The sequence below is a fragment of the Haemorhous mexicanus genome, chromosome 3, assembly GCF_027477595.1.
Source record: "Haemorhous mexicanus isolate bHaeMex1 chromosome 3, bHaeMex1.pri, whole genome shotgun sequence".
Taxonomy (NCBI): domain Eukaryota; kingdom Metazoa; phylum Chordata; class Aves; order Passeriformes; family Fringillidae; genus Haemorhous; species Haemorhous mexicanus.
Genome location: NC_082343.1, coordinates 76,866,592 through 77,010,770, shown reverse-complemented (window position 1 = coordinate 77,010,770; position 144,179 = coordinate 76,866,592). Strand labels below are relative to the sequence as shown.

General features: G+C 42.0%; 2 protein-coding genes across 5 annotated transcripts; one reads left to right on the top strand and one right to left on the bottom strand.

Annotated features, from left to right (window-relative positions):
• Nucleotides 1-55,396: 55,396 nt before the first annotated feature.
• On the top strand, nucleotides 55,397-59,926 carry POU3F2 (POU class 3 homeobox 2). The gene has a single exon (XM_059842424.1). The coding sequence runs from the start codon at nucleotides 55,487-55,489 to the stop codon at nucleotides 56,792-56,794; it is 1,308 nt and encodes a 435-aa protein (XP_059698407.1). The 5' UTR covers nucleotides 55,397-55,486; the 3' UTR covers nucleotides 56,795-59,926.
• An 11,727-nt stretch (nucleotides 59,927-71,653) lies between these two features.
• Nucleotides 71,654-134,657, bottom strand: FBXL4 (F-box and leucine rich repeat protein 4). Of its 4 annotated transcripts, none has more exons than XM_059842421.1 (9): nucleotides 134,552-134,657; nucleotides 128,202-128,373; nucleotides 127,015-127,604; nucleotides 117,812-118,157; nucleotides 110,937-111,181; nucleotides 102,597-102,810; nucleotides 90,117-90,188; nucleotides 89,053-89,365; nucleotides 71,654-81,096 (listed from the first exon to the last, which is right to left on the bottom strand). In XM_059842421.1, exons 3-9 carry the CDS (start codon nucleotides 127,521-127,523, stop codon nucleotides 80,933-80,935), a joined length of 1,863 nt encoding a protein of 620 aa, XP_059698404.1. In that variant the 5' UTR covers nucleotides 127,524-127,604; nucleotides 128,202-128,373; nucleotides 134,552-134,657; the 3' UTR covers nucleotides 71,654-80,932. The 4 variants fall into 4 exon arrangements, with proteins under 4 accessions (XP_059698404.1, XP_059698403.1, XP_059698406.1 ...); XM_059842420.1 differs by lacking the exon at nucleotides 134,552-134,657 and adding an exon at nucleotides 133,288-133,980; XM_059842423.1 differs by lacking the exon at nucleotides 134,552-134,657 and adding an exon at nucleotides 130,921-133,227.
• Between the last annotated feature and the right edge of the window lie 9,522 nt (nucleotides 134,658-144,179).

Below are 144,179 nucleotides of genomic sequence, written 5' to 3'. Positions count from 1 at the left end.
CATAAATCTCAGCACAAATTTATCCAGAATATGCTATTGAAAAAAGAGAAGGGGGGAGTAGAAGGGGAAGAAGATTGCTTTCCAGCTGACAGGCTGAAGCACACACAAGATGGTCTTGTGGAATATTTTGACCCAAAACTGACTCTTGTAAACATGTGGCTAAGGGACACAAATGCATCTCCAGGTAAGACATTGGTATGCCTCTAAGAAGATATTGATCTATGACCTAGGTTTAAACTGGAAGTGTTTACAACAGCACTGAAGACTCTTGAGAAAGTCACAAATGCTCCCATACAGCTGCTTCCACCATTGGATCCAAAAGACCAAATCTGTGACTCTGCTCATACTCAGCCCTCTAATTTGTTTCTAAACACTGTTTATCAGTGGGTACACATGCAACCAGCAAAGCATGACTGGTATGGTTGGCTGTTGGCCAGCGTGCTACACATGTTAATCAACCTCCAAACAAAAAAAAAGAAAGGAAAACCAAGGTCTGCTTTTTCATCAGTTGTGCACCACAGTAGGATTTACTGACAAAGATAGAATACACTGGAGATAAACGCATTTCCAACTATGTCCACTATGCTAAGACCTCTTCTTCCCTGGGAAAGGATAAAGGATGTTTTAAGTGATGTGAAGAAGATAATATTTTTAAGTTGAATTAAATTTACAGAGACATACACTGACTTTCTGGTGGGTTGGTCAATGGTCCTAAATAGTTCTGAGTCAAGATTAATGTTTACAATCTCTTGGCCTCTGTGTTATTGTAGGCTATTGATCCTAAGCCAAATTAGGACAAGTTCACAGAGCAACTTAGTCTAAGGATGGTCTTTTGACTTCAGTGGGTTTGGTACACTTCAGTGGTCTCAGGATGTTAGAAAGTGCCCTAGAAAATGTCTGTTGCAATGCAACCTCTGAAGTTATTTGAATTAAAAGGAAACAATGATGCAAATGTGAAAGGGTAGAATAATTTTTCAAATTATTCTCCTTCCTCTCTCTGCTACAGGTTTCCTGAAGTATTTTGGAAAAGCCTTTCATCAGCATTTAGAGTTCTTCCCTCCAAAATGAAGAAAGTAATACTTGCCATCTTCAGAGGTGGGTTCTAAGGGAGGAAAGTGTGGAAAGTTCACAAATGTGCTGAAACCCCCAGGTGACAGGGTTAGAAAAGTAGTACTAGCTGCAATCACCTTATTTATTCTGCTCTAAGAATTGTAAGGACCATATTTTCAAAGGGGTCTCAATTCATCTTTCTGTTTGAACAGCCCATGTTAAACATTAAATCTCAATCATGTGCCTTTCCTCACTTGGATTGTCTTTGCCCTCAATGGAACGGAAAGTCCTGAAAATGTGTTTGCATTCCATAAGAGCAGCTCTCAACTTCCATCTGCAGCACCCAGAAACCAGCTCAGGGGTGCGGTGGGGAAGCACGGGCGGAGAGCGCTGCTCCGTGCCCCCGCTGCACCCCCCAAGAGAAAGGGCTTGCTTTGCTCCCTTTTCCTCCTGCCGAAGGAATCCCGGGGGCGGGCTGGGAAAGGAATCCTGATCGCTGCTGGAACGGAGAGGGCGAGGAAGCTCATTCATTCACCACCCTCTGGGCTGGGCTTGTGGCCTGTTCCTTAACCCATTGAGCCACGTGCTTTTCCTCTGTCTGCTGACCCAAAGGGATTCTTTTCTCCCTGGTCCTTGTGTCAGGTGGATGTGACATTGGCAACTACACCTGGGATGATCTCCTCTACACCGGGCTTATGCATCCCACATCCTCACCCCACTATCCTCTGTGTCCCTGCAATGTCCTGCAGGTTTGTCCTGCACAGCCTGGAAATACTCATTATCTACCACAAGGAGAATACCCCGTGTAAGATGCCCATCCTATGATGCTCAATGCATTTAGCATGACTCTCAATGTAATTCTATTATCAACCCAGCTGACCCCATGGGGATATCTAGCAACAACCCTGGCTTAGAGCTCTGCAAAGTCAAAGGGGATTTTTGAATCTAGCTTTCTTAAGAAATAAAGGCCTGAATGGTCATGGAGGTTTTGCACAAATTGTGTTCTTGTGGGTGTAAAAGACAGAGGTGCCATTGTCCCTCTGCCCCACCTTCCTCCTGAACTCATGAGCACTTTCATCTTAACCCAACAGAAGTGCACAATGTTCCAAGCCGTTCTTCTTCCTGAATGTTTCATGCAGAGAAGCAAATGGCAGAAGAGACAGACCTTTCCAGTGGCCTCTCTGAGAAGGCAGCCACAGGCTGCTTATGCCCACCAAGAGATGACAGGAGAAGGCATTGAGAGGGAAAAACACCCCAACCCCCACATACACTCTGCTCATTCCTTAAGCCCTACTAGACACCACAGGATCCAGTCAGAAGACACAGTGCAATAGGAAATCAATTTTTGTAAATCTCAGTGCTAACAGAGCAACTTATTAGCTTTGCTTGCAGCAAGCACCTTTTCTGAAGCCATTTTCTGGAAAAAAAAATGTAACACATTTTTTTGAGGATGACTATGTCTTGCTACATCTGTTTTGGGACAAACTGGAGCAGGGGTACCATTCTTTTCTGATTCTGTTTATGTAGTTGCAACATTAATTGATGTTTATTGGCAGGACATGAGATTTCTTGGTCTCTTGTACTTTTCTCTGAATCAAAACTCTAGCCAATCATTTTTCTTTAAATAAAATGTAATCACAAGTTAGTATAATTGGTTTGTGGAAAAGATTGCTAGACTGGGGGAAAATACATGGAGGTATTTTCCTATGAATCAATTTCCTGGGGATTTTTTTTTTAAAAATGAGCAGCTGAACAAAATCTGATGTCCAGTGTAAGTTCTCAGCAGTTGTAAACTGGATGGATAGACCCAAGCAGGAAGTCATTATGTGGGTACCAAAGCAAGTTGTTTAAGTTAGCAACTTACAGAAGCCTGGAGGACCAAGGGATGTCAGGGATGTATGCAGAAGAGCATGACCTCTCTGGATGTTCTCATGCTAACAACACCCTTCTTCTCCACTGGGCTTTTAAAGGCTGTAACACAAAAAGGTGCTGGTGAAGGCAATGTTTTAATCAATATCTGTGCATTGTCCCCTTGCACTGCTAGTTGTTAGTTTCAGCTTCACAGGATCCTTTGACTCAGAATCGGTATGGAATCAGTGTGTTACCTTTTGAACCACTTGCACCAGTCTCAGATCTTATCTGTGCTGACATTTTACCGTGGTCAACATCAGCAGTGAACTTGGCCCACAGTGTTTGTTACGACACCCTGTCCCTTATGGCTTTGAGACCTACAGATTCCTACTAACATCATAAAAACCTCTGCATGAGTCTTGGTGTTTTATGGGTTTGCTGGCATCAAGGTCATAACTAGGATCTTCAGTGTCCAGTGTGCACTTTGGATTCTGCAGCTGAAAACAATGTGCAAGGTGTCAGTAAGGATAATATGCTGTGATAATCTACCAACAGTCAGATTTATTAATCAAATTCAGCTTCAGCAGAAATAATGATTTTTTTGCAATTCAACTGAATTCAGTGGAATTGAAATGGATGCAAATGGAACTCAAATGGATGCCATTGCAACAGACATGAAATCTGGTCCTATGTCTTTCTGTATTCTAGCCTTTTTAAACTTTAATTCAAAACTAATAGTGGTATGACTCAGGATTTTGGTGAAGAGATTTTGGAATTCCTCCATTCTACTGAAAAATTGTTAAACTGGATTTATGCACCAATCTTGAAATGGATCATTCAGTTAATGGTGAAATTGTCAAGAAAAGAACTGATTAATGAGCCAACTGGATCGGAAGGGATTTTGATACACTTTCCTTGGACAGTCCTGATGGGAGAAGCTCAGATGGATGTCAAAATGCATCTTTTGCCTTCTTTCGTACCTGCTTTGTTGGTAAGGCTGGCTGCAAGGTACAATCTCCTTACATGCATAAGGACTTGCAGATTGGGGTTATTTCTGTATTTTGGTTTACTATATCACCTAATCATGTAAAATTAACTGTGAACAGCAAAAGGGCCAGAGGGGCCCACCTGGCTTGAGGAGCCACAGGAGGCAGGGCACACTGTTGAGGCAGCACATGTTGCCCAAACAATGGCTCTGACCCCTAGGAACAATGCAGCTCCTCCTGCTGCCTTCATGGCCAAGTGCCTGGGAAGTCAAGTCAGTAATCTCAGTGACTCAATATTTCATCTTCATGGGATACTTCTATTTCTGTATCTCTGGAACTGAATAAGGGAAAAATAAATCAAAAGCAAATTTCAGTTTTGTTTTATAAAATATAATTAGATGACAATGCACTCAAATGTTTGACAGTGCCACTTTTAGAAAGCAAAAGCCTGGGTAGTCTTCCATTCCTACTAAGTTATTTCAAGTTGATCAAGATCTCTTTTTTCTTACTTAGCAAAACTCCTTTTTGAAACATCTGCAGAAAATTTTGCTGCCTTTTCCTGTTGCCTTTTGACGATTTGCATATCCCATGTCTCTTCTCTGACTGACTTTTAGCTGATCACTTCAACTTGTGTTGGTGATATTCACCCTACAGTCTGATGCTAAAACCATCTAGGCACACATATAATTGGATGTGCTGGAGTTTCTCCATTGACATCCTCTGAGCTAATGGGAATAAATTAAGTTCATGCAAAAGCTTTACATGATCCAGATTCAAAATACCCCCAAGTGCAATCAATGCCTCTGTGGGTGTTTGATCCTTTTATTTCAACATGGGTAATCCTGCATCTTGTTTGTGATTCTGTTTTATCTGTTTTGAATTGTGTTGCTATTATTCAGGTATCATAAGTAAATTGCCATTGTCTCCTAATCATCTTGGATTATCACCTTCTCTTTAACCTCCCATGTTTAAGAGCTTGGAAAAGAATTGGGGGGTGGGTTGAAGGGAAAGATGGTCCTATGTCTGACCATCTAGTCACAAAAATATTTCCCTGAAGTCTAGTTTGATTTCCATAATACTGAGGCTGGGTTTGTTTGAATTTTTAATTATTTATTACAGTCTTCAGAGTGTGGCAATGTGACTGACCTATTGCTTTTTAATTATTTTGGTGGCTTTTGATACTATTAACCATGACATTTTGCTGATCCAGCTACATTATTCTTTCAGTTTTGGCACTGAGATCATTCAATGTCTCTGTCCATCTCTGTCAACAAAATGTCAGCCTCTTCTTAAAAGATCATTTTGTCTCATGGTGTCTGTTGGAAAAGATGATTAAATCCTCACCTCCAACTTGTAGGTATGAATTTGGGTTAGATTTTTGTCTCTTCTGGCATTATGTAGATTTCTGGCTCCAATAAAAAAGTAATATCCTAGAGTTGTTTTAATCTTGCTTCAACATGAAAAGGAACACGTAATAATTTCAATAAAGGGATGTCAGCAAGACAAGCTTTTATTAGCAGTCCCATGCCTATTACAAAAGCTCATTATCTTTCCTCCATTTAGTGACTAGAGGAGGGAGAGCTTCGAAACAAGGCAGATTCCCCAGTTACTCCTGGAAATCCCTGAGAGATCAGTGCCCAGTACTCCCTGTTGTGTGTCATTATCTGCATGGGTTGCATTCCTGTTTTGCCTGGTTCCAAAACTGGTATTAGCTCATCTAAAAATACCATTTGTAAAATGGTAAAATTCAATAGACTTTACACTTTACGATTTTATCAACCAGGTGTAAAAAAGGCAGGAGCTGGAAGAAACTGGGCTGTGCTGGTGGGGTAGAACAAGCTGTGAAAAAACACTTCTATTTCCATAGCCAACCACTGAAAATGAAAGCTAGAACATGAAGCTTCCCTCTGGGACTGTGTGGGTGAGTCTGAACTCATGAGGCATCTCCTCATCTCTGGTTCAAACAGAACCAGCACCTGGTCACAGAATCTGGACCAGGTTTCAGACAACCATTGTTCTGTGTTCATTTGTAATCATGGAGTCATTTAAGCTGGAGAAGACCAAAAACCAAAAATTAAATGTAAAACTTTTCCTTTCAGATTGCAGGGCTTTGCAGCCTAATAAAAGAAGAAGGAAAATGTTGGAAAGAGGAAAAGAAGAAAAACTTTATGGGTCAATAAAAGCCCCAGAAAACATAGATCTCCACAAAGGCTTTGGGATGTGACTTATCTAACCAAAAAGTAATCCTTCTCCTCAAGCAGTAGTCGATAAGAGGAATCTTGCCCTAAAAGTGCATGTATTTTCTGCCAGGAGAAGCAGACAGTAAGTACCATCTCAGAGGAAAATGTATTCCTTTGCAAACACTGAAGGAAGGGATGACAGGAAGGTGCTGCTGCCAGCTCTGAATGCGGGCTTTGAAGAAGCAATGTCTGGGGCAGAGAACACTTCTTGGGGGAAACAATCATTCCCTGATTGCCTTTTCCTGTTGTTGGGCAGAACCCCTTTTGCCAGCACCATGCTCCTGTTCCCACAGCACAGTGTGGTTCCTGCCATGCACTGGGTACCCCCACTCCGCACTGCCCTGCTGCACTGGGCTGTGGACTTGCCTGGCAGAGTGAACATGAGTTCAGACTTTGCCTATTTTCTACAAATTTCTGGTTACATCTTTTATAGTATTTCTTTCACCAATGTTCAAAATATTGGGTTCTTAATCTGGTGGAACCTTCTGATTTATCCTTTTTTGAAGGACACCCACTTAGCCCTAAAAACATTCCTTTTAAAGCTGAACAGTTTTTCAGAAACACGTCAGCTTCTTCCTTCCCCTGCAGACGGTGCCTGAGACCTGGCTGAGCCATGCGCCCTCGTCATGTAAAGGCACTGACAGGACATTAAAAACCCTCTCAGACATAAAACACTGCTGAGCTGTTTTATGCATTGACAATATTAATGATTGTGGCATGTCTAAATCCTAATTCCTTTAGGAAAATCAGTGTCTCAAACTGATTTTTGGTGGAGCTTCTGACAGTGGGGAAGTAGATTTTGAATTTTCCCTTTCCTAAGTGTACTTCCATGTCCTTGTACCACTACATTTCATCACTGCCAGCTCCATGTGTTCTACAAGAGAAAGCCCATTAAATGAACCCTCAAACTTAACAACTGTGGAAGGAAATCAAGACACAAATGATGTCTGACACAGTTAGAGCACTGATATCACTATTCAGCAGTGGAGAATGAGTTATGGATAAATCATTATGAAGTGTATTTTGAGCCATTTCCTGTTTGTATATGGTGATCACTTATAAAACATCAGCATCAGTGATTGCTCCACTCTTTACTTGTAACACCATCTCCACACTACAAAATACCAATTTTGTTCCACCTGAACTAAAAGTTGATGAGCAGTCAAGTGTTGGAAGGAGGAATGCATCATATTCCACTTATCCAAAGAGCCAAATAATACCAAAATAGCAAAATAAAATACCAAATTTAGTCTCATAAACAATGCATGTTCCTAATCTAACTGGATCACGGCTTCAACCGCTACAAATGAGAAGCTATCACATGTTTCATCACCACTTAAGCACACATACTTGCTCTGGTTTTACTCCCAGTCCCTGCACAGAATCCCCTGAACCTCTGTGCTCTGGACAGATTATGGTACATAGTAGGAAGCAATCATTTTGTCTTTTATCCTTCTGTCTAATATAAAAATATATTGAATGCACAAATATTTCACAAAGACGTTGGTTCCCTTTTCCTTGGCTTTGTCAGTTTGTAGTAAAAGAACCTACTCCAAAGCAGGGAATTGCCTATGGAAATTATAGCTTATGGAACATAGCACTGATAACTGAGAAACATACACTTTTCCTATATTCATACACCAAGAAGAATAAGAAGGAAGAGTGGAAAACATGAGGGAGCAGTGTTAATGACAACACCAAAGCAGTAAAGCACAAAAGGGAGGAAGCATCGAGAAACTGCTCTGTGCTGTGCTATCATTACCAGATATAAAACAGTTTTCCGATGTGAGGCTCACTCAGAAATTGGCAGCACCTGACCCACATAGTTCTTCCCACAAACCTGTATGAGCTTACCTGGCATTTTTCAAAACCAGTTTTAAAGAGAGGTATTTTTATATCTTCTTATATCTAATTCCAGAAGGTTAGGGCAGCACACAAATTCTCAGTTTGTTAGTGATGAGTCCTTTTTATTATCAAGATTACCAAACTATGAAAATATTTGACTGAATGCTAAAGTCACACTATAATCTTGCCAGATCCATACGAACACTCCTCCTGTTGGAGTGTTCTCTTCTAAAGAAGCTTTCTGCAGCAGTTCTTTTTTGATTGTGAATACAACACAGACACAGATTCCCTCAGAAACAACTAAATCTGAATCTGTTTGCAGCACACAAATGTTAGCTGTTAATATTTATACAGAAGAAGGAAGAAAAAACTACCAAAGATGCTACTACTAAGCTCCTTACTGGTCTTTTGGTTTACAGGAATTCATAGAAGATGCAAACTATTTCAGATCTGACTGAAATACAAAGGTTTTATTAAAATCCAAGGGGGAAAAAAACCCACAGTCCCAGTTAAGCCCATGGGAATTTTTCCATTGGCTCTGCTGTGCCAAGACTTCAAATGGGTATTTAACCTGGCAGAGAAATGAGTAGAGACGATTGCAGGATTTCCTCTCGTTTGAACGTTCTCATTAGATGAGGCCTCAGTGACCCCTGGGTTGATGGGTTGTTTCAATGTTTAATTGCTTTGACCTTCAGGGAGTTTCTTTTCATGTCCAACATAACCTTAGGTTTTTTTAGTTTAATGTGACAAATTACTTCATAAAAACAGCCCTGGATATTTTCATTAATTCTGGACAAATTGTGTTACACATAAAAGATGTCTTTTTCACAGATGCTGTAACCATGCCAAATAGTATCGTAATTGTTCCTGTTTTAGCTACTTTGGTATATGTCTGTACATATTTAGAGTAATTGGTGTGATTTAGGAGAGTATATAAATGATGAGGTAATCCTAAGAAGGGTAAGATCACAAAAAAAAAACCCAATTTTGACACCCTACTCCGTAAACTAAGCTTTCCCAAGGGTCATGTTTTCTGAAAATTATTCACTTCTTTTCTTCTGAGAAGGGAGCACTGTCCTGTCCTTTCCACAATGACCCTGCAACACTGACAGAGCCACAGAGGCAGCCATGGCGGTGATGCAGAAAAGGTGTTGGTTCTTTCCAAAGGAGCCCTGTCCATCTGGGAGCTGCATCTTCCACATCTCTGACTCCCTGTAGAGCAGTCCAACTGCTCTAGAGCTCTGAAAGTGCCACCACTGGCTGCTTTCCACACAAGTGAGGTGTCAACTTTGCTAGGCACCCTTGGGCCAAAGCATGTCAATGAAAGCATTTCAGATTCAAAGCACACAAGTCTGTGGATGGTTTTCCTGATTTTCCCCTCTAAACAAAGAGCATGGGGCTGCACGTGAAAATGCCGGGTACTGTGCAGTGCTCCTCCACTGCCTCCACCAGGCTGGCACTCCTGAGGAGGGACAGGGCCCTGTTCCCTCTCAGTAAACCCAGTGTGGTCAAATTTCCACCTGCTGCAGACTGGCCTCTTGGTTGACACAAAGTGCGCTTATGCCAGGCTGTCCGTATGGAAATGAGAGGCTCAGCTGCGTGCCTCACACATGAGGATCCCCATCTGCAAATGTCACCTGTGAAAGACAGGGGCCACTCCAGAAGGCACAAAGCTCGGGATTGTTTAGGCAGAATGGAAAATGACACCCCGGCATTTACAATGGGATTTTTATTATCGATGTCACAGATATGATACTTGCTACTGACATGCTTGAATTAGAAGAGACAAAGTAAACTGTTAGAAAGGAGAGGCCATTGAACTAAATACAAGTGTAACCTGCATGCTTATGTTGCAGCATTCGATTTCCTCTTAAGTCTTGGGAAGAGGGGGCAGACAGCAGAGGGGAGACCTGTGTTTCAGCTGAAATCTCTTGTGTCTACGCAGGATAGTAGGGCCTCTCCAAAAAAGCAGACAAAGAGCCAGAAGCAGGCAGTTGTGAGAGGTTTCGTTACAGGAGATGGAGTTTGCAATTCTCACCAACCTCCATCCCGGTGCAGATCTCTGTGAAGCTGCAAGTAAGGTAGAGTCAAAAATACTGCAGTTGGAAACATTCCTAAGGACTGAGCAGCTAATGACACGTCACAATCAAAAGCTACACTTGTCCTATCCTAAGCATACCATTGTTGACAGGTTTGGGATCTCTGGATTTACATGCTGAGCAAGTGGCCATCCCCTGTCTCAGAGCCTGAACCTGGCTGTAAGAAGCAAGAGGCAATTTTTTCTTGGAGAGTTTCGGATGGGAGCTGGGCTGAGAAACCAGTTTGCTTTGCAAAGACAAAGTAACTGGTGCTGTGTGGTGAAAATGAAAGAACCGTGAATTTTCCAAACATGTCTCCCAAAGAGAAATGTCACCGGTCACTCTAAGCTCTGTAGAAACTGCTTATAACAGCAATGAAGTAGGGGATGAGTAGGTTTCATCTCTACTGATTCTTTTCTCTTTTAAGAAGATAAAAATATTTTAAAATCATTTCTAGTATTGAAGTATTAATTGCAGAAGACCCTGTGTTAAGTGCTTCATTCCCCAAGAGGTTTGGTCCCTGAGGGCTTTTAGGATCATAGCTCAAAGGATTGAATCTGTGACAGAGAGACACAGATAGATTATTAGATGTCTTAGAAGGCCAAAAATCTGTTCCCTCCTTCTGCAAAGCTGTGTACAACTGGAAGAGTGCAGCTGAATTATTCATACTAAAATCTCAGTGTCTTCATCCCACTCAAAGAGCCTCTCTAAACACTGTGCTGTCAGGAATAAGAAAGAACAGCAAAATAAGCCACTGTGTGATTCAAATATTCCTAAGTGGTCACTGAAACACCCTCCTCTTGGCCACAAGACTGCATTCTTCAACTCTGTTTGCTGCACTATGAAACACGAGGTCATTTTTAGCACAAGCCTTATGAATAGAGACTGGAATTTTCTACAAGGTCTTCTTTTCTTATCCCCCATTTCTCCCCCCTTCAAAAACAACTCCCAGTCTGCCAGTACAACAGGGTTCACTGTCTGGGAATTCCCTCCCCATGATACCTATAGCCTTGGAGGGGACCTGGTGGCCCCTGCTGAGTCTGCAGAAGCATTTGCCAGTTTACCTGGAAGCAACCTGATCTCCTCCTCCTGCCACCCTGCCTGGTATCATCTAGCAACAGCAAGAGGCTAAGAAACATCAGGAATAACCGATTCAATTTTCCTCTAAAGCCAAAGTTTTATGCTAAGGAGGAGAAGTGAATGATACGTTGCAGATATTTATAGCAATTAGATGCTGCCTGTAAGAACATGAGCCTGTCAGGAGGAGCAGTGACTGAAAGGCATGCAGACAGCTCCTTGATGAAGTGGTGTTCACTCGATGAAATCTGTGCTCTCAGCATTTTTAAACAAAAGGCAGCTCCTTTTGGGTGAGACCTTTAACACCCAGTCCAGAAGGGGAACAATAAAGGACTCTGGCACAGGCATCTCCCAATGCTTTGTATTTGAAACTTAGATCTACCATTTTCTACTGTTTTCAGCCTCGATTTAGGAGCTTTGTTACTTCTCTAAGTAAAAGAAAAATCTGTCCCTCAACAACTACCTCTGCTATTTTGCCTTTTGCAGAATTAAGCAGTGTGTGCCAGACGCAGCACAAATGAGCAGCCCATCCATGCGAGTTACTGGCCAGCCAACCAGCAGTGCCCGCCATGCTGGGGAGAGACTTTCGTGTCCAACCACTTCTCACTTCAGCAAGGAAGAAGGGTGAGTCTTTTGGGTCCCCAGGGGCCCTCTGCCACACCTGAGGTACATCCTAGCCAAAATGAAACCACAAAACCTATTCGCTGGAATTAATGTCACTTCCATTAAAATGTTATGGATGAAAAAATACTTCAGATTGCAAATTCTTTGTTTTGACTCTACATTTTTTTAATAAATAGACCAATTCTTAATTATTCAAATCATGTACGCTTGCTGAAATTTAGATTCAGGGCCAGGAGCCTTAGGCCCAGTCCTGAAATCCTTTCTGACATGGATGGAAGCAGAAGGCTGGGGCTACTTCTCAGAATGCAAACAGCACTTGCTATTCTGTGTTTCACTCTTCCAGCAGCTCCCTGAAATGAAGTCCTGCTGGAGCAAGAAGGAAGCCTTAGCAAGAGAGCATGCCCCAGCTGGGATACATTTTGCTAGTTTTGCATACCATTATGAGGACTTAAATGGAGCCCTCCTGAAGTATCACAGAACAGGGAACTCCAGTGTAGGAAAAAAAAAGCACATTTAGATTCACCCAGATTTATATCCTTTGATCAAAAGCTGCCCCTTGTGCTTATGAGAATCTCATGTAAATATCTGCAAAGTTACTCCTTTATCTGCTTTCACATTTCTTTACAGAGAAACCTTTGCAATGCTATCTGCAGCAGCTGTGCTTTCTTGGGCTGCTGAAATCATGGCTCATAGTGCTGAATATTAGAATCTCATTATCTTTTTTCTTGTTAGGGATGTATCTGCCCCTTGTTTCAGAGGCTGTGACCATGTTTTATTTCTTACTTTTGCGAAACCCATGAAGATGGAGTCCTGCAGCATAAATGGTCTCCAATCTGCCATGATAATGGAAAGAATTCCTTTATTGCCACTATGTTTTTACTTAGCTACATCTTTCAAAGAACACTGCCAAGGCTGGTCCAAAGTTTAAATCTCACAGAACCAGATTTTACAAACATATGTCTGAATAGAAACATTGCCATTGATTTTTTTAATTGCAAATGAAAACAGTCGTATTTGATGAAATAACCATTCTCCTGAACTTTCCACCCCAAGCCTGAAAACCTAAAAGTGAAAGTGACTCAAACACAGGCAAACCTGACTTCATTGATTTCTATTGTCCACGGTGAGAAAACACAACTAGTAAACAAAGCAGAAAGAGTGACAAGTAAATTGGATTTTTAAAAATTCTTTCACTTTTAATAATGTTAAGGTGGGATTTGTTACACAGGAAAAGGCATTTGTTTGTTTTCATCATAGGAGCTGTAAGGTGACAGTGTCCCTTTAAATGCCTTCCCATTGTAATTTATTTGCTTCAGGGGTGAAGTTCACACTGGAAATACTTGCAGCTCCTGAAGAAGTTAAATTTGCCACAAGTTTCACACCCTTCCTCAGAGAGAGCTTTTGCTTTCAGGTCATCCCAAAGCAAGTCTCCTCCCCAACACATTTCTCCCACTCTGGTATATGGGACCCCAACACATCCCGACAGGGTGCTTGTGCACATCCTGACTCTCCCTCTGAGGGAGGAAAAAGAAGATTCAGGCGGCTCAGGTGGGGCTGGGCAGGGTTTCACATCCAAAGATGAAAGTCCAGAGGCTCTGGTGTCACAGCCTTCACAGGACAGAGCAGCTGCTGGGGAAATAGACTTTCCCCTTCCTGCAAGGCAAGGAAAACTCTGATGAGTCTCGATGGTAATTTGGCCCTCATTTTTCTCAGACCCAGCTTCTTTGGAAATCTGTTGAGTTTTGCCCAAGAGGAACCCAAGACAAAGTGGACCAAGGATGTCAGGAACTGGCATGCTGTGGGAGCCACATTAATGACTTCAGCTGCTCAAAACTGCCACTGTGGGATACGAATTCCTGTACCAAACTGAAAGTCAGAATTCTGTACAAATCATTTCTTTTTCATATTATCACATTAAATGATGCTTCTGTAAAAATGTGAGGCTTTTCAATGCCAGAATTGTTCATGTCATAAATACCTGAATAAAGCAACAGCAAAAGTCTCTAAATGGAGGAAAGCAACTGCCTTTGCTTCCACTCATCAACATGTCTGGATAAAAATCACCTTTCCTGTTTAGTGTTTGTCTTCCATATTTTCAAGTGTAGAAATTAAAGCAAAAACGAATTACTGTGTAGCAGCTGGCCCATTTAAGGAGGTGATACATATTATTCAAGTGATTACACGAATGGCTAAAAGTGTTGCATTATTCCCTATTTTCATTTGTGCAGCATAGCTTTGGCATGGTGATGAACTATGTCAACCAGGAACCTTGGCTGCCTTCTAATGGAGAAAGCCCCTCAAAGATCTTTGATGTGACAACGAAACTGGGAAATATTACTGACTCACAGCCTTTAAGCAATCAAGAAGTGATCAAAGCAGTGACTCAAGAATTCAAGGGAAAAATTACATGCTCAGGGAAATGAGGAAAGCTTATTACCTACTGATATTCAATAGAACAGGCAACTGAAAGTCTAATTTTGTGAAATATGCTTTTAATTGGTATTCACCGACTTATTGTATATTACTTATGTAAAAAGCAGCTTTTAATTCCAAAAAAAATTAATGGCTCAAAATTCCAGTCACGATAGTGTGGGGTGGAAACACTTAGTCTCATTTCAACTCTGTCCTACTCTGACATAAAATGCAGGGCAGGGGTCTTCAGGGTTCACCTCTGTAACCTCAGCCCAGGAGCCATCAGCCTTGCACAGATTTCTCCTCTGTCAGAGAGTGAAGGGTTGGTAAGGGCATCTGAGCATCATTCTGCGAAGTGCCTACACCTGCAAATTAGGCAGGAACAAAGCACAAGATGCCCAGCTCTGCAGGTAGCAGCACACTCTCCACCCAGTGCCTGGGAACAGCCTAGGATATGAGGGACAGACAGCTGAAAGCACACAGGATTTGGGGAGAATAACGTGCAGCTCCCTTAAGCTACCCTATGCCACATGTCCCAGCCCATTGCACTCTGGGGTTTGGTGTGAAGGTGTGACTGCTTTCTGGGGAACGTCTGGTCCCTACAATGTGGCCATGAAGGTAAGATGGGGTGTGAAATAAAGAGCAAAGCGCTGTCCTCAAACATAGAAATGCACTGGGGGAAGGGCCTGTCAACTGTCCAAAGTCAATAGCATCTGGACATCCAAACAATCCAGGAAGGCTCCTACAACACATGCTAGTGTGTAGTTATTGTCCTATGCTCTATTTTGTTCTAATCAGATGAAATCACCATATTTCTCAGTTTTCTACTGTGGGTGTGCCATCACTGAAGTTGGGATGGCCACAGGCTCTAGCCCCTGCCATGGAGCTCAGGTGTACAGAGTGTGTCAGCCAGCCTGAAGACTGATGGCAAGGGGACATGTTTTGGAGCTGTGGCCATTGAGTGCTAGTGAGACAAGGACAAGTTTCCTTCCCAGGCAGATTAGAGATGGGACAGGGGCCTTTCACCTGATCAGCATAGTTTTGCTTTTACTGAAAACACCCATTTGTTTGCCCAGTGAACCATTCACACTAGCTACACATAATTTTCATATACTTCAGCAGAAAGACTCAACTAACTGGTTTTCTGACTGCCCATTGATTGGTTGTCCGTCATCTCCATATGTAAAACTCTTTGATTGTGCCAATGATCAAGTAAAAATTGAAGAGATTTGTCCTTTTGTCTCACTGTCTATTTCAGCAAGACACTGACACTGCTGCTCCCACAGCATACTCCTAGAAAAGCTGGCAGCCCACAGCTTGGACAGGAGCACTCTTTGCTGGGTTAGGAACTGGCTGGGCCCAGAGAGTGGTGATGAACATGGTGGTGGCATACAACTGGCACCCAGTCACCAGTGGTGTCCCTCAGGGGTCTGTGCTGGGCCAGTTCTGTTCAGTATTTTTATTGATGACATGGATGAGGGTGTTGACTCTTTCACTGTAAATTTGCAGACACAAAGCTGGGAGCATGTGTCGATCTGTTGGAAGGTAGGAGGGCTCTGCAGAGAGACCGGGAATGGTTGGATGGACGGGCAGAGTCCAATAGGATGCAGTTTAATGAGTCCAAGTGCTGAGTCCTGCATTTTGGCCACAATAACCCCCTGCACTGTTATAGTCTGGGGACGATGTGGCTGGACAGTGCCCAGGCAGAAGGGACCTGGGGGTGGTGGTTGACAGCCAGCTGAACATGAGCCAGCAGTGTGCCCTGGTGGCCAAGAAGGTCAATGGTGTATCCTGGCCTGTGTCAGGAATAGAGTGGCCAGCAGGAGCAGGGAGGTCATTCTCCCTCTGTACTCAGCACTGGTGAGGGCACACCTCGTGCTGTGTCCAGTGCTGGGCCCTCAGTTTGGGAAGGACATTGAGAGGCTGGAACATGTCCAGAGGAGAGCAATGAGTCTGGTGAGGGGCTTGGAACACAAACCCTCAGAGGAACGACTGAGGGAGCTGGGGGGGCCCAGCCTGGAGAAAAGGAGACTCAGAGGTGTCCTTATCACTCTGTACAACTCCCTGAAAGGTGGCTGTAGTCAGGTGGGGGTTGATCTCTTTCTCTAGGCAACCACTAACAGAACGAGAGGTCACAGTCTCAAGCTGCACCAAGGGAAATGTAGGTTGGATATTAGGAAAAAGTTTTTTACAGAAAGAGTGATAAAGTACTGGAATGGTCTGCCCAGGGAGGTGGTGGAGTCACCAGCCCTGGATGTGTTTAAAAAAAGACTGGATGTGGCCAGACTCGGTGCCGTGGCTTAGTTGAGGTGTTAGGGCATGCGTTGGACTCGATAATCTTGAAGGTCTCTTCCAACCTAGTCATTTTGTGAATTCTGTGTCTTGATGTTACATTCTATTCGCCCTAGACTCTACTTTTTACAAGATCTCAAATGCTGCAAAACGAGAATTGTACGTTTTTAGAGAACGCTGAGAGGATGATCCATGCTGACAGGCCTTCACTCGCTATCTGCCACAGGTAGCCCAGCACTGAATGCTTCAGGGCACTGAAAGGATTTGATCTAATCTTATGGTATAAGAAGCACCCAACATCGTACCTTCTCTTTTCCAACACAGACACTTGTGTACAGCCTAAGGGCCCAATCCTGCTCCTCTAGAAATCGGTTGGAGTTTTTGCCTTTGCTTCAGCAGCAGAGGGGGAAGGAGCAACTTTTGTAAGGGTGTTAATGATGGCTGGTCCTTCAGTCTTTCCATCCTAATCACTGTCTAATGGGAGAAGGCAGACACAACAGTGCCGGAAACACTACCTGTGTAATTAGAGCAACCTGCCTTCCAGCTTTTTTTCTGTCAGTTAACTTCTCTTTTATTGCTCTTCCTTGCTAAAAATCTGAAATTCGTGCATTGACTGGTAATCTGGATTAAGGAAAGGAGAGGCCCTTTCAGCAGAGACAGAGTTGTATGAACATCAAAAGATTCAGGGTTCTTCTGTAATAAAAACAAACTCATTAACTACATTAGAAGGACATGTACACAGAATGCAAATACTCTCAATAACTAAACACTTCTTGTAAGCAGCTGATGAATTGTGCTTATTGAAACAAAGCCTGAATACAGAAGCCAATGACTAAGACTTAAGAATGCTTTTCATTTTCTTTCCCATCTTGTTAGCCAGTAAAATGCATTTATTGTATCCCATCATGGCCATTCATTGTAGCACATCAGACTTTAAACCAAGCAGATATGTTACAGATACCGTGCAGAGCTGCATAGCTGGGAAACATGAGGACTTAGCTGAATGCAGGTTTTCTCTGCCTGATCTTTACTAATAGGAACGTTGGAGCACTCATACGACAAACCCAGGGACTGATCTGGCAGTGTTCAAATAACACAGGTCCTTAGAAACTGCCTTCTAGCTGCTTGCAAGAAACACTCATCTTTTTTGTTTTTTCTATTGCCTGGAACTACAGGACTTCGGTCAAAAATATGCAAATAAAAGAAAATATTTACCAAATGTAAGGACTGCATCAAGTGCTTTGAATAGTTTCAAACACAGAGACAGAAACAACTACAAGACTGGGGTCCAAAATACGCAATTAAAAGAAAATATTTATTAAATTTAAGGACTGCATCAAATGCTTTTAATAGCTTCAAACACAGAGATAGAAACATGTATAAGTTTGAAAAAAACATCCAAACACATCTGTTTTCATATCACATTATCCATTCCTGGCTGGCTGTAAGCAGCAGAGCTTGATCCAGCTAGGTCTTATTCATGTAGGTAATCCCTTTGACCCTAGTCATAAATACATTATTCTAGTTCAAGATAATCTCCAAGTATCAATCTGAACTGATGTCTGTGCTCTTGAACACAAATGCACATTTTCCATTTCTTCCCTCTCAGAGCTGTAATGCTAAGCAGGCTGTCTTAACATAATATTTTGCTTAAAAAAAAAAAAAATACAAGAGTATCCCACCAGAACTGACTTTTAAAAAGAAAAAATCCAGGTGGCTCAATTTGGAAAGAAACTTTGGATTTGTTGTAGTTCTCTTTCCGTGTGCTTTTTTTCCCAAAGGCAGACATTCATACACATATAATTCCCTCTTCTTGTCACTGGACTTCTGGGTCAGTGAACATTCCTTTGCTGTAGTGTTTTTCAGATGAAACTCCAAGAGAAACACTGTCCTCAATGATGGGTCGGATACAGAAGAGGAGGATGGGCAAATATTCTAAGATTGGCCTGGATTCTTGCCAGGAGCAGAAGAAAAGAGCCTTTGTGTTTGGACATCTGAAGGCCAGGCATAAACATGTTAGCCGATACTTAACACCCAAAGCCAGAGCCAGAACCGTTAGACACCCTGAATAATCCCCGCTAGGCCTCCTTTGGGTTTCAACTGCCCATTACAATGGGGCAGCCTCCTCCAATTACCAAATGTGTTTCTTCTAAAAACATCCTTACAGGAACTCCCAAAATAGCAGCGATTAAAAGCAAACAGCCTGTAATTCATTGACATATGCAAACCTTTTAATGTTTTGCAGGAGACAAGTTGCAACTTTTTGTACCTACAAGACTATTTATGCATTTTTAATAATTACCCTTGTATATTATGTGATACAATTCCTTTAGGCATTTAGTTAAGAGAAGCAACAGAATTCACATTCAAAAGAAACTGTTAGTTTTGCTGCAAGAAGCGCAGCTAATTTATGTAGTGAATTTTTTATACATTTTTCCCCTGATTTCTCTTCCCTGCTGTCCTCTTTCCCCTTTCTTCTTCACTACATTAAGAAATTCTGATGTGCCTGCAGCAACATCCACTGGTGGGGAGTGTCTGCAGTGATGCCAGCCCTGACTTCCCAGCAGTGGAAGCCAGCAATGCGTGCTGCTTCAGCAGGATGCACTCCCTTCCAAGACCCCTCGGGAACGGCCTCACCTTAGGGTCCTCTCTAATCACACACCCTCTGCGAGCTGGGGGGTCCCGTGTCACCTGGCAGACAGCGACCCCCAGCCCATCTGTTCTGCACAGAAAACAGCACGAGGAAATCTTTCCTGCAGATCAGGAATAAAGATGCCTTAGTGGCCACAACCAACCTGGTCCTGCAAGCTCTGACTTTTATTGGAGCTCAGATCCCCGCGTTGCCACCCAGCTCCTCAGCTCTAGTTTGGGATGAGTTGATCCAAGTGTCAGGCAGGGAAATTCAGGCACGGGGATGGGCATGGCACGCCTGCAGTTCCCACCACCAGCACGGGCACACACAGGTTTGGGAAAGCAGTGTCTGGATTAACAGTGCAACTCGTCAAAGATTCTAACAACAGGCAGTGCTTTACCCTACCTCGAGGGTAAATTGTGAAGAGTTCGTTCCTTCCTCACCTGAGGCAGAGGACCAGAGGACCGGCTGTATTCCTGCACTGATTTCATCCATTTATACCTGCTGAAAACCTGCTCCTCCCTCTCTTCTTATGACAACAACCAAAGAAAACAGGGTCAAATACTTTCTTGTTACTGTGGTTTGACAATATATTTGAGGAGGGATTTTCAAGTCAGCCATTGCAGATACTACACTTAAGGGAAATAAATACTTATTTCTTAGCTTGTGCAGGTCACAGTTATTGCACAATAACATTTCTCTTGGCTTCAGAAGGCAGTTTGTCAAATCAAGGACTTCATCTTCCCATTGTAAATTAGCAGTAGATAATTAGGAACTGCCCACAATTAAATATTGATGTTAAAAATAAATAAATCCCAGCACTTCCCTATTTAGACAGTAAGAAGACTTTGCATCAAAAAACACAGGACACATGAGAATGTGAATAGTAAAGAGCTCATAACAAAGAAGGATAAACTCTTCATTGTGTGCTTACAGCATTCATTTCTTTCCCTGTAACTGAGAACCTATACAAACAAATGGGATAAAAAGACAACATATACCGAGATATCAGCTGTAATCTGCCAATTCTTCAGCCAAACCTACTGGAACACAAAGGAAAGGGGCAAGGTTTACACAAGGTGCACACTGAGTCAGCTCTTGTCTCAACAAAACTCCTCCTCAGCTGCTATAGCTGCAGCAAGACAAGTCTAGGTAGGACTAACAAAATCACCTGCCCAGCTCTAGCAGGATTTCAGCCCAGCTCTTTGCTCATCCCTGGAGTTCACTTGAGACTGTGACTCACTGTGGGTGAATCCTTTAGAGGCAACACTAGCAGCAATTTCAAGCCCTGCATCATCAAAATTCCTGGGCACCCTGCTGCGTGGGAGGCATGGATCTTTGGCTGCAGAGCACAAGGTAGTTTCGGTATCTGAAGGAAAAAAACAATTGAGCAAGAAATATCTAAGCCTGTCTCCAGTTCTCAAGGCAGGATTTGGGCCATCATTCAGCCTGGAGTGGAGCCCCTGAGTGTGTGCCACAGAGGATGCTTGTGCTCACTTGTGTGTGCCCACAGCCTGCTCGCAGCCATAGCAGGGGCAGGGCAGCCAGGTGGCTGGAAATCCTCAGCAAATATGCACGTGCTCCAAAATCCTCCTTAAGAAGTATGTGGGTAAGGGAAGACAATCAGCCACAGAGAACCGTACTTGTATGGCCTTGTGTTCTTTGGGGGAGTCCTCTCCTAAACTTAGGTACCTCATCTGTGGCTTCCTGCCTCCAAAAATTACCAAAGAATTCCTTAGTCTCACAGGAGAGCAGGGGGAGCTGTTTCTGCTGTGGCTGAACACATATAGCTACTGGATTGTAAAAAGAACTGCTTCCTCTGATCTCATCTCGATCCCTTGGAAAAGGGATCACTCCCTTCCTGTGACTTTACAGGCCAGGAGTGGGGGAATGGAAATGTAACACTGTTTCAGTGCATCACAGCAACAGTGTTTGTAGCAAAGTTTGGCAAAGTTTTATTTTGAGAAGCAAACAGACTTCATGCTGAGAAAGGTTTACCAAAATATCAGCAGCAATTCATGTAACAGTAACAATTTGGAGCAGAAGTGCAAGATCATGCCTGTTTCTGCCTCTGACACTTCCGGCAGCATATACTAACAGGAGAAATTGTGAAAGAATTACTGAACCAACATTGTTTTCATTCACTTTATGGGCCGAAATTATTGTCTCAAATCCTTCTGAAGCACCCAGATGCTCAGAGTACTTTGCAGTACTGTCATCCCAGTCCAGGTAGATTTTCGACCACCAGGGAGAAGCCAGACAGGCTTGTCTCAATCAGTGATGCTGGTGTCAGGCTGGTGAGCCTGATGAATTGGCTTTGGTTAATGGACCAGGCTTGCTTGTGGCACCATCCCACCCACCCAAGTGTCACATTCCTCCAGAAGCCCTTAGAAATCAGTCACACAGCAGCTAAATGGAATAGTGGACATTCATTTGGGATGGCAGCTTTCCTGCACAATTCAAGAGCTATAAGGAGGTAATTATTCACTGGTTTTTCTCTGTGACAAAACTATTTAGAAGGGATTGCAATCTGATGAACACAACTGAGGGAGGAGTGCCCTCCTTTAATTCCCCAGTAAAATGGAGTCACCACCCAGCATCGTTCTAAGCCTCCTTATTTCTCATTAACCTTAGCATTTCCTTTCTTGCCCCTCAAAAAGCACAATTATGTCAACTGACAGTATCTCTCCTGCCCTGACTACAGTATATACCTTTGCTTTTGACCCTCTCTCCTGAGCCAGATTTAAGCCCCTGGTAGGCTTCATGCTGACACCTCTGTAAGAAAAGCAGGACCATTTAGGAGACAGGCAGGAGAGTTATCAAATAAACTTTCCATTTTATTTACAGTTCAGGAGCCTTGCAGAATGACACACACTTATGGTTTGGGATCACTAGCAATTATTGTAAAGGTGAAAGCAGATACTGCAAATTTAACAAGCCTTTTGTATGAATTAATTGCATTAGAATACATTAGTAAGGGTGCACATTGTAGGTTTTATGTTTCATTGGAAAGGTCATCCTAGATTCTGGTTGAATAGTGAAAGAGAGGAAACCATATTAGCAGTTTATCCAGCAAGTGTCTCCAGGATGAATTTCCTTCAGGTCATTTGCATTATTTGATTGTAGCTGAATAGTTCTCCCTCTGCTAAGCAAGTAGGGGAAGACCTACAGTGACAATAGGGGAAGTTCAAAGTCTTTGAGCCTTATTAGAAGGCTCATTTTCTGCACACATTTTCGTGCACTCATTTCCCAGAACTAGGCTAGCAGCCGTATAATCAGGACAGCAACTTTACATGCCTCCCGTGAAATGCCAAGCTCCCAGGGAAAGCTGCTGTTGGTTTTCAGGAGGCAAGAGGGCTCCTGCTTCTTCAGAGGTGCAACACCCTGTTATGCCACACTGCACAGCCCCCCTTGCTGGTCCCTCTGCAGGTGATCTGTGCCAGTTCCAGCCCTGCTTCAGCTGCCTCGGGTGTCTCTAAAACACTGATGGAGACAGTCACTAGACCAACTCTGCCAGCCCCCAGGGCTCTAGTGGCTTTGCGAGCCTAGGGGTAGGGGCATTCCTGAAGAGGTTGCAGAGGGCAGAGGGCAGGTAGCAACAGAGCCAGTTTCTGGGGAAGAGAGAGGGAGAGAGCAGCCCACAGAATCCTTAAGGAGGTTGTGGGGTGGAGAAGCTCAGCCAAGTAAGGCACAAAGTTTTGGTTCAAAGAGAAAACTCCTCTTCCCAGGCAGACAGAATTTCTGGGAAACAAGCTTCCAGTGCTGCCTCATCTCATGGCTGCAGGAAGGGGACTAAGTGGCTACCAGAGAAGGGCAGAGACTGTGTCCATCCAGACATTGTTGATCAGACAGTATAAAATCTTCTTGTTACTCCATGAATACCCATCAGGATTTCCAGAGGAGTAGCTAGTGTCCCCTAGTTTTACTGAGCTGTTTATTTCAACAACTCTCCAGAAAACCTTACTGGGTAAAAATCAGGAGGTGGCATTCCACTAGGCTAAAGAGTGCCAGCAAACCTAGAACAGAAGCTAAACTGATGCTAAAAGTTGTTCCCATCCTCCTCAAACCCCTCCCTGTTGCGTAAGTGCAAAGAAAACACAGCACCCTCTGGGAGGCTGTAGTGGCATTTACACTGGCTGTTGCCAGCCACCTTTGCTCTGAAAGGAGGTGGCTTCTGCCCATCTGCCACTCCCAGAAGATGTAAAAGAGAGGAGCATATGTTTTTAAGAAAATGAAAGGTGCTGGTATCTCAGCTTGGTAAAGCTATTGACTTACTGTCTGACCTCTGGCAAGATGCGTGCCCTCCATCTGCCCGGCTCAGGCTGGCGAGACAAGCCAGAAGAGACTCGAGTGCAGAGATGCTGAGTTTGAGTTTAGCTTGTCAGAGCCACAGCAGCTGGTCACCCCTTTGATGCTGACAAGATACATTAAGGCCCATTTCAGCCAGCTCATAGAAGCTGGATCTCCTCACCCCACAAATTCAAACTGGCTCTAAGGCTCCCAACAGCTTCCCAAGCCCAGGAGAACAAGAAGTGTAAAAATATGCTTAGTATGATTGCTGCAAGGGTGAGCTGGGACCCCCTGGGCCCCAGCTCCTCTTCCCTCAGCTCCATAGCCCATTCTCCAGCTGCTGCAGCCCCACAGGCTGTCCACATCTGCTGGGGCTGCACGCTCACTCCTCGCCTATAGCTCCTTTATACAAATGCCATCACTCAGCCACCGCCAAGGGAGCGAATCAATCCACTCTGCATTGAACGTCACCTCTGGCAAGGTTAAAACTTCAGTTCAGCAAAGCCCTTGTGCATTTGGCCATGGGGACTCGTCCTGTGCTGCAGCACATCGTGTAGGAGAGCTCTGATTGTGCAGAGGATGACTAAGCCCCATCAGAAACCAGAGGCACCTCAGCCTTCCAGAACCAAGACAGCAAAATCATAACATGAGGGTTGTAAATATTGTCCATTCTTCACTAAAGCTGCATAGCAGCCCAAACATTAATTCTACATACTCCACTTTAAAAACATAATACTTCAAATTTTAGTGTCCCATAATTTCCATATGGAATTCCAGGGAGAATATTTGATGGAGTATGTGCCATAGCTCCTGTATGTATGTACTATATCCAAAGGACATGACAATCTAGCATAACACCAGGGAAGTCCTAATAATAGCCATATTTTAAGGCCCATTTTAAATATTTAAAGATACAATCAGAAATGGAGTGTGAAATGTCCATATCAATAATATTATCATCAACCATTACTAAAGTCAATGGCTTGGGTTTACATCACTGCTACAGTCCCATTAATAACTTTATCCTGATAAATGCACCCAGGACCTCTATTTTTCCTCTTCTGGGCCTGCTTTATCCTTTCTTTTCATAGGGAACTAAAAGCTGCAAGTTCTAGAAGAGGGACGAAAACCTCAATATCCCATCAGGTCCCATCAGCACAAATACCCTGAAGCTGCTTCTGGTCCCTTCTTGGTGCCACTGAAACAGGCCTGACACACCCTGTTATTCAGTGGCACCCAGCACCTTTTTCTCTCCCACCCTACACTAATACAAACATGTTTTCCCTGTCCTCCAAGCTCCCTGATGAATTAATAGCTATGAAACACCTGGAACTTGAAAAATATTTTTAAGCACCCTCCTCCAACACTACTGGTGCCTGCCACCTCTGTCACCCCCTTCCTTGTTCACTTCACCCCTCTTAGATCCTGGTGCTTCTCTCCACTTCAGTAGGAATGGAAAGGGACAGTGTTCCTCACTGCTATGAGTATGATGGGGATGAGGAAGAAAGGATTTATATTGGTGGTATATGGGCTAAATATTCATTATATCAATGTCTACACAGCAACAAAATAAGTATAAAACTTTTAACAATGTGTTTTGAAAGGTCATGAAAATAGATTGAAATACATCAAATCAATAACAGGAACTTCAAACTACTCTCAGAAAACACTAAATAGCTACATATAAGAATGATAAGCATTGGAAAGAGCTCCATATAAAATCATTTCTCACTTCAGTACCCTCTCATGGTCTGATGGAAAGATTTTTCTGCTCTGGAAGTAAAATATTTGTTTGTAATATCAGTCTAATACTATTAGTTATATTGATTCATGTTTGACTATAGACTGGAGGAGTTTTCAAAGCTTTAGCATTACACAACTTATGAAAAACCTCTCACAGGAGCTTTGGGCTGGGCAAGGTGCATAGCAGGGTCCCCCAAGTGGTGTATGTTTTGCTGGATTATGTTTAATCAAGTCATGCAATAATTACTATAGATTAAATTGTCTTGAGCTGCTGAAATAATTTTATTAATACATCAAAATCTTGAGCCTGTTTCCTTGAATTATTCTACAATTCCATTCCTCCTACTATTCTCATATTCTTCATAAGAATAAATACAGTGTTCTTGGTAAACACAAGCACCTGGAACATGCTTGCACAGGACACTTCCAAAGACAGCACATAACCATTGTGTTACAATCATAACCCTAACCCTTATACAAAGGAAAAATGCTGTGTGGGGCTTCTGTTTGCCAAACCTCTCTCACTTTTCCAAATATCATATTTTCAAGTATCATCACAACAAATCTGTTTCTTGGGAAGATCCCTTAGCCCTCGTGCTCCAATGATGCATGAACCCCAAGGACTGGACATATTGTCCAGGGCTCTGCAAATGTGGATTACTTTTTACCTCAAAATTCACAAATGACAAAGGTAATCTCCTGTGGACCTGCTTCCCTGAATTGTTTACAGTCTTGGTTTGTATTTAAAAAACAATTATATTAAAATTCCTTAAAATAAAAAAAAAAGATTCGTTAAAGTCTAGAAGATTAACAAAATAGAAACACTATTTAGGGTGATGGATCATTTAAGGTAATCACTAAACTCTCGGACTGTAAAATAGGATTACACACCATTCCTTCTTTTTTTTTTTTTTTTTTTTTAATTTTCTCTCTTGGACACTGCAGTATCAACTGCTGTAGTCCTAAATTTAGCCAAACACTGCAATTATCAGATGTATTCAGTTGCAAAAGCTTTTGTCACTTTCTTGGTTGTCTGTCGGTGTACGGTTCAATCATAAAAGGGCAAATGACAGGCGGGTGTAGGAAATGAATTTTCTTCTTCTTCCTGACATACCAGGGGAAGGCCCCCTGCTGTAATATGGAAAATCTTTTATGCAAAAGAGCACAGCAACTTACAGCACACAATCACTATGCAGACTTTTGTTGGAGTATTTTTTCACAATTCAGCAAAGGAAAGGGAAGAAAAGGCAGCCTTCAAATCAAGTTTAAAAGTTCAAATTTGATTTTAGCATTAGGGTATATTTATAGGTTTAGGGATCTGGTAATTAAAATGCAGCAAAGCTCCTTCTAAGTACGAACACGCCTTCCTTAAGCGATGTTGCTTTTCTGATGATCCTGAGGCCAGAGCAGCAGAGTTTTTCACACAGCTGAAGCAAGGTGAGAGGCACAGAGGGGTGCTGAGTCCAGCTGGAAGCAGTCAGGGCAACCCCATGTTGTCTACTTGGAAAACAAAGAGAAGGCTGTATATTTAGTATTTGTACTGGTATTTCTGAGCATGAAATCTGGGAGAATCTGGGAAAACACAGAAAAATATCCTTCCTGCAGGTTTTAAGTAACTGCCTTTGGAATAAATAATCTCTCCTCCTTTCCACAGAAGGGACTTTAACACCTTCTCGGAATAATGAGATCCTTAAATTCAAAATTCTTAAAGAGGGGGCAAAATTTGCATTTGTCATTTTAAGGTCCTGGTGTGTAGTGGTATTATGGCAAATAAGCATCACTCAGATTATCCACAGTGATTCCAAATGAAAACAGATATGGCATAAAGGCTCATTATTTGCCAGAAATATACTTTGGCTCACAGTCACTGCTCAGCTATATGAACCACAGGTGCCAACTCTGAAGCAAGAAGAAGGTCTGCTCCTTACACAGAGGCCGACAGTTGACACCATGGCAAATATTCTGGAGTTTCTCAAGTCAGTGACTCTTCAGCTGAAGGGAAATTGGCCAAACCTCAGGGGCATGGCACTGCCTCCTGGGCTGGCCTTGCAGACTGTGCTCTCTCAAGGAGCTTCACAGGCTCCTGTCCTGGTCAGGGTGCAGACCTTGCAAAGAGAAGGAATGCAGCATACAGAGGGAAGCAGAGTTTTACACCCCCAAACTACACTTCCCATCAGGCGTTGGCACAGTATTTCCAGATCAAATGTGGGGTCACTTTCAGCTTTATTTTTTCAGTCTTAACAAAAAATAATACCTTTTTTTGTTCAAGACATCTATTTACTTGGCAATTTTTTTTCCAGGAAAGGCTTAGGTTTTTCTTCTAAAAATCTTTTTTTACTTAAGAACCCACATTTCTAGTGAAAGCAGTTTCAATGAAAAATCCCTTCTGAATGCCTCACATAAAACGGAGCAAATACCAACAGCTAGACGTATTAGGAAGGAATATTTAGTTCCTTAGGAAAAATGTAGCCCTTCAATAATCAATGGCTAAAATACAGCAGAACTGGTCCCAGTGAGTGCAAATCAGCTACTGATTCAATGAACTTGTGTCAGTCTACCCCAGGTGAAGTTCTGGCCCACCGAGCTCAGAGAAACAAAATGTCACCTTTACTTTCTAAACACTCTTTCTCAAATCACATTTCCCTTGTAATAATGTGCAGCAAGTGTTTAGCTCAACATGCCTCTTATAGTTTCTGTTTGGGAGATGATTTTTCTTTTTAATTTCTCTGTCAGGCACACTTATTGAAGCGCACACGCTTTAGACAGATGCAATCTGCAAAAAAGGTTTGAAAGACAGTGATTTATTTATGAAATTCCTGGTTGAGAGGGTGAGGTAAGCCACACAAAAATTTTAAAGCTTCTCACTAATGTAAGGCATATGTGTTATATATGTAAAACATGGGGAGGGAAAGCATTTAGAATATTTGGGCACAAATCCTTCTCAGGGTAGAACTGCGGTGGGAGAAAAGGGGCAGCAGGTGGAGAAGAAGCCGTAAGGAGAAGTTCTGCTCTGCCTTTAATTTCACTTTGTTACCTCAGGGCCAGCAGCATTTATCATATGGGCATTATACATGCATCAATTTTTTTTTTGTTCTGTGTTTTATGCTGTGTAGTCAACACAGCAATCAAACCTGAAACTCCATGGTGGGAGCTTAAATTTACTAAAAGCATAAATTCACTGAAAGTCCCTGCAGTAAAATGTTTTGGTTCTAGCTAAACATTTCTCCATGTCAAAGTCCTTTGCTCCAGCTGGGAGGTGTTTTAACTTGCAGATGTCTTCCAACAAAGTGGGCACACCAGAGTCCAAAGTGTGCACTGGGGAAACAATTTTTTTGGCTGGGCAAGTTCAATGGCTGCCACTGCCAGTGTCCTGGGGTAAATGTGCTCTCCCTCCACAAGGCTGCTCTTCCTGGCTCTGTGGAAGGTGGGAGGTCTGGCAGACACACCCCAGCAATGCCACTCTGCAGCCTTAAGAGGGATTTGTCCCAGTCTATGTCCCACCATTGAATGCCCCTGTGACAGAGCTGGCTGAAGAGGAGGTGCAGCCTAACCCCTGAGGAGCAGCTGGCTGGGAGCAGCCAGTGGGAGCTTCCTCCCTTCCCATGCCAAGCCATGACTCACCAGAGATTGTCCATACTCACTGGGAAAAATTATTTGGAGGGCACACATGGAGAGGAAAAGCACCTGTTTCATGCAGGTTGCAGCTAAAAGGTGGAACTGAGCAGCCTGAATTATGGGAGGGAGAATGATGTAGGGAAGAGCATCAGGAACTGGGGTTAGAGAGACCCCACTGGAGGCTAGTTAGCCAGGGACATATCCAAACATCTTTTAAAAGCACATCCAAAAAAGAGATTTTTAAAGGGCTGAACAGTCCTAGCCATAAGCAGGTGGCAATTTTTGCAGGCTTTTCCGCTGAAATGGCATTGAGAATTGTGGAGGTGAGGTGGCAGTGGCTGAGCTGGCTGGCTCAGAAAGGACAGCCTCTGCACAGAGGCAGGACCATCAGACTGCTGCCACTGGCAATCAGGAACTGCTAAAGTAAGGCACAACAGCAATCAGGAAGATATTGGAGCTGCCCTGTATCTTACTGAGAACAGGAAAGTTGCACTCAGTAGTGCAGCTCTCAAGGTGGAGAGTGGGGCTTTGGCAGAGAGATTCAAGGTGTGAGGTGAAAGGGAGAAATGTGATGTCAAAGACCAGGGAGAATGATGATCCTAACAGGGATAACTGGGATGCTTAGCCAAGGCACTCTCACCACACCTGGGGGAAAATCTGTACTCATTATAAAATCAGGTTCTGCTCCACCATCTTGTCCATCTTCCTGGCACATAGTATGGAAAACAATGTCAAACCCTGTGGGCACAACACCAAACCACCATCACACAGGGCACCAGTGCCAGGAAAATGCAGAGCTGGCAGTGGAGAAATCAAGCCAAAAAAGATCCAAGGAACTTCCTAACAGTGGACAAGCTCTTGAGTCACCCAACCCTGCTCCAGTGGTGAGGAGCAAAGTCCTTTCTGCCCTCCAAAGAGAAGAGCAGTGACTTAGGAGGCTGCCAGTAGCTTGCCATGAGTGAAAAAGGTTAGAAAAGGAGTCCTCACCTGCAGTGTAAGAGCTATTGCTGGCGAGATCCGAGCTGAGGAAATTAAAGTCTCAGACTAGAAAAATCATATTTGTGATGTCTTCTCTTTCTCCCTGAGGGGTGGGAGAGTTAGGTGGAGGGAAAGGTGAGGAGATGCTGAGTGTTGGGAGTTGCTGTGTGGATGTACAAAGGAAAAGATGACATTAATCAAGGTGGGAGATGAGAAGAGTTTTTGCAGTGCCCACGGAGTTAAGCTGGAAAGATATGGCAAGCACTAGAGAGGACCCCAAGGGGATGGGGCTGGGGGTGGAAAGGAGATGAGAGAAGAGGCACAGAGAGATACCAGATGTAAAAGATAATAACCCAGTAGAATTTTGCCAAGAATAAAGGCTTCTGAGCCATCACTTTGAATTCACATGTCCACCCTCTACTAGTAAAACCATTAGACAGACAAGAATTAAGAGGAGAGGAATCAGTCTCCTGCAAACAGCTTGCTGAAGACATGACATTCCTGAAGAAAAATGTACACAAGCCTAAGCAGCTTACAAGAGAGAGCTATCTCACCCGGCTCACCCCCCATGAGCACTGGTAAATCCATGAGAATCAGAACAAGGAAATTGTCAGGGAAAGGCTGCGATTAGCCAGAGTCTTGACTAGAAAAATAGTTTATGAATTGTCATAAAAATTTAAAGCTCAACCTCACATTAGCTGCTGCAGTGTCTCTGCTCCCACCTACAGTACAGTTCCTCTCCCTCTATCTTCATCACTGACTGTGCCAGCACAAGGGGGAAATCTTCTGAATGTTTCCCCAAAATTAAATGCTGAAACAGCATATCATTATTTTTGATATTCAAATCTATTATTAATAAGCTATACACTACAAAAAATATTCTGAACATGAGTGATACATCTCATAATTCTGACCTATTAACAGAAGTACATGAGTCTCCCTGGACCAAAAAAATAGTTGTTAAGAGATGAATCGCTTACTCAAATCAAAATAACATGACAGTTCCATGAAAGATTTCAAAATAAAAGTTAATAAGTTAATGGATTCATTTTACTGCTCCTAGGATGCAAAGAGACAAAGCAGAACAGTCATCTACTTATTAAATAATATGAATCAATGACTCCATCATGTTTGTATTAAGCAACAGGCACCAGAACTCTCTTTTGGTGTATTAGGATGGGCGTGTCAGTAAGAGGGCAGAGCCAAAGCACATTCTGAATCTTCTTTGCCATCAGTGACCAGGTACTTAAAATTTTGTCATATACCTAGGTATTTTCCTGAATGCAGGGGCAGAAATGTCACCCCAGCTGATGCCAGAAAAACCTTCCTGATTTACAATTGCTCCTCATCCTTGTGGTTTGTGTGAGACTGACCTTAGCAGCTGCCCTTTTATCTGCCATGCAGCAGAGTGCTGGGAGCTCCCTGAGTCCCTTCTCCTAAACACCTCTCCCCTCCAAGAATACCCAATAGCTTCTGATGCAGCCCAGGCAGGTGGCTTGAACCAGGCTGCTGGTTTTTCAATAGTGAAAATGAGAAGAGAGGAATGCCATGCTCAACGTGCACTAAAGGAAAATGTTTCTCAAACTTTTGATTTTTAAAAAAGTAGGTTTTTCTCCAGTATGAGCAGGATAAAAATAAAATGGCATTTCCCTGGTATAAAAATAATTCTTCTGGCTTCTTACAAGTGCTGTAGCCTAGAAGTATTCCTAAGGAGAGACAAGATACTTGGAAAGAAAGTTGCCCTTAGGGAGTGGTGGAAGAACTTTCTCCAGCTCCATGGATATCCTGTTCAGTTTTGGCTGCATTATGTGGGCTTGATGACCAAATTCTTTATATGCACAGGAGTTACTTTAATAGGAATGAGGGTTAACAAAAAATCTTCCATTTGAAAGTGGATTGCATTGTATAGGCATAAAGGATTTCACTGCCTGCTCAGAATAGTTAGATGGGAGCGTTTTAATGTAAGAAATCAGGTGGTGAAAGGATAGGAAACAAGCGACTTGTGGCTCCTGCCGTTTAAGCATGAAAGGGGCATGTGAAGAGGCATTAATTTCAGCCACACTGGGCTGAAGGGTAAGGACTATTCACATAAGTAAGGCTTTGGAGGGCTGGGCTTGTAAACCTCAGCTGCTTAAACAAAAGTTCGAGGCACCTTTTTTTCAAGAGAACCTAAGTCTGGTTTTCTAAAGGACCTTCCCCTCTAAACTTCTTAGGCTATATCTACCCCTTCCACGTTAGATAATAGGGGGGCTGTGCCTGGGCTGGGGGGGAGGAGGGCTGAGGGAGGCTGTCAGTGACTGGGGCTTGGGGCTCAGCAGGACCTCCACAGGCTGCTGGTGCAGGGCTGGAGGTACTGGCACGGGCAGAGTACCAGGACCTGCCACTATCCCACATCTTTCATTCCCTCAGGCACTTTCCAAACTGCTACCTTAAGCCTGCAGCAGGATTTCAGCAGAGGTCTCTTAGGCTTTAAGCAGCTTCTAACTGTATTTATGTGCTTTATCCCTTGAGTAGGATAAACAGGTTAGCAATTAACTCTGGTTTTCTGACCTCTAGCTGGATAACCAGATCTCTAATTATATTTTCAGTGGCAGTGATTCTCAAGAGTTGTGTGACACCATCTGAAAGTTTCCACTCCCATGTAACATCTGCAGCCCTATGTGGAAATTAGCAGCCAAGAAATTATCAGCAAAACAGAAAGCAAATATTTTCCCCCCTCCTCAGTGCTTCTGCCTCCTCAGCACTTCCAATCCTTCCTCTCTGTTGCTTAGAAAATATTTACCCTGATAGGTGATTCCTGGTATGCCAGACAGGTCATATTGAAAACCAAAAAATCCTGAGAAGTATTTTATTCAAAATATCATTTTTTTAATAGGATCCCTGTGGGAGACAATATTCACAGGAATTAGAGGCAATGATAAGCCCCATGCCTTGATAGGTTCTTTTCTATTGTTTCTCAACAGAGCACTATTTTGTGAGAGAGAATGTTTTTTAGGGCTAAAAAATATTATTTATGAAAAAGAAAAGAAAGAAAAAGAAAAAATTTAATGTAGTATTTTCTATAGAAGCACAAGTGACCTTCAGAAAAGTGATGTACTTGGAGGAACAGCTCTGGAACTGGCAGAACACACCTCAGGAACAGAGTCCCTAGATGGCCTGATGCCGGGAGTTAACAGTGACAAAGCAGAGCAATTTGGAAAATCAGTTTGCTGTCATCCTGTATGCATGTAACTCTTGAAATAAAACAGTGATCTAATATAGGAGAAGTATATGAATTTACTCTGACAGCAATGCCAAGTGCTCATTCTAATCAAGTGCCACACATATTTTCACTTTAAAAGGGGTAAAATAGACAGCAAATTAGCTATGTTCACATCTTCAGAATGAGTGGTCTTTGCACTAATTTGTCCACGTGGATTCCTACTACAGAAAATTCCTGTCTGTGTCTGAGCCCACTTCTTACTTCACTGCCCTTACAAATTATCCTTTCTGAAGACAGATGTGAAAGAACTGTTGAAGGTCTGCATCAAACCAGAAGAAAAATAAACTACTTCTTACTTACATAGAACATGATAATTTATTGTAATAAAAGCTGGTTTGGACTCACACCACGATCACTTCCACGCTTCAGGCTTTTGTGCTTCAAAGATTATTTTGGAGAGCTGTGCCAAATTTCCCTGTCATAAGGACAAATGGGCAGTCAGACACTTCTCAAGAAGGTGAAATCTAAAGTAAGGTGTACACACCATCAGATGATAACCTACAAAAGTAAAAGCCAAGAGAAGAAAATGGAGTTCACACATCAACTAGAAAGCTAATTACACAGGTCTAGAGGACCATGACAAAGTCGTTTTAGAAACCTAATTTTGATTCTCAACGCAAAAGACAGAGGTCAGCTGATTAGTTCCTGCTTAGATCTTTTCCTTTTCAGTGGCTTCCTAGTTTCTCACAACTTGCCATCATTCTGTTCTTCAGGGGCCGGTGCATTACACACCCAGGACCAGCCAAGTCCCTGCTTTGCCTGGACTACCCCCACCACCCAGACAGAAACTCATAACAAAGGTTACTCACACAGTGACTACGGAGAAGAGATGCCTGGTGAGCCACTGCTGTTGGAAATCACATTTCCTCTATTTGTGCAGAAAGGAAACAGTGGGAATGTAGTGTGGAAAGCAGGTGAGGGATGCAGTGCAAAGGGATGCACACCTGAAGGAGTATTCAGGAAAAGAGAAAAAGAGGGAAGATCAACTGAAATTTTAATTGTTCTTATCTTTTAAAGTAGTGGACTAATTTTTTCATCTAAAATTTTCAGACAAGGACTTAAGGAACAGCCTTAAACATCCAAATAAACTTTGTGGAGGATATAGCTAGAAGTCACTGTACTCAGAACAACTTAGCAAGCTATAAAACAATGTTGCATGAGGCCAGACTTAGCAGAAGTACAAAAGCACCAGTAAAGTTCATGTTACTCCTGTGTCGAGCATCCAGCCTGTACAGTGCCTGCTTGGCTCACGTGGCACAGCTGGAGCCATGTAGTTGCCCTTCTGCCTCACATGTAGACAGACACATGAGGAACAAGAATCCAGGAATGAAATTGTTGCAGATCACAGATTCAGGGCACAAAATATTCTGAGTGCTCTAAATAAAGGTCGAACAGAAAAAAAATATTACGCTGTAAAATTTATACCTCAGAGAACAAAAAGATGGGGATGATTCTGTTATTTAGATGCCTGAAAGATTCCAAATAAATCAAGACCAAATAAGTAGGAAGGCTATTCCAAGCTGAGCTTGAAGGGTAATGTGCAAAAAGAGTTGTTTCATGACTGAGCCTACCCCATAAGTGTGTTCTCATCCTCTATAACCTGCTTCTAGGCTAAAAAAAGACCAGACATCCTTCCTGTTTCTAAAAGTTCTGCCCTGTTTTTGTTCCTGGAAGAGGTGATAAAGGCTAAATTCTGCAACTACCTGTCCAGCCACAAATACTTTTTAGTAGAGCAAAGACGGGGATCCAGTGGTTGAGGTTGAATAGCCAGCAGTAACAGCTCATGCTCTCTGAGTGCATCCTTCTCCAAGAAGCTTTGCTATTCCCCTGTTCCTAAAGTGGAGAATAATTGCTTCATAATTGTTGGCTTTTTAACAGCAAGTGATATACATACACCAGTATTCAGATAGTCTGAAAATTAATACTAATCTCTGTGGCAGCTTTACATACTTGATTTTCCCCTTTCCAGTCTGTGTTAGTCTTTTCAATCCCATTAACAAATCACCTAGAAAACTAAAAGTGATCCACACACAGTGTAAAGTTAGTAATGAAGAGTGGCACTTGTCCATTGTCCAAAGATGCCATCTCACCTAATCACACTTTTAATGCAAAAAAAAGCAATATTTCACACATTTATGGAAGGGAATAAAACCAATCTGTTACTGGTACCTTTTAGTTTGGTTTGGTTTGCTCAGGAAACGATGGCTTAATAAGAGTCCTCTCACAGAGAGAATGCAAGTCTGAATTAGAAGTGTGAAACTGAATTTATGAAACAACCTTGGCAGTAAATAATAGCACACCTCAAACCAGGATTCATCACACACCTGTGTGGTAGGGAATGGAAGTCAGCTTCATCCCACTCAGAGTATCAATCACTCCCAGGATGCAAATTCCATGAGCTACAGAAAGATTACTTTACATAAACTGCAGAAAGTATTTGAATCAATGTAATAAAATTTTCAGCACGGCATTGTACAGCCTGAGTGTCCTTACGAACACCCTTTTTTCATCATTTTCCATACGAACATGAGTATGTTTGTAGACAGATGAACGAGCTTGTAGCTGCATACATACTGCACTTCATTCAAAGATTTATTCAAAGCTTTCAGTAATGAGTCTTGGCTCTTCATCAGAAGAAGCCTCACCTTCCTTCAATTAGCAGCAAAAGGCCTGTGACCTTCACTCAGGGTGGGTCTTCCACCCTAAATGTATTTTGAGTGCTCTGCTTCATTCTGACAGCATTTCTGAGCAGTGCCCAAAGGAGGCTCAGCCAGCAGGACACGCAGCACCATTCGTGTGTGTCCCAACCATGCTGGCTGGGACTGCTGTTTTGGAAGTGTTCCCTTGGGACAGAGATCACTTCATGGACTGCAGCTCTCCACAGACCTGCCTCTGCCCATACTCTAGTATAGGCACCCTAAGGAAACACCTGCATTTCCAAGCAGCCCAGAATCCAGTAGCAAACTCTTCTGAAAATCTGAGCGAGATAAGTACATTAAAGTCAAATCCTTCTAAAACACCAGTCCCAAGACGTTGGGCAAACCCTTCTAAACCCCAGTCCTTGGTGGCCATGCCAGGTGCCAGGGAAGAGGGAACCAGCATAGCACAGTCAGTCCAGACAGCCACTGCCCCCTGAGCTCTGTGTGGCAGGCACAAGGTGAGCCAGGCATTTTGCTGGGAAGGCAGACAGGAGACAGACTGTCTTGTTTTTAACTTCTACTACATAATACAATACTTAGGTTCCATTTACTGCACATACAGTCTCCTAAATACTCTGTTATTTGGCAAAAGTGTATCACAGTAAATCCCTGTATCATGTATATTGCAAGGGATTTCTGACACCAAGATACCTTAGGAAAAAAAAGATGCATGTGAAATGCACAGTAAAAAAAAAATATGAAGGTCGCTTCTTCATTCTCATGGTTTTTTGCTGTCATCAAAATATAAACACATAAACATAAAAACATAAATCTTATAACTCATTTTATATGTGTTTTATGCATTAAAAAAAATTGTTTACCTTCAGTTTCTTATTGTATTCCTTTTGAAAAGAGACTAATACAAAAAAGTTTTAAAATTAGTCATTCCACTGCCAATTCTTTTCTATTGCACTATTTATTACCTCTTTGAGACTGCAGAAGAGGGATGCAAATAACACTTTATTCCATAAGTCTTTGGGTCAAACTCAGTTGCCTACCATGCTGATCAGATTTCCTTTTTTTAATTTTGGCAAGGGCTAGATATAACCCATCTTCATATTAGATTTTTGCAATATAATCCTTGTTATCTAAGCCCACCTACACCTGTGAGCATACAGCTTTCAATTTTTCTTGTAATTTCTTTCTTTTTTCTTTTTTTTTTTTTTTTTTTTTTTTTAAGATTCACACACAGAATTCCTACCCTACCTGATATATAAAACATCAGGACAAAAGATAATAAAATTGTTTGCAGCAGTTTGGCAAAGCCTGAGAGGACCTGTGGGGCCAGAGAGCTGGGAATGTCCAGGTCCTGCAGTCACATCCAGAGTTAATTGAAGCCACTGCCAGCCTCAGTATAACAGAACTGGAAGTCTCTATTCAGAAAGGAGGAAAAAAAAAAATACTTTAAAGACGTGCTTAATTCAGGGCACATCAGATCACCAGCATCACCCACCTGCTGGAAATCAGGCCCACATCTAAACCTGGAGAGCAGATCAGCTCTCGTTGCTATTACATTTCCATTCAGGGGGGCTGGGGAGGCTGCACCCCAGAGCACAAGGGCAACATTCATAACAGCCTTCATTCACTGCTCTGCAATAATTCTTCTTCCTGTATTCTACAGAAGAGTCATTTAATATTTGCTTCTGGGTAATTAATTTTGGAAATGCTCTGCATTAAAACTGAACTGATCACTGTGTGGTGTGTTCTGCATGTACTGTGGGCACCCAGGTAACCCAGGGCTTGTGCTGTGCAAACTTTGAGACAGAGGAGCTGTGGGTGGGATGGAGAGTCCAGATTTACAAGATTGTTTTTAAAATGTGAATGAACTGGCAAACCTAATTTTTCTTGGTGCAGCAATGGTTCATCTCTACTTAAAAATTAGTAGATGCAGACCTGTGTTGAATATTCAGTATGCAACCAAGACTTCTGTCTTTGCTGTGCCCTCACTGGAAATTATTAAGCTCATAAGTCCAGAAAAATACTAAACCTCTGTTCCCACAAGTTATGTTCACTCTGCCCACCTCAAATTGTTATTTTGGAGCGTGATTGAAAAGTGATTGAGAAGGAGGAGACAAACAGCCATCAAACCGGGGCCCTGGCTATGACTCTCCTGCAGCTGCTCCTTGCCCTTTCTCCTGGACAAGCTGGACCATTAGAAACTTCTCCATCTTGCTCTAGGGTGGTATTAACCAGTGTCCATGGCTCATCTACACTTTGGAAGTTTGGGATACCTGATGAGGATAACTCATTTCACAATGCTACTCTCTATTCTCCCCAACAAATTAAAAAAGTGATACTTCCTTTCACTTCCAGCCAGAAGACTGAGTATAATGAGCTTGTGTTCCAGCAAGTAGCAGGTCAGATTTCTTATCCTGATGAAGCCTAGTAGTATTCCACCCACATTATAAGGGGGGGCTTTGGAATAAAAATAATGCACACTTAATATCTAGTTGTTGTCTATCATTGCCATATAGAACTAAAACCTAAAACTAATTTGGTCATTTTATCAATTCCTCCCAAGAGGTCACTCCACTTCAGATGACCAGTCTTAGTCAACTGGGATGACATATGTAATCACACAAGCACATTTTAATTTATGTACACAAGAGAAGAAACTTAATTCTGACATCCTGTAAGTTTTGAAGGCTCAATTATTCAACCTTCATACCCCTCAAACAGATGGAGTTCAGGAGGAGGAAAACTTTATGACTTGTTTTAAAATAAACCTATCACTGGGTAGGAGAATTAAGTCCTCCACTCACAATGAAGTCTGTGACATCATTCATTGCTTGAAATAATGGCATTAACAGGCTGTTATCTTTGAAGTGCTGCTCACCAGAGGTGTATTAGAGCAGGGGTGTACCGGAGCATGTTCAAGACTACTGCTTGCAAGTCAGAACACAAATGCAGAGAGATGGCACTCTTGGATCCTGCTGTGGATCCCTTGGGGAGCTGCACACCCTTTGGCCTCTTTCCCTCTATCCCCGTTCAACATCACATTCTGTCCTATTTTGGGCCCTGATGTTTCCCTCATCCTCTTAATTTCATCCTGATTTTCCACCTTCCTCCTCTTTTCCCTTGTGTGAACCCCCATTCTCCCACCATCTTTCCACACTTCTGCTAGTTCTCCCCCTCCCAGCACTACTGCCTCCTCCCATAAGATTAAACACATAAGATCACAAGAGAGCAACCCTTACTGGCTACTCCCCTGCCCAGAAACACAGAAACATAAAGTCATCACAAACAGGGGTTGCAGGGAAGACCTGCCCCAACCTACTCACCTGTGTTCTCTTGCCCCATCCAGAGCCTGGTCATGACCAGGGGAGGGGAGAAGCTGCAGTGTGTTAGAGGTACCTAGAGCCTGCAAGGACTGTGTCTGGCCCAGGATAAACAACCAGCTGTGAGCTCACATTTTTAGAAATATCAGAGTTTGGTTAAAAGCAAAATTTTGCCATTCTGTACCAAATATTGCTGTGCTAGACTTTCATAATGAAATAATAGTGATAATTTTTCAGGATGTTCAAGTGTATCAGTTTTGCCTTAATTTCATTCTCTGAAACCATGGAACCAGGAAACTGACTGCTTCCAGGATAGTTTGCTTTGAGTCAGAGACTAGCCAGAAAAAGCTCTTTAATTTTTATAAGTTTGACAGAGCTATAAACAATACTGCCAGTCCTGTGCATTAAGAAAGTACAAATCAGGCCATGCACAATAAGCCTCATAGATTAGCTGTAAAAATGAGTTGTTTGGGTTTTTTTAAAACCAGGAAAAGCAGACACCTGTCGTTGAGGTGCTCTAGATTTCTCATTGCATTTGCAAGGCTCCCCTTGCAAACTTTGCAACTTTTCAAACTCAAGAATCTTTTCTTTTGAAATGAAAGATAGGCTGCTTATATTTTCACTTGTCTCCTGGATCTTGATCTGGATGAAAACATCGAGCACTGAAACACTCAAATCAAGACAGATGGCACAACTATATAAGCAAGAGGAAGCAGAATTTCATGATGAAAAGCATCAAGGAACATATCTATAGGTGATAGCACCAGTGTGTCTATCAAGCTCCTCATATCTCTTATGATAAAATTCCAGCCAATGAATCTCAGCTCTGTGGTTAGCTATGTGCTCCTTTCCAGTGCTTTGGATAAGATTTCACTGCATGACAAAAAAAGTGATTTAGGGGTAGCAGTACTCAGAAAGTAAGAAAAGAGTTCAACTTCTTGCCCTGATCATCTCCTTTCCTTGCATCATGTCTATTGTCCTACCTAAAGCCGTGATAAAAAAAGAGCTGTAACATTTTTAAACCAGCAGCAACCCCAACAAGCCCCAGTAAAGTACAGAGGACCACGGCTGAGGCAGCAGCTTACATGAGCAATGCCTGAGAGGGGTCAGACCCTTTTGGGGCCAGGCTCAACAGAGAAATGGGCATCAGTGAGCACACCTGTGTGCAGCCCCAAGTGCTCCAGGAGCTCCCTGGCACCCCAGGCTCCAGTGGAAAGAAACACACCCCTGTCTACTACGTTTACAAGAAAGGATGCTGAAAAAGCTGCTTCCAGAGATGCCACGTTTGGCTGCCCTGGGAAGCAGAGTGAAACTCTGTGGAAGATGGAGGAAGGGATGTCTCCAGGGTATGCCCCTCTACAGTCACACCCTCCATCCCACTGGCTGCTGTGGGCACTTCTGCCTCTTCTGACCCTTTTTCCAGAAAGTAAACCTATGCATAGCGCTATTTGTGCTGACTTGATACCGCAGGGATTTGTTGAGAGAAAAAACAGATATGAAAACAGCAAGTAAGGGGATGCTTGTTCCCCTACTTCTGTATTCCAGTAGCTTCCAGAAGAGTTTCCTCAACATGTACCTAACCCCCTTTTAAATGGCACACTGACTTTGGCCACTGCAATGCAAGGATGATGCTAACTGATGCTAAAATATCCAGAACTTCCTGGGACAAGTTTGTGTGGAACTGATAGCACTGTCAGCAAGATATGGGACAACAGTCCAGTAATAAACTGGGCTACATGGGCATAGAGATGGAAAAAAAGATGCAAAAAGCAGAAGGCAAGAATCCCAAACCTTCTTATTTTTAGAAAGGGGAATATTTCAAAGTGAGTATTAGGCACCTGTTGTTTTGTGCTAATGGGGAAATCTTTCCAGCAGATCCACAGGGCAGGTCTGAGATAAGCAGCTGGAGAATGATAAGTTATCTCTGTTTCGATTCAGGAAATATAGATGCTTCAGATGCTAATGGTGTGTCAGCAGGGAGCCAGGCACACAGTGGACTGCGGTTAAGTAAGCCCAGGAAGGTGTTTATTCATGTATAACATTTGCAGAGAAGGTGACTCCCTGCCTCCCTCCTGGCTGCCCGGAGGAACTGCTTATGACCAGAAATATGCTCAGAGAAGTCAAGCAGAAAGGTCGGGGGGGCTAGAGGTGAATCCCAGCCGTGACAGCCCTCCCGTGAGCCCCGGCACTCCCCCGCCCCGCACACCTCCCGGGGAGGACGGGGGTCTGTCCGCCTGGCCCTGCCAACCCTGGCACCTCGGCCGAGCCCGGCCGGGCTCCGCAGCCTCTGCCGGCGCTCAGGGACCGTGCCGTGCCGCAGCTCGGAAGAATTAGAGGTCACTTGTGCATCCTTTGGCACTGGGCTGGATCGACTGCAGCTAAACCATTCCCAGCAGACGTTCGTCCAATCTATTTTCAAAATCCTCCCACTGTCACTCTAGGCAATCTATTCTTGTGCTTTGCAACTGAAAGTTAGAAAGCTGTTCTTAATGTCTTATCTAAATCATAAGTCAACTTTAAAAATGACAAGTATGGCTAAAAGTTTCAAAATTTTTCCTAATAATAAATGTGGTTTTCATTCTATTTCTCTGTTGGTTGCTGCACATTCAGGGTACTTTCAAATCACCTTTTAAAATATCCCTCTAGAATCATGATGTATAGAAACCATATTTATTATTTTTCACAAGAACTGAGATTTTAATTTAATTACAGAAATCCAACAGTAGGAGATTTAAGGAGGAAAAAAAATTACAATAAAGTCCTGAGAGAGATGCCAAGACTTAATTTAGCTGTAAAAGGTTTTCAGGGATTTTTCTATCTGTATGCCTTACAGACCCATTGCCCAAAAGTGTTCTGAAGTGACAGCAGTGTCAAGCAGAAAAGACACCTCATCCATAACTAATAGAGAAAAATATCTCAGGTGTGGGAGACAAATATTCCTGTGTATATGCATACATATTCCTTCATTTACCACTCATCAAAGTCCCTTCTAACTGTCCCAATCATGTGAGCACAGTCTTTCCATGAATACTTTGCAAGATCCCATTCAAACCAGTTAATAGCAAGAGAGGTAGTTCCCTCCTGCCTAACTGAAGATGAACCCCTAGAAAACTGGCACTTTGTTCTGGTGCTTGAATTGAAAAACATTACTCAAAAAAAACTGGATTCACTTTCTGATTCAAGCTTTTTGAAAGTGCAGCCTAAGGTTGCTATCAACCCTGATTCAAACACAGAAACACAATAAAAACACAAATAGGAGCTCTGATCCTTTTCATCAACAGCACCAGATATGAAGGAAAACTACACTGGCTCAACTTTCTGGATACACATGGCTGGGCACTGATTCATCCCTGGAGACAAACATGCTCAAAATTTACATCTTCAAAGCTTGTTATCTATCACTGGAAATGCCTAGCTTTTTAACTAGGGTGTCACATTAATTTTGCTTAACTTTAGCATCCGTGGCATAGTCAGCTGTATCTGAGTGAGATACCCCAGGCACTGCACTTCCTCCCAGAGCAGACACAGCAGCACAGCAGATGAGCTGTGCCTCCCCTTGGCTGCCAAGGGCCCCTGCACTGCAGACATCAGGAGTTAGGGGACATTGCCATCACCCTTGCTGCCTCATCCTTCTCTCCAGAACTACCCGGGGAAGAGCAGAGAGCAATTCCTGGGAAGAGACGAGCGGCTGTCTCTGCTTACCATTTCCTATCAGCAGGATCAGGCCTGCCAGCATGCCCTGTTCAAGGTGCCTGCTTATGAGGATTGTAATTGGGAGAACCTGGAGAGCACTTCCAGGCTGAGAATTCCCTTGGAAAGCCAGGTATATAAAAATTCAGTATTGCAACTCTGAGTTTCAGTCTCTCTCTAGGTATCTAACCTGAGATACCTAGAGAGTGCATTGCTAGTCTCTTTTCTGTACCTTCAGCAGACACAAGGGAGGGAAGAGGACTTGCGGGTGTTTTGCTTTTACCACATCACACCAGACCTATATGTTGGATGTGCCTTTTTCTTTATGGATATAATGCATTATCTACAAATTACATTCAAATCAAGAAGCAGTGTCTATGGTCTTGCCTTTTGCAGACCAACCTAAGATGATAAATGCAGTCCAATGAATGGTCCAGGACTGCACACTCTTAGAAAAGAGGAACAACCATTCATACTCAGCATGTCAACCATGCACTTAGAATGTCAAGGCATGTAATTTCCAAATGGCCCTAGTTTCCACCTTCAGCATGCCTGCAGGACATACAGCATCAGGCTGGGTGATCTCAGATGTGTCTGGAAGAGCTAGCTCTGTTATGCTATGTACATAGCTGTGTATATACATACATACAAAGGTATGCTATGTACATAGCAAAACATCTGAAGCCAGTCCCTTTCAATCTGTTCCCCACTCCCTAGACTTTTTTCTTTGCCCCATTGTAGATTAAAATCTAAAAGATGAAAATTTTTGTCCTCATTCCCAAAGTGCTGTGTGGCAATAGATAATCTGGACCTTGTTGAAGCAATCTAGCAACATTATAAAACCAAAAATGTTTAACTGGAAGTACCATATAACTGTAACAAGGGGCAGCTCTCTCATTCCCACCTGTAATGACCAGGATGCATTCAGACAGGAGGCGAAGAAAAGAGTGAGGTTTTCATCTCCTACCCTTAAAACCAAAGCAGGCAGATTTTTTAATTAATGCATTTATATTTTGTCAGCAGCCTTGAATATGGACCTCTTTCAAAATAATGTATGAGCACTGGATGTTGACTAAGCTTTTCTGGACAGTTACTAGATAAATATGTTTGTATAGCATAAAAAAGGACTGTAAAAAAAATGAAGAAAGGAAATAATAGGGGTGGAATATAGGAAGCCCTGCAAGAAAGTTGGGAGAGCTGGTAGAAGCCACTACACCACCAAACTGCCCTTGAGTAGTCCAGTCTAACTATGTTTCACCATCCCAAAAGGTTTGAACCACCAATGGCAAAACTCTGGAGCAAAAGGACTAAATCAGAGACCCTTTTGGCTGCCTGGAGATCTTTTATTTTGAGCAGAGAACAAATTGTTGTGAAGCCATGGCAGGGAAAACACACTGACATGGGGTCCCCCAGGATTGCTGGTGCCAAACACAGAAGCTACTGTCAGCTCACAAAATGCTTTACTGACATGCCAATGATAAAAATTCTATATTGCCAACCACCCTCACCACACATCCCAAAATGTGCCATATGGCCGAAAGTGCAACAATGGATTTTGCCATTCCTCAGGTTTGGGTGTGAATTGACAATGAGTCTAACATATAAATTACATCATCTTTTAACTTTTTGTGATATATAACATCAGACAGCTTTGTCTGGGACAATCCATCATGAACTAGTCTTGTTGACATTCTGGATTCTCTCTTCTGACCTTGTCCTTTCAGCACAGGCATAATTGTGCTTATGATAATTTTATTCCCAGTTAGGCAGTGATTTTGCACACCTTTGAGTTACAGAATAACTAAGAAGCCAGTTCTCTGTACGACTGCTGAAACAAGGCACCTTGAACCAATTTATGCTGAAGCGCAGTCCGGCAGCGTAGCAGTAAATAAAAGTGGATAAACTCACCTCTCTCGGTGTGCATAAGTAGGTTAACTCTTTACTCCTGTTTACTGCTAACTCTACCACAGGTGCACTCTCAGCTGGGGGGCCCCCACTGAGGAAACACCAACCATATGTCTGCACAGCAGAAAGTGGAGGGGGGGAGATGTACGACCCAGTCTTCATGGTATGAAGGGTCTAGGAGGCAAAGGGAAGGGATCCAGGTTCATTTCTGCCACCCAGCTCACGTGCAGAGACTCCCGTTTAAGCCACGGATCTCAAGGCTCAGTTATCACCACTAATTTTTACAAGCTTGCATATCATCATGGGGTTTTAGGGATTTTTTTTTAGAAATGTAACTCTTCAGCAATCGTCTGGGGTGATGGGCAAATCTTTTTTGTTGAAGGATCGACTGTTCGGTGTCACTTTAGCGGGAATATACAATTATTACGGTACATGAATTATTTGAGCTGTTCCCTACGAAGACTGATTGCCTTTCATGGGCTGTGTGTGGGAGCAGCAGAGAAATCCCTGCTGCTCCAACTGGTGTCAGCACCCCCAGACAGTCAAGCAGAGCTGTGGAAGTGCAACTGTCACGTCACCTGTAGCAGCGCCTGAGTCACGGTCCCTGCCCACCCTGCACTCAGAGCAAGGGAGTGATTTAGCTTGTTTCTAACCACTGCATTTACACAAATGTGAGAAAAGAAGTTGGACTGAAAATACTTAATTAAACTTTCAGCTGTCACTCACCACAGCAGAGAGAAAGGGGCATCCCAGCACATCCACGTCTGCATTTTCAGGGGAGAAACAGTTATGTCAGCTGTAGCCTCCTCTCAATATGAAACTTGCAGACCAGTTATTAGATTTTTATAACAAATAGGCTATTGCACTCCCACTGTGATGTCTTGGTAACCAGAGGAGTGCCAATGTGTTTTAGTTGAAGACCACTACCACTCAGTCACTTCTGCCCTCTTCAACACTTTTTTCAGCTCTGCCACTGAAGCTGACAGGAGGATATGAAAGAACATATGCTGATATGAAAGAACATATGCTGATATGAAAGAACACACATCAGCTTGACCAGAGGCAGAAAGTAAGTTCCTACAGAATCGGTGGTTCTAAAGCTGGAAAGAGTGGCAAACAGTGGGAGCTCTGCAGGTTGCTACTTTTTTAGCTGATTGCCACAATATTCTTATGTGTAGTTTCTGGATCTGCTTCTGTTAAATGTGTTTTTCAGCTGTTTCTGGTGGAGGTTCTTTTTACTGGAGTGTGGATGTGTTGTTGAAGATGCTGTTCAAGTTTGCAGACTGCTTGTGTGCCACAAGCTAACTTTTACTGCCCTCAGTGCCTCTGGTCCCCTGTCTATCCAACTTTATTTGCCATCAAATTTAAGATAAAAGGTATTTGTTATTTATTGGAAAGATTACCTCCTTGTGGAATAATTACTTGTTTTTAGCATTAGTCTGACTGCATGGCCTAGGCTTCAGACATGAAGGAGAGGTGCTTCTGGAGACCAGGACAGAAGAACAAGACAATTTACCCTTATCTCTTCCACAGCCTCCTCACCTACTCCATTTCCCCAAGCTGTTACTTAACACAGCATTAAACATAAATGGTTATCAATCCAGTCCAGAAAGTGGGCAAGAGACATTAATAGACAAGAAATGGATGTTTTTGACAAATGCTGAAGCTCATGGAGGAGCAGTAACACTGCAATAACAGAAACCGAGTTTCAATTGAGTTGAAAAAGCAATTATCTGGTACTATACAATGAAGTGAGAACAAGGAAACATTTTATAATGTTATGATTCCTGTTCCTAACAGTTTTTCGAGGTGGGTAGGGGGTTGCTATGACTTTTGCATTTAACCATGAAGCTGCCAAAGGCCACCTCAGCTCTGCTGCACAGTTCCTCTCCCAAAACAGCCTCTGGGTAGTAACGTTTGTCTTAGTCTGGCTTTCTCGGACTTTTCTTCAGGAACTTCCCGGGAGGCTCAGCACAAAGGCAGACACAATGAAGAGCCATCGAGGCACAGCCAGTATCCCACCAGCAGGCCGGGATGCTGCCAGGAGGACGGAGCTGACAGGGTCACCTGCCTCCGGCATTCTCCGCCCCACGGGTGAGCACCCTGCCATACGCTCCCGCCTCTCCTTTTTCTCTTTTTTTTTTTTTCCTTTTTTTTTTTTTTTCCAATTTATTTTTCCCCTGCAGAAGTCGAGGTTAAAGCTCTGAAACCCGAAGCCCTGAAACCGAGCTGCTTGGCCCCGCCAGTGGCACGGCCCCGCCACACCCGCCCGTGTCCGCTCCGTGGCCCGGGCGCCGTCGGGAGGGGCAGGGAGGCGGCGGAGCGGGGAGGGGACGGGGCCGTGGCGAGCGCCGGCAGCGGGCGGCTGCTGCCTGGGGTGACCGTGACCCGCGGGTTATGCCTGGGTGACAGCGGAGCTGGAGGGGTGAGGGAGCAGGGGAGAGGGGGCTTCTCATGGGCAGAAAAAGGCAAGATCCCGTGTGCCTGCGTTGGGGAGGGAGGGAGAACAGCTGAGGTTTTATTCTTGAGAGAAGCAATTAAACTGAAATTAGTTGCACTCATGAGCTGGGAAGATAGCCCCGTCTCTCTGCCCTTACTGCTCGGGGCGGCCGAAGCGGGCAGCCCCTGGGGCAGCGCGGGTGTCTGGGCCGCTCCTCAGAGCATCCCCGGGCGGCGGGCGAGGCGCTCCCGCATCTTGCTCCGCACCCGCGCACCCGCGGCGCGCCCCCGCCCCGCCCGGCCTCGCCTCGCCTCGCCACCACATCCGGGGCGGTGGGTGAGGGAAATTCAAGTTACAGAAGGGCTGACCCAGAGCTGCTCCCCGGCCCCGATCCCAGCCCGCGGTGAGCCCCCGGGATTCGGGAGGAGCGGGACGGGGCCGGGAGCTCTCTGTGAGGCCGCCGGCTGCCGGCGACAGAACAAGTCCGGTCTCTCTAGCCTGCATTTTAATCCTGAAATCTGGAAATGGAAATTGTTTGATGTATGAGGAGACGTTATCTAATTAGGGCGTAAGAAATTTAATCTTTCCAGCAGGCAGGTCATATAATTAATGTTAATTTAACGCTCAAATTCTCAGTCATTAATTTTTATTCTCTTAAATGTAGTTTGGCAGGGCCCCCTGATCCATGGCAATGGATTTTACTGAATGTAAGAGCACACTTGGTCTTCGGAGTGAATTACTGCAGCCCTTCCTATCCCAATAACAAGATCACATCATGTATGCATTATTAAGCCATGTAATTGAATGGTCCATAGTTTGCATATCAGACTATTAAAGTAATGTGTTTTGCTTTTCTTCCAACACGTAATGTTAAAGCCTTTGCGAATATTTGGTGATTCTGATAATTATCACCAAATTACTACAAATGTTCTCTTCATTAACGTGATTTCTCTCAAGCATTTTTTTAAAAAATGTCAATAATGCATTAAGTGGTAGCTTGTAAAGTGTTTTTTTAAATAAAACTTGTCAACTACAACTCGAAAATTAGAAGAAAGAAGAAAAAAGAAAAGAAAAGAAAAGAAAAGAAAAGAAAAGAAAAGAAAAGAAAAGAAAAGAAAAGAAAAGAAAAGAAAAGAAAAGAAAAGAAAAGAAAAGAAAAGAAAAGAAAAGAAAAGAAAAGAAAAGAAAAGAAAAGAAAAGAAAAGAAAAGAAAAGAAAAGAAAAGAAAAGAAAAGGAGAGAGGAAGAGAGAAAGAAAGAAAGAGAGAAAGAAAGAGAGAAAGAGAGAAAGAAAGAGAGAAAGAAAGAGAGAAAGAAAGAGAGAAAGAAAGAGAGAAAGAAAGAAGGAAAGAAAGAGAGAAAGAGAGAAAGGAAAGAAAGAAAGAAAGAAAGAAAGAAAGAAAGAAAGAAAGAAAGAAAGAAAGAAAGAAAGAAAGAAAGAAAGAAAGAAAGAAAGAAAGAAAGAAAGAAAGAAAGAAAGAAAAGAAAAGAAAAGATAGGGAGAGAGAATAAACAGTTGCATGGAAAGAAAACAATTCTCCTCTAAGATTGAAAAAGACGACTTCCCTTTTTTCCCTATTTCAGATAAGTGACTATATCCCTTTGAAGTTTCACTTCATCTGGAGCAAAAGTGCATGCAATCTAAAGAACTGTCGATTGCAGATGATACAGAACAGATGGAGGAACAAAGTTGGAGCTTTTCCCTTTACAGGGAATAGATGGGGACATAGGCAGACCGACAGAGAGATTGATTCGAAAAGATACTGACCTCTCTCCTTCAACTGCAATTTAACTTGTCCTGGGAGAAAAAAAGAAAAAAAAAAAAAAAAAAAAGGAGAAAAAAAAGAGAGAAAAAAACTCCCAAGTGAGACCTGCCTCCTCCCCTGTCGGCCTCATGCCTCTCCCCTCCCCAAGTTCGCACTGTCATCTGAACAAACTGCAGCGCCGATCTCAGAAGGTGAATAATTCTCAATTAACTAAGTAACTAACTTTCTTTGTGCAATCTTGAGTCACTCTCTTAACTAAATCTTAAGCCTTCGAGACCCTTCATTATTGCCTTCCCCCGCCACACTATTTTCAAAGTTCAATAGCAAGGCAACAAAAAACACTGCTGCAAAATAAGAGTCTCTTTTAAAATTAAAGAGCTGCTCATTTGCATCGGAAGAAGTTATTTTTTCCCCTGCTTTGAATTATTTAGGCACAGAAAAAAAAAAATTAAATAAAGGACACCCCACAAAGCCACCCGTAGTCCGTGTCAGGATCAGTGTCACGGATGCTCTGCGGGGTGCGAAGCCACTGTGACCAAGTGGGTAGGCGCTGGATCAGGTGTGCTGTAGTGCTGTGCGACTCGGGGCATCCCGCCGCAGCGCTGGGAGGTTTCTGTGCTCAGCCCGCAGCGCTCGGACCCCGCCGGGCCGGGCAGCGGAGGGTGCGCGGCGGCGGGCGCGGGGCGGGGCGGCTGCCCCGCGGGGCCGGGGGCCGAGGCCGGGGAGGCTGCTCGCCCCACCGGGAGCCCGGGTCGGCCCGCGGCCCGCTCTTATTTTGGTTGGGAGCGGGGAGCTCTACCGGCTGGAGTCGGGTGAGCAAAGGGAGGCGAACTGTGCTCCTCTGTTTGGTTTAGGGTCGGGTATTTTTTTCTTTCCCTCTCCCTCCTCTCTCTCCCCCATTCCCTCCTCACTATAGCAACCAACGCCAGCCTGACAAAAATGCACCCTCTGTGGACAATGGGCCAGCCTTCCTGCTCGCCTCGCTCCTCTTCTTCCTCGCCAAGCGAAAGAAAGTTTCCAGCCCCCCCGGCCCGTTCTCGCCTCTCCTCCCGAGGAAGGCTCCCGTGCAGATCCCGCTCAGCCCCGCCGGGACTGTGCCGACCCCCACGTGGGAGGCTGAGAGCGGGGGGGACACAGAAGCTGCCCCCCAGCCGGGGCCCCGATTCCCTAGCCCGCCTTGACAACAGGCTGGCAGAACGCCCCTGGGCCACCGCCAGCCCCTCGTCCGTGTGCGGGGCCGCCCAGGGCCACAGCGGTGCTGCCCGCCGCCCCAGCGGGGCTCAGCTCCCGCCTCCCAGGCTCGCCTCTTCCCTGGCGAAAAACACCATCCCCAGCCTGGAGCGCTCCGCACCGGAGGGAGCGCTCCGCACCGCTGCCGAGTGGGGCAGGGGCGACCGAGAGCCCTCTAAGAAGGTGCTTCTGAGAGTGAGGAGCGGGAGTGGTGCCCAAAAGTGCCCCGAAAGCTGTAAGAGGGAAGGGAGTATCACGTCGCCCGGTGAAGCCGGCACATCATTTATCTGAGCTCTTCCCGAGGATGTCTGCTTGTCTCCATCAGGCGTGAGCATTGACAAAACAAACAGAAAAGCGGCCGTTAGATTTGTCAGAGAAAGCTGGGCACTTCTTTTTCTTTTTTTTTTTTTTTTTCTCTCTCTCTCTTTTTTTTTTTTTTTCTCTCTAAAATCTGTTGCTGTGTTTTGTCCTTCACAATTCTCCGGACAGAGCAGGCTTTGGAAAGACCTTTGTGAGACCGCTTTCCAGAGCCAAAGCGGCTGAATCGCCTCTCCTCTCCTTCCAATTCACCTGCTTTCCACGCCAACAGAAACGCCCTTCCAGCTCCAGCACGGGGCGGTCATTTCCCAGCCAGGCTTTTGAACACTAAATTGCGAACTCCGTTGCACCAATAGCATCTGGGTCTGTCTCCAAGAACTCAATAAACAAGCTGTATTAACTCCAACCAGAATTTATCTCATAGACTGATGGAATTCGTCTTTTTTTTTTTTCTTTTGCTTCTTCTGCTTCTTTTTCCCCCAAGGCCTCATATTCACCACTCAAAATTTAGCAGCCTGCCTTTGATAAATTACTCAAAGTAATCCCTGCAACAGCTAAGTCTGACTGGTTGACGTTGCGTTAGAAGTCTTCATAGCGGTATCTGTCTATAAAATATTCACTTGCGGACTACAAAGGGTGGATCATTTTTAATGACAAGATTCAGAACTGGAGGATGAAGGGAAAAGATTAATATCCGTGAATTCAAATAATTTAATTTCAAATACTGAACTTAGAACATTATATCCCACTAGTTTAAACACTGATGCAGATAAAATAGCAGATTCTCAGATGAATGAAGCGGCCGGAAGAATAGAGTTGAGGGGAATGTTGGAAATGAACATTAATACAAACTTTACAGGAACTTTTTTTTTTTTTTTTTAATTCTACACCTTTCTACGTTCTGTCTTCTGGGATAATCAGTATTCTAGCAGGGCAAAAACGTACATGATATTACACGTACACGTGTGTATATCTATATATGCGGCGAGGGAGGTTTTTTTTCTCTGGAGATAGGTGGAGAAATCTATTTAGATAGAGGATTTTAATTTCAATGGGTAATGTGAGCTTGTGCAATCAAAGTTATCAATTTCTGTCCTTTTTGTTTAGATTTCTTAGTTAAATGTGTTTGTTATATCTACCCCGAGGAGAAGCAACTTGAAAGTGTAGCTTTTGAGTCATCTTATAAATACATCCCTGAGGCTGCGGTTCTTGCCGCTTTAAGCAGTTTTCATTAAAGCAGCCAGCTGCCTCTTTGTGTAGATTGGATTTTTTTAAAGCAATCACTTGTGAAGCCCCGGCCTCAGTTTTGTCTCTCCGCAGGCCCTTAAAGTTGAAGTTTCATTCATGTCTTGGGTCTCCCCGCCGAATCAGACTCTTCGGAGCAACGCTGGAAAGAGCCACACGAAAGCACAGGCTTGAATACCTCATAGAGAAAGGTTAAAAAGGAAGCAGAGATCAAAACAATCCCATCTCACAAAAGGTGCATTAAATGCGCCCCAGCAATAAGCACAAATCTTCCAAGTTGGCCTTTAAAGCGAGCACCAGGAGTCTCACGTTTATTGCACCCAGCAATTCTCTGAGCGACTCTCCACGTCTTTGCACTCCTGGAGCATTTCCTCCTAAAACAACATCTAATGGGTAGATAATAGAGACGCGGAAAGGAGGCGCGGGGATTTCTCCCCCTCCTCCTTTCCTTTCAGCTGCATGAGTCTATCTCAAGGTTTGGCTAGCAGAGTTTAAAAAAAAAAAAAAAAAAAAAAAGCTTTTCACCTCTAAACACAACAGGCATATGCAAATACGTATTCCCCACCCTACAGCCGCGCGCATCCAAACGCACAGAGGAGCGCGCCTTTGGGGAGCGTTCCCCCAGCCCCCCGAGCCGGGCAGGCTGACGAGCGGCGGCTGGAAGCCGAGGCTCGCTAGGAACGAGCCGTGCTCTTGTTTTGCTGCTGGAAATTCAGCTTTCTCTCCGGCACGCACGGAGTTGAAACACCAGGGAGTCCAACATCTCGTCAGCCGGAGCCCGCCGCGGCAGCTGGGGGCGGGTGGCGGGCAGGGGACCCCCAGGTGGGGAGCTGTGGGGGGGGAGGAAGGGGGCGGCCAAAGGACTCCCGCAACCCGCCTGCGTCCTTCTGGATGCACCTGATGTGTATGCAGCACCTCACCTCCCAGCCAGGACTCAGCTCCAGTTAAGTGGCGCTCTATGTATTTTATAGCGAATATTCTCGAGTAGCTGCACTGCAATGAAGGAGATATCAAGGAGGCCTGTCAGTTCAAAGCTTTTGGGGTTGTTTGAAAATCTTCTTCACGTCAAAGTAAGCAGCCCTAGTATTTGAACAGCTGCTTTGAACAGTGAAAAGGGCTGAGCTGAATCAAAACACTGCAGTGTCTGCCCAAGACACCGCATCACCTTCAACCTGCTTTTATGCGAGCAGAGAAAAGGAAAGAAAGGCTGGTGAGACCTCTAATCCCGCGGGGTCAGCTCCGCCAGAAAGGGGCCACATGACTGTCTCTTTTACATCCCTAGCGGCCCGGACCTGAGCGGCGACCAGAGCCGGAGCCCGCGGCGGGCAGCGGCGAGGCGACAAGACCGGCGGTCGGGCGCTCGCTCCCTGCTCCCCGGCGCTCCTCTCCACGGGGGGAGATGGGAGCGGAGGATGCTTAAGGAGCGGTATTAATGACAGGGCTAACAATGATGGGGAGGACGAGGAGGTGGAGTCTGCGGCGGCTCTGAATGCACCGGCCGCGCTCCTCGCTGCTCCCAGCTGCGCCTCCATAGGCGCGCGTTCCGCCGGGGAGGGGGCAGGAGGGACGGCGGGGGGCTCTGCCGGGGACAGCGCGTTTTGTCCGCCTCCTAAGGCCGCGGTGCATCTTCGGTAACTGTGATTACCGTTAGCCCGTGAGATGCGCCGCTAGGGCGGCGGGGAGAGCGGCACGCAGGACGGTGACCGTAGTAGGCAGCACCTGCCCAAGGGCCGGGCGGGACAGAGAGGGCCGGGGAGGGAGGACAGGAAACGCACGATTGGGGCAGGTCCGGGGGGGTTTCCCCCCCCAAAAAAAGTGTTGGTTGAATCTCGCTGACCCCGTGTCCCGTCTCCTGGTGGCGGCGAGACGCGGGGAGCGCGGAGCCGTCGGCACTCCACGGGGACCAGCTGTCCGTGGGGCGTGCACACGCCGTGGGGCCGGGGCACAAGGGAGGTGCCTCGGGCGACCACCGGGGTAGGTCCGTGCTCGGCGAGCACCACACGCTGGAGGCGCCCGCCTGAAAACCTCGCTCTGAAAATGACGCGTGGCGTGGCCCCTCGTGTCTCGTCCACGCAAGAACTTTTGGCAGCGGAGCTGGAGGCGGGCTGGCGGGAAAGCCGCCCCCGGCGGAGTTTCGGCGGCCCCAGGAGCGGGACGGGAGGGCTGGCCCGGCGCGGAGAGTGGGGCGGCTCTCCCAGGACGGTCCCCGCGATGCCTTGGCAGATGCCTGCTGCGGACTTGCCCTGTTGTTTTGTTTCAACTCACTGGTCTACACCTAATTGGGAGGAGAGAGACGAGAAAATGAGCATCAAATTATAAAATTCCTGGGTGCCCAGTTGTTTACACACGGCAAACAAAAGGCACAGCTTCACTTCAGAGACACTGACTTCCCTCTCCGCAACCCTCGCAGAAAAGGCAGTATTGTTCTTTCCTTCGCCTGCACCTCGAAGAAAGGAAAAAAAAAAACCCAAACCTTAGGAAGAATCTCCACTCTTTCATGGACAAAGTTTGCGCCCCCCTCCTCCTATCCGCCTCCTCCTCCTCCCTCCCTCCCCTCCCCATCCCCCGGCAGAAGGAGCTCTTGATACGCCGCTAAACTAACGAAACGAGGTAACTCCTGCTGCGCCCCTTGTCTCAGGGCACTGGATATCCTGTTTATGCTGCTGCTGTGTATATGTTTATGTGCAGGAGCCCATCCCCCCTCTCCTCCACACCCCCACGCAGAGGAATATTTCCAGGCAAGGAGCCTTTCCAGCGCTCACGTTAAACACGATGATTTATAAACAACTCGCAGAAGAAAGCTGTTTCTTGTTAGTAGTAATAAATTCCCCGGTCCGCCCTATTGTGTTATTTCGATGAAGATAGTGGGAGCCTGCGACGCGCACCTACCCCCGTGAGCAGTTTATTTTCGAGACAAAGCTACGGCTTTCAGCTCAAAAATGGGCAGTGAACTCTTTTCGCGTCGGCCAGCCTGGCGCTGCTCATTCCTAGGAAATCCGAATCCAGTTCCAGGGTCTCCTTCCTTCCTGTCCGGGCCGCAACTTCTTTTCTTTTCCCTATCCCCCTCTTTTTTCCCTATTTGTTTTTTTCTTTTTCCACCACCCTCTCATGCCCATCTTCCGCATCCATGCAGAGTGGCCAGCGCCGCTGAGGCGGTCCCGCAGGCACCCCGTCCCCACGGGACGGGACAAGCGGAACAAAACCAGCTCCGCAGCGCCGAGGTGCGAAGCCCCGACATCCCCGGAGGAGTGGTGCGCCCCGGCGACCACCGGGTGCCGGGAGCGGGGCAGGGCCGGCGAGCGGACAGGGCCGCTCCCCGCCCCCGTGGGCGCGGCGCTCCCGGGCCGCTCCGGCGGGGCTGGCTGCGAGGCGGCGCTCAGAAAGTTGGGGGCGGGCGGGCGAGCACCCCCCCAGCCCGCAGCTCCCGCTCCAGGGCGGCGCGGCCGCGCTCCGCGAAGAGACGCGCGTCGGGGCGCGAGCAACAGGAGCCGGCGGGCGCCCGGGCAGCGGCAGCATCCTCCCGCCTGCGGTGCGGTGCGGGGCGGGCCGGGGCGGGGCCGGCGGCGGCCGCGGCGGCGGCGCGCCCCTGCCCTCCCCTGCGCTCCCCCCGCCCCACGGCCGCCGCTCCCCCGCGCCCCGTTCCCCCTCGGAGTTGGGTTGGAGCGGGGGCGGGGCGGGGGCGGGGCCGGGGCGGGGCGCGGCCGGCGGGGCGCGCCAATGGCGGGAGGCGGCGGCAGCGGTCGCCGGGAGCGCCGGCGTCCGTCAGGGCGCGGGGAGCCAATGGCGTACGGCGGCGGGGCGGGGCGGCCGCGCGTGCCTTCGCAGTGGGCCCCGCCGCGCGGGCCGGGGGGGCGCGGGCGCCGCGCGGCGCCCGAGGCGAAAAAGTAGCTGTCAAATGCGCGGCGCCTTTAACCGGCGCGATCAGTGCGGCTCGGCGAGTCATGGCGACCGCAGCCTCCAACCACTACAGCCTGCTCGCCTCCGGCTCCCCCATGGTGCACGCCGAGCCGCCCGGCGGCATGCAGCCCGGCGGCGGCTACCGCGACGCCGGCGCCCTGGTGCAGGCGGACTACGCGCTGCAGAGCAACGGGCACCCGCTGAGCCACGCTCACCAGTGGATCGCGGCGCTGTCCCACGGCGGACCCGGCGGTGGCGGCGGCGGCGGCGGCGGCGGGGGCGGCGGCGGTGGCGGCGGCGGCGAGGCGCCCTGGTCGGCGGGCGCGCTGGGCCAGCCCGACATCAAGCCGGCGGTGGTGCAGGCGGGCGGGCGCGGCGACGAGCTGCCGCCGCCGCCGCAGCACCCGCCGCCGGGGCGGGCGCCGCACCTGGTGCACCACGGAGGCGGCGGCGGAGGGCACCACGCGGCGGCAGCGGCGGCGGCGGCGGCAGCGGCGTGGCGGGCGGGCGGCGCGGCGCACCTGCCGCCCGGCATGGCCGCGGCCAACGGCGCGCAGGCGGGGCTGCTCTACTCGCAGCCGCCCGGCTTCACCGTCAACGGGATGCTGGGCGCCGGGCAGCCCGGGCTGCACCACCACGGCCTGCGCGACGCCCACGAGGAGCCGCCGCCGGGGCCGCCGCACCACGGCCCCGAGCACCCGCCGCCGCCCCACGGCCCCCACCCCGGGGCGGCCGGGCCGGCACCGTCCGCCGCCGCCGCCGCGCCCCCCGGGCCGCCGCCGCACCACGACCCGCACTCCGACGAGGACACGCCGACCTCGGACGACCTGGAGCAGTTCGCCAAGCAGTTCAAGCAGCGGCGCATCAAACTGGGATTTACCCAAGCGGACGTGGGGCTGGCGCTGGGCACCCTCTACGGCAACGTCTTCTCGCAGACCACCATCTGCCGCTTCGAGGCCCTGCAGCTCAGCTTCAAGAACATGTGCAAGCTGAAGCCTTTGTTGAACAAGTGGTTGGAGGAGGCGGACTCCTCCTCGGGCAGCCCCACCAGCATAGACAAGATCGCGGCGCAGGGCCGCAAGCGGAAAAAGCGCACCTCCATCGAGGTGAGCGTCAAGGGCGCGCTGGAGAGCCACTTCCTCAAGTGCCCCAAGCCCTCCGCCCAGGAGATCACCTCGCTCGCGGACAGCCTACAGCTGGAGAAGGAGGTGGTGAGAGTGTGGTTTTGTAACAGGAGACAGAAAGAGAAGCGCATGACTCCCCCGGGAGGGACGCTGCCGGGCGCCGAGGACGTGTACGGGGCCAGCAGGGACACGCCGCCGCACCACGGGGTGCAGACCCCCGTGCAGTGAACTCGCGGCGGGGGCGCCCGGCCCCTCCTCCTCCTCTCCTCCTCCTCCTCCTCCTCTCCTTCCCCCAACTTTTGATTGTCCTTTTTTTTTCTTTTTTTTTTCTTTTTTTTTTTTAATTTTATTTTTTCCTATCTTTAAAAAAAAAAAGACAAAATATCAAAAAAAGAAACAAACGCGAAAAAATTAAAAGAAAACAAAAAGCGAGCGAGCGAGAGGGCGAGCGCGAATCACAGCGGACAGACAGATAGATAGACAGACAAAGCACCTGCACCACACGGTCCCTTAGACTGTAGGAGGTGTGATGCTGTATTTTGACCTTTCCAGGCGAGTGCCCGTGCACGGGAGTGGAGTGGGTACCGCGCACGGGCAGGCAGGCGGGCACCGGCAGGGCAGCGGCAGGCACCGGCCGGGCAGCGGCAGGCACCGGCAGGGCAGGCGCAGGGCGAAGCGGTTCGCACAAAACTCCCTCAACTCGCTGGCCAAAACAGAGGGCACTGCCCTGCCGGGGAGGGGGCGGAGGAGAAAGGGGGGCACAGCCACCTCGGGTCCCCTCCGCAGCCCCCTCCCGCCACACAAAGGCAGATTGCATTGTGGAATGTCGCTCGGTGTTGGCACATGCTGCTGTGTTTATTTTCTGTGGATCCCCTGTATGAATATATGTTTAAAAAAAAAAAAAAGAGAAAAAAAAAAGGAAGAGAACTGAAAAGCTATCCCTTTTGATGTAGACAGTATTTAACCGTACCAATTTGCACTGCAAGAAAATCGAAGTTTACATAAACAAAATGTTTATTTTGTTCTTTTTCCCCCCTTCCTTTCCGACCTTAATTTTGCAAATGACTTGCATTTTCCACAGTGAGCGTTAGTCAACCAGTGACCGGTCTACAATATGTTACTGTGTTTTAGCCTTTGCTTTATGTGTATATGTGAACTTTTGTTATAAACAAGTATTCTTAAATACGTGTAACGCTTATTTTCTCCTTTTACCATAGCAAAAAGAATTAGTATATGTGTATGTATACATGTGCATGCGTGCATAGACATACATATATACACATATATATAATTTCTTTATATACACATATAGATGCACCTCCAGCTTCCATTCTCCACAGATGTGACTCTTGTAATTGTTTAATACATGCCTTCAATGGCAGGAGTCGAGTTTGGAGAGGGGAGAATAATGCAAATCAACAAAGTAAACTTCATTTTCAGGCAGTGTGTCCGGGGGTCGAGGCGCAACCAAAGGGGGAGGAAAAAAATATGTGCAACCCTTCCAGACCGTGTCAGTGCGGGCAAGCAAGGCCTGGTGTGGGGAAGGCGGAGAGGGAACAACATGTTTCCAGAGTTTTCCCAGAGAAAGTGGCATTTTCTTGAGGGGGAAAGGGAATTATTTAGCTCCCCCACCACCGCCCCCTCAGCGCCCTTTCCTTCCCCTCCTCCCCCCCCTGCGTACCTTTGGCATCCCCGGTCTCGCCTCCCGGGCCGATATCAGCCTCTAAACTTTCTTTTATTGAGCAGTTTTATGTCAAGGCAGAGCCAGGGAGAGTCTGAGAAGCTGCTGGGCCCGAGGTGGGGGTCGGGTGCTTACACCTGCCTGTAAACACACGCTGCCCCTCCTCTCCACAGAGACCGTGTGCATTTCTTTTTCACTTTACTTTCCATATTTATTTTATTTTCTATTTGTATCCAGCCCCTCTCCCTTCCCATCCTCCCCTTGTCCTTTGGTCAGATTGTGGTATAATTTATTGAAGGAAAGGACCAGTTTTAACTTGGGCAGCCTTGTGTCTTTCACTGGGGAGTGAAATGAAGTGGGAAAAAATGCCATTTTTCAATCCGTGTTTCCCACCCCCCCCTCCCTTCGCTAATAGTTTTAAAGTGCATTTCGTGGCATTATCTTGATGAGAAATGGTTAACTTTCCAAAATAAAAAAAGAGAAAAACCCACGGGAACAAAAAGGAAAAAAAATGGAAAAAAAAAAGGAAAACAAAAAGCTCTGAAGGGAAGCAGAGGAGCGGGACCTCGGAGCAGCGCATGTATGTGCGTCTGTCTGCGTGCGTGTTTGTGTACTTATGCACACACACAGCTATGCATATACATTAGAGGAACTTTATGATAGTTATAAATTCATAAAGGGATCATTTAGTCAGCACAAACGGGTGCTATAGAGACAAAGCATTTTTATAATCTAAAAGTTTACTTAGTTGAGTGTTGGACAATTATGGAGAAAAAACAGTGAAGCATTCTCTCGCAGAACTCTCCTATAAATATTGCATTCAGTAGCTAAGGCTTTAGAATATGTTTCTCATTGTCTTTTAAAATGCCTGTGACACTGGGTTTTCTTTCCTTCTTTCTTTCTCCCTTTCTTTCTTGCTTGCTTTCTTTCTTTCTTCTTGGTAAGACAGATGATGATTTCTAAGACGCACATGCATTAGTCTTTTTCCTGGTTTTCCAACAATTGTTAAAAAGATACGGGCACCGAGCTTTTCTCTTTTCTTTCTTTTTTTTTTTTGTTTGGTTTTTTAAATTTTTGTTTGTTTGTTTATGTGTTGAGCTGCTTGTTATTTAAAGTGTTGAGGACTAGCGCCTAGTGAAGTGAATCAGATCAGGGCAGATCCAGTGGTAAAGGGAGGAAATGAACTTTCAGACACTTATTAATATGTGCGTAAGGTCAGACAACGGAGTTGAGAGGATGTTTGAGAAAGCCTCAAACTCCAAATAGGTTTACTAAAAAAAAAAAGTTACCAAGCAAACCTTACCACTATGTATATATGTTTAATATTTGTCCTTTGAAATGCAGAAATAGTTTCAATGTTTTCTTTGTCTATTTTTCTTTTTTTTTTTTTAAATGCTACCCAGGGAAATATTTTCATATCATTTTTAAGTGGCCTGCCTCAATGTATATTTATTTCTTTTAAAGCAAACAGGTTCTGGAAACTGTTTTTCTGTAGCTTTAAATGAGTAGGTGAACAAAATCTATATGGGATGTAATTTTTTTTTTGTTCAGTCTCTTTAAAAATACTTTGTTTTGGTACATTTGGATGTGCTTGTGGGGAAAAATAAAAACGCAGAGATCCTTATATATTTATGTTAAAGTAATATTTTATTATCTACATAAAACAGAAATGCACAATACCTTCATAGTTTCTTCTAATTATTGAAATATCGTTATTTTATTTTTAAAGATAGCACAGATTTGCATAGTTCTTAAGATTTGGAGGGAGAAGACCCCAGTACCTATACTGAGCTGAGTTCTGTGTAAAAGCACCGCCGTTCCTTTCTATTTAATGGAATTTTTGGAATAAATTTGATGCCTATACCGAGAGGCTCCACGCTTATAACTTTCAGGGTCTTGAAGGGGAGCCTCGGGAGCTGTATTCATTGTGTCTCTCCGCAGATGAACCACAGCCGTGTGTTTTGGAGCATTGATTTCTGTGCGGGTAGGACTGTCCTGCCTTTGATGCTGGTGGGGAGATCTCAAGTTTTTTGCATGCTCTGGCGGAAGGCATGGGGGAGAAGAGGTTCGACTCTTCTCGGTCCCTTTTTATAATTTAACATCTGACTCCTTAAAAAAAAAAAAAAAGAGCGAGAGAGAGAGAGAAAGAAAAAAGCAAAACAAAAAGGCGGGGCTTAATGATGGGAGTACCGTTTGAAGGAGGAAGGAAGAGCGCGGCTGCCCAGCGGGGCTGCGCACCCTCGGGCCGGGCCGGGCCCCTCGGCTGTGGCCCCGGTGTCACGTTCTGTGTCTGCGGCTCCGTGCGGTGACGGGCGGGTCGGTTTTCCCGGAGGGGTCCCGGCTGGGGACCCGCGGGGCTGGCGCGCTGACAAGCGACATCCAAGTGCGCGGTGTTCGCTCGCGCAGCGGTGTGTTCAGGTCCTTCTTGGCTGGCTCGGGTTCCTAAGTGCGATATCCTGCTCTGCTCCCCCCCTCCGCCCTTCTTCACGATAGTTTCTAGGCTTATTAGATTTAATCATCTTTTCTAACTTCTAGTCAATATTACACTCATCCCGAACAGATTCAGCTAAATGATCTTATCAATAGTTTCGAAGAGAAGTGACAGAAAGAAGAAGTGTTTTGTGACCGCAGACGTGCTGACGGGTAAAATGTTGAAGCTGGGTATGGATTTAAAAGTCCTTGGTCAATAGCCCGCGGAACGGGCTGCGGAAAGCGAGCAGCCTCTGCCCTCTGCAGGACACTCGGGTGGGCGCCCAGGGAATATTTCGCCTTTGACGACAGGGCCCCGCTCTCGGGGAGCGCTCCCGTGTCGGGTGGACAGGAGGCGACTTGCATGGACCCTGGCTCAGCGGAGCAGGCCGGGCCGCGGGGATGGCTGGCTCCACCGGTGGCGGGTGGCCTGGCCGGCCGCTGCTCGGGGCCGGGCCTGCCCCGGCTGAGGTCCCGGGGCTGCTCCTCCAGGGCTCTTCGCCCAGCGAGAGGCTGACCTTACGGGAGCGACTTCGCTCGTCCTTCCGGACTGGTTGTGGGGAGGCCGGCTGTTCAGGGGTCATTCTTTTTATCGCTTTCTATCTCTCTTTTTAAGAGAAAGGAGAGGGGGAAATGGAGCAGCCATAGGATGCTCCTTCTTCAGATGGATGTCAGGGTGTACAGCGGCTCCTCGGCTCTCATTTTCAGGCAGGGACACTCTGTCGTAGGTCAGATGTCAACAACAAAAGCCCTGTTTCCTCGGTTCGCTCTCTCTCTGGTGGTGGCCGAAACTGGGAGGCGAGAGGAGAGTGTATATCCTCAAGTCTGTCAGTCTTGATTGTCATCCCCAGTGTCTGCAGCCCCGCAGGGGCGAGAGGCAGCAGTCGGTGCTGCCCGGCCCGGGGAGCTCCCGCCGCCGCCCAGCTGCGCCGTCTTTCTTGAGAGTGGGCAGTGGGGGCCGGGGTTTGGAAAGAGGGAAGCGGAGGAAGGCGAAATCATCCTACAAATTCCCCAGGCTGCGGGACAGGCCGGGATGGGGTCCGGCCAGGTGTTTGTTACTGTCGGGCTGGGCAGCTTGTGAGAGCCCCGCTGGGGGCAGAGGCCGCGGTGTCTCTCCGTCGGGCTTTGTTGGCGGCAATTCGTGGCTCCCCCCTGCCCCCTTCTCCAATGCCCCGGCTTCCGAGCGCGCTTCTGGCCGTCGCCGGGCAGCGGGGGTACGGCGGGACGGTCCCGGCTTCCTGCGCCTTCCCGGCCTCCTGCCCGCGGCCTCGGACCTGGCCCCAGCCTGGGGCTGCTCCCGCCCTCCGGCTGATCCGATGGGGGAAAACCCTCTTCCCGGCTGCCTACCCCTGCCTGCCGGGCGGCCCCGGGCCTCGGGGTTGCCCCAAGCCGCTCTCTTGGAGGTTTGGTGGCTCTTTGTTGCTGTGCCGTCGGTGAGGGGACAGAGGACGGGTGACCCGGCAGGGGAAGGCTGGCGACGGCCTCCGGTGGGCGATGAGGCCCGGGGGAGAGCGATCACCGGCGGGCGGGAGAGCTGCGCTTAGTCCGGCTTAAACCTCTGGCCGTAGATACAGCGCAGGGGAAGGGTGGCGGGCATGGGGGGACCCCCCAGCCCGAGCCTGGGCAGCGCCTTGCGGAGCAGGGAGTGGGGCGTGAGGAAAGAAGGAAACTGCCCGCGGCTTTTTGGCTGTGGACGGGGCAGCGACGGCCTTCTGCTGCGTCCAGAACGGAGCCTGGGCGCTGGGGTCTGTCTTGGGAATCGTGGCTCTCCCACCTCCCCTCCCCTGGGCGTTTAGGAAGGGACGCGACCTGCGTTGCCTCTCCGGCTTTAACTCTCGAGAGGGAAAATATAAAAATCCAAATTTTCAGAGTTGCAGACGCTAAGTTGGCACTCTGTGCTCGGAGCATGGCTGGGCTGCCGTCGGGGATGTAGGAAGATGTTCCGCAGAAGAGAGTTTGCCCCTGTCTCGGACGGGCGATGCTGGGGGAGAGGGCACTTCTCCCGGGGAAATTAGTTAGAGCAAAGCCAAAGGGTGCATTAGCAGAAATGGTAAAACAAAAAGCAAAGACTTGTCTTCAGACCCGACTTCTCATCAAACTATAAACCAAACAAGTGGGCTCTCCGGCAGGCGAGTCCCAGCTGCAGCGCGTGGATTCCCACGCCGCAGCCGGCCTCGGCCCGTGGCCTGGTCCCAGCTGTTGGTCTCTTCCTTCGAACCGTTTCTGTCTCCCTGTAAACTCCCTGTAAATACCTCCGAAACTCGGCCAAGTGCCCCGAGTATGCCGGGATTTCACACAGGGCCCTCGGGGCCGGGAAGGCCTCCCGTGCCGGCGGGGAGCCCCTTCCCCCGCAACCCCGGCCCGCAGCGGCCCGGTGCCAGCGCTGCCAGACCCGAGCATCCCCGCGGGAAGCAGGCGTCGGACCCTGCCCTCCCGTCGGCGGCAAAGAGAGAGGGATGAGGCAAGGACAGCGGCAACAGAGCGGTCGAAACTGTGCCAGCGTTGCCGGGAGGAGCGGCGGGTCGGCGGCGGGCGCTGCTCCCCGGCCGGGGCGCGGGCGACTGGGGAGGGGGCGGCCGGGACCCCTTCGCCCCAGGGAGATCGCGGTTTTGGCCCGTGTCTGCCTGGCCCCGTTCGTGCCCCTGCCGGGCAGAGCCGCTACTGGCCCGGAGCAGGAGCTCTGCCTCCCTCGGCCAGCGGGGATGCAGGGCGTGGGGGCCACCCGGGGAACCCCATCGCTTCTCCGGCAGGGCCGGGGCGGTGCGGGTCGTCCCAGCGCCGGGCTCCGGCTCCCGCCCGGCTGCAGCTCTCCCAGCCGTCTCGCAAGGTCCCGCCAGGCCGGGCTGAGCTGTACCGCTCCGCGTGTCCCTGGGCCTGTGCGCACAGATATCATTTTTAAGGATTAAAAAGAGAGCAGGCCGGTAGGAAGTTGGCGGCCGGTGTTTCTCCCCCTCCTCCTCACACGGCGGTAAATCCTGGCAGGCAGAGGCAGCTTGTAAAAGTGATGACGAGACCGCTCTCCCCCTCCTCTTCCCCGTCCCGTCTCCTCCCGTCCCGGGAGTTGTGAGAGGCGCTCGTCTAAAAGTTAGGACTTGTTTTTAGCCAGCCTGACTCATTCATTAATTCTCTTTCCCTCCTTGATTCATTCATGTCTACAGTCATTCATTGCCAAGTCCATGGAGGCATCAGCTCCTTGGTCAGTAGGGGAGACGTACAAACAAGGATGGTGCTATTTATTTCCCTCTGCCTGTGGATTTCTAAGACGTTCAAGCAGGCACAATCATTAAACTAATTTGTATTTGATTGTCTGGGCGGACGGGGGTGAATTTTATTGCACTAAGCATTCAAGCACGCACGCATCGCTGATTACCAGTATACATTAAATAAAGTTGTTTGTACACATTGTCTTACCACATATAGGCAGTCTTATTATTCTAATTACTCTAATTAGTGCATTGAAATGTTTTCTACTTGATTTGAGGAGACAGTGATTAGTTCTATTACTTCTTTTAACTCTTATTTCATGGAAAACTGTTGATGCATGTTCCAATTACCTTGTTTTTCTCTTTAATATAGCGTGGGCCAAAATTATTATGAAATTATATTGTTGGCGGGTAGAAACATCCATCTATTTTCCCTTTCTGAAAGAACTTCTATTTTTTTGTATCCACCACCGCCAGATACAACACCCCAAAGCGTTCACAAGTAATTACTTCTAGCCAAAGCAGCACATTTCTTCTTTACGATTTCTTCTGCTAGTACTTTAGTACTTTGTGGCTGTAGCATTAACCTTTATAAATATTTTTCCTAAAAAGAAAAAAAAATAGTCTGACGTATACTTCAAGCAAAGCTATTTCATAAGTTTTAAATTAAGGCTACTATTAATTGATAGGATCACTTCCTCAAACATGTTACTTCGATAGGGAATTGTAATTAAAACCTTAATCCCATTTGAGACTTAGTTTTATCTTGAACACTTTCTTGAGGGATTTTCCCCCCTTTTCCTTGGCGGTTGCCGCTTGAAGCATGGTGGGTGTACTGAGTGGAACCCGGACCCCACCAGCGCAGGGAGGTTATTTCGTTATCGAAATACCCATCTTCACCATTGCGCCAACTGAGGTTTTGTGTCGAGTTTTGGGATGTGTGTGTGTTGGCCTTTTGTGTTGATGTGGCGGCCACTTAAACCCAGACGGTGACAAAGCGGGCGGCGGGGAAGGAATCTCGCCTTCCTTTCACGTTACAGACAGGGAGACTGGCTGTTTCTCGGTCATAAAAATACTGCCTTTTTTTGTTGGCTTTCCCCCCCTCCTCTTCAGGTTAGTTTGTTAAATAAATACGAAGGAATGGGGGAAAAATAAAGAAGGGGTGGGGGAAGGAAAAAAAGGAAGAAACTCGAACCATCCCTTAAATTCTTGGAAGTCCAGGTCTGGAGGGAAATCTATGGAGTTACATAGGTAAATATTGGGCCTAGGCTGCTTATACTTTTAATATTTAAACTGGGATTATAGGGGATCTAAAGACGCCTTCCTAACCTTTGCCAATTGCCTGCGCGAGGAGAAATCCCGCAAGATGCACAAAGGGGCGAGACGGCTTCCCACTGCCTCTGATAAACGGCTCCGCTGGTGTGGCTGGGGAGCGACTTTCCCCCAGGGTCGGGGTGACGGGAGGCAGGCAGCGATGGGGTTTGGGGGCTGCTTGAAGGAGGGGGTCCCGTTTCTGCTTCCCACGAAACATCGTCTCGCCCCGCTCCGTGGGCCGAGCTCAGCGCTGGCAGCGCTCCGGTCCGGGGGAAGGCTCCACGGGCCGGGATTGGGGCCGGGAATGGGGCCGGGATTGGGGCTGGGAGCGGGGCCGGGAGCAGGAGCGGGACCGCGCGTGGAGCGCGGGCGCCCCCCAGCGGCCGCCGCGGCCGCCGCGGGGGCTCCCCCGGGAAGGGCCGGGGCTCATCCCGCATCCCGCATCCCGCATCCCGCATCCCGCATCCCCCTCCCCGCTCCCAGGGCCCGCGCTCTCCCTGCGCGCAAGGACGGCGGGGCTGGCCTTAGGGACACCCGTCGGAGAGGTTGCTGGAGCCCATGGTGCCTCTGGGAGGGGGATGACAAAGACGTGAGTACGCTTGTTATCTTTTCTTCCTTTTTAAAAATTTTTTTGGTGGTTTGGTTATGGTTTGTTTGCTTTGTTTGGGTTTTGTTTGGTTTTTTGTTTGTTTTTTACATTTTGGGGGTTTTTGTTTGTTGTTTTTTGTTGTTGTTTTTAAAATATACACACAGAAACATCTAAATCCCATGTTAAAAGTGTTGCTTGTCCTGTGGCCTGGATGGGATTTAAAAAAACAAACCAACAAAAACCACCACCCAGGAAATCCATGGTTTATTTGCAAGCCCCTGAAAACCGGGAGAGATGCCATTTGCCGCTCCTCCTCCTCCCGCTGGGGAGGTGTGCAGTCCCTCAGACTGGCAATTCCTCTGCCAGTTCAGGCATGTTGGATAACAGGACAAAGCTCTGTCCCTTCTCCGTGGCCCAGAAGCAGACCCACGGCGTGGTCCCGTGGAGGGGGACACCTGTGGGGCTCGGCTGCTCAGACCACGCTGTGTGAGTGAGCGCGGTGTAGCTCCAGCTGCTGCCCTCAGGCTTGCAGGGAGGTGCCTGGCCAGGAGAAGCCCAGCGCCAGGCATCCAGCAGCCTCCAGGAGCTGTTCCCTGCCGGCCGCCCTTCCCGGCAAGCGAGGGCACAGCCGGGGCAGCGGGACTGGGACAGGTCCCAGGGCCTTGAGCACGCCTCTGCCAGCGCCTTCCCTTCTTCTGGGAAGGCAGGGGGCTCAAATCCCACCATCTCACCAAATGGCTTCTGATCTTGCAAACTACCCCGAAGCCAGACCGGTGTCACCAAACACCTCCAAAAAAACCACAACCACCCCGAACATCTCCTCCATTGGATGAACCCCCCACTTCCCAGGAACAGAGATCTGGGGACAGCTCTGGTCTCCTGCAGGGCCTTTCTCGTGCTGGCTGGGTGCTCTCTTTTCATGCCAGCCTCCCCAGGGTGTCTGAGATGTGTCAGGGGTTGAGCTCTGCATGGGCCCACACCCCCGGTACGACCACACAGGTTTACATCTTGTGTTTGTTTCAGTGACACCGGTTTGGAACTGCCACTTGCCACGCTGTGTATGTAGGTGCTGAAAATGTTAAAATATTGTGAATATCAAGAACCCAAGACGTTCAGACATTCTGCTGCAGCAGACTTCATTGCACTGAAAACTGATAAGTGACATATCACGATCTCAGAGTCTCTTGTTAACAAGCAAATTGAGCTGAAACAAAACAAAACAAAACACCCAAGACAGATTAAGTTTTAGAAAGAAATAAGCATTCTGCACAGAGCTAATCACACTACAGGCAGCCAATACTGTAGCACTGAGCAGACATAGGAGAAAATAACCTGTTTTCCAGCTGAACATCAATGCTGGACTTGTTCAGATAACAGAAAGGAGATGCTGTGGGTACAGCAGGAATTGGAAAGGTAAGCTGTGGCTCCATCTTCAACTGCAGACCCAAGTCTGTGTCCATCCTACCTGTGGAGACAGCTCTGTTCACAGCAGGCAAAAGCCATAAGGTCCAGCCTCCAAAAGGATCAGCTGGCTTTGTCCCAGGGACCCTTCCTAAACCAGCTGATAGGTAAGGATTGGTTTATTTGCTAATAGGTCTGCGGAGATGGGAGAACATTGGCCTTTTGCACACTAATTTTGCATACATGCTCAGTATATATATCATATCCCAAACCAGCAGTTTTTCATTTTGGGTGGAATCGAGGTCTTTAGCTTAAAGCAGTCTCTCATTTAATCATGCATGTCTGCCTCTTTGGATTGGGCAAGAAAGAAGACAGACAACCCAGCCTGCCTACATGCCTTGTATAGCCAGCCAAGAGAGGTGAGTGTTTCAGAGGACCTGCAGAGAAGCTCTCAGTCCATTTGGCTTTGGTCCTGCCTCCCCTCCAGCTGGCCATTCAGGAATACAGGCCCAACCACAGCTGGGGCCAGGCCACTTGAGGTTTTATATCCATAGATTCGATTTCACTCCCCTTCACTTCCCACAGGCTCTGCCCACGAGGCTGCAATCAATCTCCCTCTCCCCTGCCTGGCCCAGCACCGTGACTCTTGCCCTCCTGCGTCTACATCTCCAGTGAAAGGGCAGAAGGGGGCTCACCCTGAGAACACACACATAACCCTGCAGCTAAGCCTCAGCTGCACTTTCAGTTAATTCCCCTTGGCCTAAATCCAAGGCTTCCCACATTCCAGCACTGGTCTACTGTCAGACTTGGACCTAGCTCTCACCAGAGGAAGTAAGGCTAGCTGCAGTAGGCTCCTGCTAGTCCCAAACACACAGCCTAAATGGCCACAGGCAGGGGAAAGCCCCATAATTTACATGTGCTGAACGACTTCTAGTTAGGGTAAAATTCAGCAGCAAGCAGAGAGTCTGGGGTGAGGACACACTGTGGAGTTTGCAGGAGACCTTAGAGGCAGTGGCTGCAGCAGCTGTGAGTGTTGTAAAACACGAATAACAGCCTCATTGAAATGTAACAATTCCAACCTGTTACCCAATACAGAAGAGCATCCCAGGGGAATATGGACCATTTTCTCATATCTGTTTCGAGACAAGATACAGCATTGCTATTTCTCGGCCAGAGGGAACAGCCTCTGCCTTCCCTGGATAGATCCTGCTGTTGTGTGTGAACAGAGCCACAACAGATATGAATCATTCAGCAGCAGACAGAAAGATGCAAAAAGCTGGAATTCCCTCACTCTTCCAAATTTAAGCTCATTATTTTAGGAGACTTCTGGGGAAAAGAGTTTTTTGTAAGGAGACAGTGCTGTTCTGAGGAAAAATATATGCTAGGGAGCAAGGCAGTACATGTACTCCGCCTTGCAAAGAGAAGGGAGACTGTATGCGTTCACTTAGTATCCTACAATATTTAAGGGAACTGAAAGATGTAAAAACTGCCTAAGGACTGTATATTTAGGAAAAGGCAAAAAGAGGGGTTGTAACCCCACTCCCTCACAAATGACTTCTTCCTATCAGGGCACAGACAGCACTGAATCATTAGCTGGACATCCTTAATCCCTGCCTCCTTTATGAAGATCTGCCACTTTGAGCAGAGGAGACACAGATGTGAAAGCCTCTACACCTTTTGGAGAGCAGCAGAACACCCATTGATCAATACTTTATCTTGAAAGCTGCCATAATTCTCTGAAAGTACTGAATTATTTAAAAGTATAGCTATAAAAAAATCAGAGCAGCATTGTAGATCTCTCAGTTTGATCAGTGCCCATAATATTTTGATCTTAAAAATTCTTTCTCTTAGCCAATTCAAAGATAGCGATTTACTCTTGCATAACATTTTTCTCCATTAGTAACAGATACAGTAAATATTACCTGGTGACACACAAATGGAAAATGAATCAGAACTGTTTTAAAACTCCTCCCCAGGTACAGCAGCACGGATAAAAACAGTCCAGGCTGAAGGCTGGCCTGAAGGCTATGTCCCACCATTTTTCTTCCCTTCCACAATCATTTTAAAAAGAGGAGCATCTTATACTCAGCACTAGGTAGGGGTTCTAGAAAAGATATCTGCTGGGGGAATGCAAGTTACTGCAAGGCACTGTACCAAGTCTATCAATGAATGTTATGGGGAAAAAAAAATAGACATATGTTGAAAATAGCATGTCATCACCTTCAATAAACCCTCTCTGTGACAGATAATTTTGCAGACAAACCCTTTGCAATTACTAAGCAGAAGCAATGGCAAAAACACAACGAAGATTTCTCTAAACAGAGATACCACACAGTAAGTTCTCTTAAGTTTATCCCAAACACAGTAATTTTCATCTAGATTCTTCTATGATAGGCCTTCTGTGCTACAGTAATGTTAACATTTATTATTAGACACAGGTACTAGAAAAGATAACCTAAGTAGATTGCCAGTCACATCTTTCTGTCACATTCAGTGTAGTTTTTAAATACAGACAATTTAATGCTTATTAATTTTTTTTTTTAATATTTTGCCTGTGGTGCACTTATGAGCCATGAGCTTGTAGCCAGTTAACAAGGCTGAATCTAAGCATGATTCATCCTTTTCCCAAAGAAATTATGGAGACTGCATCACTGGCCTCCAACTGCATTTAGAGACATATTGGCCAGAAGTTTGAACTAAAATTGTTTCTGCATTTGCATCCAGAGGGGTGGACATGACCTTGCTACAAAAATGCTGCTGCATTAATTTTACCTTCTGAAGATACTTGTCAGTTCAAAACTGCCTGGTAACAGCATCAGGGCATTTTTATTTCTAGCTCTAAAAAACTGTGAGGGAAAGCATTATGTTAAAATCTGTTTGTAATAATAAATGCCTACATTGTATATAATAACATTTGATTTTACCAGTGAATAAACAATTGCAGCATGCATGTTATCAGATCTGCAGTGTTCTGTTTAAATTTCAGTCAGGATTGCCAATTGCATTGCAAAGTAACAGAGATAAGTTTGCAATTTTTAATGCTTTCACAGAACACTAAACTTTCCTCCCTCTGTCTAGACATAAAGCAGGTAAAAGTATGGGCATGAAGAACACATAACTCCTTAAATTGCCCAAATAATAATGCACATCTGCCAAACAAGAATGTAAAGAAGTGTATTACAGGCTCTCAGGCATTAAAGTCTGCAAATCCTGAAATATTTTGAAATCTGGCTCTATCTGTGTAGGTTTTTAAACTGTTTGCACTACCGGAAGTGCTCCACAGAGGAAAGACAGACACGTGACACATTTCAGATTTTTGTGTGAATTTTCAATACTGTGAAACAGGTGTCACGAGAAACAGGGCCACCAGAAACGATGCCTGAAACTGTACTTTAGCAGGTGTCAAATGTCAGCTGTGTTTTGTCCAAATGCACAGAAGCCAGGTCCAGTCTTGTTCATACACTTCTGGATAATTGTAGGCACCAGCAGCTCTAAGTTGATGCTAGAAGACAGTTTTAGCACATTTGAAATTAAACTGGCCTGAGGCAAAGCTGTGATACAAAAGCGGAACCCTTCAGGAGGTGCTGGAGATTAAAAGTCTTATTAAGAGTTTCTTTAGAGATGTTAGAAAACTCAAAGCTCTGTATCTGGTTAAGTTAATTGCCTTGAACAATTAACACTATCAGGAGAACCTAACACTCAAAAAATTTGTCTAGAAGAAAATGGGCACTGATTAAATCAGCATCAACTTTGGAATCCATAAAACCACTTTAGAAAAGGAGGACAAACTCCTAGCAAAGCAGTTGCTCATTTTCAATACAACATTTGGGTTGATCTTGACAAGTAGAGTCCAGCTGATCACCTGTCCCCTTCTGGTGCCCATATTCAAAGCTGCAGAGCCTTTAACATTTTTGCTAAATTCAGAGTTTATCATGTTACTTAAGCTCCACATTTAAAAGCAACTGTACCAGTATGAACATAATTAAAGGGATTAAGAAATACCTTATGGTAACATAATTTGCACTAGACTAAGAAATTATTCTTGAAAGAAAGTCAACAATTATATTTTTCTTGGAGGTCTCTCTTGGTACATTGTAATCTCCATATTCTGCTTTATATCCCATCTGTCTACATACATCTGTTGTCTCTTGCTCTGTACCACAAACTGTTTCAGGCAGTGAAGCATCTATTTTGTGTAACACACCTAGTTCCATGTGCTTTCATAGGACTAGAGGAAGCTAGCCATTAAACAATAATACACTTTTCTAATAATAATTTTTAAAAAAAAGCTAGGTTACAAATTCATATCCAAAAAACAACCTATTTCAAAATGAACAGTGATAAAAATATAACCAAACTGTTCCTCAGAATACATCATATTGTGTAGCATTTTATTGGCTTTTAAAAGGAATGCACGAAAGGTCAATGAATGTAGACAAATATTTTATTTTTTATTTATTCATTATTTTATGTACACTTGGCATTTTGCAACACAGTCAAAGGGAAACAAATTAGGTGCAAAGCAAGATAAATATTATAGGTTGAATATATTTTAACACATTTCTGTCATCTCTGAATTAGCAGACACTGACAACTTAGGGAGAACATTAATTTCAACTTCTTTATATTGGCAGTAATGGAGTAAACTGCACAATAGAGTATTATGATATTTTAAATGATCCAACGCAGCAGAAGAAAACAAGCTTAATTTCCTACATAGAAATCATTGGTTAACTTTTAAAGAGAATAAGATTTTATCTTTGAATTAGCAATATAAGGCATTAGATTATTTCTCCATAATAAATGAAATCCTTCATGAATACAGGGCTAACATCTCTGTTTTCTGTTTATGTGTGTATTCAAGTCAACCCATACTTCATACCCCAAAAGCATCAGTCAAATGAGGAGGAGCCAGGGATCCATGCCAGAGCTGTGTCTGCAAATGCAGACACATGTAAAACCTTTGGGTTTACACACAAAAAGAAAGAAGATACAGTAGCCAAACCTGAAAAGATGGAATACACCAATAACATTTTCTTCCACTTAGTTTCCATCAAGCAGGACACAGATCAGAAGAAAAAACTTGTTTTGAAATGTAATCAAGTACTTGCCTAAGCATAAAAGAAAAGCATGAGTCTCAGAGAGGAATATTAAAAATAAATGTAGATGTTAAGATAAACACGGGTAGTATACTAAGAGGAGGACAAAACTAAAAAGTGGATTAGCTAATTACTGAATAGGAACACAGAAAACAGATTTGGGATCTAAGACTGCATATACAGAAAGAGCTCTTGGAATACTGACTATATTTAGGACTGCAAAGGATGATGTTGGTTTCATGGGACAATGCAGCTTAAGATCAGGAAAACGGTCCTGAAAATCCATCAGAGAACTGCTGCCCCTCCTTCCAGCTTAGATTTGCTAACCACTGCCTTCACCATACTTTAGATATGCTCTTATTAGCCCTTCTAATCTAAAACTTCCAATGTCTGTTTGGAAGGAAGGATCTTTTTTGGGGAATTTATTGAAGCTGGTTAGGACCTGAACATTCTCATATGTTCACAGTAGCATTTTATACTTTAGGGCTTGAGTCACCACCATGAGGTACAAATAAACCTCACTCTGGACATTTTTGTGGCACAGTACTGAGATGAACTATGTAAAAATTTAGAAGCTTTGGACCACAATCAAAAGTGGCTATCCTCATTTATGCTAATTTGAATTAAAGCATTTGCACAACCAACATGCTCCCACCTGCTGCTTGTTATTCTTTTAATTGAAGCTAAATGCCCCCTTCCTTCTGCTTGCTTTAATAGCCAGATTGGGAGGATAAAAAAACCTCTAACAACCAAAAGGACAACTACTAGAAAACAAGCAGTTTTCTAGTTTTAACTGAGATATTTTGTAGGGAGCAATCAAATCCAGTTCAACTAATGGAGCAAAGCAAGTGGTGGCCTTTGATGGAAGCAAGTCAAGCTAGGGGACTAATAGAGAGCACCAAGAGGTAAGCAACCTCTTACTCTGAATCCAGTCATGCGAGCTTCCAATAGAAATTTTATTGGGTCTACATAGACCTCTGCTTCTCCAAAGGTCAGTTGAAGACCTCAATTGAAGACTAATCTGATCCAAATTACCCAACAGAAGAACCTACCTATTCAGTGACAGGACCCTAGAAGAATAGTGTCCTAACTTCAGTATCTACTCTAGATATTTAAAATTCAATGATATAAATATCCTCCAGCTACAGAAAATGTGCTTAGAAGCAATTACCCCTTTTGTCCTTCTCAACTTGTTATTACAAAAAGGCATAACTTGCTTCTGGTGCTTACAGGCATAGAATGCACTGCACAGGTATTTACAGATAGTGTCTGGAACTATTCCCTCTATTGCTGCACTTCCACCTTTACAGAAATTAGTTTCTTTAAAAGGTAATGCAGTAGGAGTTTCTTGTTACATTACTCAAACTCCTACTGCAGAAGAAAATGGAGCGTACTATTAAATCATAAATACAATGCAAGTATTTTGTTGCTGGTTATGCGATGGGGGGCAGGGAGAGAGACCTATTATGTTTAAATGAATCCAGGTGCTGGATTTAGGTATTCACACACCTCACTTCCAGGGCTAGGCCAACCTCCACAACCCTCAACTCCACCATCTGCCTGGCAAGGACATAAATGCAAAATGCCACAAGATGCTGAAGAGCTGCAGTGGCTTTATGTTCATTAACAAAATCCAGAAAGATCACCATCACACAGATTTCCCTTTGACAGCTGAAGGGCACCTGTAATTGTCAAAGTTAAATCAGAAAGTGCAAGGTCTCCCTGTGAACACATAAATTCCTGGTTATTTTATTTTACTTTATTTTTTATGTTTATTTCAGAACAGTGGGTATGTGCAAAAATCTGTGGCACTGCCCTAAAGAAAAATCTAGAGAGACCAAGGTCTGATTAAAGGAAACCCATCTCTGATGGTGAGCAGAGACAACAACTCCTGGTAACGGTAAAACAGTAAACATGCAAAAGATGGGAACTCACCACAATTATACACGGTACCTCCCTAAAATAGTCAGACATCTCACTGCTTCATAGACTTGGTCCTCTTTTTCACCTGAATTTGAACATTTGTGTTTGACACTATGAACAGGTAACTGCTATACCCAATAGAGTAAGTAGGAATACCTGTCACCTAAACCATGGCAATCCCAGTTCAGAGTAAGGTCTACATAAACAAATACTAAAGATATTAAACTAAACCATTCCTAGTGTATTATAGACAACTCAGTTTCTACCCAGAAACTACTGCCAGTGCCCAAGAACAGGGTTATTTTTCTTAGTCCTTGGTTTAACTTTCAGGCTTTGGAGTGACAATCACACTCCCATAAAACAGTTGTGTGTTTTGTGTGTCACAGATCTGCATGTTGAAAACGTTACCAAAATTTTATTCCAGTTAAGTTGCATCGAGATTTTCCTGTTAACTTAAATAGGGAGAGATGTTACTTCTCCTAAAATAACAAAAAAGGAAATGTACAAGATTCTTGCGTCTGTTCCCAACATGCCAAGTTCCTTAAGACAGGTACTCTTTCTTTTCCCCTCTCCCTACCTTCTTCAGCATTTAGTACAATGAAGCAAAGAAACCAACCACAGGCATATCTTCAATGATAAAACAAAGAACAGATGAGGCTGGAAAGGGACCTCTGGAGGTCCTCTAGTCCAGCCTCCACCAGCTCAAGTAGGGCCACCCAGTAAGTTGCCCAGGATGATGAGTATCTCCAAGGATGGAGACTCCCCAGGCTCTCTAGGCAACCTGTGCCATAGAATGTGTCATCTTGAGTGTTTCAGCTTGTGCACATTGCCTCTTGTCCTGCTCATGGGCATCAATGAGAAGAATCTGGCTCCCTCTTCTTCATTGTTTCCCTCCATCAGGTATTCCAATACATTGATCAGATTTCCCTTGAACCTTCTCTAGAGTTTTTACCATTTTTACCCCCAAACTGCACTTTGTCCTTAGAAAAGGACCAGCTCCAAAAAATCTGAGCAATTAAGTCTTACGTGTGCCTGTGTGTACATGCATTAAATAGTTTCACTAAATAACAAAAACCATGATTTCACAATGGTAGGAAAAGAAAAAGTATTTTTATGTAGTTGATAAAAATGAAACAAAAAGACATTCTGACTTACTGCACAAACGTGTACACAAAAAGTCAATATTAAGAGCATCTAAAGAGTAAATCTTTATTTAGAAGTACAAGCATGTGATACTATGTGGAAAGCCATGTTTCTGGGAAAAGTAGAGCTGACCTAGAGCAAGGCAATTACTTTCCTCACATCTATAAACAGCTCTGGCTACCCTTCCATGAGTTTCCAGATAAATCTAAGGACTTATTCTAAGTCCTCTTTTTTCCTTTCCTCAACCTTCTTGACATTTTCATTTCTTCAGAATCTAAGGAAAATGAGTTTTCGAAGAGTTGAGGCAATTTTTATTCTTTTATTTTTAGAAAAGATGAACAAAACATACAACAGAAAAACTTCATTCCTCACAATGGATGCCCTTCAGTTTAGGACGTCTGTCCTAACCACGCCATTTACCATCCTGAAGTGAAGACAAGACAAGGAGAAACCAGAGCTATGTAACTCAAACAAAAGTATTTAGTACTAAAGTGTTAGCTGAAAGGGAAAATCTCACCACTGCCTCCTATTACAGAGGCTGAATCTTCTTAATGAGACTCTTCCTGCTGATGCATCTCTCTGAAGCTCCTGAGGATCTGTACCATGCAACAACACTCATTTCTCAGTCCTTCCAAATGTCAGTTACCACAACTTGTCCTGTGCTGGTAACATTTATTAAAGAGCACCTTCTTGCACTTCATTATCAAGTCAGATATCTGAAAATCACAGAAATCATCATCTCAGTGAAGGACTAATGCCTTCATTTAGGAAAAAACGTTGGCTGCATCTGACACAGCAAGTGCAGATGCATTAAACCAGGGATTTCTAGTCTAGTAATTTCCAAAGCTACAACTTACAGAATCACTGTTAAAGAGCAACAATGAACATGTAAATCATATATATAAAGTCGCTCCCATAGTCCTCATAATAAAATGCTACATTTTATTTAGTTTTTGTAAATTTAGCAGTCCTGCTGAGGTGACATGGGAAATATATCCCAAAAGATGCAATAAGTACACACAGTAAGAACCAAGACTCAGCACACAATTTTTGCAAATGCACAGTGGGTGACATTTCTGATGACAGTAGAGCAGTTAAACTACTCAGTCTTAATTATAGCAATATGAAAGATTATCAAAATAGTGGCAATACATTAATTATGTTTGTCTGTTCACGCATTTACAGAACTATACGTACAGCCAGTTAGGCACATGAGATTCTGGAAAAGGGAAAGAGGATGTATTTCCAAAAAAACCCAAACCCAAAAGCCAAATAAACTAACAAAATAAAACAAATGATATACCACAGGTATTAACAAGGGGCAGAAGCAGATCCTGGCATTAAGAAAACTCCTCAAGGTTTCCTCCTCGGAATTTCTTTTTTTTTTTTTTTTTTGCTTCTCTCTGGATGGAATTTGGAGGGTTTGAAGGTTTAAGGATGGATGTTGTTTCAGTCTTGTTTTTCAAGACAGGTAGTACAGCACTGGATGGAATTAATCTCAGTTTAGTATCTAACCTGAGCTAAATCACAGCTTCCACAGTCTCCAGAGAGGCTCTCTAGAACATGATTCATTCTACTTTCCTGAAATGTCTGCCTTAGGAGATTAATAACTCTCTAGAGGTGCCCAGATTCCTCCCTTGAAGTAGATGTCTAACTTTCAGAGAACTAACATTCAGTGAGATGAATTCTACTCACTGTGTACCATGATTACTGGGCATCTTATATCTGGAAAACTTAGCATAAGAGTTCTAAGGAAATACAAAGGTTTTGGTAGGTTTTGTTGTTTGTTTGCTTGTGTTTTTTATCTGAAACTTGGACCTCCAAGTACATGGGAGATTATAAGGTCCAAACTCCCATGCAAAATTGTTCTATATAAATCATGCTCACTAATGGACTTAATCAGGTGTATAATTTAAAAAACAGAAACCCCATCCATTTCATAGAGCTATGCAGCCAGACAGCTCAAAATTATGAATACAAGTACACTACTGAATTAAAGCCTTGAAGAGTTAAGAAGATGCTTTAAATGGTAAAGTTATTATACTAGTTTTTAAAATTACCCAAGGAATTACATCTTTACCTACAGGCCATCCCACATCAATTTCATACAGAGAGTATTGAAGACCCCCTTTAGTTTAAAAACAGGAGCAGTTCAGAGTAAACTCCTTCTTTTGGACATGTTAGTCATGTTTTTTTTAACATTTGTTGCCAAAGCACATCTTTTACAAAGCTTCAGAAAGACAGATAATCAAACAACAGGATTTTAAAAAAGGAATATCCTTAACAACAGAATTTAGATAACATGACTGAGGGACAGTCTAATGGTGGAGATGAGACCCAGTTCAAGAGTAATTAAATTCTGCCAGTGGAGGAATCGACATAATTCATTTTGGATCAAATGAAACCAGAATATAAGTTTCCCTCTATATGACTGCTTTGCAAGGAGACAGTCCACAGTAGTGATCGGACTTGGCATTCACTCTTCATACCCTGTAACACCTTTCACGAGCAGACAAACCAAAAGGCACTTTGGCAAAGCAACACTGGAAATTCAGCACATCTGTCCAGGCTTTTTCTGCTGCATGGTAGAGATGAACTCAGTCTCCAGGTAGAGTAAAGCAATAGTTGAAAGCAGAACTGCTATGAAACACCTTTTTTCTATTACACTCACTTTACAAAAGTAATTCCTACATGAAAAACTTTGAGATTTATACATATATGTTTATGTATGTACACATATCCAAAAGAATTCATATAGACAGACAAATGTATGTGTCTGTATACATAATTTATGCATACATATATATAAATAAATAGACACACTTAAGTATAAGATAGCAGAACTAAAGAGACAGCGACCTATTCTTGCTTCTCTGTGACGTACGGGGAAGGTCTAAAAGCAAGTTGTTTTCTTTATCCTACAAGTATTACAAATGTCAAGTCTGGTCTAACTTTGTTTTGCTGGAAGACTTCTTGGACTTATAAGGCCATAGCTAAAAGAGCTTCTTACTCTCTGACTGAAGGTTGAAGTCTACAACTATAGATGGAAGTCATTCCCAATTGCTTCTCTGCTCTTTGAATTAATTATATGTCAGTAACAGCCAAATTTTAAACAACCCAAATAAAAATTCAACTTCAATTTATCTTCCAAGTGGAAATAGAGAATTCCTGAAGAAACCATTTTTAAACGGAAGATGCAACATAAGAAAGAAAAAATCCTCCAGTAGGAACAAAATTTCAATTTAAACCTTCTGTACGCTACCTAAAAAGCAACAGAGAATGAAATTCTTTACACGTATATGATTACAAAACCACTTATTTGATTCACTGATGAGAAAAACTCTATTATCTACCAAGTTTACCAGTTTGAAGGCACAATGGCTATCACTTCATCCACATCCCACTCTATTTACACTGAAAAAGACACAAAACAAATCTCTATAGAAAAAAAAAGGATATAAACTCAGAACAACCCCTGAGAAGTGAAATTTTAGAACAAATACATTTGTTTTGAACTCTGTTCTTTGTAAACTCCCATTATCTGTACCTGTGTTCTCATGTAACTAGAATAATAACGTTTAATAATTACAGTGAAAAATATAGACTAAAAAAAGTTACAAGTTCACAGAAAAACAAATGAACCCAAACATGATTGAGAGAAATGAGGTCTCACAGAGAATCATACCAAAGTTAACATCTCTCAGTATGGAAAAAAAAATAAATCAATTTAAAGTTCTCTGACAATGGCCAGATTTCTAAAGAAGAAAAAAAATGGAATGGCATAAACTAGTTGGAAATCCCATAGTGCCATCTGTGTGGAGGGAAAAAAAAATCAAAAAGCCAACTGTGCATGCCCTTCTTTGGATCTGGAATTCCCCAGAGATTCAGCAAAATTTAAAAATCTGAAGAACTAGGTCTTTCAATAAAATCAGATAAATGTTCTGTAGCTGTTTCATGACATGGTTTATAAAGTACTGGCACCAGCACAAAGAGTTCGAAGCAGTCATTCAGGAGTCACAGAGATTGTCAAATTTTTAACAATTTGCAGCAGTCCTCTAGTAGCAGTTGGTTATTTACTGCATGAACTGAAGTGTTCTTTGTCACTGATCTTCAGTACAATACTGTACTTCTCTCAGACAAAGTATTTTTCTTCTTATTCCAGTAGGTACTAAGTGCCATCAATACAAGAATAACAGAATCAGTATCAAAAGACAGCCTACATTTTATGGTCCATATGCATCAACAATGACTAAAAAGGTAAAATTCTAAACCCAAGCTGTACAGAGCAACTTACTCCAGCAGTGTTATTCAAGGGAAAAAAAAAGAGAAAAGCTTCATCCAAGAAAGTGCAAAAGGAAGAAACTTCCAGAAATTGTCCATCAACACAGTTTACCTTCTCCAGAGGTTAAGCAGTCTTAAAGAGAGAGTCCAATAGTACTTTGAGCTACTCTCCTCTTGGAAAAACAAAACAAAACAAAACCCCAAACAAAACAAATCCAGTACTAAGGTTTGGTGATCATAAAATCATCAAATCATATTGCCCTTGTTTCAAACCCATTGTATTTTCATTGCTGTTTTACTGAACAAAGATGCTTGTTTTTACACCTGACAGTAGATTTGATGCCAGTGAAAGGACAGTTGCTAACACATTACCCTAAGTTCTACTTTTCATGGTACTCTGCACAATAACCAGATATATCACAAATAAAGTCTTGACCATGACAGAAATTTGAAAAAGAAAACTACCCTGGAGTTTTCTACACATTATCAGTTATGACAATAAGTACTTGGCTTAAACTTTGTATCTCAATATCAAGAAGCAGCTGTCAATTTTATCTTTCATTTCTGCTCTAAGTTCAGGTGGTCCAGGCTCTTGCATCTATCTGTTGTGCTGCTTAGGCTGGACTGTAAAACATCACTACATCTATTTCAGGTGAAGGAAGGGAGGAAACTGTTTCAGATACAGTTCATTGCCAAAACTCGAAGAAGACAAAGTGCCTTTTCTATCTGTTCTTATACACACTTAAACTGGTTTTCAAATAACTAATTAAAGGCCAGATGATAAAATTCTATGCTGCAGGCCAAACTAGAATGCTACAATATCTGTGTATGTATATACAAATACATATGTATACATTTATATATACACACACAAACACATGAAAAGGAAGCACCCATATTTTCCCTACTGATAAATATTGAACTTCAGCTTTCACCTGGATATTAACATAGTGTACTGTGTATAACACCCTGTGAAGGGACATTTAAGAAGACATTCATTAGCTTCTCATTAAAGCCAGACATATGGCTAGTATTTAAAAACATGCAGTGCCACCAATTAACAGAGCAAAATAATTCTTAGGTACAATATCAACTTAAAGAAACATAAAACATTTAAATGTATTTTACCCATTTGTGTAGATAATTAATAGTTTCCACTATTTTATAGCAGATTTATATTCTCTTTAACAAAAAAAAAAATCAGCACAAATTTACAGGAAAACAACTCTGTCAAACACGTTCCACAGCAGCATATGTAGGGAGTCACTGGGTGAAACTCTTTTTTATGAACACATTAGGAAAGTTGGCATTCAGTTCTAGCACAACTCTATTATCGATCTGTGAACAGAAGGACACATCAAGTAAAGAAAGATCTTTACAAGACTCCAGCAATTTTCTTAAAGATGCAGGACTCACCATCCTCGTTCCTGTTCAAAAACAAAACAAAACAGAATTGTAAAGTTACCAAGAAAAGTGCAGGGTTTTAAGCTATTAATAACATGTAATGAAAAAATGCTACCACAACACAACTTTTATCTAGATAATTTAAATGAGTTTTCAAATCAAAAGCTTCTCAGAGGGCAGATAGAACTTTTACCTTTAAAAACTCTAGTGTGTTTTCTTAACTGTTTAAGGCACTGTCATTTCCTGTTGGGGGGCAAATTTATAACTTCAAGGGGAATTTCTTACTAGAGTCACCAGGTACCCAAAGCCATGAGACCTCTCAGGGACCAGACGCTGGGCTTAGGCAGGCTTAGGCAGCAGCATGGAAGGCTACAGTCACGCTCTCCTGCTGAGCACACAGACCATCAGCACAGCAGACAAGTGACTGGGGGCTATTCCAATTCCAAAGGCATCAGCAAGGCTCCCAGAGCTCCAGAGCAAGTATGGGTATTACACACATGCAGGGACAGTTATTCAAGAGACTGCTGGTCATACATAAATGTATGTATAAAACATACTAGTTAAACCCTGCCAAAAACAAGAACAGAGCGACTGAACTCCCAAGTGTCACACAGGGGTCAGAGTAAGCATAGGATTCAGTAATAAATAAATAAATAAATAAATAAATGTTTATAAGCACAAATCCACACACCCATTACAGCTGATGGACATCCAGACAGTCCAGTCCACGGTGCTTAGCACCTGGCTCATCTGACTGGGCACTGGGGTGTGAGTCAGCTGTCTGAAGTACTCAGTGCCCCTTGGGGACCTTACACCATACAGGACATCCACACACAGCTGGCAGACAGGACACTGGACCCAGAGGAGGAGATTCGTGCCATACAGGAAAGGCTGGAAGCCTGGCAGGTTACTCTAGGCAAGTGAACTGAGCCTGGGTGTCTACAGTGGGCTAAACTGCTCATCAAGCTTTCCCTCTAGAGAGTTTATATATCCAAGACTACTGCAGAGAACTCCTGGCAGACTTGAACTCACATAGCTCCATCTTCAGCTAACTAGCACCCCAAAAATCCATCTAGCTCAGGATTTTGTCTAGTGCCAGGGCCAATTATGTTCCCTACACCCCTTACCTCTCCTGCAAAAAAAGCAGCAATTTTTTTAAAGTAGATTTTCACTGGTGAATCTTCTCAATTGCCAAAAATTATAATTTTAGGGTTTCTAAAGCTATCTTTCATGAATTCTACTACTTTTTTGAATTTCTTCATACTTACAGCCCCTTCACAAGTTCCACAGTATAACTACATAATGTCAAAAAAAAAAAAAAAAAAGAGAAAAACCAAACAAAAAACTCCAGCCTATTAGTTGCAATAATTAAGATGCAAGGAAAGAGGCATGAGATCATTCCCAACTCACTATTTCTAAATCATTCGTACTCCCATGCACATCTCTTCTGCTCCCTCAAGGCCATCTGTTTTCCAGACTCCCTTGCATCTCAAAATGACCTCTGTCGCGTTGTTTCTGCACTAATTTAGTACTTTTGAAACTGGATGACCGGAACAATACAGTGCACTGAGCCAACAGTCAGTAATTTTATAGTAAGTCTTACGGTGTTTTTTCCATTTCATGTCTAAATAACCCTAATCTTCTCTATTCCCATTAGAATGATGCTGGACAATGAGCCGATGTTTTCCAAAAATTGTCCACAGGATCTCTTTCCTACAAAACAGTAGCTAATATAAATCCAGTCCCCTATATATTTAGTTGATGTTTTTTTGCCTCATATGACTACTCTGTACTTGATTCACAGTTTTCCTCCTGCTGTATCACCTGGTTAATAAGTATCACAAGACCATTCTGCCACTCATCAGTGTTAAGTTCTTCAGTTTAAGATTTTTCTACCCTGAATACCTGTGTGTTACCCTCTGGCATTATTCACCCCTCTACCTGAATTACTTATAAGCAGATCAGAACAGACCCTTGGTGACCACAGTAGTGACATAACTTCACTGTGAAAAGAGATGATACATTCTTGTCCTCTAAAACTCATAATCCAGGAAAAGACAGCTAAGTTACAAAAGCAGCACAACCTTGGCTAAAGTTTTTGAAAACCCAACCTTCTATGGACTGGAGTAGTGCTCACATTCACCAAGAACTTCAAGGAAGTTTAAAGGACTGGAGAGGCAAAGCTAATACTACCCTTGCTGGGATGCAGCTCTTCTTCAAAATATGGTTATGTCCTCTGTATGTCCACTAACCGACTTTCTCATGGCTGCCACTGGTTTACACAGAGAAAAAGATGATCTTACTGTTTTGTAGCTCCTAACCCAAGCCCTTTAAGGAAGGTTATGCCATGTTTGTTTCCCTGCATTACTCTAGCACTGAGGCTGATTTGAGAGACAGACCACACACCAGAAATAAGCCTTCCAGAGCCCTGTATTTGAGCTCATTTAGAATCACTGCACAAATACCATTTAGTCCTAACAATTTATTATTATTCAATGTATTGATTTGTTCAAAAGCTTTCTGTATTGGCATTCCAATTTAAGGCAGCTTTCCAGGCTAATCTCCTGGAAAGAATGGCTCTGATGTAGTAGCCTGCTTGATCCCCTCTGCCATGAACACCAAGGGACACACAACAGCTCTCCTGAAACAGCCTTGCATTGGGGTGAGCCTTCACACCTGAACTATTTACTGAGCTCAGTCACTCCTGAAAACCTGTAACACAGCTGAAATACAGTATCATTCACCTCTAGCCAGTGGATCCTTAGTACTTCATACTGCCTTACTGTGATTTTGGTTCACTTTCTAGAGTTCATCTTCCTATTTTCACTCTCTGAATGGGACTCAATTTCAGAAAGACTGCGGATGGTTTCATTAGTCTCCAGTACTCTTCTGCATAAGCAAGGAGGTATCTGAATCTGGTCTCCAATTATCCTATGTGAAGCTCTCAGATTAGTTGCTTTGAGACATTATTGAACATCACCCAAGGACAGAGTCTTTGCTATCATGCTCCCAAATTTTATCTCCTCTGCAGAGACTAAGCTTGTCATTATCACTGTGATTTTTAACTCCCTTACCATTATATAATCACCATCATCAGCACTGTCTGGTAGTTCATGCAACAGTCCCTAAAGATTTACACAGAAATTCTGCAACATGCTTAATTTATTCACTTCATTTGACCACACACTTTACCACAGTATCACTGTTCTACCATAAGGACCTGCTCTACCATTCCAAATGCAACTCTAGGAACAACACATTATGCTACTTATCTTTTTTTCCACCAAGCCTTAAAATTGCTACTACATCAGCACCTTCATCTAAACCCAGCCTCATTTATGCATCACAGCTTTTATGCTTCAAGATCCAAACGTGTATTTCTACAAAAATTCTAGATTTAGATGCCTAGCCACAGATTTTTTTGTGTAGGATGTTCTTCATTCCTTCCTACCTGAACTTTGATAGTTCTCCTATCATTTCATCCAAGACTTTTAATAGATTTGCAACTAAGTAGGTCATCCTAAATTGCATGTTTTATTGCACCTGGGTTTTTTCCCTCCTCAGACTTAAAATTTTATGTTAGGAAATACCTTTTTCCACAAGCAATCCAGTTGGGGTTTGGTTATTCACACCATAGGATAAATGCATATCATCTGTAGTCTTACTTTTATTTATACAATGTACAGTTAGTTATGTATGTATCCTAAAAGCCCATTCAAAAGCATTTCAGAATTTTAATACAGCACGTTTTCCTTTGCTTTTGAAAGATTGGCAATGTAGCCTGCTAGTTAATTATTTATATAGAGAATTTTTCTTCTAGAATTTGGAGGCTTTTGGACCTTTATTATTTACTATAACTTCTCCTCCATAGACTAATCGTCCATTTTTCAGAATACAAACATAACCAAAGCACTAAAATCTGCTATTTAATTTTGTTGTTCAGTCAATTCTCTGGTACCGCTCTTGTAAAAGGCACCTCTGAGTAATGATCTCTGCTCAAACAATTATGCTTATTAGCTGTAAATAATTTAATTGATATCCATCAAAGTCTTCAAAATCTATAGCCATTTAGGAGACCTGTGCAGGACCACTACAAAAACTGCAGAACCCAAATTCCTGGAGCAAGAGACACTACTACACACCAAATAATATTTCAGAGTACCAACTCTTGAAAATAACTAGCACTCTTCCCTCAAATAATCTTACTTTTCTTTCCTTTCTTTCCCTAGACCAGCCAAACTAGCTTTTTATTCTTTACATTTTATTCAATCTACTGCACACAACTCAAATTCAAAATTTTAATGTGCTACACATTTTCATGTTTGAATTGACTAACTACGTGTTGATGTTCTCAAGATAAAGCTGAAAACTTTGACAGCTGGCAAGGGGGCAGTTGGGTTTTCTGTTGCTCAGGAAGGTGTGGGAGGTGCTGGAATGCAGCTAGGAATACATGAATTTTGTGGTAACGAGGGTGTCTACTTTTCGTTACTCTTTTTGTGCAGGACAGAGGCAGTTGGACCTTTTGGGGAGCGAGGTGAATACAATTTACTCTTCACCCTTGACAGCAGCTGAGAACCCCACAGGAAGAGAACTAAGCAGCTGATGTGACGTGCAAGAAAAGCTTTTGACACTGTCAATTCAGGCTGCCATCTGACTTGTCACATTGCTCAATGCTGATCACAGTTTCAAGACTAGTTTTTTAACTACTGGTCTAGAGGTGTCCACTTAACTTTTGATAGCACTGGCTGATGTACTGCGTCACTACAGAACTGTCAGATGATCATAGCTGGATCATTCTGACAGAGGTTGGAAACATGCCATGTCACTCAGCAGAAAAGATGTGGGCTGAGAAGGAAATGATACTTGTAAGCAGGCAGTTCAGGATGTAGTGGGTAAAAGAAAGCTCAGAACTAAAAGTTCAAGAGAAGCACATCCTCATGCATTCAGTGACACACACCACGCTTCCTCTTCCAAACTTATGATACAGCAGATATGGACCAGCCCATGATTCTTTTTTAACAGAAATTTGCTTTCTATGTTTTACACAGCACAAACACAGCCTGACATCCAATAATGCTTTACAGGGGCCAGTAAGTATATAGAGTCCTTGAAAACCAGCAATTTTCATCTTCCACAGAGTCCTCTGACTCTGTAACAAGGAAATTATGAAACAATTATGGTAAAGGACAGATGGGTAGCAAGCCTCAGGATCTATCACCTTCAAACAGCATCCAGGCTATATATAATGCACATTTTTCATCCCTTACAGTTCAACAAGATTTCTTTCAGAGGCTTAGACTCCTCCACCCCTGAAGCTATTGTGATGATAAATAACCTATAACTGAAACAAGAATTTTTCTCTGTCAAGTTTATAAGTTCTGAAAACTCCAGAGAGACACCAGTATAGTATCTTCAACACTGGTGAGTGCAGTGAAGGGAAGACATTCTGACCCTTACTTAGGTAAGTGCTTGTATGCAGGAAAAAACCTCGCTTTTACACAGCTTTGTTGAAGCAAAAGAAGTTCCCTTACAGCACACAGTGCTAACCCAGCAGCAATACCTCTACACCCTTCACAATGCACACGCAAGTCAGGCGTTTCTTTACTTGGGAAGATGACAAAGGATATAATGAGAGCATCTCTCATTCCTTCACATCACAGAGAAGACCCACTGTTCAAGGTTACTCTTGCAAAGCTGAACTCTGACCTCTTAAAGCTTCAGACCTGTTGTCACACTTCTACTGAAGGACAAAAACATCCTACACATTCATACAGCTTAAAGTAACAGGATGGCTCTGTATCACATGCCCAAAGCAAGAGCACATTCAGAGATTTCAGAGATTTATGACTTCCCTGGTACTCCTGCACAGTGAGAGACTCACTCTTTAGTTCAGACAACAGACTTCTGCATTTACACGGGAACACCTGGCAGCTCTACCTCCAGATGACACAGTGTGGTTCTACTTGACAGCTCTTCCTTGTAACCACAGACTGCAGTGGTTACTACATTCAGACAAAAAAAAAAGTTAACACAGTTTCCTCGTTGTTGCCAAAAAAGCAGGGTAAGTCCTTCACGTATATAGTGAATATCACCTTGTACTGACTTGTTTACAGCAGAAGACAACCTTTTTTTCACCCTACCAAGTATTTTTTCACCCTACCAAGCACTTGTCACTACTTCTCTGAAGGAAGAAAGAAATAATTTTTTGCAGATTATTCATTTTGCAGGAAATTCAACTGGATATCCCCTAGAGGGGATTTATCTGAACACAACATGCAATCTCACAGGAAAAGTTTGACTACAAATCCATCTGACTCAGGACTGTTGGTAAGCACCAGGGAACAGAACAAACTCCTTTTCCACTTTCACATTACTTAAAAAAAAAAAAAAAAATTAGGATGTCCAACTGAATTAAAATCTGAATTTAAACACTAAAGAAATGTGGCAGCAAGCCTTCCCTGCTGTCAGACAGGCAACAGAAGTAACAGACTATCCATGAGTTCAACACAGCCAAACTATTCTTTGGGGAGCCTCTGGTGCAGTAACGAGGCCTGACCACTTTGTGGGCAGACACGAGGCCATCGTAACAGAAGCACATGGAAGTGGGTGGTCAGGGGCACCTAAGTGCTTCTTAGAGACTTAATTCCCTACACCATTTGGAAACTTCTCGTGTCTGAACAGGGCAGCGTGCCCCTGATAATTTAGCTGCAGAGCAGATTCTCTTAAAGATACACAAAACACAGTATCCCTGGGGGGCATAAACATATATACAACTTGAACTAGGTGGAGTTAAGGTTTACTCTGTTCTTACGTCTTTCCCATGCAGGTCAGAAGGCAACTCTCTCAGTCAGAAGTGAGTAAAATACTTCATCATTATAGAAGAGGGTACTGGAATGCCAATCTGAAGCCATATGGTAAATACTTTAAAATCAAAATGCTGATAAGAATAAATCTATAAACTTGCTTGGAAAATTATCCATGTTGATGGCTCTCAGCTCTTTGCAGTAACCCTTTCAACTGAAATGTAATATTTTCATTACAATTATTAAACATTAGAAGTATAAAGAGCAACTACTTTATTCCCTTTCATTTAAATCTTCCTTTTTCAGCCATCTTGTGAAACTAAGTTGGTAAAACCACGAAGAATTTTCTCCCACACTGATGTCACAAACATCCCTGCTGTCCTACATTATTATAAAAAGAAAACCTCATATGCCACCATAAAAGAATAAATTCAGCATCACACAAAACTACACTTTTCAAAGTCCTTACTCAAGAGTTCAAAATATATTTACTTTAGGTCTCTAAAAATATTTTCAACTATGGAAACTGTAGAAGATTAGAAATTTCAGGTTTGCTATGTTTTTGACCCCCATCACTTCCTTCCCACCTTACTAGAAAGTCTATTTAAGTATTGCTTTTAATTACCCTTTCATCTTTAATAACTCAAATTCACTTACTGATAAAAGTGATGAAGAAATTCAGTATTGCATAGTACATAATATATATTATATAATATATAACAAATATTTATTGCACAAAAGCAAAATGTTTATTGATGACAGACTCATGCTATAAATATACTTTGTCACACTTCACAGAAATAAAAATGCAAACAAAAGCAGAAAGAATTATAAGAAATTTGATCTTCTGATAATCAAAAGAGAAAGGCTTCAGTTACAAAAGCTGATGGTCATGAAAATAAAACTTAGTGGAAAAAAATCTTGCACTTAAATTCCAGTTTAAGCAATTCATACTCAGCAGTCAAAATACACAGCTGGTATAAATCTACTGGCTTCTGAGTCAGAAATCATGCAGTGAACAGAACGTCTCTCCTTTTTTAATGTGCTAAATCATAATTTTAAGAAATAATTATTTAACAAATATCTAGAGGACAGTTTAGTCTTTAAGGACTCCTTTTTACCTGCAAGGCTTTTGCGACACCGTAAAACAAAACCATCACTCCCCCATTCTCTTACCCAATATATCCAGCTGCCGCAAGTGCGTGCAGTTGGCAGCGAGCTCCTCGATGTCTGTGTCACACACAGACCTGTTGGCCGTAAGAAAGAGCTTCTGCAAATTCGGGAGTTTGCGCGCAAGGTTTGTGAAGCAGCCTGTACTGCTCTGGAGCGTAGGACACCAACCAAGGTCAAGTTCTTCCAAAAGCTGGCAGCCTGAAGCCAATTCCGCAATCCCGCTTTCAGTGATGTTTTTACATCTCCACAAATCCAGACTGCGAAGCTTTTTGCATTTTGCTCCCATCATGCTTGCTATAAGGTCATAGTCTTCAATCTGCAAGGAAAGCAGACACTCCATCATGTGCAGCATCGTTCCAGACATACAGAGATGCTTCAAGGTTTGCTTTCTAACACACGTAACTCATCTGGCTCGAGTATTATAAAGAGCTCCAAAAATTGTTAATTGCATGGTACAGTGAGATCTACTTTTATAAAAGACAAAAATAAAATTAAATTCCTATAAACCCCAGACTCAGCTGTTTTTAAATTCACTTAATAGTGAGAATCCAACAGCAGCAAAAGTTGTTTCTTTGAAGAAACATTTTTTTTTTGCACAGTTGTTTTCCCCTTAAAAGATGATTATAACAGCTTTTATGACCACAGGAAGTGCAATTACTGAAGAATGATTGAAGACTGTACTCATTTCCATTCTATGTTGATCAGTTGCTGCATCTCCTTATGAAAGTGTCGTGGTTCAGGGCAAATTTAATTACTTGTTAAGTGATTACACATATAGAGAATGCCCAAAAACTAAGAAAAAGGCTGAAGAACTCTGAGAAAGCCTACAAAACATTTTAGGCCTACCAAACTAGTACATAACCCTTAAATATATGACCAAGCTGCATTCATCTTGGACCTTCCAAAAGAGCAGAGTCTTGTATAAACCTCGCATTTAACACACTTTGTGAAACAAACCCAGATTGGTTCCAAAGCGACTGCACACACACACACACACACACACACACACACACACACACACACACACAGAAATCCCCTCACACACTCTGAATGGTCCAAGTACTCACCATGACGCAGCTGCCCAGGCTGAGGTGCTGCAGCTCCGAGCAGAAGTTCAAAATACTGAGCAGGGCTGTTTGCTGCCACAGGGGAACACATCAGAAGGAAACAGGGAAAGTGAAACAAAGAGAAGAGGTCAATTAGACATTAAAGGCTGTCACCACATTTCCTGAAATACAGCTCAAAACTCTTTTACAGGTGCCTCAAATGCCACTTAATGAGTCTCTGGGTACTTTACTCATTGATTGGCTTTAAGAAATGGTAATCGTTACAAACCTTTATGCAAGTCACTCTGGATGGGCTTGTGTGCTGCCCTGAAGATACCCACACACCACTGACCTATCTGCTCATTTCCCATAGGAGAGCTGGTGAAGAGTGCAGCAAGATCAAATAACAGGCAAGGCCAGCCTGCAAACACAGAGGGCTGGCCACACACCAGGAGAAGAGGGCAGGCTCTGACATTCTCCGATCAGCTGCAGCCTGATGGAGCTGCCAATAGAGCTGCACAGCATCAGGGCTGGGCTGGGGACTTTAATGTCAAAGGCGGCTCCGTGCTGACAAGGATGCTGACAGCCACTGAGCACTTGTCACTACTATCACACAGACTGAAACAAATATAATGGGTATTTTACACTCCTGTTCCTGCCATTTAAGGTTGCCATTCTTTTGCAGAAAGTACTGCACATTGCTCAGCCTGAAACTGACTGCAACATCAGATGCACCTTACAAAAGTGCACAGCTGGTCTGTTCCACAAAGGAAACTTTTACAGATTTTTTACCTGTGTTTCTAAGATACAAAAAAAATCCTTCTGCACTGTCTGTAGACATATTTTCTTTTGTATTTGGAAATGCTCGCAATGCGAAAAAAAGAATATAATCTGGGATTCACATCACAAATACCTATGCATCATAATTAAAACATCACTTCATTAGGACTTTGAGATCTATATGAGCTTTAAAACAGGACTAGGCTTCACAACATGTTAACAACAAAATGAATGCATTTCTACAGGATATACAACAGTTTCTAATAGGAAAAAACCCAAGCAATATACAAGTGACAAAGTAATCTACTGCTACTAAGTGTAAATACAACAAGAACACTAGTCAACAATGTTTGTATGCAGGGGTAGTATAATTTATAGTTTCCTTAAATATAAATTTACTTGTTTTCAGAAAGTTCACAGTTAAATGCTTTAGTTAGTTTCCTCTGTTACATTCCAATGGAACTTGGCAGAAATATGATCCTTTGCCATATCACCAAGAAGAAACATCTGATTCCTGGAAAGACTGGCAGACACAGAACAGGGACATAGTATGGGGCATTCACAGAGACCATTTCAGACATTTAATTTAGGTGTCCCCAAGGAGCAATTATAAATACCCAACACTTGACATGCTGACTCTTGATTCCAGCTTGGCCTTCTAAGATTTGATTTCCCAAAGGCAGCCTAAAAGTAGATGCTAAGAGTAAGCTTTCCTCACATATATCTTGGTAGAAGTCTACAAAGTCACTGTCCCTTGCTTGCTTGACTTTCATTTACTTTTTCAAAGGAAAGGTAGCTAGGGAATGAAACACAAGCATTAAGAAGTCATTATTCAAGAGGTTATTAAGACTATTTTAAGGTTGGTAAATGTGTAAATATCCAATTCATTTTAAATTGAGCAGTTAATAAGCAAATGGTTCATTTGGATCATGAAAGAGGAGTAAACAAATACTCAAAGAGAATGAGACATAGTCTTTGCTATTCAAGTCAGTGAAAGCTATGAGCTTCAGAACCTACTCAGATGCACAAATTAAAAGCAAAATCCTCAAACCCCTGTCGGCAAACCTTAAATATTGGAGCTAAACAAATCAGTCTAACAGCACACAGAGCTCCAAACAAGGTTTCTACAGGTATTCAGATGTCTCCACAGGAAAGCTGAACATATTGCTGCATTCTACCAAGTCTTTCAGTAATGGTTTCCAGATTGGTTTTTAAACAGTGGCCTGAAAGGATGGGAAAGAGCAATCTCTTTCCTTAATTGACAAAAACAGTACAGAAGTGAACAGCCACTCTGAACAGCTAGTATGATGTGAGATCAATTCCATGCCTCTTCTGAGAGGGGTGAAATTGAGAGGAGGACTAGTATTCATAGTTATCTTGATAGATAATTGAGCTCCATGTGCTAACTTCAACAGGAATGTCACAGATCTCTCAGAGTACCTTTTTAGTTCCTCTCTTTTTTAAGACAGTCCTTCCTGTACTGCCATGCACTGAGGCTACATTTTCAAAGGTGTTTTCAAAATCTATTACTTTAAACCATTATTTAAAAACCAGAAACAACTTAAAAAAAAAAAAGCACTAGAAATCTGAGTAATATAAGGGAGCTTGGTAGAACACCATGTCATACCATCTCAAATCATGCCAAGTCAAGCCCAAGAGTAAACAACCACATACTCAACATTCATTTCACTGGCTATATTAATTCCTCTTCTGGGGCTCACACATGCCCACACACAGCAAACCAGATTTCCTTCAGACACAGTGTCTGTTCTTCTGTAACTGAGGTGGGCTTTGCATATGTCATGCAAGAAGAAAAAACCCTTTGTTCATGCCTAGCTGTGTCTCAGTCAGTTGAGAATCCAGGTGGCAAAAGACATGAAAATAGCAGGAGAGAATGGCAGCTCACAGAATCCATATGCACTCCATATAGGAGGACGATCATTGTAATAACCTGTCTGTGTCAAGCCATCTGTCAGTACAGCAACATGAGCGACAACACTCCTACTTCAGCGAAGGAGAACAGCAAGGCAGTCACCCCATCCTGGAGCTGTAACAGGCCAACTTTCCAATGTTAGAGTGCTTCACAAGAGGAGCTTGAACCTGGAGTCTAACTTCACTTTCTTGGCCAAGCAGAGACATTCAAATCAAAGACTATCCATCTAACAACATTCTTTAGCCTAGCAGCCAAGACATTTATAGTTTGGAGATTTCTTGAGTTTCCCCTGAAACAAAGGCACGTTTAGCTTTGTATCTGCTCCCTTTTAAAGGGATTGAGAGAAGAGTGGATGATTATAAAAACCCACAAAAAACCACTCTAGAAACAAACTTTAGATAAGATTTGCTTTTGCTTAATGGAATCATGGCATCAGTGGTCTAAATTTCTTTTGCCATCCAAGCAAAACAAAACTTACCAAAATAATTAATTTTTATAAGATGCCACAGACAACAGAAAAGTTCAAAGTGGGTGAATAAAATGGTCTATACCTATCGTCCATTCCCAGGAAAGAGGTTTTTAGATGAGGAAAACAGAGTGAAGAAGTAGTTTTTAGAGAGAAGACTGTGATGTCAAATCAATCAGAAGGATATGACAGTGGTATTAAACACAACCTTACAGAGCAGATTTCAGAAATATTTTAAGGCATAATAGTTAGTCATAAACCTCAGAAAGAGGGAAGATGGCCTGAAGATTCTCTGAAATCTTTATATACAGGTACAATAAATGTCTCTCAGAAAGGACATCAACAAAGCTGATCCTGGCTTGAACAAGAGATGAGATTACCATTTGAAATCCTTCTTTACTCCACACAAGACAGGTGACAGGTGTGTCCAAACATCAAAGTCCTTCACCCTGTAATACACACCTGGATACACACAATAATACTGCGAGGCAGTTATGTGCTGTGTATACTTTCAAATAAACAGGTGGTGTTGGATTAAATTGTATCCTACCTGTCTTTGTAAAGCCCTTGGCCATCACACAAGTTTTGACTTCAATGTTGTAAAAGTACTGTTGGTTTGAAAAGACAACCCACCAGCACAAAAACCAAACACTGGTACCAGAGCAATACACTTGGCAAGTCTGAATCTTGCTTGGCTTTTTCCAGGATTTTTTAACATTCATGATCCAGCAGAAAACACAAATCATTTCTGATGTTAGTATAATAAAGAAAGCATCCAACAGATAGCCTGAGCTCAATGTCTGTTCAAAGGGAAAACCTTTCTGTCCGTGGCAGATGTGACTCACCTGTGAAAGATGCACTTAGATTATTTAACTATTTAATCATTGCAGTTTCATTGCCAAGTAGTCAGAGATTAAAAAATATAAAAAGGGTTAAAAAAATACAAATGATGCACTATAATATGACTACCATATAACAACTGCACTACCATGCTACAAGGCAGGAAAATAAGTGCACCACAGTGTGACTCTGAAAGATTAAAGAAATAGCTTAAGAAAAACAAAGTTTTGCTTTGTGTTAGGGAAGAAATAGTCTGCAGCTTTTAATTAACTTTCTGTAGATAAATCTTATAAGATACTTAAAAACTTGTAATTGTTTTACTGGAGACAAACAACAGGTTGTTTCTCCCCCTTCTCAGAAGAACTGTGTCTGACATAAATTGGGAATTCTTCCAGTCCCTCAATAAAACAAGAGCCTAAGTCTTTTAAAATACTTTTATTCTTCTGCAATAGTTTCTTCAAATTTTTCAGTGAAGTTAATGCTAAGACAAAGGAATCTAAAAATTAATTTAAGATAATTAAAGACTGCTTCCTCCCTTCCCTTGCTCACTATGCTTTTAATCAGAGTTACTAATTTTCCAGTTAACCTTTTTGTTGAAGAAAAAATTGAATTATGTAGGATTTAATTTTGTATTTTTAACATTAAAAATCCAAGTTACTAGTAGAAAATATTTCCTTCAATAGGCATCCCAACAACCCTGCCTCAATGAGGACGGGTAAATGTGGTAAAGAAGAGGTAACTCTGCAGGGTGCTCTGTCTTCCTAAAAACTATCAAAGTCAATGACTTTTGAATGAATTCCTTAAAGTTTTTGGAACCTGAGATACTGAAAGAAAAAAAAGCAACCTGGAGAACTGTGAAGGCCAAGCCAATTAAATCTTTGTCTCTCTCAAGGCCACCAATCGCATCCATAATTCTCAGATGCTGATTCTTTAGTAGAAAAATCAAAATATTCCTAAACTACACAGAAAGGCTCCTCTGTTCATGATCTGGGCAGAAGCTAGCCTTTTGTTCCCAAAAGGTTTAAATTTACAGCAAGGGATGCTGGAATTGGCTGACTCATCCAGAGAAACACACAACTGAGGGAACAGATTAGCCCAAAACATCTCTAATTTCAGCACACACACCATGAGTGCTACTTCCTGTTGTTAAATAAAAATGTATTTTCAAATAGTTGATGTATCAGTCTACCTGAAGCCAGTGAAATAGCATTTCATAGGTACCACACCAATAAAAGTTTTGGCATACTAGAACTACCTGTATTAAAATCCCCAACCAACCAAACAAGGAAGTCCTCAAAAGAAACCAATTCTATTTCAATGTAAGTGCCACTATTGCTATAAATATTTGTAATGACCAACACCCCCCACACAAATGTAAAATACAATCTTGTTAAGACTGTCAAAAGTAATTAAAAATCTACAAAAACTCACAATACCTTTTTCCCCTACCTTTGGCATTATACAGCACTATAAGAAAGCCAAAAATCAACTGTTTGGGTGAAGGGATTTTCTTGGCACAGTCTGTGAAAGAACTAAGTCAGAAATTACTTGGCATCTGCTATTCTACCATAATGATTAAAAACCTCATTGGATGCAAAGCCAGAATTCTCTAAACTTCTGTTGAACCATGCCTTTTGGAAGGTACAACACGGCAAACCAATATTGCCTGTAAGTAAAAATAAGGACTACTTCAGGAATTTCCAGGTATCGTACCTCTGCATCTAAAAACCTACAATCATGCATCAGCAGTCCCTAAAAGCGATTTTTTTTTAACAGAAAGGAGAATGTAATACATTAATAATGCAGAAAACCAAATGGAGGATAATTGTAAAACACAACTTTCATCTAAATCTGCTCCAACAAAGAAATTGTACAATATGATTCCAGGATGATTTTCCCTCCCATTTCTCCCCACACCCACAGTATTTCAAAGCATCAAGACAATTTCAGTTCCAGACTTCTTGATCTATGATATTTCAAAAAAATTATGCTAATGATATGAGGTACCGTGAGAGGTTTACAGAGATGAAATGCATGCTAATAAACATGTGACAGTCAGTGGTTTAACCAGATGAAAAAACCACAAAATTAATTCTAGATACTTACAAAGTACTAGCCTTAGTTTTCTGGAAGTTTTCATACCTGCTGGTTGCCCAGAAAGCACTCATTTTCAGACTGCTTCTAAGGTTTTGAGTTCTGAGGATAAATACCTATTCTCAGCAGCTTATTTTTTTACAGAAAAAAAACCACATCTGGGGATAGAACACAAACATTCAATAACACACCAAATATATAATACACTATTTCTTGTTGGATCTGGAGGTCTACAGAGCTATTCAAGTTGTTCACCTTCTATTGGTCTGTTCTTCACTATATGTTAATTTTCAGCTAAATAAAATGTTACAGAAAATGTCAGGGAATCATATGTTACATTAGAACTAAATGGTGGCCAAATTTGTTTAATGCTTAAGTCCTTCAGTTCCCTGAGCTATTTCATAAAGAAACAAATAGAAGAGGTCACCTCACCCTTTACCATGTTGTTTTTATGGCCTTTTGGAAGAACAAGATGATGCCCACATTGTCCCAGAGAGAGAGAGATATTCCCTGCAAGTATCCAATCACTTTCTGCCCAGAAATGATTATACCTCTTAAACAACCTTAAGCAATCCCTTCCTCAAATTTTCCAGACGAAGAAAGGTTGAGCTTTGTAACAAAGTGAACTTCCTGCAACTTAGAAAAGCATAAGTGTTATGTTATGTACAGTATTTCAAGTCCTTACACAGACCTCCTCAAGTCTTCTTTGTACCTCTCCTCATACCACAGCTACGAAATGAGTAAGTTGCTACTACACAAATTTTATTGATAGAAGAAGTGTAGCATACAGAAACTGTGCACCTTGCAACTGGCCACAGTCAGAGATCAAGAACACAAAGCTCCCAGGTTAAGTTCCCAATTAGTGTCATCACTAGAAGAGCTAAGTGTGGGAAGGAACTTCTGGAAACTGTTTAGCTCAGATGACCTGGTTCCAACTCAGCTGGCATCTCCAAACCAACTGAAAAATGCTGGTGAGAGATGTAGGACCTAGTCCCTATCCAGGATGAGGACCCACCCTGGCCTTAAATACCACAATCACAAGGGTAATGAGTAATGCCCTCTGACATTAATGCAGACAGTTTTCTTTTATAGATTCCAAATAAACATGGCAGCAAATCATCTTCCCCCACTCTAGGAGCTGGCATTAGAACAGGAATTCTATTCTCCCCCAAGCACCCATCAGCTATCACCTTGGAAGATACAACATGGAAAGAAACATGATGAAAAGGGAGACAATTGAAATGTATTTGTTAAAAATCTGCTGTCCGTATCTCCCTAATGCACATGGATTATAGGACCATTTCTGAAATGTCATTTTTGAGACAGTGATAAAACTTCTGTCTCCAAAACTTTATGACACATTTAAAAACACTGATGCAATATGGACACTCGTAAGTGTGAGGTAAGAGAAGAACGAGGTGGAATGAGCCTTATTAATGAGTGCAGGTGTAGCCTTCCAAAAGTCAGAACAACTTGCCTCTTCAGAAACAGAGCCAGTATCATTTGCAAGCTGGGATTCAGAATATACAGGGGCACCTTTTTGTTCTCTACAGCTACTTGGCAGTGCCAGGGGCACAGCAGGGACTGGGACACAGCAACACAGCAATTACTGAATTAATTCAATGAAAGTAATAGTCTCTGCAGTTAATTAAATTACTGTATTTTGATTTTGCTTTATTTGGTCAAATTATGTCCTCCCTTATGTCTGCAAATCTGTTTTACACCTTCATTCTTCCCCCTCACTTCACATTACAGGCTCAAACAACCAAATTCCATGCTGTGAGCCTGACATGAAATCAAAAAGCACCATCAAGGCCCTGTATCACATGACTGTCACTGACTCAACTTGATTCCAAGAATCCACATTCCAGCTAGAGCCTTTCACCTTCTTTTTCCCACTATTTGCTTGCAACTCTGCATTCTAAAGATTCATACCCAAACCAATGGAAATTTGCCCAAACTGAAAACCCTTTAAACAAAAGCTCTCAAAATATGATGTGATCCATAATAGGGTATTTCTGAAAACACTGTAGGACATTTTTATGGCAGCATTAACTGTTATATTGCTCACAGTATAAGAAAATGAGAGCTATTACATTTACTGCTATGATTCTTCTGTTTCTTTTTGGTATCCAAGATTTCCAGTGTCCTCTCCTGCAGCTGCCCAAGTTCCAAATTTGCTTTTGGTCAAAATTATCAGAGATAAAAATCTATAAATACGACACTTGCTTTAAAATGTGTGAAAAACAAAGTCCTTTGTCCATTGTAATTTGATTTGAATTTAGTTCATTTTGTATCTCAAATATAATTGCAATACAAACTTTAATTTTTTTTCTTTACACATCAGAAAGATTTCAGAATATTATGCAATATGAAATATATAATCTTACATTAAATTTACACCCATCAGTAAGAAGATTGACAAGTTCTCCTACTGTAATTGTGGCTTTGGTTTACTTAAAATACATTTTTGGCTGCATTATTTATATGGACTAAATAGTTCACAATAAGCATTAAAGTAAGATAATATTCATGCTCAAGGATAAAGATGTGCATTGCCAATTACTGTATACAATAGTACATTGTTCATTGTATTCTTCAAAAGTATCAAGGCCAACAAATGCTTAAGTTATGCTGTGAATACACTCTCAACAAATAAACATTAAGGAGTTATGTATCACTAAATACTAATTCCACCAGCACAAAAATCCTACAAGTATAACAGTGGTGTTGAGTACAAAGAAATTACATTTATAAAAAGTTGAGATCAGTTTCTCAAAGCAAGATACAAATTATTCAAGCATATACATAATCAAACAACCTTTAAGAACTTTTATTAATGAACTTGAAGCACTGGAAAAATGAGCCACATTTGGTGGGGAGGAGGACAGCCATGCAGGATACTTTTTTTAGTAATTGAAAAGCTACAGAAAGTCACTGGACTTTCTTTCTTCTAACAGAAAGGTAGAAATCATTCAAAGGTATTGGAAGCTTCAATTCAGAGGTTAGAAAACAATTCTATACACACAACCTCACACTCAATATGTCAAGGAAATAAGATTACATATGGCCTTTAGAATTAGCAGGGTTAAGACCAAAGACTACAACATTCTCCAGAGGGTACAGCAATCCTCCAAAGTAGCAGTACACTAAGTAGCAAAACACCAGCCTTGCCCATTTCACTAAAAACATACACTTAAAAACTCCAGCTTTGATTACAGAAACAATGGCAAAAATTTTAAATACCAAACCTATTCAAAGAAAACAGCTAAAGTAAGAAGAAACTGTAATTACAATGGCTCAGACAACATAATGTTATTAATTTTCTTAAGTTTCCATTGTCCTCAAAAATCTACACACCTAAAAAAAACATTAATAGTACTCAATTTTTCAGCAGAGTGTTTCCTTAGAATTTATCTATTAGTGTAACAGTAATCATATACATGGAGAAAGTACAACAACAAATACTTTACATTTAGATATTGAAAGAACGTTTTTTCCTCTTTTTTAGGATTAAAAGTCAAAAAAGTAAAGGAAAAAGCTACAGCAGGACTTAGACTGCAAGAAAATACTGTATCTGGGCAGGTACTTGGGAGTGTGTATGGAAGAAATACCATTTATTTTATTAAAATGTTAATTCTGTAGTTTTTATTAAGCATACTAATGCAAAACCAGAAACAGAATTATTACGTACTGACAAATTGGATGGAGAATCTTCATCTCTTTCCATGTTATTTAATAACACATCCAAATCCCCAGCCAAAAGAAAAAACTGTACTATTTACCCAGATGTGCTCTAACACATGAAAATTTTGTAGTTTATTTTGCTCATTGCTTGGTTTAGGAAAAAAAGCAAACCCCTGAATTATTTAGGAAAATAGCCTAAATGAAATTAACAGATTTTTCTTATGGTTTCTTCTTCTTGGATTTTCAGACAGAACTTTAACAGCACACCACACCAGCTCTGTTCTTCTCACCTTCTTATTTTCTCTTAATAAACACATACTTGTTATCAGTTTGCATTTTTTTCTTAGTGGATTCACAGCCTCAGATTCTTTTCAGTGAGCAGATCCAGTTGGCAACAATACAATGCCAAGTTTTTGGTTCATCATTAGCATTGTTCCTCTGTTTGCTCCTCAGAAGCTCCAACAATGAAGACAGAAGTAGAAATTTCACAAAAATCAAGAATACTAACAGCTCTTTGACAAGTTTTAGAGAAGTCTCAATCACTTGACAGCATGCTTGATCAATCTATCCTTTTTTGCATATAGCCACCACTTACTAACAAGCATTTCTGTACCAGAGGAAAAGTACAGAAGGAATGGCAGCCTATTTTGTACAGATAACCAAAGATTTGCACTAAGAGAAACTCATGTTGACAAGGAAAATGTTACTTCTACAAATCTGTGACTTTTGTAGTTCTAATGCTCTAATTCAAATCCTATGCCACATCTTCATTCTTTCCTTTTTATTTTTTTGACCTGTGATGCACAATGTATTAAGTGGCTTCATATTAACAAGTAACACCCAAACATTGTCTCAAATTTACCTATTCATATTTCCAGAAATTTCTCTTCCACTGTTTATTAGGAACAGTGCCTTTTGTTCATACATCCATATAAAATGGAAGCACAATCTTATATAAACTTGATTATGAATGAATGTTCTTGTCAGCAACAAGCAGAGGCATGTCCATATACACAAAAGGGAGAAGTGAATCTTCACAATGTAAGGGCTTCAAAGTCAAGAAATATTTACCTACATTCAATCTAATTTCAAGCTCTGCTCAGTAAAGCAATAGCAGAGGAATGAGTTACCAATCACCTCAGAGTACATTTCACCTGCTGCACTATTACAACCATGAAGTCTCAAACTTCAGAAGTTACCTGAGTAGAATCAAGAAGATTCTGATCAATGAACAGTAAAAAATAATAAAATTATACAATCACTACCTCTGATACAATCTTTCCTGGATCTGAAAAAGCTTTGTGAATTAGAGCCAATAGTCAAAATTAAGTAAAGTGATTTATCAAAGATTAACAAAAAGACTACTATTGTAGAAAATGAACAGATACACCCAAGGCACCCATACAGATGTATTAATGCAGGGCTCACCAATTTTCTTTGTGGTTTGAAGAAAATAATAATTGCTTCAATACAGAGAGCAGCCACCAAAAAGCAACAAGTTACTGAGGAGCACTGGCTTCATGGTGACTGCACACCCCACAGTAAGCACCACTCACACCAGGCAGATCACCCTTTAATCTAACTACCTTGTGTTACCCACTCACCATTATGAACACCTGGCTGGAACTTGGGCACAAACAAACTTAGGATTCACCAAATAAAGGACAAGAAGACCCAACTAACTCTAACGTGTGTCAGGTGTGAACTGCTTATGAATGCAATATAAACTTCTGATGTCCCTTGCACATCGAGCTGACAGAACCTACTGCTCCATCTTCATTCCCTTCATCTCACTACAGATTAACACCCCACACAATACAGAGTCACAGCACCAAAAGCACAAACACAACTAACACACACAACCAAACCCTTCTTAAAATGTTTAATCTAGAATTCAAAGCTAGGAAAATAGCCCGCAGAGACATGGGTTTGCCCCCATTCGGGCACAGCTTTTGCAACACAAAAGTAGGACATCTTCCAGGTAAACTATGGCGGCAAGGTTGTAACACGTATGTAATGAAGCTTCTGAGAGCGAATGGAATTTTTCTGATTCAAACTGCTAAATTTACAAGGATACAATATTTGTAAAATGTAGCAAACCACCACACACTTCTCAGCTACTTGTAGCACACAAACCCATTTTATCTTAGAGAGGAAATGTGTTGCAGCAAGCAGTAACAACTCCGATATGGGCAGTCAAGTAACTATATAAAGCAGTTATTTTTAGACTAAATGAGAAGTTTTATAAAAGACTTGTGTTCTGTCTCAATTACTGCTAATAAACAAAGACTGTAGGAATCTAGAAATTAGCAAATCATTTGAAAGCAGAGAATGTTGAGAATTAAAGGAAGCTACGAAACACGATAATTTTACAATTATATTTGCCAATACAGTTTGTCTAGAGTACACTTCAAAATACAGGAAAAGCTTTAAACTTGTAATTTTACCACATTGCTTAAAACAGGTAGTGGAAAGTCACCAACCTACCATGAAAGTTAAAACATGCAGGCCAAAAGCTATTCTGAAAATAAAAAACCATCCTAAGGTTTTTGAAACTACCTTTGGATTTTCCAGGTTTAGCTCTGAATTGACACTCAAAATACTAATTTACTTCTTCATTATTGGGAAAAAACCAAACGCCAAACCAGCTTTATCAGGATTGGAAATATTTATTGCAAAGGTTGAAAATAGCTGTTCCTACCTCCACTTTCGTTCTGTAGAGAATGAGACGCTTTAGGCTGCCCACTTTGGCTATGTGGTTGAAAGCCTGAGGTGGTATTTTATCACATGATGAGAGATTTAATTCCTGAAGATTTGGACACATTTCAGTGATGACTTCCAAGCATGTTTCATTGAGGAAATGGCCACAAGACAACTCAAGACGTACTAGTTCAGAGCCACAGACTTTCAGGAACCTGTAAAAGAAGCCCATGTTCTAAGTGAAAAATTAACATACTTTCAGGTGAGAGTCTGAATACTGTCAAAACCTTAACCATGTAAACCAGGAAATAATTCCCTTCAACAAAGTAAAGACAACAGTCTCGATAATTCTGTTTTGGTTTAGGAAGTTAGAACATGCTGTGTTATTAACTCTGAGATAATGGAGCAAAGTAAAACACTGATCATGTCTGAAATATTTTAAAACAGCTGAAAGCCGATTTTGACATTGGCCTGCAAGTTTACACCAATAATTGCATATTTACCTCAGAAAAATCTGCAAATATAAAAGTGAAGTTAAACAAATACTTCTAAATGGATGATCTATTCAGAATTGTTTTAAGACTTTCAGGAAAAGAAAAAAAATCTCATTCTTTTAATTAACAAGTCAGAATCAACACTTGCTAGCTGTTCTAGAACACAAATTCCTGAGGAATATTTGACTTTCATTAGAATTATAAAAAATTAATATACCATATGAGAAAAGACCAAAAATGTAGAAACTTTGATGGTCTCTATATTTTGCTTTCCTGTCAGAAATCTCGTGTTGGAATCTCAAGCTCTTTTATTTCTAATCCGAGCTTTAACCAAAATGACATAAACTTAGTCCCTTCTCATTTCAAAGATAACCTTCAAACCCTAAATTAACCACTAGGCTTGTAAGCTTGAGATTTAATAAGATTAAAAAGCCCACACAATTGCCATGCTTATGTAATATTTTGATAGTTCCTCCAGCAGAAAAACTAGTGTCTTAAGCTACAGGTTGTAATGAGTTTCCCACGTTATTTCCTAGAATAATGGCTCTATTTGTGAAAGAGCATGAATTCGTTCCTCTTAATAAATATTCTGATCTGCTCTCTTACCAGTTCTAACCTACAAAAACATTCAGGCAGACAAAGTAGCTTCAGGTTCTGACACTTCCACCATGAAGTCAGTATTACTTGGGTTTAACTGATGTATTAAAAATGCCAGACAGACACAAGGCTCCTGCTTGCACAAAAACTCCTACTGCTACAAGGAAAGAGTTATTAGCCTTCCCAAGCATTTGTTCATGCTGAAGCTTAGTATGAAATTGCTGCTGGTCTTAGAAGAAGACACATTCAGGGAGGCATTCCTTAATGACACCCAAGCCCAAGACTTGAAATCCATCTTTCAAGATCCAAGTTTTCAAGCTGCCTCCTTTCCTTATTTTTTTATTACTCACTCAAGTTGTACTTGCTGTTCATTGTCACCTTTCTTTACTCCTTTCACCTTGCATATTACATGGCCTTAGTGTGATTATGTAGATCCTAAGTAATACAGAGGGAAAGAGAGATGCCAGGGTGACATCTCCATCCCTGGATGTTCCCAAGTCACCTGAAACCTTGACTGACCTGATCTAGCGTTGGGGACACTGGCACTTCAAGTGGGAGCTTGGAGTAGACGACCTTCAGAGGTCCCTAACATCCAACATTTCTATGAGCCTAAGCAAACAGAAACAAAGAGAGGGTCTGAGACACGAAAGGGGACATATAAGCCCCAGAGCCACAGGAGTTCTGCCATGTATGGTCTGCAAGTCTACTACTCCACTGTTTTTTTTCTAACTCTGCAGTCTCTATTTAGACTCTCTTTTAGCTTTTAAAGTCAGAGTTTAACAAAACACCAAGCAGTTTCCATACTGGATATAGTGAATTCACAGAGACTGGTAAGCCTTCCTGTGGGAATGTCAGAGCTGAAATGACATGACAATTCACAACAATTAACATCAGGTATTTAAACATTTAAGTGCTATTTTAGACTAGCAATAGAGTTCAACACTATTATGGAGAAATGCAGGATGGAAATCCCCTGGAAATCAGAGTAGAGATATATGGATACATTGCTGATTACCAATTAGCCAATTCCTCTACTTAATGAGTGCTTTAACAATACATTCACACAGCTTCTTTCATCAACAAATTACCAGGTTTGTTTGAATGATGGTATTTTCCATAAAACTTTGTCAGTCACCACTTATTATACATCTAGCTTTTAATTTGTTAACAAATAAATATTTTATGAATGACTCCATTACAATAATGGATGTTAGTTTAACTGCCATATAATTTAACAGGGCTTGGCTGTTATAAATGTTAGTAGAGATCAATGCTTTTCTCCTTCTAGGACTATTAAAAGTTAACATTACCAGGACAGGGAAACACTCAGTTAACCCCCTAGACATGAAGAAGAACTCCAAGCTCACCAGCTGGAGGAATTATTATCCTCATAACATTTTATTTAAACTCATTACACTTGAAACACACAAGCAGAGACCAAACACAGTAACAGCAACAAGCACTGCCCTTCATGGCTTTGCTGCCTTGTTGGAAAAGGTTATTTAGGAGACATGAAACAGAAATGAAAGGGGGATAAGGTACACGCAGCAGCAGGGTACAAGAATGAGTGGACATGCATGTAGGAAAGAGAGGAACAGAAGGAGGAATCTGAGGAAGTCAACAAGCAGCACAGGGCAGAGAACACTGGGCAGAAGTGCACAGTTCTATGGGGACACCTGATCTTTGTTTGAATTAAACAGACTGCTCAGGATAGAGGTTTTTGCTGCTATCTTTCCACATGGATCTCCATGCAGAGCCATATGGCAAGGTTCTCATACTTTCAAAACAAATGTGGCATGGTCTTCATACTTCTGAGACTTAACAGCCTCTGAGTGACTGGCTTGATATAGCTAATCTGAAAACAAACACCACCAAAAAAAGCACCTTCTACCCAAATCACAGTTTCTTCACATTTCTTCACATACCTCTCCTTTAATCACTGAGGATTGACTGGTTCCTGTTCTCAGTCTTTCCTCTGTTCTGCAGTCATCCATCCCTTTAGTTTTGTTTTTATTATCAATATTTTATACACACCATTTCTGAAGTGATTTCTCTTCATCCCTTCATGTTTGCTATAAAATATGACTGAACAACCTAGGATAATGTGAACATGCACATTTCTTTTGCTAGACAGTGCATTGGGCCTTTCCCTTGAAGTTTATCCTCACATTAGACAGCAGCATTTCAGGCCTTTTGGTTGTTCAGTTTTGTTTCTTTCTGGTTTTTCGAGGGTGGAGAGGGGCACTGTTTTGTTGGTTTTGGGTTTTTTTCCTGGGGGGAGAGGATTGTTGTTCTTCCCACTTTCCATCACCTTCAGCCTACTCTTAAGAACTGCTGCTTATTTTCAACCCTTCAAGCTTTTGGGAAGTAAGTTCTAGTGAAGTTTTCCTGAAACATCAAATATATCTATTAGCAGGCAGGATGGTATTTGCTCATGGGGCACTTAGCCCACTAACAATTTCCAATCTTGTAATTCATGTGTACAGCATAAGCACATGTCATGATCCAAAATTAAAATCCAAGGTATATGAGATAGTACTCTTCACATCAGAATGTAACACTTCCCAAACAAAATTCTCAAAATACCTTTAAACATGTGCTTGTTCAGGTACTGAACACATCACATTTCCTCCAATGCTTTCTGGTGGACCTAGAACCTATAATTAACTCGTAGTTTAATGATCCTCTCTTAATCTATATGTCCCAGTACAAAATTACTGAAAACTCCAGTTGTAGTCGTGTTCTCTTTCATCTACACATCCTCCCTAAATGCAATCAGCTACATAGTTTTACATTCCTTTAGTGCAATTAACACAACAGTTTTCTATTATGCTGATTTTACCAAATCTTTTTTTCAGTTAAAATCTTCACTACTGATTTTATACTCGTTGACAGATATTTGAATTTGGTATCCAAGAGAGAGGGTGGAAAACGGAACCAAGTTCTATTTGCGAACAACACGGGGTTGGACAGAATTCTTTTTCTTTAGCACTTCCCCTTGCAGTGTTACCTTACATTAGCATCCATGTTAGGCATGCTACCTCTGTTACTTGACAGATACAGTATTGCCCCATTTGCCAGGCCTTCCTTGGTATAAGCCTCCTAGAATCAGTATTTCAAAAAATAGCCATTTCTGTCTGCTTCAAGCCAACTGGATGCTCCCTCCAGCTACTCAAGTTTCCTGTTTCCAGAGCCTGACACCAGACAGGCAAAATGTCAAAACCCACCTGGATTTTATTCTTCCTCATTTCACTTCCAAGATCTTGAGATCCCCTCTTTCTTACTTAGTTCTATCTATATGATTACTTGCACAAGCTCACAGAGGACTTTCTGTCTTACAATTACAGTTTTGCATTTAATAAAATGGCTTGTGGAATTCCATTTTAATATCCTTCTTAAAGACCTGTTCATATATTTTTAAATTCACAGTGATGCTTCTCCTTTCAAGACTGGCACGTTACACAACAGCAGCAGCATTCAGCACAGGTAATTGTAACAACTGGGTACACAGAGGTGTAGGAGAAGGAAAAAGACCAAATGGCATCACAAAGGCTGGAACAGATTGTGTGTTGGTGGAAGTCAGATTAGCAGGTCACTGACACCCTTGAACACTTGTGCAGGCAGTTTCTCAGGGCACACAGATTAGGAGATGAAGGATAGGAGCAGCACAGGATGGTGAGAGCACATGCCAGACAAACTGATTTGGACACACATCCTGGTTCTCTTGGCACATGCAAGTATTCATGCTTAAGAGTGAGACTTTGTAAGGTAATTTGGTTTTAAAATTAAGTCACTTTCCTTTCCTCTAGCTATTCTAATTGGTACAATTTTATTTTCTACTCTAGCATGTATTACACTTCCTTTTTGGTAAGTAAATCCTAAAACATGGCATGTAAGTAAGTAGAATATCAAGTACCTGATCTTGTGATTTTCTCAACACAGACTAAACTATATCAAGAAAAACATGCAAAACAAATGTTGTAACTTACTCTCAGCCAACCCTAGTTTTACTAAAAACTTCTGGAAATTAAAGCAAGAGACAGATCTGATTGTTAAATTGAGAATCCTTGTAAAGTCACACATTACTTCCATTTTCTATGATGTTTGGTGCATGTTACAGTAATTTCTCTGACCCTTTCTGCTAGTTTGACTTCTAGCAAAGCCTCACCAAATTAAATACTGTCAGAACACACTTCTACTAAAGGCAATGAAAGCCTTCAATCATCAACAACAACAAAACTGTTAAAGAAATAGTCCTGGATGAGCTTGTCATGCAAATACTGCATCACTAACCTGAAAACAAAACACTATCAATTCATTTTCACAGTGTAAAATGTCAGATGTAAATAAAAATCCTAATTCCTCAGATATTTAAAGCAAAAGAGTTTAAACAAGTTCATGACATTATCACTGATCCAAGGAAATCTGCATGCAGAACTCCGTTTTTAACTGTCTTTGTCCTTGAGCTGTTTAAACCTCAGAGCATTTATTCAGCATCTCAATATTTACTACTCCTCCAATAAACTCCCCTCACTCTTCCAATATAGGTCCTACCCTCCCACACTGATATTTCCCCCTGGCATGAAGAGATGCACCAGACCTCTAAAGCTAAAGAAAAAGGCAGAGCTGCTTATGTAATGCTTGCTGTGAAATCTTTGCTTATTCCCTGTCAGTTTGCATTTCAGGCTCCTGAGACTGCTCAGATACTCCTTTCGCTTTTTGGTACACTTTTAGTTCAATCTAATATAAAGTTTAGATAATTTATATTATATGCTGAAATGAAAAATTTATGATAGTAATTTTTAGCCCTAAGGAGTTGATGTTATCAATAAGTTAAAATACCTTTAGCTTTGCCTCAGGATGTTCATATGCCTGAAGCATTCTGTCTTCTCATGATAATACAGTATTTGCTCCAGTCACATTTCCTAAAATTACTTTTAACTTCTTTTCACTCGAATACATTTTTGAAGAAAATATGTATTTCCAATAATTTCTTAGTATTAATAATCATTTCATGCATATATGAACATTTTAAAATGACAAATTTTTACAAGCTACTACTTTTAAGACTGTCGTAAGAAACAACAGATAAAAACATTTTTGAAAGATATTTTCCAAAATAAGATTTAAGCAAGACTAGCATTTAAACATATACTGACTTGTAGAAACCATCATTTAAACTGTACAACTGTAAGAATTAAACCAATCCTACTGGTTTTGAATTCAACACTGACAACTGTAACTCTAAATGCTGAGAAAAATGCAAAAATATATGTGTCCTGGTTTTGGACAAAAAGAAAAATTGTGAAAAGGAAGTCTGGTTCTAATGAGTCTCCTCTGTTAGTAGACACTTTCATAGCAAATGAGCAGCAAATTTTCCTCTCCTGGAGGCCAGGAAATTTGACAAACCTGCTGACGAAGACCATCAAAAGAAAAACTTGGGTTGGGGATTTTACTAGAAAAGACTTTTACAGAAAAAAGGGTTGCAAAATCCTTTCTTTAACAGAAAAAAGTTTAAAACCAGACCTAGTTACAGTGAAGAAAATTTGTTTCACAAGGGAAAATGATAAGCACAGTTTAGACATGCAAATTATTTAGCTTATAACTTTGCTTCTAAAATTTACGATTGAACTGCATCTCCCATTCCCAGACTGCATCCATCTCCTCCAAGAAACACTTTTTCCTAAAGCTAATTTCAGAATTGCGACAACGCCAAATTTTTATTCCCATTTGTTACAAATAAATATAATCCCTTATAAGAAATAGAAGCAGAAAACATTTACTCACAGATTATTAATAGACAAATAATGAATATTTACTATTTAAAAACACTGTATACACATACATGTTACTAGTAATCCAGCACTGAAGAAAAAAACTTAGTAATAATAAAGTCATTTTCAACTAAGTAGAAGTCAGAAATGCCAGAACTGTGAAGTTTACAAGTCTCTGAATCTGGCAATAATTTATTCCAAGACTACAAAGATTTTTCACAGTACTGTATACTAAAAAAAAAAATTTAAAAAATCATGGAAATGTAAAAAAGTTGCCACAAAGATTCACATATGTTAACTTTTCAAAAGACTGACTTAATAGCTAACCATCAGAAAGCAGGCACTTCATGATATCAGAGTTCAATTCTCAATTAAAGCCTGCATATTTATCCTCTGCATAAAGTATCTAACACGAAATCCAAATTTAGGAGAAATTTTTGTACCTAATTCAACAACTAGCCGATGTCTAATTTTTTCCCCTACCAATAAGCACAAAAAAGGCATAGGATTCTTGCATTGTACTGGAGGCTCTGGAAAAACAGAATAGACATTGCCATCTTGACAAAATATTTCTTCAAAATATTTTACTTCCTCAGGTAAGGAACTTAGGCACGAAAGGAAAGAAAATGTCTGCATACTTGAGTTAACCTTTTTATTCAGAAAACAAAAGAGTTAAGACAACTTTTTCAGATATATTAAACATTTCTGTTTCTTACCAGTCAATTTCTGCTTTCACCTGCCATTGTTGATTACCCCTTAGTTGAAGTAACAACTTTTGCTTAAATGAAATGCATTGAAAGAAGCTGTTTAACTAATGCAAATGAGCAAAGAAGCAAGAAATGATATCTTAAGAAAGCAGAGAATATGGCTGTTATACAGAGAAGAATCCCTGCAAATTTGCTATTTTAATGACCTATACCACAGTCATATTTTCAGCTCATTGGAATATGCACATGCATCCCCCCTGTTTTCCAACAGGGCTAATGTTTTAAATCATTTTTATGAAAATATTTGCATTTACATTGGACTCCAGTGATTACTTGGCTCATACCATGTGAGCATGCAATCAGTTTATTACTGCAGCCATTCTAATACCTTCCTACTGATGACTCATCTGTACAAAGAACAACCACAAACATTTTCCTTGCGAGATGGATTTTTGATAGCTCAGTTCTAGCAGAGTGTTTCAGAAGCCCAGAAGAAAGCAAAACACTGCTCCCCCTGGAAGAAGCCTTTCAGTCACAAGCAGCTTGGAACATGCAGACTCTACAGACTGCTATGGACTTCTGCTGCTATATTTAGTATCTCCTACTGTTTTAGCTGTTCCTTTTTTCTGCATCACAACAATCATACCCTTTACAGTAAATCCAATGCATTTTTTGCCTTTTAATAAAGTTTCAAATACTTAGTGAAACTACCATGCAGCAGCTCTGCAAAGAGAGCTTGTCAAAACATTTCTGTACATTTGACACTGACCTGCTAAATCCAGAAACAGAGATGGCTCCCCTGTTTCCAGTCCAAGATAAATTCAGCCACTGGATGAGTGTGCAGCGAGACTGTAGGTACTCCAGGGATGTGTCATTAATCCTTGCCCAGTAAGGTTGTAAACTGAGATGAATGTACTGTAGAGGGTCACAGCAATGTTGATACAGTAGCTTACAAGTTTGTGCTAGTCTACACAGGTCTGGTACTGTAAGGTGACTCAAAATCAACTGGATGAGCTATATTAAAAACAGGGGGAAAAAAGTCACAGATGGTCATATAGCACTTCAAACATTAAGGGAAAACTGCAAAGGAATAAGAAAATGCATTCTAACTTCATGGAAAGTAAAACCTTTTACTCAAAAGAAACTTCTCAAATAAATCAATTAACTATTAAATAGAACTGCACTGCCTTCTCAATTTGACAACATGCTAAACAGGAAAGGAAAAAGCAGATCAGCATATGAAAGTGACAGGAAGCTTTCAAATCAAAAGTTTCTTTACCCATGCTAATTTAAACAGTGATATATACGTAAACACTATGTTTATATATTTCCTTTCACTGTCTGCTCTTTCATTGAGCAGAACACAGAATGGCATCCTCCTTCTCTGTATTTGGTTTTTAAGATGGGAGATATTTGCAAAGTACATGGAAAAATGATACCACATACCAGTTTCCCCACACCCTAAACAAATTTCAGATTTATTCCCCTTCTCCCTGTTTTAAAAATCAGTGGTTTGTCTTCTTTCTTATATCTTCTTCTCTGGACTATGCAACCAGGTAAAAAATTCAACATAACCAGATCTCCTTTTACAATCTCTTCCTTGCTGTAATACTTTGAGAGCATTTTTGTCCTACACCAGCGTCAAATCTGAACGGCAAAACCCCTTTTTAACTGTATCAGTTGAATCATCTCAGCTTCAGAATAATCACCAGCCTTGCTGACTAGCATCACTGTAACAGTTTTTGTAATAACTTATGTCACACTCAGAAACTAAGAAATACCCCTCCTCTCCCATCACACTCTGTTTTCCTTTCCAAGGAATGATCAACACGCACACAGACATAAATACTCTCTTAAGGAAATAAAAATGCCCAACAAAATAAAGAAATCTCCTTTAGCTTAGAAACTGAGAGAAAATGTGCTTGAAACATGAAATCTAAAAATTAATGTTTACCAGTGCTGTCTCTAGCAGATGTAAGTACCTGCACTCAAGTTATATAACTTAAATTGACTGTTATCAAGCAGAATGGGAAACAGTAACTCACTGAAATGAATCAGTGTAAATTAAAAAAACTACAACTCACAAATCAACTCTAAAGGAAGAGAATCCTGTAGTCCTTTCAAAACACCAACATTTTATTTTGATGCCTTAGAACGACTCATAAGACAAATAGGCCAAAAATCAGAACAAAATCCATGACGTAAAATGAAAATGGAGCTTTTTGTGAGATCAAAACAGATTGTACTTTCAATGCATCACTTTATTATGCAGCCACTTTCCACCTCCCCTCCTCCCCCCTTCATTTTTGGAACAACAAAACAATTCAACTTCCTGCAAAATGGAAAATGTTACTTCCTACTCAGCTCCAAATTTAGTATTTAGATTTCCAACAAGATCTACGTATCCTAAAACATTTTAGTTTAACTCCAATGCAAAAATACAGTGTTTGATATACTCCAGTTTCTGTCATACTTGGTTTCAAGCCTTTCATCTTTTCTCATTGCTTGTTCTTTCCCCTAAAAAGAGCCCAGGCTTTTGTCTCTGCAGTTGTCTGGAACTCAGATTGATGCAGAAGACCAGCACATTTCAATGTAACAGCATATATATATATATATATATATATATATATATATATACACACATATCTGCATATATAAAAAATATATATGCACATATAATAATAACTGCAGATATATTATAATAGCAAAGTTTGCACCCAACTGACATTTAGGAACCTGTTGATATTTTGAAACCTAAAATATCCAAAATAACTAGGAGCTAACAAAGACATAATCACAAGTAAATTTCTTGATTTTTGCAAACTTTCAGCTAATCCACACTATGTAAGTCAGCTAAACACCTATTTTATCAATGCCTTTTCCCTCAGATTTTTCTCCCATGGTTACTCACTAAGTTTTATAGAGCTGAAAGCTCAGCAGAGGCTGAAAAATTAGCAGAATTTATGTCTACAAATAATGGGACATAATATCTGACAAAAGCAAAGCAATACAAATTTAATTCAATGAGAAAAAAGTTATTTTGTAACTTCTGAGCAATACAGAGAACGGTGAATGAAACTATAAATGACTGAACAATGTCCATTTACACTAACTGATGACTTCAATGAGTATTTTGTAACACACAGGATGTCTTTCCACACCTGAGATGAAATTGCCCATGTCTCAATCAAAAAAATCTGCCTTTATTTTTTACTGAAATTGCACTACTTCATAATATATAGAATGAAAACATACAATGAAATGTCACTCCTATGATATTATGTTATAAAGTGCTTTTTCCTGGCTTTTGATTAAACAAAAATAACAGGTTCAAAACGTACAGGCTAATAACCATTAATCACCATTAGTCTGGTGTCTGTCAGGAACACACTTTTTGTGTCTGTGTACCCTAGCATAAAGTACAATTTGATATCATAATGAGTATGTGACATGATGTGCTGTACTGTGCTATGCTGTGTTCGTGGTGATTCCAAGAATGCTACAGAAATGAGTATCTGCTTTGAAAGCTAATTTCATAATGCAGTTTCTCACAGACAACAGTTTTTACTGTGATTTTTTTCACAGTTTTTACTGTGAAAAATTATGACAATCATTATTATTTCACACTTTCTTGTAAATCAATCAGTAAAAACAAAGTTTATTGGAAAAAAATAGAAAGAAAACAAAATATAATTTATACAACACTGATTGCCTTTTTAGGTTATGATGGACTAAGAGTACAAGAGTATTTCTTCTCCCATTTCCAGGGAAAACATGGCACATGCCAGCTTTAAACCAGGCACATTTTTTGAACTACCAAATAAAAAATATATCATCTTAAAAAAAACAAACAACTTCTCAGCCAGTACAAAGTGCCTATGAACCCACACAGAATTCCCACTCCCCAGTACAGGGGGCAAAACTTTACCAACAGCGTAGTTTCTAATAATACTTACTGAACCAGAAGTTTCTCTGGCTTTTTAAGCTTTTTTGTTGAAAAACAGCAAGCAACAACCATTTGTACTTATAAAATACTTTCTCTGGCTAGAGCACCATAACACACAACTTGGTTTTGTCAGAAAAGAATGTCTGGATGCTGGTCAAACCTACAATACTCATCCTTTCTATAAATTTCCTTTTCCAGTTCTTCCACATGAAGATGAAATGGTTTTCCAATAAAAAAATAAACTGGCCTATGCAAACCACTCATTCAGAGGCAGACAAATGAACAACTTGCAATTTTTTGACTCTTGCAGCTAGAGCTTAGAATCCATTTACTTAGAACTGATAGTAAAACATGCTCAGGCACAGGACAAAGGACATGTGCACAAAGAGACAAAAAGAGAAGACATGAAGAAGATGGTATTCTAGGACTTTTGACATTTCTCATCATAGTTTAAGAAAACACACATCCCTGGTTCCACACAGTATGACTTGCACCAGCAAACACACATTTATTAGTGCACGTGAACACCAGTAGACACAAACAGCTCATAAAGCTTGTAGGGAGCTTTTGGAAAAATCAGCTTCAAGGAATGACAAAGGTGTCATTTATATCATTCTAAACCAAAATTTTTACCAAAAATTTTGGACTGGAGCACACAGAGTCTTCTAACTCTCCTCTCTGGAGAAAAATAAGCTGGGTTTTTAGTAGATAGAACATCCTGGTGAGTCTCAAACTGCACAACATGGAAGCTGTGGCAGGCAGGTATTCCCCAGCTTTACCAAAATCTTTGAATTTGTTCAGGCCTTCAGACCTCAAATATTCCTGCAAAGCCAACTAAGACTAAGGCCTTACATGTTCCACTTTACAAGCAGCACAAGATGGTGAATGATCTGGGAGGGGAGACAAGGACCTGAAGTCTCTCCTCTAAAATCCTTCCTAAATTTTAAGGTAGTTCTGGAGAAGAGATCACAGATAGTACAAGTACTTCACAGCTAATTAACAGCTGCTTAAAACCATCCAAGGTTAGGGAAGAAAAATTCTCTCACTAGGTCATCAAATATTTACAGTTTCTTCTACAGAAGTCTGGGCCCCAGGAAGCTGAGCATTTTTCTCTTTTTTAGACAGGAGCAAAGCTAAAATGTCTTTGGAGTTTATACTGCAGCAAAACATTCCTAATGCCATTTTGAGGAACAACATATCCTATGAAAGGATAGTCTACGGAAGTTTCAGAAATACAAAGGCAAAAACAAAAAAGGCTGGAGGAACTGCTGCCTATGTAGCAAAACCCCCTCAGCTTGTATCTTTTGTGAATTACAGAGGATTGTATGAAAAAGCTTCAAACAGCTTAAATAAGGAACAGGCATGTTTATGAAAACTTAGGGCAGTTGCACATTGACTATCAACACAGACCTACAGAAGAGGTACAATTTTTCACGTAATGCATCAATCAAAATGGAAGGAGTCAGCAATTGCCTTGCTTCACCCACAGTGTGAACACTTCCTCTAAAAAGCTGACATTGGTCAGTCTTAAATATAGTACTGCTTAGTAATGCAGAGTACTGCTTAAATATCCAATGTGATAAAAACTGTCACACCACCAAGTACAACATTTTTGTTGCTCCAATGCCCAACCCTTCCAGCTGGACTAGAAAGTAGGATACTGGGATTTTTGCTGTCACAAAACCAGTACAGAAATAGTCTTTTATGGTTTTCTGGCAAATATTCCACCCATAGTTTCAGTTTCTTTAAACCAAGGCAGAAGAAAAAATATGTTCTTGGTATTGACAGACCATATAAATTTATTCATGAAACCAAACATGTTAAAAAATGGATTAAAAAGGAAGCTGGTAGACAAAAAGAAGAGCAGAAAAACAAAAAGTATATGGAGACAGAAGTTCATAGGAGGAACAAGACTACACAAATATTTCCTAAATTAAAATTTTAATATGTGTAATCAACCATTTATGGTTTGATTCAATGATCTTGGAGGTTTTTTGCAACCTTCATAATTCTATGATCATGTGGGAAAAAAAACAGATTGATTAATCTCTCTGATATTTTAGTATATTACAAATCAATTTATCCAGCCTTTTCAAACAAGAAAAAACTTCATTTAAATGTAGGAATTTATCTACAATTAATTTCCTTGAATTACTAAAACCAACATGTTTTCAAACTGTCAAACAATTATGCAAAGTACTTTCTTTACTTCAGTACTGCCATGCAAGCGTCAATAGTAAAATATATTAAACACCATGTGTACTCTGGGGAACAAAACAAACAACCAAACACAACTAGAGCTAACTCATGATAAAATTAGTTTCCTTATTTATTATTCCACTGCATCCACAAAAAAAGAACCTCAAACCAAACTCAAGAGGTTTGGTTTCAAGAGAAGTTTCAAGAGAAGACAGTAAGAGTTGTTACATTCTCTTCCTTTCTCTTCCATCTTTACAAGCACAGCAAACTTCTGCAGGCTATTAGGGCACATGGTCACCCAACCACAGCCTTCATTTGTCAAACTGGGGTACTCAGAGTCAAAAGATGTGGTAAGACTGAAATACTATTTGATTAGAGCAGGCATTTCTGCAAGCACCATTTAATCCGTGGCAGCACACCTCACGTTCCCTTTCAAAAGTGAGTCTGGTTCAAGCCACAAGCACTCTGAGCGTTTGCTGAGTTACCACACTGAATGAACTCTTGCTGCCTCTCCCAGACTGCAGCACACTGAAGAGCAGGAACAATCCTGTCTCTGACCCAGTCTGATCAACAAGTAAAGGCTCCTTTCCACTGATCAGTAAGTAAAGGCTCCTTTCCACGATCTGCCGACAATTTATTTCAGGGGAGGTGAAGATAATTGTTTCATCTCTCAATTCTTACTCCAGTCAGGGCACCAGCCTTCAATAACAGCTGTACCCCACTAAGAATTGCCTGGCCTGCACATGGTAATCAGCAATCATACGCCACAATTTCATTATACTGGAAATTAGAGGAAAGAAAATACTCATCTACTGACTCTGAGCACATTTGCAACCATTGTGCTGCCAGGGGAGCTGAAAGGAGTTTATTCACAACTGTTTTCTGTGCCAATGACAGAATAAAAAGTAGCGAGCATAAAAAGAAGACAGTGTGCAGAAGTCCAGCTATAACATATTTTACCTGCACCACCATTCAAAACTTAGCTGGGTGGAAAAAGCTCATTTAATAATAATATAAAAATATTATGGCATTTCAAGAACAAAGCCCTGTCAGTTTTGAAAGAGAGAAAACAGGAAACCAAACTTTTAGCCTATTGCAAACTCTTTCTACTTCCAGATGGTGACTGAATCTTTCCATCTCTCTTCTGTATATTTTCTTTGTCAAGCACGAGGACTAAAAACCTACCAGAAAACTGCTAAAAGCTTCTAAGTTCAAGAGCTCGAAATTCAAGGCTAGAATAACTGCTGTAAAAACTGTGTGTGAATGTAAAAATCCTTGAGAAGTAAGAGTGCAATAACTATGCAAATACTTAACATCCACCCATGGAAGCAAACAGACTTAAAGAATTCAAGCATACCTATACAATAATTGCAGGAGATTCACAAGGAATGCAAGAAACTGAGAAAAAACAACAATCCTGACCAATACTTTATAAAGCACCTTTTCACCCTTAACGATCAAGACAATGATTGAGTGAAAACAAAACATACTTTTCTTACCTCATAAGGCAGTTTATCAAAATATCCATTAGTTGGCCATTCCCTGAGGGTAACAATGCTGAACTGCTTATTAAGGGCGTCCATTCCACAGGCAAATTTTTCTTCATCCTCATCTTCATCTAGGTCATTCATATCAATCATTGAAGTCTTAAGTGAAAGCACAGGCCTCTCTTTCACACCATGTAGTACTACTGCATCCAATTCAGTGTAATAGTCCAGAAGAGAGCTGTTCACTTCCAGTCGGATCAAGTTTGTGGGGAAGTTTATCTGTTTGATACAAGGTGTGAACTGCCGAGCCTGAGGACCATTCACCTTTGCAGGTGCCTCAGACCAAAGTATTTCCCATCTGTAAAAAAAAAAAAAAAAAAAAAAAAAAAAAAGACACACATACAGTACAGGAATTAAAATTAAAGTTACTAAAGCAATTCCTGAGCACAGTAAGAGGGCAACATCGTCTGTCAGAAGTATTTAACAAGCAAGAAAAAGGCTGAAAAGATGATTTATGATACTTACATTTTCTCTAGATTTGATAAATATCCTATGGATGAATTCAACTCCTGTTCAACTCACACTAATTCATGACCTTACCATATTTTCTCCACTGAATAACAAAACAAGCTGTAGACTCATAGTGACTTGTGTTAGTGTTATCTGTGCCCAAGTTTTTCTAACAACTCACAAGTAAGGTAATCGAAACAAATGGATTGAGGATGTCTTCACAATGATGGCATGTTAGTGTAAGTACACAAGAAGCACTCTTGCCATGTAACCCAAAGAGAGTCATCTGACCTCTTATTTCCTACAAAATAAAAGAAAAAAACCCCACCACTCAGACTATTTAATATCAAACCTGTCCAAATTACAGTACTACAAATTACTAAAAAAACCCATTTTACTGTGTTTATCTGCCTAGGCAAGCAAAATGCTCCTTTTACAAGTAATTCACTGACAAATTAGCAAAGAAAGTAGAAACTTCAAATCATTTTTGAAAGAGTCCTTTGCAAAAGATGCCAGAATTTCCAAACTGCTGAACTGAAAAGCCTTTCTCCTCTTTGGTCCAGTGACAGACAGAAGTTCAAACCATGCACAGAACTACCATACATATACATCCTTGGTTTCACACACAGACCCCAGATCTTCTCCAAGTGACAGGGAAACCTGCTGCCAACGGAGTAATCTGCAAGAAGCAAGTCTTACATTCCTTAGATCTTCAGCACTCCCAAACTTGCCTACAGGCCTGAAAACAGAAACATGCTCTTTTATATCTGCATAGGTCCTCACTTAGTGACTGGAGATCCTTCAGCCTCAATGTTTTTCCTCCCTCAAGTCTAGTTAATTCCTAAAGAAAGCCTCCAGCAGTTACTACTGCTGGTCCCTTTGACAACATGCTTACCTTGATACTAATCCAGAGACTTTCACATGCACACCATCTATTTCTGATCAGCCTAGTCCCAGCTTCAAGGATTTCTCTCAGACTTCTTGTCCTGCCACATGAATCTCAGAAGCACTCCATCTGCTCCCCAGTACCTCAGCATCTTGGCCTCCCCTACCAGACACCACTACTTTGAACTTACAACAGAAACAAACGCTTTAATGTTTTCCATCACAACAGAAAGTGAAAAAAATACAGGGATTTTAATTAAAACACTGCACACAGCATAAATAAGGTTAAGAAGTTTGATATTTGGAAATAAAAAAGGAAAAAAGGGAAAATCAAGAAAATTAATCCATATTGGCCATAACTTCCATTTCACAGTGAACATTTTCAGGTATGCACAGATAAATTTTCCTATCCTATACCATGCTGCTCTCCAAGTACCTTATAATAGAATGGGAGACTTGCAGAATTCTTATGTCCAAAGGAAAAAAAACCCAAAAACGACATGAACTAAAAACAAACATACAAGAGTAGTGAGCATATGGCACATCAAAGTACTAACACAAGAGAGTGGACAGCTCTACCCTAAAATTAACAGTTTTCATAAGAGAGACATAGTATGAAGAAAAGATTTCATTAATTTACAAAATGGATGTCTACTCATGGCAAAGTAACAGCTGCAGTCCCACTGTCACATAGGTCGATTCTCTAAGCAAATACTTGGTGCTGGCAAGGCACATGACCTTCCTTGAACACATCCAGATCACCATCTGACATTTTGCTTAGACACTTCCATGTACCCACTCAAAGTATCCTTAGGGAAATTCAAAGGCTATTTTTTCACTAATCTAACACACATTGGACCATCAACTTTTAGCAGAATGGGTCTGTTATTGACTTCTCCTTTTGGACCCTGGAGAGAGGATTATCTAGCAGCAGCAGAGCTCTTGAAAAAATAATGTATCTGGAAATCTAGGCTCATCAAATTGCAATGCAATACCCAGCTCCAGCAGGCAGTAGTTAGTTTGCAGTCTTTGTAATAAACTAGAGAAAATGGAAGACACGTAGCATGATTTCACAATCTTGTGAAGCTCCACATTGCATACCAAATGCTGATGAACAACAAAACCAGTGACAATTTTCCACTGTCCTTCTCATGACGTTTACTTCTCATCAACAGCCCACCAATCTAACTTCAAAGAAGTTAGCTCTTGGTTTATCTGGAAAAACTCAAGTTTATCAGGTTGATTTGATGATGTTTTCTGTCTTGGTGGCACAAACAAGCGCAGGCAATAGCAGTTGCTCTGAGTCAGAGCTGGCAAATCTTTCCCACGTGTAGGCATGGTAAATCCTTCCCATGCTCTTACCCCATTACTACAAGTGGAAGTGATCTCTTCCTCTGAGATCACCACTGTGACACTTAAACAGACTGCATGTAATCGGAATGGGAGTGAAGAATTCACATCGGGATCAAAAAAGTCTAAATTTCCAAGAGGCTTCAGAAAGAATTTAATTCTTCTGTTCTGGAACATTGCTTTGTTACGGTAATCCACCTAAAAATCTTTCATAAGAAAGGCATTTTTACAGTCAGTCCTGGTTTGAGGATATGTATTGAAATCAGTTTCCCTAGGAAGGTCGGCTGCATCTGTTTCAAGCTTACAAGGTTCAATAAGCTATTTAACCCAAAACAAAGAGAAACTGACTCCCAACAATTACCTTTAAAGAAGTAAAAGAATTTCTGCCTGCCCCACACTCTGAGTTAATTAAGTAGCTCTCAAAAAATCAAGTCGAATCAAATGAATTCAGGTAGCACATTGTTTGTCCTCCAGTCTTGCAGATACATAGTAACAGCTGATCAAAGATGTCACACTGAGAATGCTTTGATAAGAAGGTTTCTTCAGCAATGTGCTAGAAAGCCTCAGTGTTTCCAGCAAGAAGTGCCAGGCAAAGCCTGAATAAGAGTCAGCAACATCTGTATTTTCTCTAGTAATTGAAGAAAAGGAGGACATTAAGTGAGTTTCTTCATTCAGCCACGGACTCAGTTTTCCCATTAAATTTCTCTCTGTCCTATGAAGACAGTCAGGAACTCAATTATCTCTGACACTAAAGACTTCATACACCTATGTGGTTAAAAAAAAAAAAAAAAAAAACCATCCTTCTTCCTTTACCATGAAGAAAAATACAGTCTGGTGATTTCTAGGCTGAGAATCATATTCAGAAGGTCTGTGTCAAATGACAGCACGTATCTAAAGCTTGCCTAATTTTTTTGTTGACCTAATGTTGTTGGAAAGGTTTTTAATGGTTAAGATGATGCCTGAGAAGACCTGGTTACTTCTGAAGAAATATATGTAATAAGCGAGAGTCTTTGAAAAAGGGGCTTCTAGGAAAAGTAACCAGATTTCTCTCCAGCAATACAAGATTAAACATTGCTTGCAACTGCTGAGGTTTCTTGTACTGTCAAATCGAGAGAGGTGTAGAAAGTAAAAAACGCACTACAAGCAATCCAATAAATGCCTTGCCTCAAGAAACTAATAGCTGAGTTAAAAGCCAATAGAAGGGAGAGTTCCAGATAGACCAACAAGGAGAACATAAGGAATCTCAGAGAATATAACCACATCTTTGATGAAAATGCAACTTGTGCAACAATTATAATCACATGCTGCTCTTAGCCAAGCAACTGCACAGCAGACATCTGTAGATTACCTAGGAGAAAACATCTCCTGACTGCAAACATGCCAGGGATGCTTCAGCACACTAGTTCAAACCAACCTGGAAAGTGTAGCCCTGACCTCAGCTGTGAGCTCATAAACACAAAAAGCAGGGGAGACTGGGAAGATCATGAGGACAATTTAAGAATCAATCAGATTAAGCTGATAAGCAGAGTTCAAGCAGTCTAACCATTATAAGAAAATACAAAATTTTCATTTCTACCAAGAGTTCAATTCTGAAATACTAGAGACAGCAGACAGGACTCCAAGAATGGTCAGGACATTTAACAAAGCAAAAGGTATTTCAAGTAACTGCTCTGTCTACATGAGCTTTTTAGAAGCTTCTCAAAAATGACTGTATTCCACAAACTCAGAATTCATTTTTCTATGACAGGCATAGAAACAAGAAAAAGCTGTTTGCCTGAAGATGTCAAAACAAGTTTTAAGTAAGGATGCAAATGTCTAGAACTTGTGTGTTACACATAGGTGAGATACAGGCCCGAAGGTTCCTTATCACACTCTAATGTGTTGATGGTATCAGCAGTGTTTTGGGTGTTTTCATCTGAGATTCTCAGGGAATAAAAGGTAGAGTGAAAGAACCATCTGACTGCCACTCTCTACAAGTAAGAACTCATGATATTTTACATTCAGTACATTGCCTTTCTGGTTTCCCTCCCTTTAAGGGGGAAGGGAGGGGGGCAGAGAGAGAGGGTCCATAAAACATTTTGATCCCTGTCCAGGCTGCTTAAATACAATAAATTTCCCGTTGGAAGGAGAGGAGGCCTTTTATTTTGTCCATCTTCATTAACTTGCTGCTCTGGTTTGTGGCAGCTTCTGTCTCTACAGGCTTTAAGACTTTCAGAAACAGAAAGAAACTCTGCATGCAGCAAACACAGTTAAGCTTGGAAATACTGAGCCATGCTCAATTTTCTAGTAAAATTCTAAACAACATGAAATTAAACAAATTAAATAGAAATAAACAACAGGAATACACAAGGCAGAATGGAAGTGGTCCCAGACGAATGATTACGGTATCTCATTCGTGAGAAAAAAACCTAATAAGAGTCATACCTTATCTGTAGCAAACAAGAAAAAATGATCATAAAATAATCTCTAATTATTCAAGAAGCAATCACTGCATTGCAGGAAGAACACATGCTATGAAATATTGCCCCAACTACAGCCACAGATTGAAGACTTGTTAGGAATCTCTGATTGTGAGCTTCTATAAAAGCACATGAATGCACAGTATCACTACAACACATATATGACATAAAAACAACAGTCAAATCAAATTTTAGAAGACCACAGCAGGAGAATAGGGACCACTTTTTTGCTTCATATTACAAACTTAAAACCCTAAGTTACTTTTATAAAAGGAAAAAGTTGAAAAAGTTCTGAAACAATTATTTTTGACTTTCCCATTTAAACAAAGACTAACAGCAACTAACTATTAAGAATATCAAAATGTATCAAAAGGACTAACACTGAAGAAGCCGCTAGGGAATCATCAACAGTAAGACTTCTGGGTAAAAAAGGAGGAAAAAAAACAGGGAAAAACCCCATTTTTTTTTATCACAGAGGCTAGCTATAACTTACCCATCAATCTAATACACTATGAAAAACAAAGAAAACACTCTTGGTTGGGTTCAGCTTATGCTGCATTTGTCCCCACCACATGCGTGTAGAGCTCTGCCTCTTCCACTGGCTGAAGCTTGTGACAACTCAGCATTGTCACCAAACCCTACAAACACAGAATGTGCACTACCGTACAAAATCCCAGGGCCACACTACTAAAATAATCATAACACGACACAATCAAAAATAGGGATTGATTTCTTCACCACATAAAAATTGAGATTTTATGTTACAACATGTCCCTAATCTCAGACTATTAATTTTTCTTGAGTTTTCTGCACTTGGTTAATTCACATAACAAATCTGTACATGGAATGTCAGTAGAGTTTAAGGAACTACCCACACTTCTCACCAATCAAGATATGAGAGGCACAAATGAAAAGTACAAAAAGTTTCCATGTGTTAGAACAGCAGTTCCTCTGACACTGATGATTTTTAAAAATTGTTTTATGTAGAGAAAAGTGATTTAATGCCTTTTGTGTTTGAAGCAGTGAAAGATATGAGAAGACAGAGACTCCTCCAGTTGCTGGATGCCAGTTAAGCCATAATGAAAAAAAGGTCAAACTAACTGTCATGTTCTAAGCCTGAGGATTACTTAGAAACAACTGCAAACCCTCTGACAAGTAAATGCTTATTCCCATTCCATGAAGATCTGACCCCACCTCTGAAGACACTGAATAAAGCTCACCTGAGACAGCATCATACAAAGCTGAGATAGCAGTACTCAGTGTACCAGCAACAAAGGAACATAACCAAAGAGCATTTTCTGAACACCTGTGTGAGCTGTTCTTCCATGCAACTGAAGCATAAAATGAGTAATACATTGACCAAGTATGTGGGCGTTAGCCATTTTTTAACAAAAATATGTAAAATTCTCTTGAGCAAGAACTGTGATATACTAGCTCCTCATAAAGAGACTTGTAGCCTAGAAGCTTTTGTACACAGCAAAGTTTTGGCTTCACTGATAGTTTGGCCTTCTTTGTATATCAAGTAGGAGCTGGTGAAACAGAAGTTTCCTAATGACCTGCCCTTTCTACACAGGTGTTCAGAAACATGTACAGTGTCAGCTAAAAAACAAAGTAGCACTGAAAAGTTTCATTGGTAATAACCCAAGTATCAAAAAACAAAGTACCAAAAAAGTCAGAAGAGGAAAACAAAGTTCTAAGTGCCTTTTGAGTAAGTAGGTCATGGCCTTTTTTAACAGAAGACAATAGCATGGCAGTGCTTCAAGACTAAAACATCAGTTAAACAAGGAATCATCTGAGATTACAGCAGTATTCCATCTTCAAAAAAAGAATTCTTAGCTGATATCTCAGAATTTTTGGAAGTAAAAAGAAGAGATCAAGAACAGAAGCAGAAAAGAGACTGCGCTCTTGCAACTCTTCAGATTCCTCTCATAAAGGTGAGCAAATGAACAGAGAAAAAATATTGTGTCCCTCATGTGGAGAAAGGGTTCCTTCATCTTCCCTTCATGACACCATACATAAGACATTTGCCTCCTTTAGAAAAAAAGAGACAAATCAAATGTTCAGCTCCAAACACACAAGTCCTGCAGAGCAAAGGTAAGCAAACAGGAAAAAAGCATCCCTATAAAACTTCTCTAGCATCAAGACTAACAATTATTGAAGAGGCAGCACAGACTACTCCTTCCAAGGATGTCTGAGACAATCTTTTTCCAACCAGAAACGTTAACCTATGCAGGCAGAACAGTGGACATTCTTGCTTACAAATTAAAAAGCAAGATCCTACAGAAACTTCACCTTTTATTATGAAGGACGTCTGAGCTCTCACTCTGACCACACCTCAAGAGAAATCATAAAGCACATACCCCAGAGTTTTATACTAGTATTTTCACTTCATCTCCCTTTTGCTCTCTGTACAATTTTCTATTTCTCTTTTTTTGTGTAACTAATTACACATGTCCTTCAGTTAACTGTTTCTGAGCTTCCCTCCAATCTGTGCTTCACCATAAAGAAATAAGATCTACATCACAAAATAAAAAAGTAAAATGGAAGTTCACAGAGTAATTGCTCAGAAGTCATTTCACATTAGGTTCTGAATTTGAAAGTCTTAAAGCTGCCTTCACTACATACCATTCTCTAAATAAGTTCTGTATTACAGTGCCAAAAGCACACATACTTCTAAAGTTAGGTGGCTTGTTATTATTACTTTGACCTATCACTGTTCCTTGAATTCAGATGTTTACTTTAGAGCTATACAACATATCATATTCTCATTAGATCTGTAAAACAAGCAACTGCACTTAACCACAGCAGATGACAGAAGCATACAAAATATATTAACTGGGAATTTTGAATATAAACCATGACACCTGATTTTCCAAGGGTTTTTGAATGAATATTAATGGCCCAGTATTAGAAAGCAAGGGATATTAAGTTAGACCTAAAAACATACTTTTTAGTGTCATCTGTAAAAGGTAAGTCAGTAAAAAATCACCCACCATCCACGCTAGCACTGCTTATACCACCAAAGTGTGTGTTTCATAGCAATATAGTATTTGTTGGCATACTGATCTTTACATTTTGTTAAGTATTTCTTCCATCAGCTCTCCCTTCCTTTATCTCTTTGGTATCATTTATGGATATGGAATATGGAATACTTCAATTGCATATGGAATTTATATGGAATACTTCTATTGCATATACTGACGGCTTTTCCCAATGTTTTCCCCACTACATGCTGTGACCTGTTCACTTTCTCCTTCCATTCGTATTTCCTCAACTCCTCACTAAGAGCTTCTCAACTCACACACAGTGTTCTTCTTTACTATCTCACCATTCCCCAGGTTACCACACTCCTGATCCTGCAACTGGAATTTCATCAAGACTTCCTAATATAAAGAAAACCAAGAGGATCAAATCTGCTTCTTTTAGATGACGTGAGTGTAAAAGCAAGTTCAGCTCACCACCCTTTGACCAGACCAAAAATAAAGATCAGACAAATGGTATCACCTTTTGTCTGACTGCTCTGTGCTTATGGTTTCAGCTTCATTTCCATATGAATAGTTACAGCGCCTAATTGTACTATATATTCAACCTAAAGCATGCAGAGAAGAAAGAGTCTATGGCTACTTGAAGCAGGATGATACAGCAGCCATGAATCCTCAACCTCTTTTACACAATTTCCTTTTCCTACTGAAGGAAGAGCTCAGACCTACCACTTCAGAAGTGGTGTTTTATACAGATATAGTAATTATTGCCCATAAAAATTCCAACATCAAAACTATCATTACACAAATTAAAGTTGATATTAGGAGATGCATTAATTCCTAAAAAATGTCTACATCTCTGAAGTTGCTATCAAAATGAGACAGCACAGTTTTAAAAACATGAAAAAATAAAGAAAATTTTAGTCAGTCAGATATAAAACTGATAAATATTTGGAAGTAAAGTTCACTAAAAAGCCCTATTTGTAGCATTTAACATCTTACAGGAAAGCATAAAGAAGAAAAAAATTACCTTACTTCAGCTGGTGGATTTTGTGAGTAAGGATTTGCGGAGCATGCCAAAATCCTGACTACAGCTCCAGGATGATAGGTTTCCAGAATGTGCACAGCAGTGGGATAAACTGGTTCTTCAAAAGCAAGTTCCACATAGTCTTGGCTACAGAAGGTGGATGGTGTCCTCTTGAAAGGCAGCCGAGCGCTCGGGCAGCGATCCCACCAGGTCCCGTAAGTTCGAAAGACAGCAGTCTGGGTAAAGTCACCAGAACTAGGGTACACGTTGGGAATCCCCGCTAAATTCCACATGGTATAGGACATGCTGTTCTCACTGCCATAGTGAGAGCTGAAATCCAACACTTCTTTGGCATACTGAACTATTTCAACGTTGATAGGTAAGGCGCGGGTGTTCGATTCAATAGCCCTCCGACTGTTCATTTCTCCTCTCGTCGCTGTCCTAGCTCGGCGCCGAAGGCACATGTAGTAAAACATGCTCAGAACTGTTAACATGGGAAACACTGGTGGCATCTAGATAGGACTTAGGAAGATGCAAAAAGTCAGGAGTCCTTTATAAGTTGCATTAACTGCCTGTAGTGTTTTGGAAAAGAGCTGATAAAACAGAATGAATAAACACAGTGAGCAGATATAGGATTCTTATAAAGCAAATTGTGCTGTTTTGAATATTGTCTTAAACAAAGTACTGCTACTAAAATATTAACAAGTTATTGTATTTTATTGTAAGGCAATTGTTTAGTTGGAAGCTACTAAGTGTGGCTTCCCATTTACTTTTTACCTTACTTCACTTTTTTTTTTTTTTTTTTTTTTAAGAGAAGACTATGAAGAAACATTAGCCAAAACCAGCCCTCAAGCAACAAAAGAAGTAATGGTCAAAATAAGCATTATCTTTAGGGATTTATTTCAAGAAAATAAAATTGCAGTGACTCAGGGAAATGAATTCAAGTATGAAATGAAAATTGGCCCACACTGTAAACAACTGTGAAAGCATATCTGAAGATATACCTTCCCATTTTAAGGATACAGGTTCTTAAAACAATGTTAAAACCAATGGTTTTACTTTCCTTAAAAAAGCGTAAATGGTTTTAAGAGTAAAAAGAATGAGCTTTTGAGCTGTTAATCTAAACTTAACCCACTGCTTCCTCTATCGAGCACTAATCTGAAACAGAGTCACAAAAATACCGCCTTTACCGTTTGAAGCTGTCCATGACAGCACACACGGACAACAGAAGGGTCATCAGCCTCCTGAAGGATGCTCAGAATTCACTAACAACATCATCTTCCTTTAAACCATGCAATAAACAAGGTCTTCAAAAGAGTCCTGGCGTCAGAAGCAGAAGTCCCCATAGAAAGCATTTTAATTCTGACAAGAGAAAATATTTTCAATAAAGTAACAATTCAGTTAAACACAAAATGTACTAGATCTGCATACTTAAAAAACCCAACACAAAATATACTATTAATTAAGAATATCAATGTGTTTTACACAAATGAAACCAACAGAAGTAAAACAATCAAATAAGCAGGTTTAGCAATTAGAAAAAGCTAAATTAAAGGTAAGCTATTTTAGTAAAGTTTTCTGTTTACAACAGTGAAGAAACATTTATAGCTGAATGTTCTCTACAGGACACAGGAGGGCTGTATCATATTCCCTACTAATAAAGATCCTCTTACATATGCTTGTCCCATATTGAGCAGCTGCTCCATACCTGTGTGATGTAAACTGTGAGTTTTACCAACACACAACAAAATGTGCAGTGTATTCTCCGATTTCAGCTGGCACTACACAACACACTCAGGCTATGAATTCACATCCTCCAGCATCACAAACTGTTTCTCACAAACTGGCCTTCTCATTAACTTGTCCATCAGCTTTACTAGGAGAGAATAAGGAGTAATGCCTGTAACCCGTTAGAGGCCAAACAGGGATGACTAAGCATGTCTCAAAATAGAATAAATGTTTTTTCAAACAGCCCATGTGGGAGCTGCCGCTTAGTTTACCACAGGATATGCACTGTGGTAATCTCTGAACCAACAGATGTGACCCTTCTACTGCAGAAGACACCTCAAGTAACAACGAACATGATGCTTCACACTGCCAGGCACACAAAGCACGTATTTAATGTTTGCAGTGGGTACAAGTGAGACCCTACTATAGCATTTTTGGGAGCATAAGTTTACAGTAGGGTAAATTATTAAACAAATGGAAACTTTTATAAGTCTCTACACAGATCTACAGTGTGTTTTTTAGGTCAGTTGCCTGTTCCCATACTCACAAACACACAGATATGTACAAACAGCTCTCTTTGGCATGAACATTTCCAGCAAGAAGGCACTTGTGGTAACAGATAAGGAGAGGCTGCACTATCTGCCCATTTTACTCATGACAGAAAGAAAGTTTACTAATGAAGTGCTCAATTCTCACTTTCTTGCTTCTACTATTATTGGCCTTTTGTTTAGTTTCAAATGTTGACGTAGCTGTCGAGGACATGAATTACTCCTGATACTCACTGCAGAGGGGAATGCATAAAACAATATGCCAGATTTACTTCAAGATCCCCTGAAACACCAAGAACCAATAATGTCACATTTCCCACAAACAACCTAAGCCACCTTTCAGAAAAGACATTGGAAAAAAAAAAGTAGCACAACCCTGAACCTTTCCTCCTTAAAAGAAAAAAAAAAAAAAAAAGAAAAAAGAAACAACTCCAAAGTGAAAATAGTTATTATTTTATTTTTTCAAAGCAGAGATGCTTTGATGTAAGATGTAAGTAAAGATTACAAATACATTCTCCTTCTGGATTTTCCCCCTCTTAAAAAGAAAGATCTATTTAAAGAATATGCCAACAGACATTAAACTTCAACAAATGTTCTGCTATCAAGCCCTGAAATCGTGGCTAGATCAGCATATACACCACCTTCAAACTCAAAATTTTACTGATTAACATTATTTGAAGGCTTCTCCACAGAAAATATGGCTTTACCGATCTCAATTTTAAGAATCATTCAGCTGTGGTACTTGAAGATCAGTGGGAATCATTTATCTCACATATGCAACCTACACAACTTGACATCTGCACTGCAAACTCCAAGCTTCCTCTGGCCACAGTCTGCAGTTCTTGTGGCACTGTAAAACCAAGCTGTGCTCCTTATCTAAGCTTGTCCAAGAGCAGCAAAACCATCCAACAGTTCAGAGCTGTATGTCAGCTAGCTGGCCAGTTCAAGGCAGGTCTAAGAGAGGAAATAACCTGAAATCATGCTGCAGATTTTCTATTAGTAGTAATGTTAATTTGGGTCATTCTCCCTCTAGCAACTTAATAATTTCATAAAACCTGTAAAAATTTGAAATCTTTGACACTGACACAACTTCATCAATTTTGGCTGGCATTGGTCAACAGGTCAAAAGTAAGTAAGTAGGAACATAAAGCTCTCATGTAAACTTATTAGTCTAAACAACAGAAGTGAAGGCAAATTAGTTTTAAAGAGTCAAAAACAATATCAGATATAGTAGCTTATAACAAGTAAGACAAAACTACTATAAAAGAAGGATTAAATAGCCATTAGGACTACAATACAAATAGGAATTCTTCTTCTGGCATTTTAAAAAAAGCATTAAGAATTGTATGGAGTTAAAAAGACGAATGCAAAATTGCTTCAGAGGTTAAAGGATAATAAGCTAGTGAAAGAATTACATTAAATACAGATCAGTAGGGCCAGATGATACAAAGAGATTTTTTTCAGGAACTACCAGAAGTCAAGCTGATTTCTAATTAACAGGATTTAACTTTGCAAAAAAAAAGATAAAAATGCAGACACAGGTCTACACAAAGCATCGAGATAAACATTGCTGGAGCTCATGTACATGCAAAGTTTATTTATTATAAAGGGTGAGTCAAAAACTCCCCCTTACCTCAAATTGCTTGATTACTTAAAGAGATCCATTTAGGTCCATGCAACTATGCCTTCTGATCTCTGGCTGGGTCAATGGCCTGTTGTAATGATTAATTTCTTTTTGTATATGCATAATTATGCTAAACTAAAGCCTAATAAAAGATACTTATAAGTGTGTCTTTTTATCTTCCTCCCAAGCAGCAGCCTTCTACATCTTTTGTTTCTTTTATATCTTTTTTTTTTCCTGTCAATACCACTAAATGTACTGAAATAGTGCAATGAAATACCAGAACCAGTTTTCAGCCTGATCTCCCCAAATCATCTTGTGTGAGTGCTGGCTTGAGGGGAGAGCAAGACTGCACAGGCCACAAGTCAGACAAGCTCAAAGGACTACCAAAATGTTATCTCTACTTTTACAGACGGGACTCCAGAAAACCACTTTGGACTAGACCAGGAATAAAACTTTTTTAAGAGATATTTTCTTTCAAAATACATTGCAGTCCATCACATTATTTACAATATCTCCTACCCAGACTATTATTTAATTTATAACTATTTCAATTACATGAGCAAACTTCCTTTTTCTAACCCTTCTTTTCTTCATGTTATACATACAGAAAGGCTTTTAAGACTGTAATTCACTATTTCCTTCTTCCAAGCACAGAAAAATTTGACAAAGTAAAACATCTTGCAGTTTCTGCAGAGATATCATGGGAAAATGCACTAATTAAGTTAAAGCATTCAAAAGCACTAGATCTCTTCAGTCTATTTTGCCTCTTTTTACAAGGAGTTTTTGTATACAAATCTATTTTCCAGCTTTGAAGCAACCCATCCAATTAATGATTCCTGTACTTGAAAAAACAGCATGAAGCTGAGTCACGGCAGGTTTAGGCTGGGTATGAGGAAAATGTTTTTCACCCAGAGGATGGCTGGGCATTGGAGCAGGCTCTCCAGAGAAGTGGTGAGAGCACCAGTCCTGTCTTAGTTCAAGAAGCATTTGGACAGTGCTCTCAGGCACACAGTGTGATTGTTGGACTGTCCTGTGCAAGGCCAGAAGGTGGACTCAATGATCCTGATGGGTCCCTTCCAACTCAGGATATTCCATGATTCTACCTATTCATTTTGGTTAGTTTGGCAAATGTAACTCCTCAATATCCATAATTTTATCTCATACAAGCAGAAACAGTACAGAGCTATTCACCAACCAGACTGCTGAGAAAAGGTGGGAAGTACACAGAAAAATACTTGAGATTTCAAAGGGCTGTGAAATGAAGGATGTCTGTGAAAATATAACAAGTAACAGATACTAGATTAAGGGAAAAAAAAAAGGCACATTTTATCCCTGAGCCATCCCTAGAAAAGCACATGATAGGAAAGAGTTTGTACTATTTCAAGAGAAGCAAATGTTGTACATGCTAGTCATGCATACACCAGGTTTGATTTTTAAAGCCAGTGAAGTAATAATTCCTGTTTACACCAGCTTTGCTAATCTCACATTTGGGAGCAGTGAGCAGTTCTCCTTCATTTGACTATAAAAGAAACAGCAACATTGACAAATTACAAAGAATGTGTAAATGACAAAAAACAAAGGCTTGTATGATCTCTGAAGAAAGATTAACGCAATTTTTAATATGTGTGTCTTAGATAAAAGACAGTATATGGGAAATCTCTTAATTATCTTTGTACACTAATGCACAGAGGGAATACTGGATCCTTACATTCCAGTCTAAAACAGAGTACTTTTACCACAGGTTAGCATCTCTTGCTGTTAATTAGAAAAATTATACCAACAACTACACTCAACTTGTTGAAACTAGAAGCTATTATTAATTAAAAATTAATAAGCTATTACAGTATACTTTAAACTCAGGCCCCATTTGCTGTGTTTCTTCCCATAATATATTCTGGCACTAAAACAAGCCACTTCACACACACTTCTAATAATTCTACTGTTTGAAAAAAATTGCAATATATGGCAATTTTATCTATCTAAAATTTTATGTTGCCTTCATGCGCACCAAAATGGGCAAAATCCAAGAATTTCAGGTTACTTCACTGACTTCATTCCTGCTAGGATCAGACTCATCATGTGGTTTAGCACTGAGGTACAATAGAGAAAAAGTTCCTTTGGCACCTATTACACCTATCCAAAGTGGCCACCCAGTCTTATGGAGGCGGCTTTCTCAGAAAACAGAAATTGTTTCTCAACATGAGTAAATCATCATGTAGCCCTTTCTATTAACAGTCTAAAGTTAGCAGCATTATGCCACTTCATTCTGACCAACTACCCTTCCAGCTGTGGTGAAACTCTCCCCTTCATGTAAAAATTAAAAAAAAAAATTCCTCACACTACTTTTAAAAAGAAATTTGTGCGCATTTGTCTTACTTGTCTTTTCACTTTTCTCTTGAGATATCATACTGCCTCTCCATGCAGACATACTCTGTATAGCATTTACTTGTTGATCAGCTGCTTCCTCACTGCACAATCGCAGCTTTTAGGCCATGTAGTTGGTACCTGCCACTGTCACAGAATTAATGAATCAATTGGGTTGGAAAAAGCCTCTGAGAACTTCAAGTTCAACCTATGACCTAAAAGCACAATGTCACCTAGACCATTGCACTAAGTGCCATGTTTCCTTAAACACCTGTAAGCACAGTGACTCCATCACCTCCCTGGGCAGCCCATTCCAGGTTCTAGGTACCCCTTCTGTGAAGAAATTCTTCCTCATGGCCAACCTAAATCTCCCCTGGCACAGCTTAAGTCTGTGTTCTCTCGACCTTATCATGCCCATTCACATTCAACTGATGTCCATTTGCCAGCCTGCACTGGTAGCAAGTAATCCACAAGAAGAAAAGCCCCCCAAAGTACACACCTAAAAATTAAAAAAAATAGTATCGCTAGTTCAGCTCCTATCCTGCTTTCTATCGTGTTGTGATCGGGCAACTGCGTGAAACCGGGTAAGTGTGGAACACCGCAGGGACCGAGCAGCGGCGAAGGACCCGCAGGGGAGAGGAGCACAACCCGTGCCCAGCCCTGCCCGCTTTGTCTGGTGCCAGCACTGTTCCTCCCCTCCTCCCTGCTCCATCCCATCCCTACCCCTTCCCACTCCTGGGGCGCCCGCGCTCTCTACCGGCGGGGCAGCTCCCTTTCCCCACGGGAAGACAGCTCCCTTTCCCCACGGGAAGACAGCTCCCTTTCCCCACGGGGGGACAGCTCCCTTTCCCCACGGGGGGACAGCTCCCTTTCCCCACGGGGGGACAGCTCCCTTTCCCCACGGGGGGACAGCTCCCTTTCCCCACGGGGGGACAGCTCCCTTCCCCGGAGGGGGCAGCTCCCTTCCCCGGAGGGGCCAGCTCCCTTTCCCCGGGGCGCAGTTCCCGCCGAGGCCTAGGGACAGCGGCGGGCCGATGCGGAGGGGACTGCCCGGTACCGCCGCTGCCTCCCGCGTCCCCTCCCCGACAGCAGCACCGGTCCGGCCCGGCCCGGCCCCGCCAGCCTGCCCTGGGCGGGCGGACGGGGAGCGCGCACCCGCGGCCACCCGCACCCGCCGCGCAGGGCCGGCCCCGCACCGGGGCTGCTGCAGGGCCCGGCGCTGCGGCCCCCCCGCGCCTGCCCGGCAGCACCAGCGCCGCCACCGCCGCCACCCTACCCCGTCCGGAGGGCGGAGCTGCCCGGGCCGCCGGAGCCGCCGCCGCGCCGGGCGCCGCCGGAAGCACCGCGCACGGAGGGCGGCGGGGGCGGGAACCGGGGGAAGCGGCGCGGCGGGGGCGGGGCCGCCGGCTGCGCCTGCCCGAGTCCCGACGTGGGGCGGGCCCGGCGGGCAGCGAGCGCGGAGCGTTTGTTGTGGGATAGGAGAATGCTGGAATTGCAAGGGTTGGAAGGGCCCTTAAAGATCATCTAGCCCCAACCCCACTGCCATGGGTAGGGACCTGTAGCAGTAGGCCAGGTTTCTCAAAGCTCCATCCAACCTGGCCTCGAACAACGCCAGGGATGGGCCATCCGTGGCTTCTCTGGGCAACCTGTTCCAATGTCTCACCTTCCTCACAGTTAAGAAGTTCTTCCTGATGTCTATCATAAATTTCCCCTCTTTCAGTTTGTATCCATTACTCCTTGTCCTGTCACAAGGACAGATGCAGAGTCCCTTTCTGGCTTCCCTGTTGGCCCCTTCAGATACTGGAAGGTTGCCATGAGGTCTCCACGAAACCATCTCTTCTCCAGACTGAGCAGCCCCAACTTGCTCAGCATTTGTAGGGGAGACGATCCATTCTGGACGTGCTTCAAAACTTTCATGTGCTCCTCACACTGGGCACACCGTAATTGCACGCAGTACTACAGGTGGGATCTCACCAGAGCAGAGTAGAGGGGGAAAGTCACCTCCCTGACCCTGCTGGCCACACCGCTTTTGATGCAGCCCAGGACTCCATTGGTTTTCTGGACTATGAGTGCACACTGCTGGCTCGTGTTGAGTTTTTCATCAGCCATCACACCTGAGTCTTTCTCCACAGTGTGGCTCTCAGTCCAACATGTATGTGTGTCCAGGATTACCACAATCTGGGTGCGGGACTTCGCACTTTGCTTTGTTGAACTTCATGAGATTCACACCAGCCCACCTCTCAAGTGTGTCAGGGTCCCTCTGGAGGGCATCCCTTCCCTCCAGGGTGTTGAATTATTGCGGTGTTGTGGTTTGTGACTCAGGCCCACTCTGCTTTGCGTTTTGTTACCTCTGCAGATATGAAGGCCGTGGTGAGGTGGGTGCCGTGAGCCCACCCGCTCAGGATGAGCCCTGGCTTGATTTCTCACAGAAAACCAGGAAGCGTGTCTTGTCCTAGCCCCAGGCCAGTCGGGCTATGCTTTCAGTGTCATGTTTGAGTTTCTAGCATGTCATAAGGGCAGCCCTGTTTTTAATTGATCTTAACAGGTACTTACTCCAGCACACTGTGGTGCCTCTTGGGTTGCTACCTTGTGTATTGAAAAGAAAGTGTCATATAATTTAATTTGGTGCGTGAGTGCTTTCTCTCTCAACCACCCCTTCCAGTCAGAACTTCTGCAATAATCACTAAAATTGCTGTTACTCCATCTGGTCTCCTCAGGTCTCCAGCAAGGCGCCATGTTAGATGGTACCTGGGATCGTTCAGATGCAGTAGAAAATAGAGTTGCTGACTTTTACTAGCTGGTCAAATGTAATTCTAAAAATCCAGAAAATATGTAAATAGTTGCTATGTAACATGCTTTTTATAAATTCTATGCATTTATAATAAATTAATAAATGCTTTAATATAAATTCTATGCATTTATAATAAATTTCAAATATAGAAATCTTTAAGTTTAGTATAGAATATATTTTGGTTGCTAACTGCAGTGGCAGACAAGCCACCCCACAACCCTGATTTCCACAAGGGACATGCCAGGATGACCAGCTTCTAGGTGATGCGTACACCTGCATGCACCTGTGTGCACACATGCAGGAATGCACATATACACACATGTTTTATGTGCCTCAGACACCACTGTACTGTTTTAAAACAATAATTCAAGACCCAAATTTTAAGGCTCTGCTTCCATGGAAGACGAAGCTAGACTCTTCAGGTTTCAGTGACAGCAATGTAGAGTGCCTTTTGGCATCATTTATCCTCACCTCAATCCTACAGTCAGACACAAGCTACAAGAGTATTTATAAAGATGCTTTCAATAACCACCTTCCCAGGGAGTGTCCAACTCAGAATTTGAATTTTTAATACAAAATAAAATTGGAAGCAAGACTATGAATAAGTTTGGTGAGTCAGAAAATAGGTTAGGCATGAAAATGAGTTTTTGTAGTTTATTTTGCTTATGTTATTGCTTTCATTTTAGGTTTTATACCTCTCATGTTATCCTCCCTTTTCAAATTAAATTAAGAGAGAGGGAATACTTAGAAGGCGCAGTTTATCTACCCATTTAATTGGTTACTTCAACGAATTATCTCACCCCTTCTATTAGCATTCAATCACCTAAGAAGAGGATCACAAAAGTTTCTATTTCTGTGTATTGTCAGCTATAAAGAGAAAGCAAGCAAGAGACATCTGTACAGAGATCTGTGTTTGGCCAAATCTTTCCTACCCTTTGTTTGTTTTAATGTTGTGTGAAGGTTGAATTCTGTATCAGTGCAAAAGCTAGATGGATATGAAAAGTTTTTCTCTCAGTCCACTCCTCTGCCAGCTCACAGAAGCTGGAACAGATTGCTCTTAAGTTTAGCATTGTCAAAGTTCTGTGTTTGGTCTGGTCTGCTGGGCTTATTCTATAAATCACAGGGAGACCTGGATACCTCCAGGTGATCCATTGTATCCCCTTCCCTCCTATGATAGGTGGCTAAGGGACATGTAAGTTGTCACTGTTTGGAGGTACATCTCTCTTCACTTCACATAGACCATCCTCAAGCTTTCAGACAGAAAATAAGGATGTGCTATGTGTGAACACATCCTTAACAAGCTAGAGAAATTACAAAACCAACTCCATCATTATTTGCAGAAGCTACCCAATGGCATGTGGCATTTTAAAACTGCAGAAAGACTAGTATGTATTGAAGGGGATAGAGGGCATTGGGTGACTGTGTCCTTTTTGTCTAGTCTGCTGTCTCAAAGTCATGCTATGTGCATTCAAGATGTGCTCCAAATTACTGTCAAATTGTCATTCCACAGCCTTTGCAAAAATCAATTGATGATCTGTTTTTATTCAACAGTTATCCACATCTGGAGCTGACAGATAATTTCCAGTGAGCTATGGCACATGAACACTTTATACATATTTCTATATCCACATCAGCAGTAAAACTAGGCGTAGAATACATCCCAGAAATAGTCCACTGTGTTGAAAGGAAATACACTGGTAAAGCAGTACAGGAAACCTTCTGTTTGTAACATAAGAGTGAGACTTGGCTTCTCTGTGTTAATCAAACTTTGTAATCACCAAATTCATGTTTTAACAGCATTCTGCTTCTTCTTCAGGTTTTTCTCATTATTATAACCAGTGATTTGTCTTGCTCATGAGGGGAAATCTTAACTGAAGTCAATAGGAGTATTGTTATTTCAAAAATAGGCATAGAGCATGGAAAAGCCGTGTAAGTGGCATGGATAAAAAGTTATGTCTGTGTGTATACCAAAGGCGCATAAAGGAGTGTCTTTCAATGGTGGCATTTCAATTACTTTTGTCTCCCAAGACAGGTGACTAGACCTTGAGTCCACAGTCAGGTACTTCAACTCATCCCAAGGCACCATTGTGATAACCAATTAAAATGTCCAGAGAGAAACTTTCCACAGGAGGAGGTAAAGATCCCACACACCAGCTATTGGTCTTTGGAGGTCAAAGGCTCATTGACATTCTGCACTCACAAAAGATGTCCAGATCCACTTTTCCAGGCAAAGCAGTTGTTGGAAAAGCCCTGCAGAGGGATTTATAGTGAGAACAAATAATCTGCTGATGGAGCAGTGAGGCTTACCTGAGCCTTGTGCAAACACCTAGAAGACAACTCCCAGTGGAAACAGGGTAACACTTTAGTTAAGTTTGCAAACAAGGGAGGCCTGTGTTGCTATTTCTAACATATCATTTGTGAAAACGTTTTGTAAGTAAACAATTCATGCAGGAAACTAGCTGACTTTTAAGTCACTAGGTCCTGCTCCCAGCAGGGAACTGATCTGAATTTTCTTATCACTTTGCAAAACTTTATATATTAAAGTGTTAAACTGAACCCTAAAAATAATGAAATCATTTTAATCGGTGAGTTATTTTTAATACAACAAACTTAGCCAAGTGCTAACTGCAGAGCAGCACAGAGTGCGTATGCATAACACCATTGCCACTGGTGTGAATTGTTCTTTCTGGCTTCCTCTGCATCCCAGGATATTAACCCAGCATGGGAAACATCTCACTGCCTTTTGGACCAGCTTTACTGCTTTTTGATATGTGAAATTACATATATTCTTTGAACTGGAAGAGAAAGTATACTAAGTCAATGAGACTGAGTAAGTTTGTAGGTGTTCCCATGAGCCAGGCCTAACAATTCTTTGGCTGTTATGTTAGCTGGAACTCTTTTTTCAAAAGGCAATCTTTTATTCCCTGTGGGTTTTTTTTTTTTTCCCCATATAACAATATTTTGTGTAGCGTTCTCTCTTTCTCTGCTATATTCTATGAAAATGCTGTATTGTGTAGTTGATAATATTTACTGCATTTTATCTTTATTTTCTTGTATTTTATCAAAAGATAAAAGAGAAAAATGTGCCACAGTACAAGTATGTGCTTAAATTTTATATTCTATTAAACAATTGCTATGTTTCATCTGTGTCTCTGCTGCTTGTTACTAGTTCTTGGTAGATCACATAGAATTTAGGCTACAGATTTATTGAGCAAGGGTGATGTCTTGCTTTGTCTCCCTTAAAGTCCCTAATATACATTATTTTATATATTTATAAATGATATGACAGTAACAGATTCAGCATTTGAATGGCTAAGCACTGCCCTTGCTATGTAAATACTCCACATGATATGTAATTAAGCTTTAAGAAAAAAGCAGAAAGAGTAAAAATATCCTGATTTATCAAAATACAGTGTTACCTAGACATATCATGGGTAAACATCTTTCTTCTTTCCTTTTTGTCTTTCTGCAGAAATATGAGCAGTAATCCTAAAGCCTGGAAAGGATGTGCTGACTGAAGTCTTTATGAGATTTTTAATGAGGATTAGGGAATCTGAGATAGCAAAATCTACTGTATACAAGGAGGTTGTTGTGCAAGAATCTTCAGACAAGTTTTAGACCAGAATCCTTTGTCAGCAACAGTAGGATCCAGTAAGGATAATATGCTAATTTTAACCAGCAATAGGCTTCATATAGGGATCTAAAGAGACAGAGATAGATGCAATCTTATTAAGCTTTTGTGTTGACACTGCACAGCTTGTTCCTGCATTCAATTGAAATTTAAGAGCAAGGCTGTAAAACCTATACAACATTTTAGGAAGATATACAGTAACGCTGAAACCTGAATAACAATTGAAAGAATAAGTAGGAAATTCCCTTAGCCCTTGGGCTACCACCATTTTTCTCTTCCAGCAGACAAGTAAATGCTCTAGGTGTCTATGCCATAAAAAATTTTCCCAGAGGCAATTCTGGCAAAGCACCTACTTTCTTCAAACCAGACTTGCTGCTTTAACCTTCTGAATGTCAAATTTCTAAAAGTAAGTGCTCCTGGTGCACTGCTGCCTGTTTCTACTCTAGGCTTTCCTTGCAGCCTGCTAGCAGTGCAGAGAGGTATCACAGGCAGGTACACTCAAGGAACAGGAACAGTTGATTCCTGCCTTATAACAAGAGAGCTGTAAGGTACATTTAAACAATGTCTCATTGTAATTTGACAATGAAAAGAAAGTTCTAACAATTAGAAGGACAATTAGCATTTGATCAGACTTATGATATTGATGGTAGTAATTGTTAATCAGCTCAAGTATCATTTATCATGCCAGTAATTTTTCTTTAGAAATTTATCAGTGATTTAATATTTTAATGTATAATGGCTGTATGAACAGTCTGGAAGCAAGGAGCAGAGGATGGGTAGTTTTGAGATAGATGTGTTAAATGTCCATGCTGCATTTTTCAGCTCAAAAACCAGGGGAATAGATACAGCTGCAGTGCAGTACTTCAATGTTTGCACATCTGAGTCTTATTGATCTCAATAGAGATAGGTTATTTAGCCTCACAAAAAGACATTGTCATCCTCTCATCAAGCATCACATAACTATTTTAAACTCTCTACAATACATTCATATGACCAGAGATATTTTTATAGGTCAGCTGTGTTCCATGGCTACAAAGCAGTGGTTCATCCACTGCTGCCACATTTCACAATGGCATGATCAGTCAAATCAGAACTCAGCAGAGCTGAAGATTACAGATGCTAAACAGAAAGATGATTCCACCAAGGGCTTAGAAACCTGGAAAGCATTGAAAAGGACTGTAAAGTTCCTATTGCTGTTCAAATTGGATCAATGTTAGCATTGTTTTCAGCAGCACTGAGTGCAGAAGCTGGAGGTAGTTCTTTGCAACTGATGTCTTAAGCTTCTGTTATGATAAATCAGATGGGCAGAAGTTTTCTTGCAGAAAGAGCATGTGCATCCACAGATGCAGAAAAGCTGCTTTCAGCCAGGTAAATATGCCAACAGTAAAACCATATGCTTATTTAGTATCTTTCTCCATTGCTAGGGATACCACATGTATGAAAAGTAAAATTGATGGATCAAAAGACAATATAAGAAAAGGTGTCTATAAAAGTTAAAGTTATAGTGCTTGCTGTGTTTTATTAAAAAAAGTGAGATGAGGAAATGTTCAAAGCACTTGGAAAAGCTTATTTTGTGATGGAAGAGTTCAGAATGTATATTAGAATTCAGCATCCTCTGTTGTTGCCTTCTTTTAAAACAAAATTATTCCTGAATTTTAGAGAAGGAAAGTCTGGAAGGTCTAAACATATGCAAGCTTTAAAAAGTCATGGGAAATCTACCACAGCTTGGGCAGTTAATGACCTAATGACCTCTTGGTTAACCTAATGAGTCCTCTTCAACAAGCAAGGGCACAAAAAAGGAAGCAATCTTCTCAAAGAGATAAGGTCAATTTGCCAGAAGAAATTTTCCTCCTCTCAGAGCTGATGATAAATGGTTTCCGGTTGTCCATCTGAGCTTGTCATTCAAGCATTTTTCCAGACTGTAGAGAAAACTAGGGAAATGGATTGAGAAAGAGGGCTCTTCTTGCTAGGGCAGGTGTGTAAAGCTGGCAAGAAGTCTCTAGTTCTGATCTTTGTCCTTTTTGTCTTGAGCAGATAATGTGTAAGTAAAGAAAGTGACATTTCCCTAAATACATAAGCTTTTTGCAGCCAATTTTAGGAAAGACTTAATGAGCTTGAGCTTTTAACTAGAAGCTTGTATCCACCTTCTTTCCCTGCTATACCAACAGCTAAAACATATGCTGTGTATGTGTGCTTGTAAATTCCATATGTGCAGACACACACACTCAGGAAACATTTCTGATCTCCTTAATTTGTGAAAGTCCCTTAAGTGTGGATATGGTACAAATACAAAATAGCACAGTGCACAGCCAAATGTCTGACCCAAGCATTCTCTGCTTAGTAATGAACTTGCTACAGCAATAGAAACAACTGGACTAAGTGGCTTCTGAAGTATGCATGGGTACCATGTTGGCATTCAAATGACCAGAATATAAAAGCCGTGGGTGGGTCTGGGGTTTTTCCATCCTTGGCTAATAATTATACTGGAATTTTCCACCTTAGCAGGCTGGATACTCTATTTCCATCTCTTAGCTGGTTAGAAACAAGCAAGCTGTTAGTTACAAGTAAATTGGGTCAGTTTATTTAGCTATCTCCTATTTTGGAACCTTCTAACTTTTGAAAATGTCATATATTCTTCAAGAGTTTGGCTGGTTTCCCTAATTGATAAACTAGGTTCATGATCTAGGTCATATTTATAAGTAGAGGCTTAGTGGGAGGCAATATCAAGCAACATGATGTCATATTAGTACACAGAGGAATTGTAATGGGCAGAACATCTACGTGTAAGTTCTCCATTAAACACTGCCAGGAGGAAATACAAGAAACTGGGAGTAAATTCTAGCTGATCCCAAACAAGAAGAACTAGGCATTATTTTAAAATAATTCCATTTCTACATCCACACATCATGATTGCTTTGGAGAGGTCTTATAGCAAAATGGGAGGTGATGGTTCCTAGCTATAAAATTACCAGCACTGAGAAACTAAGAACCACAGGTATGTTCAGGCTGAGTCAAACACAACAGGGTCACACACTGTTAAACCTTTATGTCTCTGATTTTATCAGCTGTGGGTTGATTCCTGGTGTGTTAATGAAGACCTAGGCACAGTTTGCTTGATCAACGTAAGGCTTATTTACTTAAGCACTAAAGATTTCATTTTTTGAGCTGTTGCATCTCATACCTCAATTATTCATCTTGGGAATTAATGTACAATTAGCATGAATTCGTGCTCTCATGGAAATCGATAGTTATGTTGATTTGGAGGGAATTGTTGAAAGAATTCTGAATAATGAAAAGGCTGATAAAAATATCTTTGTATTGGACACAGCTCAGACTGTGTAAGGAACAATTTTTAAAATGTAGAAATATCTTCACAGTTTGTTTTATTTGTTCCATTGTCCCTTCAGTTTCAGGCTATGAGGCACATATGCCAATGACTTCCCCTAATTATGAACATTCAATAGTTTTTGACTACAAGTATATATAAAAGAATTGGCCTGCTTCTGTATTGATTTTTACACTTTGAAGTGACTGGAATTAACCCATTATAAAGTAGCATAAGGAAGATCTTAGGTAGGAGAGGTTTTTCCTCCAGCATATCATGAGATTCATCAGTGAGTTACTGGTAATGCAATTAATTAGTTTATCCAGAAACAAGGTAGTAGTGTGCAGTTGCTAAGAACACTGGAATGTGTTTTTCAGGGCAGAGTGATTTTATTCTTAGTTTTTAAATAGAGCAGTTTCCCAAGAAGAGTGGTGTTTATTTTGAATCTGTTGGTTTGGGGTGTTTTCTAATCTGTTCATTTCTCTGTTCCTGCATCAAAAGCTTTCCTTACTGTTTGGAGGACATAGCTAGGGGTCACCAGTCCAAGCATGAAGCTGCAATGACATCTGCAGCTCCTGCATGGGTTTGGGATGCACAGAAAACTGCTTATGTGCGAGCAGCCCACTCACCTCCACACAGGGGACACCAAGTTACTTGGAATAACCAGCAAAATTGAACAGGGTTGGGGTTTTTTGCTGTCTGCTGTTAGCTTCCAGTACTCATTAATGAAAGATATTTAAGACTGTTTATGAAATTTTTTCCCTATTTTATTATTATAACCCTTTAGACTGATTGTTGTCTTGTCTTGGCTTCCTGATGATCACTTATTCTGGGCACACAGTTCTGAAGGTGGCATTGTTATTGACTGAACCTACTAACTGCTTGAGAAAATGTTGATTACTTCACATCCCTGAAAATTAATCCTGAAACCTTCCTGAACTATATTAATCAACTCCTTTAACTTTTTCTCCAGTGGAGAAGGTGGAGGCCAGCAGTGTCATCGAAGAGCAGGTGCTCCTCCCTTCCTCATTAGCACCTTGCCTCCTTCAGTTGCAAAATCCTCAAACTCAAGAGGGCTATTTATAGCTTTTACAAAGCTCCCTTGGTCTGTCCTGTGTCTGCAGCTAACCATTTGTCTGCCTCTTCCACTGTGTTAA

What these genes read in the sequence shown, in the direction of transcription:
- POU3F2 (XM_059842424.1), top strand. Translation starts at nt 55,487, where the DNA reads ATGGCGACCGCAGCCTCCAACCACTACAGCCTGCTCGCCTCCGGCTCC.
- FBXL4 (XM_059842421.1), bottom strand. Translation starts at nt 127,523, where the DNA reads ATGCCACCAGTGTTTCCCATGTTAACAGTTCTGAGCATGTTTTACTAC. An exon ending in TTGATAAACTGCCTTATGAG is followed by an intron (nt 111,182 to 117,811) that starts GTAAGAAAAGTA and finishes TTTTTAATATAG; the next exon opens with CTCATCCAGTTGATTTTGAG. An exon ending in GCCTGGGCAGCTGCGTCATG is followed by an intron (nt 89,366 to 90,116) that starts GTGAGTACTTGG and finishes CTTTCCTTGCAG; the next exon opens with ATTGAAGACTATGACCTTAT.